This window comes from Castanea sativa, chromosome 7 (genome assembly GCF_040712315.1).
Source record: "Castanea sativa cultivar Marrone di Chiusa Pesio chromosome 7, ASM4071231v1".
In the NCBI taxonomy this organism is placed as follows: domain Eukaryota; kingdom Viridiplantae; phylum Streptophyta; class Magnoliopsida; order Fagales; family Fagaceae; genus Castanea; species Castanea sativa.
The window spans coordinates 21,933,361-22,077,539 of record NC_134019.1 but is presented as its reverse complement, the minus strand read 5'-3'; the positions used below and the strand labels follow the sequence as shown (position 1 = coordinate 22,077,539).

The 144,179-nt window shown below is 36.0% G+C and overlaps 4 protein-coding genes and 1 long non-coding RNA gene across 11 annotated transcripts in view; 4 read left to right on the top strand and 1 right to left on the bottom strand.

Moving 5' to 3' along the window:
• The first annotated feature begins 21,105 nt into the window (after window positions 1–21,105).
• LOC142642280 (pre-mRNA-processing protein 40A-like) lies at window positions 21,106–39,797 on the top strand. 2 transcript variants are annotated; one of them, XM_075816625.1, is made up of 9 exons: window positions 21,106–26,971; window positions 27,069–27,575; window positions 27,658–27,753; window positions 35,142–35,235; window positions 35,309–35,370; window positions 36,130–36,453; window positions 37,278–37,333; window positions 37,519–37,588; window positions 39,359–39,797. In XM_075816625.1, exons 6-9 carry the CDS (start codon window positions 36,229–36,231, stop codon window positions 39,371–39,373), a joined length of 366 nt encoding a protein of 121 aa, XP_075672740.1. In that variant the 5' UTR covers window positions 21,106–26,971; window positions 27,069–27,575; window positions 27,658–27,753; window positions 35,142–35,235; window positions 35,309–35,370; window positions 36,130–36,228; the 3' UTR covers window positions 39,374–39,797. The 2 variants fall into 2 exon arrangements, with proteins under 2 accessions (XP_075672740.1, XP_075672741.1); XM_075816626.1 differs by lacking the exons at window positions 21,106–26,971; window positions 27,069–27,575; window positions 27,658–27,753 and having other exon boundaries at window positions 34,849–35,235.
• Window positions 39,798–82,649: 42,852 nt separating this feature from the next.
• Window positions 82,650–92,522, top strand: LOC142642114 (uncharacterized). Of its 3 annotated transcripts, XM_075816465.1 has the most exons (8): window positions 82,650–83,254; window positions 85,732–85,847; window positions 86,108–86,225; window positions 86,339–86,473; window positions 86,579–86,710; window positions 87,350–87,739; window positions 89,634–89,784; window positions 92,138–92,522. In XM_075816465.1, the coding sequence occupies exons 4-7, from the start codon at window positions 86,343–86,345 to the stop codon at window positions 89,770–89,772; spliced, it is 792 nt and encodes a 263-aa protein (XP_075672580.1). In that variant the 5' UTR covers window positions 82,650–83,254; window positions 85,732–85,847; window positions 86,108–86,225; window positions 86,339–86,342; the 3' UTR covers window positions 89,773–89,784; window positions 92,138–92,522. The 3 variants fall into 3 exon arrangements, with proteins under 3 accessions (XP_075672580.1, XP_075672579.1, XP_075672581.1); XM_075816464.1 differs by lacking the exon at window positions 85,732–85,847; XM_075816466.1 differs by lacking the exons at window positions 82,650–83,254; window positions 85,732–85,847 and adding an exon at window positions 84,589–84,704.
• An 11,759-nt stretch (window positions 92,523–104,281) lies between these two features.
• LOC142642534 (uncharacterized) lies at window positions 104,282–115,175 on the top strand. The gene is made up of 3 exons (XR_012845673.1): window positions 104,282–104,424; window positions 104,930–106,329; window positions 113,832–115,175. It is a non-coding gene; the product is annotated as an uncharacterized LOC142642534 (long non-coding RNA).
• Window positions 115,176–123,356: 8,181 nt separating this feature from the next.
• On the bottom strand, window positions 123,357–128,365 carry LOC142642272 (protein trichome birefringence-like 12). Of its 2 annotated transcripts, none has more exons than XM_075816611.1 (4): window positions 127,764–128,365; window positions 125,706–125,843; window positions 124,410–124,659; window positions 123,357–124,075 (listed from the first exon to the last, which is right to left on the bottom strand). In XM_075816611.1, the coding sequence occupies exons 1-4, from the start codon at window positions 128,267–128,269 to the stop codon at window positions 123,803–123,805; spliced, it is 1,167 nt and encodes a 388-aa protein (XP_075672726.1). In that variant the 5' UTR covers window positions 128,270–128,365; the 3' UTR covers window positions 123,357–123,802. The 2 variants fall into 2 exon arrangements, with proteins under 2 accessions (XP_075672726.1, XP_075672727.1); XM_075816612.1 differs by having other exon boundaries at window positions 123,860–124,052.
• Window positions 128,366–141,156: 12,791 nt separating this feature from the next.
• The window catches only part of LOC142605360 (phosphoglycerate mutase-like protein 1), an 8,739-nt gene continuing 5,716 nt past the window's right edge, over window positions 141,157–144,179 (top strand). The window contains exons 1-4 of one of the 3 annotated variants that reach the window (XM_075776825.1): window positions 141,157–141,361; window positions 143,473–143,540; window positions 143,618–143,802; window positions 143,930–144,009. In XM_075776825.1, coding sequence (XP_075632940.1) covers window positions 141,189–141,361; window positions 143,473–143,540; window positions 143,618–143,802; window positions 143,930–144,009 — 506 coding nt within the window. In that variant the 5' untranslated portion in view covers window positions 141,157–141,188. Of the gene's footprint in view, window positions 141,430–143,472; window positions 143,541–143,617; window positions 143,803–143,929; window positions 144,010–144,179 lie in introns of all 3 variants that reach the window. The other 2 variants (XM_075776823.1, XM_075776824.1) reach the window with 2 other exon arrangements.

The following is a 144,179-nucleotide window of genomic DNA, read 5'->3' as shown; positions in this document are numbered from 1 at the left end:
GCCCTAGGCCTAGGCCATTTAGACCATGACCTAAAGCCCCCTAACACAGAAGGCCCCCATAGGTAAGGGTTTTTTTTTTTTGGTAATTAAGGAAAAAAAGTGAGTTAGGTGTACTTTTTTTCCCCCACTCTTAAGAAACCCTAAAATATTAGAGTTATGCTAGTATATTATTAATTTGATTACATAGGTCCTATAAATTGATGTGCGAGTAATTCAATACTCAATTAATTCTATTGTTGAAATGCCACCTCATTGTCACATCAGTTTGTAAACTTTTTGTAGTAAAATTTGTAGTAAGTTTAGCATTTTTTTAACAAAAAAAAAAAGAAATACAACCTAATCACCATTAAGTGAATGAAAAATGCTAAAGCTAATACAAATTTTATGACCAAAAACTTACAAATTGATGTTGTAAGTGCAAAATTCATACCCGGAACCAAACAAGTGATGAGCTTAGGCCCAAAGAGCCTTATACAATGAAATTTGTAGAGCATGAGTTTGAAACCTAGGTTAGGGATATTGGGGAACTGATAAACAGGCTAGAAGGCCGCAATCCACGCAAAAAAAAGATGAATATGATAAAAAACTCTCATCAGACGTAAGCCGAGGACCACTTGTATAACCTTTCTTTTTTTAAGCAAAATATTACAATTTTTTAGTTTCCAAAATAGATCCCCCCTTCCTTTCTCTCTCGTCCTCTTATATCATTCTTCTTCTTCTTCCCTGTTCCATCCACGTGTAACACAGATTTTCCTCCTAGATACTTGTCACATTCACCTCCTTCTTAAAGTCTTCAAATAATAGCTGGAAGGCTGAATACTATTGTTCAGAAGTCATTTCTCCATTAATGCGGCCAGGGAGGTAGATGCAGGGCCTTTAATGCGGTGGTAGTAGCTTTTTCTTTAAATATTTCTCACACGTTCCTGCTTCTAATGGGTGTTTGGATCACGTCTTTACCCAAAAGATCTTCCAGAATTCTGTCTCTAAACCCTTTAGCAAGTCCCCTGGCCTTTATTGGGCCTGTCCGAGGAGATACTCCTCCTTGGACAACTCCTCGGCCCTTTGTAGCGTGGACTGACCTGTGGGCCTCGAAGACTCTAACTAAACGGACTTATACTAACAAACTAGGCCCAAACGTGCATTTAAGCATTTTTACCCCCCACAATAGCCCCTCAAAACTTTATTTGTCCCCCCCATCTGAGGAGAGAAATGGAGTTTTGAACCAACAGCACACCTTCCACACACTTTGCAAACTGCCACACGTGTAGGGGTCCTTTCATTCCTTTAAAACCGCCTTTGACGCTTCGAAACCCGGAACACTCGCATTAATGACTGCAAGTTACGTCTTGTTCACCACGTTCAACGGTGAGATATGCATCCAACGGTCCCGGTTCATTCTAAAAATATTAGGTGGGATAATTCTGATTTGAGGCTGCTTACCACACGCCAAAACGCCTAGGAAACCGTATCTCCATCCATCCTTTCAGAAATCAATCAAATCTAAGAGTTAATCACAATCTTTTCTCTCAAGAAGCTCGTGAAGAATCGCCTAATTATTTCCCATAAGTTTTCAACTTCCTTTACTCATTTCTTCTCGGCTTCTGTCCTCGACCACCATCTAGACCCCTCCCCTTCTCTAAACTTTCATTCTTACTCCCACCAAATGGGTAGATTTAAGTGTTTAGTAGATACTGATGCCGGTATGGAGGGTTTTCGGGCCAAATATCAAATTCCCCAAGACATAGGCTTAAGATATTGCCCAGTAGAAGCCATAGGTAACGCTAGGAGAGAGGGAGAAGTTATCATCCCCATCATCGCCTTCCTAGAAGGTGGGATGACCCTCCCCATGAAAAACGTAACCAGCGAATACCTACGCAACCATAGGTTATGCCCAGATCAATGCACGCCAAATGTATTTAGAGTCTTAGGTTGTGTCGATGCTTTAAACGAGCAAATGGGTCCAAACCTCACATGGCACGACGTTGTTTAAATGTACGAGTGCCATAAGCTTAAAAGCGTAAGATACTACCTCAAATCCAAATCTAGCATTGTTAGGCTCATATCCTGCCTCCCCAAATCCAACAAATGCATGAAAGACGACTACCTTATCACCTCGGGAAGCTGGTCTGAAGGCCCTCACTGCCCTGTCGAATAGGGAGACCCAGGTGTGACTCCATAGGAGTTAGATTCCCTAACCTGTGACTTAGTCCCATTATCTTTCCTTTTTTTTTGTGTGTGGTTACATTGCGTATTATTTCACATTTCTTTGATATTTATTGTTGATTTAACCATGTTCGTCTCCTCGGATGTTTTTCACAAATAAACAACACCTACAGCCGCGCCTAAGTCTTTGCAACGTCGCAGAACTCAATTGCGTTCTCCGATTTGAAGTCTTTGTTAGCGAAGACCTACAAGTGAGAGCAGCCCACCTGATATTAGGATACGATCCTTTATCAGACGACTTTCAAGAGATTGACAACACGATCACCGCAGGAGACAAACGACGCAGAAGGATAGACGTTTCACGACGAGGCTTCCTTTCTGACCACGAACTCCCAGACGACCCCTCCATCATTGTATACTCTCGCCCCATCGCAGCAATTCCTCTCTCGGCACATTCCCAAACAACAGCCGTCCGAGAAGAACCTGCGTCCTTGCAACAATCGTTGGATGAGGAGATTGACCAGTTTCGTCTTGAAGAAGTTGAGAGACCTCGAGAGGACCAACTCGTCATCCTCTCGGACGAAGAGCACGTGCCCGTAGAAACTTTGGGCATAAAAGGTTTAATAATTGCACAGCCTGACTCTAGCTCCGAAGAAGATGACATGTCCACTCTTAGAAAGCTGATGTCCAAGAGGGGCACAAAAGCCTCTTAAAAGGATACGGGTAAGTCACAGATCCCTCCCCCTTTGCCACCACCCCCTCCTCCCTCTGATCCTAAGATTACTATTCCGGAGCCGAAGAAGAAGAGAAAAAACGAGGCCAAGGAGGCAGAAATGGAAAGGCAGAAGAAACTAAACCAGCAACAACAATAACCAAAAATAAGCAAAGGTAAGGGACGTGCCTCTTCAGTAGAGAGTAGGGAGAACCGTGACCTGGCCGAGGTACGTCGTACACCGGCCAACTGGACTCCTGAACTGAAGATAGATGGAGCCCCAATCTCCTGCCAATCTAGCATCAGGGCATTCCAGCAAGGACACGCCCATCACCTGGCTGAGGCTTTAGAACGGTCTCTACTCCTACCAAAGGACATGGATGCCCTAGATAAGATGAACCAACCACATCTTTTTCTCTCGCTCAAAAGGAACTTGGCTTTGGTGAGTGTCTCGTGTTTACCCCCCACCTTACTACTTTTATTACACTTTAAGGAAAAAATCGTTCTTATATACTTTGAATTTGCTATAACAATAATGCATTTATTATAATATTTTAAAGCAGCCCATTCAGGAAGTATTTGTTGCCGAAAAGTGGGTGGAAGACTCTCGAAAGAAGGCTACAGCTGAACTTGAGGTCAGGCAGGAGACCGAGAAGTCCCTAGGCCAAGCTCTTGCAGAGAACGAGAACCTAACCAAGCAGCTGGCAGAGCAGAAGAGGGAGAGGGACGGTGCCGAGGCCAGCCTAAAAACGATGAAAACCCAGGTGGAGGGGCAATGTAAGCTTTTGCATTAGAAGGACAAGGACTTGTCTAAAGCCCAGCAAGAAAACTCTGATCTGAAGAAGGAGCTTGCTAGAATGAGGGAAGAGGCTCGTACCTTCAAGAAATGCATGGAGGCCGCAAAGAAGTCTACTTACAACGAAGGGGTGGAGGCGACAGAAAATCAACTGATAGAGGAGTTTGCCGAGCTATGCTGGGAGTACTGCCAGTAAGTGTGGTCGGAAGCTCTAAATGTGGGAGGGATTCCCACAACTTCCTAGTTGAGGAAACCTGAAAACATTTGGCTTCCTCAGGACATCCAAGTGCTCGAAGAGCTTCCTCCTGTCGCACCTACCCCTGAGACAGCACCTTCAATGCATCCATCCATGATTTCAGAGCCCATTCCAACTCCTAAAGAACCTATGGGTTCTGACAAAGAGAAGGAACAAGGCGACGGAGCCGAGAAGCCTATGAGCCAAAATGCCAAGCCCGATGTTCCTCCACCAGTGGCAAAAGACAAAGGGAAACAAGTCCAGACCTCGTTCGAAGCAAAGCTGAAACAAACAGAGGAGGACAGCAAAGCAAAAGGGGCTGCCAGCACATCCAAGTAGGACCCCCTACCAAGGCTTAAGGCTTAGGCCACTTAGGACACCTTTTTCCTTTTGTGATGAGTTTTTTTGTATTAGGACTTTCATTTTAACTCTCTTTTTTTAAAAAAAATATTTTATTTCCAATGTATCCATTGACAAAAATTAATGAGAAATTTGAAAGGTTAATAATTCACTTCTTCCTAGCGCTAAATTACATGAAGTATCTTCAGTACAACAATACTAAAGTCTTTACAACATTTAGATTAGCAATAGTTTCAAATAAAAGTACATACACTTAGTGTATATATGTAAATTATGCCTCAAAACCATAATACATGTAATGCAGCAATACACAATCTAAAACTGAACTTAGCATTTAGTTTGGGGCATAAAGCAATCCATCAAACTTACTGTGGCCCATCAACACATCAACACTCATGAGGCATGGTTTTTGCTAATTTCCCCAAAGTAGAGGGTCTGAAGAGCCGATGTAACTAAGGTTTTATTTAACAGTCAATAGGATATCAATTTCCACAAGGTATGTGGTCCGAGGAACATGCATGACCAAGTTTCTATTTGATATTTAAAAATAGTGAATTGAAGTGTTAATTTCCCCAAAGTAGAAGGTCTGAGGACCCGACATAACTAAGGTTCTATTTAACAATCAATAAGATCTCAATTTCCACAAGGTATGTGGTCCGAGGACCATGCATGACCAAATTTCTGTTTGATATTTAAAAATAGTGAATTGAAGTGTTAATTTTCCCAAAGTAGAAGGTCTGAGTACCCGACATAACTAAGGTTCTATTTAACAATCAATAGGATATCAATTTTCACGAGGTATGTGGTCTGAGGACCATGCATGACCAAGTTTCTGTTTGATATTTAAAAATAGTGAATTGAAGTGTTAATTTCCCCAAAGTAGAAGGTCTGAGGACCCGACATAACTAAGGTTCTGTTTAACAATCAATAGGATATCAATTTCCACAAGGTATGTGGTCCGAGGACCATGCATGACCAAGTTTCTGTTTGGTATTTAAAAATAGTGAATTGAAGTGTTAATTTTCCCAAAGTAGAAGGTCTGAGGACCCGCTATAACTAAGGTTCTGTTTAACAATCAATAGGATATCAATTTCCACGAGGTATGTGGTCCTCGGACCATGCATGACCAAGTTTCTATTTGATATTTAAAAATAGTGAATTGAAGTATTAATTTCCCCAAAGTAGAAGGTCTGAGGACCCGACATAACTAAGATACTGTTTAACAATCAATAGGATATCAATTTCCATGAGGTATGTGGTCCGAGGACCACGCATGACCAAGTTTCTGTTTGATATTTAAAAATAGTGAATTGAAGTGTTAATTTCCCCAAAGTAGAAGGTCTGAGGACCCGACATAACTAAGGTTCTGTTTAACAATCAATAGGATACCAATTTCCATGAGGTATGTGGTCCGAGGACCATGCATGACCAAGTTTCTATTTGATATTTAAAAATAGTGAATTGAAGTGTTAATTTCCTCAAAGTAGAAGGTCTGAGGACCCGACATAACTAAGATACTGTTTAACAATCAATAGGATATCAATTTCCATGAGGTATGTGGTCCGAGGACCACGCATGACCAAGTTTCTGTTTGATATTTAAAAATAATGAATTGAAGTGTTAATTTCCCCAAAGTAGAAGATCTAAGGACCTGACATAACTAAGGTTCTGTTTAACAATCAATAAGATATCAATTTTCACGAGGTATGTGGTTCGATGACCATCCATGACCAAGTTTCTGTTTGATATTTAAAAATAATGAATTGAAGTGTTAATTTTCCTAAAGTAGAAGGTCTGAGGACCCGACATAACTAAGGTTCTGTTTAACAATCAATAGGATATCAATTTCTACGAGATATGTGGTCCGAGGACCATGCATGACCAAGTTTCTGTTTGATATTTAAAAATAGTGAATTGAACTGCATAATGATAATTTGAACAACGCGACGAATGTGTTTTTATTAATAATAATACCTTTGTAGGTTGTTTACATTCTAAGGGCGTTGTACAATTTTTTTATCTAGATCAGCTAAGCGATATGACCCTATGCCCGCTACAGAAATGATCCGATATGGTCCTTCCCAATTTGGTGCTAGCTTTCCCCACACTTGATTTTTGGAAGTACCCATGACTTTCCTCAACACCAAATCTCCAGGCACTAGTGGCCTTAGCTTTACATGAGCATCATATCCTCATTTGAGCTTCTGTTGATAATAAGCCATTTGGACCATGGCGGCCTCTCGCCGTTCCTCAACCAGATCCAGGCTTCTTTCCAGGAGGCCATCGTTATTTCCCGGGCTGAAAGAACTCGTCCTTAATGTGGGAAACCCAAATTCCAAAGGTATTATCGCCTCGGCCCCGTAGGTCATGGAAAATGGTGTTTCTCTCGTGGATCTTCGCGGCGTAGTCCGATATGTCCACAAAACTTGTGGCAATTCCTCTACCCATCTACCCTTTGCGTCATCCAGCCTCTTCTTAAGTCTACTAACTATAACTTTGTTAATGGTTTCGACCTACCCATTTCCCTGAGGATAAGCGGGAATGGAGTATCTATTTGTGATGCCCAAGTCATTAAAATATTTCTTGAAAGCTTTACTATCAAATTGCACGCCATTATCTGAAATAAGTGTGTGAGGTACCCCAAATCTAGTGATAATGTTCTTCCAGATAAATTTCTTGGAGTCCACGTCTCTAATATTTGATAAAGGCTCAGCTTCGACCCACTTGGTGAAGTAATCAATTCCCACGAGTAGCCACCTTTTGTTTACCACAGCCCTCGAAAAATGCATAACTATATCCAGTCCCCATTGAGCGAATGGCCAAGGACTAGACAAAGGATTAAGGACACCACCAGGCTGATGAATATTGGGAGCAAACCTCTGGCATTGGTCGCATTTTCTTGCGTAGTCCTGAGCCTCTCTCTACATATTGGGCCACCAATATCCCTGAGTCAGAGCTCTATGGGCTAAGGATCTCCCCCTAGTATGGCTTCCACAAATTTCCTCCTGTAGTTCTTCCAAAAGTGCATTCGTCACTTCAGGATGTACACACAGCAAGTATGGTCCAGAAAAGGAGCATTTATACAACTTCTGATCCTCGGACAACCAGAATCGAGGCGCCTTTCGATGAATTTTAACTGCTTCAGACTTCTCCTCGGGCAGAACATCGCTTTTTTAGAAAAGAGACCGCGGGGTCCATCCATCTAGGTCCAGGCCTTATCAAATGGATATGGACGGCACTTGTGGTGGTTAAAGTCGGTTTCAACAAGTCTTCGACGAGGATGATCCTAGGTAAACACTGAGCTGAGGACGTCACCAAAGTGGCCAACGAGTTCATATGCATGTTTCCACTTCTAGAAACATGCGAAAGGATGAAAGAATCAAACTCAGATTGTAAACATCTGACCTGGGTCAGGTACTCTTGCATTCTTGAATCTCTAGCCTCCATGGTCCCCATCACTTGGCCCACAACTAATTGAGAATTCGAGGACATATGAATTGCCTTTTCCCCCATTCTCCGTACCATATCCATATCGACTAAGACAGCTTCGTACTCAGCCTCGTTATTAGTGACCGAGAACGCTAGTCTCAATGATTTCTCAAAGGTAATTCCCTCAAAGGATACCAAAACAAGTCCAACGCCAGATCCCCTTTGGTTTGCTGCCCTATCAACATACGCTTTCCAAATCGAAGGCCCTTTGCCTGTGATCATACCAACTGATTTTTCTTCCATGTACGATTCCTTCGCAGTTTCTTCTAACAATGGTTTGACAAATTCTGCCACCAAATCAGCGAGAACCTGGCCCTTCAGCGAGGTGCGTGGCAGATATTTGATATCGAAAGCTCCTAGAATAGTTCCCCACTTGGCTACCCTCCCCGAGTAGTCAGCACTTCGCAATACTGACTTGAGAGATAGTTGAGTCAAAACCACAATGGTGTGGGATTGGAAGTAGTGAGGAAGCTTTCGTGTAGCATGGATTACGGTAAGAATTTCCTTCTCCAAAGGTAAATAACGCACCCCAGCTTCATTCAAAGATTTGTTGACATAATAAACTGGTCTTTGTACCCCACCGTCATCCCTTATCAGAATCAGGTTAACTGCATGGGTAGCTACAGCTAGGTATGCAAACAAGATTTCATTGACCTCCGGCCGAGATATGATGGGTGGCCAGGAAAGATATTCCTTAAGTTGCTAAAAAGCTAAAGCGCACTCCTCGGACCATTGGAATCATTTCCATTTATTTAACAATCGGAAAAAAGGTCTACACCTATCAGCGAACCGAGAGATAAATCTGCTGAGAGCAGCAGTCATCCCGATCAATTTCTGAACTTCCTTTAGATTTTGAGGTGGTTGCAAGCCCTGAATGGCTCTGACCTGTGCCGGATTTACCTCTATTCCTCTATGAGTCACCATGTAGCATAGGAACTTTCCGGAGCCCACCCCAAAAGAACACTTTGAGGCGTTAAGGCGCAGCTTGTACTTCCTAAGTGTTTGAAACGTGTCGTCAAAATCTTTCACATTCATAGGTACTTTCTTACTCTTCACTACCATATCATCCACATATACTTCAATGGTCTTCCCAAGCTGAGATTCGAACATCCTGATCATCATCCTTTGGTAAGTAGCCCCTGTATTTTTCAAACCGAATGGCATCACTTTATAGTGATAATTTCCTGTAGGAGTAATGAAGACAGTCTTCTCCTGATCACCCAACGCCAGAGGTATTTGATGATAACCTTGGAAGACATCTAAAAAACTCATCCGAGGACGCCCAACCGTAGCATCCACTAGTTAATCAATGGGAGGCATCGGGAATGAGTCTTTTGGGCAGGCTTTGTTCAGGTCTGTGAAGTCCACACATACTCTTCACTTTCCGCTCTTCTTTTTTACTACGACAGTGTGCGCCAACCATTCTGGGTAGAAAACTTTTTTAATAGCCCTAACCCTTTTGAGCTTGAGCACTTCTTCCTTGACGACCTCGGCATGTTCTTTCGAAGAACGCCGAGGCAGTTACTTCCTGGGAACAACGGCAGGGTTGACGTTCAAATAATGACAAATGAAACTTCGGTCAACCCCTGGAGCCTTATAGGGATCCCATGCAAAAACATCGATATTGTTTTTCAAAAATGCCACCAATTCCATCTTCTCTTGGTGTGGTAGCCATATCCCAACTTGAAAGAACCTTTCGGGGTCATCATTTATAAGAAATCTTTCCAAATCTTCACACGTGGCCTACTCTAATATCATTGCTCCAGGCGCATCTAGAGTTGTTAATTGCTATAAGTCTGCCACAGCCGAGGCCGAGGATTCTGATTTGGCTTGATGTAGTATTGCGGCTGATATGCATTGCTTTGCTACTGATTGGCTACCAAGAATTTCTTCAATCAATCCACCTGAGGGAAATTTCACTTTAACATGTAAAGTCCAGGATACAACATCCAATGCATGCAGCCAAGGCCTGGCGACAATGGCCGTGTATGGAAAATATGCGTCAACCATAATGAAATCTACATCGACTGTCTCTGAGCCCGACTGTACGGGCAATCAAATTTATCCCTTTGGCATGACAGCCTTCCCTTCAAAGCTTATCAACGGCGAATCATAGGGAGTGAGATCCTCTAGCCCTAACTTAAGCCCCTTGAATAAGTCGGGGTACATAGTATTCGCATTGCTACTCTGATCGACCATCACCCTCTTGACGTCATAATTCCCTATCCTCAATGTAACCACCAGGGCATCGTCATGTGGTTGAATAGTCCCAACCTTATCCTTGTCAAAGAAACCCAAAATAAGCGTACTCCTTTTGATCCTCTTTGGCTTTGAGCCAGACTCCTCGGCCTGGGAATGTGACACCGCCATCACCCTTGTAGGATAGGAACTAGTCCTGCCAGGTGCAGCGAAGATGACATTAATCGTTCCCAAGGGCGGCTGAGATGAGTTGTTCTTTTGATTATTTGAACCTGAATGATTTCCTTGTCCGTTGGGTTGATATAGGTGCTGCTTCAATTTTCCTTTGTTAACAAGCTGCTCTAAATGGTTCCAAAGGGTCCGACAATTCTCAGTAGTATGACCCACATCCGGACAATTCTTGTTAACAAGCTGCTCTATAAGTGCTGATTCCGTTTCGTAGGGTTCCCCACCATCTTACTGGGCCATTTGAAGTAGGGTTCCTTACGAACTTTCTCCAGCAATTGGTGCACTGGTTCTCGGAATATGGTATTAACTACCTGAGGAGCGGCTGAACCAGATTTCCTAGAGAAATCTCTCCTCGACTTATTGTTATGGTATCTGTCTGACCTGAAATCCCTTCTCTCCTACAGGATAATCTTCACCTTACCCTTACCCTTACCTTGTTGTTGATCTTCCTTAACCCTTTTGTACTCGTCGATGCGATCCATGAGGCGACGTGTACACTCTGCACAGGCTTTTTAGTCAGAGATTTCCTTAAATCATGATCAGTTAGGAGGCCCACTTTGAAAGTGTTAATCGCCACTTCATCAAAATCCCCGTTGATTTCATTAAACATTTCCCAGTACCTGTTAGAATATGCTTTCAAAGTCTCACCTTCCCTCATGACCATAGATAACAATGAGTCTAAAGGCCGAGGGACTCTGGTGCATGTAATGAATCGAGACGCAAATGCCATAGTGAGTTCCATGAAAGAATCGACAGACCCTGACTTTAGTCCGTTAAATCGTCTCATAGCAACAGGTCTCAGACTAGAAGGAAAGACTTTGCACATCAAGGTTTCGTTCTGAGAATGTACCACCATCCTCTGATTAAAATGGCTCACGTGTTTGACTAGGTATGTCCTGCCATTATAGATGGTGAAGGTGGGCTGAGTGAACTGCCGTGGGAACCTTCCCTTCTCGATCCTACGTGAAAAGGGTGACCTGGAGAGTTGGTGCAACGCTCAGCTTATAGCATCGTTTCCCAAGCCCCTGGAAGGAAACTTCTTATGCTTACGACTTGAAAGCTCATCCTCCTCGTAAGAGAAGGTTTCACTAGAGGGAGTCTTGGATCTTGGACTGTAACTGCTTCCCCGGGACCTCCCAGAGGAAGGGTTGGACAGAGGTGAAGCCCACCTTCGTCTGATGCGGCGTAGCTTTTTCGTAAGGTGGTCAATCTCCCTCTGCATGGCCCTAGCATCATCCTCATGGGTGGCCCTGCTCCCTCCACACGAATGGCTTGCATCAGGGTATACTGTATGCACGCTTCCCTCTCGATCCCTCCGACACTCAAGACGCTCAAAATGATCTTTGCGCTAGGACCCCTGAGACTCTGCATGATGCGAATCTAAACCTGCCATGATGTTCCAATTCCTTCAACACTAGATTTCCCACAGACGGTGCCAATTATAAGTGCACAATTTGTACCTGGATCCAAATAAGTGATGGGCTCAGGCCCAAAGAGCCTTATACAGTGAAATTTGTAGAGTATGGGTTTGAAACCTAGATTAGGGATATTGGGGAACTGATAAACAGGCTGCAATCCACGCAAATAAAAGATGAATATGATAAAAAACTCTCCTCGGACGTAAGCCGAGGACCACTTGTATAACCTTTCTTATTCTAAGTAAAAGATTACAATTTTTTATTTTCCAAAAGAGATCCCCCCCCTTCCTTTCTCTCTTGTCCTCTTATATTCTTCTTCTTCTTCCTTGTTCCATCCACGTGTAACACAAATTTTCCTCCTAGATACTTGTGCCATCCACCTCCTTCTTAAAGTCTTCAAATAATAGCTGGAAGGCTGAATACTACTGTTCAAAGGTCATTTCTCCATTAATGCGGTTAGGGAGGTAGATGCAGGGCCTTTAATGCGGTGGTAGCAGCTTTTTTTTGTAGATATTTCTTACACGTTCCTGCTTCTAACGGATGCTTGGATCACGCCTTTACCCAAAAGATCTTCCAGAATTCCGTCTCTAAACCCTTTAGCAAGTCCCCTGGCCTTTATTGGGCCTGTCCGAGGAGATACTCCTTCTCGGACAACTCTTCGGCCCCTTGTAGCGTGGACTGACCTGTGGGCCTCGAAGACTCTAACTAAACGGACTTATACCAACAAACCAGACCCAAGACCCAAATGTGCATTTAAGCATTTTTACCCCCCACAGTGTTCAAAGGCCGGTCTATTATGTAAGTAAATTGTTGCATAAAGCTGAGATTCGCTACTTACCGCTGGAATAAGCCATTTTGGTGGTGGTGCATGCCACGCGAAAGCTTCCTCATTACTTTCAGTCTCATACAGTTGTGGTTCTAATCCAACTTCTGCTTAAGTCTCTACTTCGGAGCGCTGATTATATGGGAAGAATTGCCAAGTGGGGAACAATTTGGGGGCTTTTGATATAAAGTACATGCTATGCACCTCTATGAAAGGTCAGGTTCTTGCTGACTTGGTAGCCGAGTTTGCTGAGCCCTCATTAGAATAGCATATGAAGAGATCTAACATGGATGAAAAATTAGTTGGCATGATCTCCCTGAAGGAGTCCTTATCGTGGAAGGTGTACGTGGATGGTGCAGCAAATCAAAGAGGATCTGGAGTAGGGTTAGTTATAATATCTCCAGATAAGATCATCATTGAAAAGTCTTTAAGAATGAGTTTTTCAGCCACGAATAATGTAGTCGAGTATGAAGCTCTGCTAATAAGGATGAATATGGTTCAGAAAATGGGAGGCAAGAACGTGGAGATGTTCTCGAACTCAAGGTTGGTTGTAGGCCAGATGGAATGGGAGTTAGAAGCCAGAGACTCTAGAATGCAAGAATATTTAAGTTAGGTTAGATGTTTACAATCAAATTTTGAATCTTTCACTTTAGTGCAAATCTCTAGAAACAGGACCACTCATGTTGACTCTCTAGCCACCTTGATAACATCCTTGGCACAAAGTTTACCTCAGGTTATTTTGGTGGAAGATTTGTGTATGCCTATTAAGATAAATGTAGGTGTAGTCTGTGTTCATCAGATCAAAGTGGGACCCAGCTGGATGGACCCTATGGTGCTGTATTTTAAAGAGAATATCTTACCTGAGGAAAAATTTAAAGCTGACACAGTACGAAGGAAGGCTCCTCGGTTTTGGTTGTCCGAGGATCAGAAGTTATACAAACACTCTTTTTCTGGACCATACCTACTGTGTATACACCCAGAAGCGACGGAGATGCTTCTAGAAGAATTGCACGAAGAGATTTGTGGAAGTCATACAAGGGGAAGATCCTTATCCTATAGAGCTCTTATTCAAGGATATTGGTGGCCTAATATGCAGAAGGAAGCGTTGGAATATGTGAAGAAGTGTGACCAATGCTAGATGTTTGCTCCGAACATTCATCAACTAGGGGGAGTCCTCAATCTTCTATCCAGTCCTTGGCCTTTTACTCAGTGGGGCTTGGATATTGTAGAACCCTTCCCCAAGGCAGCGGGGAATAAAAGATTTTTGCTAGTCGGCACGAATTACTTCACTAAATGGGTTGAAGCCGAGCCACTATCAAATGTCAAGGATTTGGACGCAAGAAGGTTTGTTTAGAAAAACATAGTTACCCGGTTCAGAATTCCTCATACCCTTATCTCAGATAATAGTGTTTAATTTGATAGTAAGAACTTCAGAAGATATTGTTGAGATTTGGGTATTACAAATAGATATTCCACTCTGGCTTATCTGCAAGGGAATGGACAGGCCGAGGCTGTTAACAAGGTAATAGTCAATAGGCATAAGAAGAGGTTGGATGATGCTAAGGGAAGATGGGTGGAAGAACTGCCGCACGTTCTGTGGACCTACAAGACTACACCTTATAGGTCTACAGGGGAAACTCCTTTTTCAATGACATATGGGGCCGAGGCGGTAATTCCCCTCAAGATAGGTTTCCCAACACTGAGGACGAGCTCTTTTAGTCTGGGCAACAATGATGAATTGTTAGAAAAGAGTTTGGACTTAGTTGAGGAACGAAGGGAAAATGCTATGGTTCAGTTAGCATACTATCAATACAAGTTTAAACAGGGTTATGACTTGAACGTGAAGTTAAGAACACTGGTTCCAGGGGACTTGGTGTTAAGGAAGGTTTTAGGTACTGCAAAAAATTCAGTCTGGGGAAAATTGGGACCAAATTAGGAGGGGTTGTATCGCATCACCTCAGTAGCTGGAATAGGAGTCTATTATCTTGAAGATCTGGATGAAAGGGTTGTACCACAACCTTGGAATGTAATAACCTATGAAGATATTATTATTAATGAAATATTTTTCAGTTTTATATAGTTTACTACTTTATGCATTACATTTATTGTTTCTCTAAAGAATCAGATAGAACTTTGGTCATGTCTGGCTCCTCGGACCACATACCTTGAAAAAATTGATATCTTTCATTGTCTCTCTAAAAAATCAAACAGAACCTTGGTCATGCTTGGCTCCTCGGACCACATACCTTGGAAAAATTGATATCTTCCATTGTCTCTCTAAAGAATCAAACAGAACCTTGGTCATGCTTGGCTCCTCGGATCATATACATTGGGAAAATTGATATCTTCCATTGTCTCTCTAAAGAATCAAATAGAACCTTGGTTATGCCTGGCTCCTTAGACCACATACCTTAGGAAAATTGATATCTTCTATTATTTTTCTAAAGAATCAAACAGAACTTGACTATGCCTGGCTCCTCGAACCACTTACCTTGGGAAAATTGATATCTTCCATTATCCCCAAGTGTCAAACAGAACCTTGACTATGCTTGGCTCCTCAAACCACATATCTTGGAAAAATTGATATATTCCATTATCTCCAAATGTCAAATAGAACCTTGGCTATGCCTAGATTCTCGGACCACATACCTTGGGAAAATTGATATTATCCAACATATTTCTAGGTGTTAAACGAACCCTTAGTTATGTTTGATTCCTCAGATCACCTATTCTAGGTAAGGTAACACTTCAAATTATTTTTCTAAGTGTTGAAGTTCATAGTGATCATGGTTTGTCCCTCTGAATTTATATATTAGGGATTCTCATTATAGTGATCTGGTTAATTAAAAATCCATGAGCATCACTTAAAGCATTTGTAAGCATGAAATATGTATGTTTGTGATTCAGACAATATTGTTGACTTATTAATTTTTAATTCTGTTAGATAGATAGGAGAGTTTTATCCCTTATGCAGACAACAAAGTGGGGAGTATCTTGTTATCCCCCTAGTTAAGTATATATAAAAAAAAAAAAAAAAAATTATTTACACAAGGAAAGAATGTAATCATGACTGTCATAAATAGGGAACTTATAACTTTCATTGATTTAACTCTGGATGAGAAGCAATTTTCTTACAAAAATCCACTTATATAGTTACAAAAGAAAAGATATAAAGAAAAAGTTGTAAAGAAAAGTGAATTAGCTGCTAAGGAAATAAAGCCCTAGGATCTAAGCCTTGGATGCAGGGGTAGGATTTTTTTTCGCTGGAGGAGAAGGTTCATCTTTCTTGCTTGATTAAGAAGTGTTAGTAGCTTTCACTGTGGGCTCAACCTTTTTAGGTCTGGCCTCTGCCTCTTTCACTTTGGCAGCCTCCTTGGCCTTGGCATCATCCTTGGCCTTGGCATCATCCTTAGCCTTGGCAGCTTAAATGGCTTCTAATGGGGCTTTAACCTCTTTTCCTTTGTCTTTATCTTTGCCCACCTCACCTTTTTGACCTTCACCATTGATCTGGGTGGATCCTTTGGAGGTTTCAGAGGGCGGAGGAAGACCCTGCGCCGTCAAGGGCTATTCAAAAGATTCTGGGACAGTGGTGGGGGCCACCGGGATCTCACGAATGTCAGGATGGTAATATATTTTCCCTAGTTGCCTCAACTCTGAGGAGGCAGAGACCCCTGCAAGGTCAAGCGCTTTCTCCCAAGTTTCCTTGCAATAATCCCCACATACCTCAACCAGCTCCTCAACTAGTCGGATCTCAGTTTCTTCTATCCCATGGGTGTAGGATGCTTGTATGGTTGCCTCTGCAGTTTCCTCGGTTACCCGAGCAGTGGTTTTGGCTTTCTCCAGCTTAGCCTTGAGGTCCAAAACCAGTTTCTACTAAGTGGCAAGATCTATCTCTTTAAGATGGAGTTGTTTGCGTCGATCTTCAGCCTGTCTTTGAGCACTTTCTATGCCAGATTCAGCACTCTTCCGCCTTCTCTCCTCAGTAACCAGTTTGTCAGCCAACTCCTTTTTCTCTTCCTGTAAGATTTCCAGGGCCTTAATAGTCTCGGTGTGGGCTTGGATCTCGACATTGGTCTCCTTCTTATCATCCTTGATCCATTCCTCAACAATGAAGACTTCCTGGATAGCTTGCACAAGAATAGTAAAACTTCTGTAAAAATTAAAAAAAAAAAAAAGCTTTTTCGTTTACTTAATTAATGTGAGAGTGAAGCTTACCATAACAAGGTCCCTCTTCAGTGACAAGAAGAGGTCTAACTGTCTCATACGCTTTAGAGCGTCCATGTCCTTTGGTAGAAGGAGAGGCCGCCCCAAAGCTTCAGTGATGTATGCCCGAATGCCCTCTTTGAAAGTCTCTAATGGAGGCATTCAATGGGATGACAGCCCCCTCTACTTCCAACCGAGGAGCCCAAACATGTTGATGGTGCCCCTCAAGAGCAGTTATCTCCTCCCTATTGTCTGTAGGAGCAACATGCTTGTCCTTGGCCATCTATTGTTGTTTGGCCCCCTTTTGAGGGATCTCGCCCTCTTCTATTTGTTACTTTTTCCTTTTCTTCTTTGAGTCTGGTATAGGGGCAGGCCAGTTGTGGTTATGGGCAGAGGAGGGTTAGGTGGTAAGGTGGGCGAAAGTTGGGTTTTTGGGGCCTCTTTGGAAGACGACCCTTTTTTCCTACTAGCCATTATGTCCCTTAAACCCTTCATCGGATTCAAAGCCATCGATTCTTCCTCGGCCTCGCTATCTACTTCGGTAATTGTCAAGGGAGGAAAATTGCCTGTTGACTTGTCGGGCTCACTCTCGGAGTCTGAGAGGTTGATAATATTAATCCACTCCTCTTCTTCCTTCTCTAATTGAAATTTGTCTATTTCTTTCTCAAGTGACAGGCATGAGGAGGAAGATTCCTCCCTAGAGGTTGCTATTTCGGGGCGTATAGAGGAGATGGCTGTTATTGGATGTGCGAGAAGAATAAGAGGAGAGTCATCGGGCAGTTCTCGTGAAGCGAGAAATCCTGTTTTAGAGACGTCTATTCTTCTACGTCTATGGTTACTCATTATGATTGCATTGCCTATGTCTTGGAAGGTGGTTGATATAGGTTCAAAACCTAAGATAAGATGGATCGCCATAGCTGCCCATCTTCGCTCATAAACACCTTGGATCTTAAAACTTTTTTAAGGTCCTTGATGTTGGATAGACTCAAACGGGGTGCTACGTGTTACCTGTCTGCAAAAACATCTAAGAAGCTACTTATGGTCAGACCAATTACATTCGCCATCAAAATGAAACTGATGTACAATAGAAATATGAATAATAAAGTTAGAAGAACTAAACCCCGTGCCAAGGGGCCTAACCCTATGGACTCACACTTGGTGTTCCCTCCTCGGCTGAATAGTGAAGACCGTCGTGCCACTCCCCAGAGGCGATTAGATAGTCGTCCTTCATGCCTTTGTCAGATTTGAGAAGACACGATATAAGCCTAACAACATTAGACCTAGACTTGAGGTAATACCTCGAGTCAATAAGTGGGCGACACTCATACATATGGACAACGTCGTGCCATGTGAGTCTCAAACTCATCTGCTCGTTGAGAGCATCAACACTACCTAAGATTCTAAATACGTTAGGTGCACATTGGTGCGGGCATAACCTATGGTTATATAAATAATCTTGGGTTACATTCCCTATAAGAAGTGTCATTCCTTCTTCTAAGAATGTGATTATGGGAATGACGACTTCCCCTTCTTTCCTATCAGTATATATTTGGTTTGGGGCACAATATCTCAAACCAACTCCTGAGGGATTGTGGTATTTGGCTCTAAAGCCCTCCATACTAGCAAGAGTGTCTACTATGTCTTTAAATCTACCAATTTAAACAAAATAGAAATGAAGATTTGAAAAAAGGGAAAAAAATTAACAGGTTGAGGAGAAAAAGAATCTAGGAGCGTGAAAACTTACGAAGGGAAGAATAGATTACTCTTCAGGAACTTCTTGGAAACTAAGAGAGTAGAGGCTTCTTAAGGGCTGATTGGTTTATGAAATAATAAGCAAGTTATACCCTTCCACACATTTTATATGAAAGGTGTGATAAAGCGGGAGTTATCCCGCTAAAATTTGGGGAAAGATTCTGACCGTTATATTTACATCCCACCGTCAAACATGGAGAACAGGGAGCCACTTGGAGCATTTAATGGGGATATCGTGGGCCTCGAAGCGTCAGAAACAGTTTCAAGAATGGGAAATCCACGTGTAAAAATTTGAGAAGCGTGTAGAAGTGGTCGTGTTGGGTCAAAACTCCCAATTTTCTCCTCGGATAGGGGAGAAAATGAAGTTTTGAGGGGCTATTGTGGGGATAAAAGGCCTAAGATACATTTTTGGGCCGTGGGTTTGGTCTAAAGACACTTACTTGGCCGAGGACAGATTGATGGTAATAATGATACGCAACTTGCAGACCCAAGAGCAAATATGGCGGACGAAGCGAATGTAAATAATCTGAAGAGGGGTACATCCTCGGCTAAATGCAGTGAGGATCAGGTGGTACGTTGTGTTGACTAGAATGATATTTCGGAAGGTTGTGGGGAGGAAGATATGTTTCATAAGGGCACAAAGAGCAAGGGCGGTTGGAAAATATCTCAGAGAAAGCTGCTGCCACCACCGCATTGAATGCTCTATACCTAAGCTTCTGGCCGTATTAATGAGGAAGTGATATTTGAACAGTGATTCTCAGCCTCACAATTGTTACCTAAAGACTTCAGGGAGGTGCTGATGGGACAAGTATCCATGTTAGCAGTTTGGATCCACACAAGGAGAGCAAGGATGAAGGGGGGGATGGAGTATAAGAAGGAAGGAGGCACTGGAGAAGAAGGGATCGAGAGAGAGAAAGAAAAACACTGTAGATTGAATATTGTTAATTAATCTTTAAGTGAAGAGAAAAATAAGCACTTGGTTCTCGGCTTGAGTCCGAGGGTAAGTTTCATCTTATAAACTTGTTCACCCTTATTGTTTTGTAATCTTGGGCTATTGCTGTTACCGTTTAAGCTCATTAGAATCAAGGAGGTGCTGATGGGACAGGTATCCATGTTAGCAGTCTGGATCTACACGTGGAGAGCAAGGATGAAAGGGGGGATGAAGTATAAGAAGGAAGGAGGCCCCAGAGAAGAGGGGATCGAGAGAGAGAAAGAAAAACACTGTAGATTGAATATTGTTAAGTGAGGAGAAATATAAGTACTCAGTTCTCAGTTTGAGTCCGAGGATAAGTTTCATCTTATAAACTTATTCACCCTTATTGTTTCGTAATCTTGGGCCATTGCTGTTACCGTTTAAACTCATTAGAATTAAGATTTCTGACTCACACTCTATAAATTTATTGTATTGGGCTTTTTAGGCCTATACCCTTCTTCTTGTTGGGCCGAGGCTCGAATTGCGTCCTTACACTAATCATATTATACGCATTTAGAGATATGAAAATTTCATGACATAGTGATAGTGTAAATAGGCGTGTTTCGTGCTTACTCACGAATATAAATATTATGGGTTCTAGTTAGCTTAACTAGTGAAGTTTCTGATGGTTAAATAAGAGATCTGAGGTTCAATCCCAGCTTACACCAAAAATTGATTGGTATTTTGGTTTGATAATAAAGAGCTATCATTAGGAGTGGATGCAATAGGTTGAAACTCTCTTAAAAAAAATGTAAATATCATTTGATAAAATAAAAATATCCTTAAATTATTTGTTTTATTTTTCTTTCCCTAACCTCTAGATATAGTGTGTCTTTATTTGAAAACTCATTATTGGCAACTTTGTTTCAATTATACCATTTTTGATAAAATTGGAAGAAAAATATTCATATGATCAAGATTGTAAAATAGGGGTAAAAATTTCTTTTCCAATATGGAGTTCTTAATAAATAAGACTTCTCTATTAGATAAGCAAAACCTTCATTAGCCCTAAAAACACAAGACTCCCAAGTATATTTACCTTCTATATTTTGAGAATTTTGCATCATGTTGTACTCGATAACTAATTGATTGACTTCCAAAATGTATGAGATTGGAACTTCCCAGAATTGTTTTTATGGGAATTATTACAACTTACAAGTAGTTTTCTATGCTTTCTTGGTATTTCTTATAACTAAATAGAACTTGATAATATTGAAAAAAAAAAAAAGAAAAAAAGAAGAAGAAGAAGAAGAAAGAAGAGAAAGCTAATAAGTTATAACTACTTTGAGCATTAAAATTCATGAGAGATAAAAAGAGATTGTTTGATATATAGTCACGTAAGAAATTAAATGTGGTTAATGGTGACAATCTAACATGCGTGAATTTTTTTTTAGAAGAACATGTGTGAAGTTGGTTTACAAAAATAAAAAGTCTAAATTATTACTTATTAGTGGAAATTAATTGCCAATGATAATTCCTCATACTTATAGTAATTTTTAAAAACAATTTACGGTTTTTAATTGGGTTAGGATTCTAGTAATCAATTTTTGTTTAGAGGTGGAGAAAGTACACACAATTCATTTAAGTTTTTTTTTTTTTTTTTGAATATTCAAAAATATAAAAGTAAATAAAATATGGGCCTTCCTACTTCCTAGTTCCTAGAGCTCATCCTCCTGATAGGCAAAGCCAGAGGATAATACAATGAGTAAGTTTACGCCCAGTGTCCAATTACATACATGATGAGTATTTAAGTAAATAACACTATCAACTTTTGGGCTATGCTTGTAAATATCACATTTACAAAAAAGAAAAGAAAAAAAAGGTCAAAATCAAAATCAAATGAATATTTGATTATGAATGTCTCTCTCCCACAGTCCAGTTCACTGTTTCAACATCAAAACCTTTAATCTCCTTAAAAATCAAAGACAACCCATCTAGATTCTCAAAAAAAAAGAAAAAAGACAACCCATCTCTACAAAACCTTAATGGCTTTGAGAGTTCCTTTCTTGTCCTCTATAATCACCCGACTACCTCAAAAATTACATCCCAGTACTTTTCCATCCACAACCCTTTTGAGCAACAAACCCAGAACCCAAATCTCGTGCGCCAAGAAAAAAATCAGTGATGCAGAGCTTGCATCGGATTTGGCTTTGGAAGTGGCAAAGATAAACACCCATTTTGTGCAAAGAGAGGAGGCCATGAAGAAGAGCAAAGAGCTCCTGTTCACAGAGCTGTGCCAGTACCTTGCTTTGAAAGGAGAGGAGGTGAAGATGAAGTGGAGGAAATTGGATGAAGAGGAGAAATGGGTTTTGGTTAAAGGGTTTGTTTCAGATTGGAGTGTGGATTTTCATCCATTGTCTGCTAGGTCTGTGAAAGAGATGGTTGAGGAATACTTGCTGGAAGAGAACCCATCTGCAAAATCTTCTCTTTCAGTGTTATTTCCTGGGTTGAAGAGATTAATGGGCTTTACACAAAACAAGTAAAGAAGAAAAAAGTATTGAAGATTGTATGTATTTGTGGGTATGAAATGATTGTGGTTTTCATTGGAATTTTCCATTCATAAGTTGAACTTCTTTGATTTTTTTTTATATGGGGTTTAATTTTAGGTTGAGTGTTTGAGGATTGCATTCTTTGAGAAGTTGGGGATGTAAGATAGGTTTATTAATTTAAAACAGATTGAGTTTAATGGAAACAAAATGTTTCTTTCTATTCGATATATGCTGTCCATGGAAAATTTATTAAGTTATAATAAATGACCTAATAACATCCTTATGCTCGTGGTTGTGAAAGGATAAATAGGATTGCAAGTTGTGGAGGTCACCAGTTTTGTAATTTCATCTAACTATATGCCGTCCTTTTTATTGTAGAGGCTTTCTAATGATTAAAATAGTCTATGCTAACTTCTATGGCTTTATCATTTTACCTAATTACCTTCATTTGAGATAATGGCATTGTATAGTATAATCAATAGATGTTTATCTGTCTATCAAAAAAGTATAATCAATACATATTTATCTTTCTATCAAAAAAGTATAATCAATACATACTCTTATTGATGGATGTTTTCTGAATTGGATACATAACATAAGTGGTTCAAATGTTTTGCTCCTTTATTCTTGGTCTTTCCTGCTCAGTGAGGATTTTCCTTGGTTTTGACTTGACGAAGGTTTTAATAGTTACCCTAAATTTAAATCTAATTCAAAATGTTGTTAACTATTATGGTTTAAGCTGTGTTTATTCTTTATACATTTTGGGAATGGCAACCTTATAATTTACATGGTCACAACTGATTAAACAAAGGTGGCAGCCAAAACAGTCAATCTTGGCGATCAAGATGGGCTGCAGGGAATATATCGAATTGACATCAGTTTTCCAGAAGATGGCCGACTTCTATGATGTCCTTGTTTTTAGTACTAGCCCTTGGTATTCTATTTTTTGCTAATTCACAGAAGATGTTGACTGAACTATTTCTTATCTATATTTCACCTGGCACTTCCTTCTTCCATAATAATGGAATGGAGGGTGAGATAATGGGTTTAAGACCCACTGGGTGCGCGTGTAACTTACCAATAAAAAAATGTATCTAATTTCAAGAATTCTGAGTCAAACTAATTAAGGAGCCCTTCTAAATGTTGAAATGCATTGTCATATCCTTGTTTAGCAGGTGTAGTCTAACTTGGTGATTTGCTTAAAGCTTGGCTTTTCCAATTGGTGGACCCAAAAAGGCATGACCTGCATAGATTTATCATCAAGTATTAGTGTTTTTTTTTTTCTCCCTATAATAGTTTATTTCTTCTAACATGTTTACTTGAGGTGTCTACACTAGAAATGAAAGAAGATGATATAAAGTCTGTAAAAGGGAGATGGTGGTTTGACAGATGTACCTGATTGAAAGAGTCATATTAATCAAATGAAATGATCTGGCTATGGTATGGAGAGAAGTAGAAAAGTAAGAAAGAAAACGAATCAAATAAATCTTGAAGACAGTTGATGGTATAGAATTAATACTAGAAAAGGAGGAAGATAATTTAGTTTAAAAAAAGAAAGTAAAAAGTGGCTAGAAATTCAGAAAGTCCTCAAGTTAGTACAATAAGCTTCAGCGCGTCCATTTCTTTCCAATTTAAAGATACTTAAGCCTTTCAGTTGGCACCTCATGAGATGATCTGCACCTGTGGCAGTGTGGCCTCTTATACTTTCTTAGCTTTCTGAATAGAATATGCTTTCTAATTTGGTTTTGAATAGGTGGGGTTATCATTAATTCCTGAAAGAGACACCTCTTGTATTTTAATGATGCGGGGCAACTGATATCTCCTCCCCTTGAGATGTTGGATGGACTTAAAAAGTTTTTCTTGAGTATATGATCTCCTACATACAAAAAGATGTTCCAAGCAAGACACTCAGGTTCTGGAGTTTGCAATCACCTATGCATTTTTATGGTGGCAAGTAGAAGCGGCTTCTATGAGCCACTCAAGGAAGTCCAGGTATGAATTGATGATGGCACACCACACTTTCATGCCTTCTTACCAAGATGTTATGTATTGTTTCTCAATACCAATATTGCGTGGTCCATTCTAAAATCATATTCAATACCTGTAATTTCTTTTTAGTTTTCATTAACTTATGCTGGGATGGGCAAAGATTTCAGTTTCTTGCATGGCATGAAATTAAATTAAGATGTACATTTTTTAAAGTTAAAACATTTTTCCATAGGAAAAAGTGAAATGGAAAAAAGAAGTAAGACATCTGAATCACCTAATATTATTTGTGAGGTACAGAGATTCAATGGCATGACCTTACTCATTTGGGTAAGTTCAGAGCAGATGCCCACCTGGTAATCTTGTCTTTTGATTTGTCATTTTGCATTCATTTTTCTTTTAAGGATGCTTTATTTCTCGGGGTGATATTAAAGGCTCGATATGTCAGACATTCAAAATGGTTTATTTATTCATTCAATCACTTTTTGCAATCCGTTTTGCTTTTCTGAAATCCAAATTCTTTCTTGCATTATCAAAAGTAGACTTTGCTCTTATGTTGAGGCTCTTCTGTTGTAAGAGAGGTTAGCTAAGCAAATGAAGAAATTGAATAGTCGTTGTAAGAATATTTAAGATTCTCAATAATCAGTGTTAACTATAACAAAGTCAAACTAGACCTTGTTCTTGGAACAGTTGAAACAAGGAGCTATTTGTTCTTGAGAGGAAAATATTGTTTGGTTATTGCTCATCTGCATTACTCGGCCCTTGAACTGAGGACATAAATTTTCTGGTTGTATTCTCGTAGGACTTTGTCTATCAGCATACATGGTGTATAATAAAAAATGCCTTTGTATTAGAAGTAGAGCTTTTTAAAAATAAAAAGTAAAATTTTTTGTTTATTCTTGTAGTGTGAGTGATTTATAATTCATCTAGATCCTCTAAATCCTAGTCTTTCTTCTAGTAAATAAATACACTTTCTGCTAATGCAATAGGTTTTTTTTTCCTCCCTCTTTGTTCTATATAATTTTGGCCATAATATGTGCTGGGCACATTGAATTATTCTATGACACAAATTGGAGATACTGGCCTCATAAGAGACATCAACCCATGTGTTATGGACACCAAAACTGCCGGGTGTGAATCTGCTCTGAACTCATTCAAGTGAGTCAGGTCAAGCTGTTGAATATCCATGCCTCGCGAAACTTCTTCAATCATGTCTTGCTTCTTTGTTCAAGCTGTTGTTGCAGGATTTAACCACAAGTCAAGCTGCCCAGGTATCAGTACAGTATCCAATCTGCTTCAAAAAGGAAGGGGGGGAGTGGGGAAAAGAAAAACCATCGTTTTTTTTTTCTTCCCTTTTGAAATTTTTTTAATAAGGTCTGATTGAATTTCAAGCCATGGCAAGAAATCAAAATCTTTGTTTAAAATCCCAGTATAAGCTCATGAAAACTTGAAAGAAATACAAGGTATTGAATATGATTTTAATATAAACCATGATCAATATTGATATTGTTAGATAGAATCTTGTTATGAGGTACCTACTATAATTTATTGCATTAGTTGTTAGATTTATGAGAAGAAGAGAAAAAGAGAAAAAGACAACTTAAATTAGAGCGTATTGCTTATTTGTTAGAAGTGGATAAAAGTACCACTGTACTATAAATAAAAAATTATCTTTTAAAAAAATTTACTTGCTTCCCAAGACTTTCAAAGATTGGTGGATCATACAGCTATTGAGGTTTCCTGGTTATGTTGAAATCATATTCATATATAAGGAAATAAACAGTTACAAAATTAATTGATCCCACTATTGTTCAAGATCCCGTCATCCATTTTTATATCTCAGTGCATAGTGTTTTTTTTTTTTTTCTAATGGAATTTGAACTCACTTTTGAGTTCAATACACCTGTTGATTAGCATGTAGTCAGCGTCTGTGAGACTTTTAAGTTTTAATTGCTAAACTATGTCTTGCAATTTTCGCTCAATTGACTTGAGTTGCCCTATGTTTATGTTAATTGTGTTTTATGATGTGACCAGAAGCATAAGGAAGAAATGGATTACGAAGCAATCTACATAAATTTTGTTCTTCAGGGTAGTCCTTTCTTTAAATTTAATTCTTCCTCAAAGTGTCTTCATTCTAAATTAGAGATGATGGCTTTTAACCATACAGGTCATGGCAGCAAGAAGTCCCAATATAAGCCTCATTTCGTCAATTTCTCAAAAATCGGTTGATACCAAATTGAAAGCCAGACCACCTACTAAGCTCAGTGCAACCTGGATTTAAAGGCAAAGCAATCTTTTGATGTGGCTAAGGCTCGTACGACTCTAAGGAATTGAAACTGCCTCAAATCCTAATACATTTAGAAGTGTTTGAAACCCAAAAGCAACAACTATTGCTGTGCAAAAGAATATTGTCTTAGCAAAGGCTCTAGTCTTTAACTCACCATAGAAAGCCGTAAAGGCAAAATTTCGGCAGGATTGAATATGCCTGTGAGAACAATATGTTCAACAATGAAGAAGCTTGCGATTACCAGTGGAAAGACGCAAGTATTAGGCCATAGCAAACCATTGCCTAGAGTTGCTTAATGAAAACCATTAAGAGGATGAGAGGCTAAAAGCCGGGTTTTTAATTCCTTGCACTCTCACAATCGCAAGGTCCAGGAAGCCACAACCCTCTCATGATTGTGTGCCTCATGAAGGGGACGATTCTAGTGACATGGATATGGATGAGAAATCAAGGGGTGGTTCTTTTGAAGTGTACTCTGCATCAGGTACTTCTAATAGCAGTTAAGGAAATGGGCGTGAAGAGTATTCGAAAAATGAGAAATCACAGAAAGTTGAGAATTCAGTTTAAGTTTTCTCAGATTCTTCAAGAGGTGACATTGTTGCCCTATCAAGTTCTGAAGAAAGGGATTCAGTAGAAAAAGATGTTTCCAATTCCCAATCTCTAAGTGGAGCAGCTGAAGGGACTAGTGGAGGAAGTGATTATGAGGAGAAAATAATATCAAGTTCAGGGAGAAGGGAAATTCACAAAGTCAAGAAAAATGATGACTAGGAAAATGCCATGACCTTTGACGATACAGAAAATGACAGTGAAGTCTTAGATAATGATGAAAAGAAAAATGCTTTTGGCATCAGATGTTAACAAGTATTGAACTTGTGCATTCACAATTTCTTGTTATCATGATGGTCTTATTTTCTTGCAGATAATATATCAACAATGTTTTTGTGTTAAATGACTACAGTGTGCAGAATCAGAATAATGGGCACCGTGAAAGAGTAACTCTGGGGAAGCATGATACTTCAAAGTATCACAAAAGGTTGCCTCTCTGCTAGAACATCGTATTTGTTTTGTCAGATCTGCTTCTGTACAAACGGTTCATCCTAGTCTCATTTCCCAACTTGCAAAAATGATGCAGGTTAACTGAGTAACAGTTAAGACTTTAAAAAACTTTTCCATATCTGCTGCCCTGCCACCAGTGCTCTTAGTGTGAAGTATAGGAAACTAAAGCCCACAAATCCCAAGCCTTTTAGGCTAAGAACTGATGTATGTGAACTTTTTCAGCCCAGTCTGTTCAAAGAGACAGTTAAAACTTTTTCCTTCATATCTGATGTCAATTAAGTTGTTTTAGGAAAGAGGGATTCTTAAGGAAGCAAACTCGGAGACAAAACTTGCCCCTCTGAAAGAAATTACAACAGCTCCAAGGCCTCTGGTTAGAAACTCAGAAAGAATTCTTAAAAATGTATGCCTGGTAAGTTTATTATCAAACTATTTTTCCTCTCATAACTGAGATTCATGGAGCTATACAATTGATATTTTGTTTCCAATCTCAGAAAAATTAAAAAGTCCATGGAAAAAGTGAATCTGAGTATCATATGCATGAAGATGGTGAAAGGAAAGCGGACAGAACAACAAACAATGATCGATTTGTAAGTCTGATACATTTTTAAAAAATTATAAGAAAAATATGTCCTGCTTACTGCTGTTTGAAGCATGTTGTTCCTTTGACTTTAATTAATTTTCATGATTAAAACCTTGTTTAATTTTACATAACAATTATGTGTAGTTTCAAATAAACAATGTGTCAGTCCTATCGCTTATTATTTTACTGTTGTTATTCCCCATCGGGGAAAGCTTATTCTCAAACTGAACGGGATATTTTTAGCTAGCAATTGACACCCATGTCACTAACAAATTAAAATTTAGTCACACCTTTGTTATTCCCACACAAGGATTAATCAAATTTGAACCTTTTGTAATCATTTATATAACTCAAACCAATCTAGTGTATACTCGATGTGAGACCCATCACATGATAGCACAATGACTTAATAATCAAAATTCAATCACAAAGACACAGTCCAAGGTCTCAAACTTGATTACGCAAATTCACACTTAACTTTTGGTCACAGTTGAAGAGCTAGATTTGATTTGATGAGGACAATAACAATTCCAACCTGCCAATTTTGCTTGCACTTCTATTTCAAAATTGAATCATTTCTATCTCTCTCCTTTCTTGTTGATGGGAAAGCCCCAAGTACCTTCCCAGATTTATTATAGCCTGATCAAACCAGCATATCTACTGAGAAAAAGGTTCAAAAGAAGTGGACAGTGATAAGACTTGACTTGAGTGAGGAACTCTTGCTTAAGAAAAGCACCTCTAGACTGGCTTGTGTTTATGCAGCATCTACCAATTTTTTTTAATTAGATCTGGCAGCCTTCATATTTTGAGTAGGTAAGCTTTTGTCCAAAAATTCTAAGCTCTATCATCTGACAGTGATTCATGCAATCCTGATATGCACACTCTTTTAGTACAGATATCACGACCCCCATATTTTTCTTCTTCAGGAAATTGTTTGAATCTCCAAAAATCGCCCAAGGGAGGTCACGAGGACCTGCCACTACATAGGTTCCTCCACAACAGACATCTTTTAACAAGTATAGGACTAACCAACTACAACTTAAGAGTTAAGAGTCAGTAGAGTCTTTTACCTTAACCAAGGCATGAATTTCCTGCTCAATCAAGGAAATGACTTCCACATTGGCCCAGACCAGAATGCCGAAGCAGCCACAACCCCCTATGAAGCCAATGGTATCAATAGTCATTTCCCCATCAAAAGGTAATTTTCTAATAAGATCATGAGCTTTGCCACACTAGGTTCCACAGGGTTCTAAATCTTTGACAACATACAAGTTCCCTACATTTCTACCAAAAACTTCCATGTTCAAAGCATGAGACCACTGAGCCTTAATATATACTTTGTCCTTTTTAGAAAGACTAATGGCAGCAAAACCCTCACAAATGGAGAGACAAGTCCTTGGGTCCTTAGGTTTCAATTGGGCAAGAGGGGTAATACTCCATAGTGCTTCTTTCAGCAGAGGGCATGCCAACCATTTAAGTGGTTTTGGTGAAACAAAAAGGGTAACCATTCAGTTCACGGTCCAGCTCACTGGAATACCACCAAACTTCTAACTGAACAATAAATTCATATGAACATAAAAATTTATTCCAAGATAAATAATTTCCATATCTGTAACATTGGTACTATCCAGACAGACCACAATCCCCATTTTGCAATACACAAATCTACAAATGCTATAGATTAATGCATTATTATGCTCAAGAGATCACCTTCATCAGTCAAATGAGCACTTCTCTTGCTTACCTAGGCTGCTCCTGATGAATACTTTTGAATAAAAGTATAGCCCCTGCACACTCTTGCAGTGTATTGAACCACAAATTCCAAGTTTCAAGAAATAAATCAGGTGGGATGGGAAAACCATGGCTCTGTTGATTAGCAAGGTCCTCATTCCGGTGAAAGGAGCAGTGCCAATGTGGAGCAATAAACAATCTTAATTATACCCTCTAAACACATTAAAACTCAACATACATTATATTCCACTAAACTAGCTTCAATTATTTGGAACCTTAATTCTCTCAGATGTCATCATCTAGGAACATCAAACAAGAAGCTTGTTTCTCATCTTCTGATGTGTGCTGTGCAAGTCCTTTCAAAGTCCATTCTTTTTTATGACATTTTTCAGCCTCTCATTTGCAGTGACAAGTCCTGCAGCTATGCCTGGCTCATTAGCAGAGTTTCCAGCATTTGGAACAACCTGTTGACTGTGATACACATTAGTATGTTCATTGTATATAGGAAAGAAATATGAAATCAGAACTTGAAGGACATATATGTGAAACATTGACGGAAAGTAATTGCATGCTAACCATAAAACAGCTTCATTCCCTGAGTTAATCTGGGTATCTGCAAATAATGAATTCTGAATGGTCCGCCCTACTGTTCATTCTTGGGATATGAGAGAAAAGCAATACTTATTAGAAAGTAAAAAAGATGAAAGAAATTCTTTCAATGAAGGATTTTCCATCAAGCATACTGAACTTATGTAGAACCACATCCTTAGTTCAAGGCAATGATGCCTCTTTCTGAAACCTCATTCCAGTTTATACACATAATAACACTTGGAATGAAGGAAAGTTTTCCCATAATTTTAGGTTGACAGTTGGTTACTTGAAGATAAGTTGGCTATGAACTGCTTATCCACACGTTAATATGTGCGCTACTTTTGTAGTTTTGTAGCAATGACATAGAATTACTGCATCATTTGATTAGTAATCTTACTATTCTGCACCCTCATAACAATTAAGTCTTAAATTAATGGTCACATATACTTTGAGAGAAACTTTCTGGTTTATTCACACTCAAGCTAAATGATAAGTCAATAACATAATCAGATACAACCGTACACCACCAAAGTCTTACTCCCTCATCTGAAAATAGATGGGCATTGAAAATTCATTCTTATGAAACAAGGTAAACAACATAATCATCCTAAAATGCCCCCATTCAGGTTAAAGGTGGGTTCAAATTTGAGAAAATGTGATGTCAAATTAAAGGCTAAGAGAGATGTTAAATGTATAGATGCTTTCATTTTTGGAAACTCCTAAAAAATTTGGGATGGCCCAAAAGAAGAGCACACTACATACTGGGAGAAGGGGCAAGTATTATTTTCAGTCAAAGGAAATCCTCTATATGCTTTACAATGGACTGAAAAGTACTAAGCCTGTGCAAGAGCCCAGAATAAAACCCTTTGCTGTTTTTGTCCAAAAGGGTTAGTCATGAATTAGAACACAAAAGAATAGTTTATTGACTAGGTGGCTGAGTTGTCAAAGAGTTGGTTGTGGTTGTGGTTGTGGTTGTGGTAGGTCTTAGGTTTAAATCTTACTATCAGAAAACAGGAGTCTAAGGGTGTGTTTGGATACCGCTTATTTTGCTGAAAACTAAAAATACTGTAGCAAAATAATTTTTAAATGTGTATATAGTGTCATAAGATCCATTTTTAATAAAAGTTTGTGCGAAAAAAAAAGAAGATTTTGGGTCTCGTGAACAATGCACGGGACCCATTGGAAAAGTATTCCAGCCACAGAATGCGTTGCGCTTAAAAAAAAAAAGGAGGGGAAAACGTAGATGCAAATGTATGCCTTTTCATCCGTATCCAAACCCTCCTTAAATCTATAGGGTGTGGGTGCGTGGGTGGCGTGTGTGTGGCTAAATTACTTATTATACTTTATTGTAAATGTTTTGATAACAATAACTTATTTTTCTTATATAAGTTTACATGGAATGATTTGTGTGTGTGTGTGTGTGTGTGTGTGTGTGTGTTTGGATAGATTTTAGCTATGTGAGTTTCTATTGCTTTTAGTTAACATAGACTTATGTAAATAGTGAATTGAAGCAATTTAAAAAGGTAATGGTTTTAATTAAAAAAGTAAATAAAATTTATGATTTAATTTGAAACAACCCCAAACTATTGAAGAATTATGTAATCTACCCAATTTTTTAAATAAGGAGAGCCACTTGGCATGAGGAGCTTGTAGCTACTTGTCGTGTTGAGCGAATAGTCACTTGACACAATCATGGCTTCTAATATATAGTATATGATGTTACAGCATACATATCTTTATAGCTGACCCAATTAGTTGGGTTTAGACTTAAAGAGATTTGTTAAGTTAATGTCCTCGGTTATAACTTTTTGTCCTTGATGTCAAAGAGGGGTGCAATGTCCCCAATTCACAGACTTTCTTATAAAATCCATCAGTTTACAGAAGTTAACATACTGATGTACGTAGATCAACCCAATTTTCATAAATTTTTAAACATGTACTTATGAACATTGTGCCTACATGTGCCCTTGTATAAAATAAGTTTTTACCTAGATCATGACATACATGTGTTCTTGTAAAAGTATAGATATGAAATACAACCTTAAACAAACAAAATTCATATTCAGTAAAAGAACAATCATGAAATAATGAAAAAAAAAATTATAAATCCTTAGAAAATTAAAAATAACAAAAAATTACTACACACATTATGATAAGAATTAACAACATACTTATACAAAAGTAAAAGCCATATTTTGATTAAATAAATTTTCCACCATCAATCACGAACCAGCCCGCATGGAATGGATGATCTTCTGTTTTACTATCAATCTAGAAGCCACTAAAAAATAATTTTTGCTTAAACGAAAAGAAAATGAAAACTAAGGAGGCAGTTATCAAACAATTCTCTAGGACATGATACGTTTAATATTACATCAATAAACATCACGCATGTATCATCCTTCCAAGTAGATTACTCTGCTTCAATAGTTACTAAATAGCACGATCGCAATGTATGGGTGATAATTACCTGTAGCGTTTATATGCCTTATCTAACAGGAATGAATCTGGAGGAAAGAAACCCTGGTTCATCAAGTAAATGGTTTTTTTTATTCTTGCAAAAGCTTTCATTAAACAAAAGCACAATTTCAATTATTCTAATAACCACAGCTCAAGAGATATCTACTTAGATGGAAATGGAATGGATCTGTCTGATCCTCAATTGCAAATGCCAAAAACAGATATAACATGCAAATTGTAATCTGTACGATACAATATATCTACACAAGAAGTACTAAAGACAATTATTTACAAGACTTAGTTGCATACTGTTCATCTTGCATCCATGCCATATAACCTGTAAGTGCGAAACCCAATAAAACTTAATTTTCCTTGTAGTAAATATATAGTCTTTGGTCGCTTGAAGTTTCCATTTTCTTCTTGTTCCTGTCCTAAATGACAGCAGATTAAAAGGAGACTCAAGTAAGAGAAGTTCTAAATTATCATTATCTATCTCCCACAGTAAACCCTTTACTTTAGAGGACACCCATATGGTGTTTTTTGAATGATAGAGAAATAAAAAGGAGTAGGAAGCAAGGAGGAGAACAGGAGAAATGAGGGAAAGAAAAGAACAAAAAGAGAACGAAAAAACTGGATGCATTGTTGATTAGAAAAGAAACTGTCTAAAGCCAAAGAAAATCGTTGGTGCCATACTTTCAACAAGCTTAAGTAATAAGTATGAAATGCATTTAGTATGAAACTTTCCTCATAAAGCTATTCCATAGATTTGCAGCAAGTCTTGAGCATCATCTAGCAGTTTCTCAACTTTTTCAATACCTGAAATGTTTTTTTATGAATTTGATTTTCCAGCTAACAGCCATGTCTTCCACTAAAATGCATACTTAGCATTCATTTTAACTCTTTTTATTTTATTATTATTTTAACCTTATCCCTTTCTTATTTGCTCCATCTCTACCTCACAAAGAGAATCGCATCATCGGTGGAAGAAAGCGGATTTTTTTTTTTTGGATTAAGTGCAAAAAATGTAGGACATATAGTTAAGGCATCTTTATTACTCCGCTCGACTATTAACCCCATCAGACAACCTTCCTCTACCGCCCTATCAATCACCTTACAAAGCAACTCCATAACTAGGATGAAGAAAAGAGAGGATAGGGTGTCCCCTGATGCAACCCTCTCGAATTCTCCAAAAACCTGCAGGCCTGCCATTCAGGAGAACTGAAAATATGAATGAAGAAAGATACATGTTGATCCAAGTCCTAAATCTTTTTCTAAGCCTAAATCGCTGTTGCAAATAAAGGAGACTATTCCAATTGACATAATCATACGCCTTTTCTAAGTCCAACTTACAAATGATCCATTGGATCTACTACAAACTTTTCTATCCAGGACTTCATTTGCTATTAAATCCGAATCTATTATCTGCCTTCCACAAAAGAATTTTGTGAATTTAATAGTAGATTACCCAATACCTTCTTAATATGTTGGCTAGCACCTTAGCCAATATTTTATACAAAGTCCCTATCAGATGGATCGAAAATCTCTAATATAAGTAGCTTTCTCACTAGATTGAAGCTAGTTGTTCCTACAACAATATAGCTGTCCCACCACTCCCTCAGTTAAACAGTAAATCCTGGGGCTGGAGCCAAATATTCTCAAACTTGAACGAGGTTTTTCCTTTTCTCAAACTTCTGCAATCTAGATGGATTGGATGATCTAATACCAGCATCGAAAATAGTCTTTTGACTACATTGGGATAATTATAATCCCATGCCACTGAGCTTAAGAAACTATTTATTTGTTCTAAAAAATAAATATATATAAAAAAAAAAAAAACTATTTATTCACGCTACACTTTAGTTGCTTTTGATCATTTCTTCAAGTGTAGAAGTAGAAGCCCTTCTGGACACTATCAAATCATGTTTTCAAAGACATTTGTAATATCTTGCCGTCCGACTTGAATCTGTTAAGCATACGCAGCCAGTGCTCGTATTGAACCATTAAAAAAAGAAAAAAAAAAAAATTAAACAGTTAACCCAAAAGTCCAAGGAGAGGTGGACTTTATAGGCGAAGGATGAAGTGGGCCTAAAGAATCTAGGCTTGAAGTGGGTCTAATATACCAAAACAAGCTAGAGTTGGCCCTATGGCCCAGAACAACAAAAGTTAACAACAATCTAATCCAAACGAACAACAATATAGGCCCAAAGAGTAGAAGAGACAAGGATGGCCAATAAAGGAAAGTGCACACGGCCGAAACCAAAAAGTATATAACCCCTATTTCCTCTCATACCGTTCACAATTCCCAAGTCCCAAACTCTCTTCTTCTAGCTCTATGCTATGGCCGACGAAAGTTCATCGACAAAAGCAAAAGCTGAATCCGCTTTCGGTGATGGAGATTGAGAACGAGTGTTACTTCGCAGCATTAGGCTCCTCTATCTATTGTATTAACAGTCATCGCTATTGTTAGGTCATAGTAAATTCTGTCTTCTCTTGCAGTCCTCCTTCATATTCCTATTACTAATAAGACGCAGAGGCGACGTGGACAGTACATTGAAATTCCTTACTTGTATTGTGTCATAATTGTTGTTTCTAAAATATCTAACATGGACCCAGACCAAGAAGGTTTCAAGGACTTGAATATTTCGGTTGTGGCCACCCACAAGTATCCCATGGATCACGGCATAGATATCTTGGATGCCCAGTTGCTGTAAGTTTCTCTCACCTCTTTACAAAGACTTAACAATTGTCTGATATGCTCCTAATAGTAACCTGACTTGCAGGGATCACTGCTCTTATACATCAAAGCAGAAGAAACTGAAGATTTCAGAAGATAATTCTGACGGTGAGTCTCTTCCTTTTAAGGAACAGGAAAGTCTCTACTCCACCATCTTATATATGCAGTGTCTATGGTATATGGGTGTTAACATCTCTATATAACAATTAACAAGCAACCTATGTGAATACAGGAGTTTACATGACATCATGGTGGTTAAAGGCGAGCCAAGCCATGCTAAGTATTTATTATTGCCATATTTTTATGGGGTGGTTACACACTTTGAATATGCTTGTTAACTCAGCTGTATGAGTATATTTCATATAAAACAAGTTGACTTTGGCAAAGGTTTCATAGAAGCAGGTTGAAATGTGGTCCTTTTTTATGAGCATTTGTGTATCTCAGTCATTTTTGTTTGCGTCCCTCAAATTATGAAAACATAATTCTTACCTTTCTTGATTGAAACCTAGTTCTTTTTCAATTAAAATTGCCTTGAATGTGAGTATGTGAACATTATGCTTTCACTTTGGCTTGACATTGTGCTCAGCTTAGCTGTTTCTAAACCTATTCTTTGTTTTTTGGTCTGTTCAATTAATCATTTTTTATTGAATATTTGCTTATAGTAAAAAATTTTTAATCTCATATATATGCTCACACTTTATTTAGATTTTATACGAAGGCATGTGACATTTATTTATTTTTTTAATTCTTTTGTTTCTGGTTCATCTTTGTCTATGCAAGTAATGTCCTCTCCCATCCATGTTTTATCATTTGTTATTTTATAAGAGTCTTGAGCTATTGTGTCATGGGAAATTTCTTTGGCGGCAGTTTCAGCCAGTTGTTCCGACCCAGCAAGGACAGACATGTGTTCCATCGGCACTTCAGCAGTTTCAGCCTTTGGTACAGGGGTTTCCCTCAAATGTTGCAATGCCTGCTAATCTGAGTCAACCAAGGGTCCCTCCTGTAACAAATCATGCGCCTGGCCTGCCCAATGATATTAGTGCATTGTCCCAGTTCCAACCAACATCTCAAATGCTTGCACATGTTGTACCTGGGCAACCTTGGTTATCCTTTAAACATCAGAGTGCAGCATTTGCGACAACAGTACTGCAGACTGGTCAACAACCTTCAGTCATCCCTTCTACAGATTCTGTAAGTGTTTTTTTGTTGTTAGATTTTATTTCATTCTAATCTCTTCAGTTAAAAATTTACAAGGGTTACATATGTTCTTCTTCCTTTTCTTTGTGTTTCACTATATTTTTTTTATGTGCTTTTCAAGTTTCTTGAAAAAAATTATTCTTGTTCATGAAGTTTGAAATTTCTCAATAATACTTAATACATATTAATATCTTATTAATTTGGACTTTGGAGAACTTGCTAACTTGTGTGGGTTACTGATCATTGCACAATATAACTTGTGACAAATAAAAGTACAAATTTTAAACACATAAAAACCCCATTTTAAAGCATTTGATTATGTATCGTACTATGCTTACGATTTTACAATACGCATACTGTATCGTATGATTCAGGAGCACTTATAATGCGCTCTTACAATATGGAACTTTTACATATGATACATATCACATATCATACGATACTGACAACTATGGTTAGCTTAGTAATGAATTTATGTAATTTAAACAAAATGTAATCCAAGTGAAGGGTAGATTACCTGAGAGGTGAGGTTCTTTATATTTCCAACAACCTGAAGGCAAAATCAGTAGTATGAATTGAAGGGTAGATGGAGGTTAGTGATATTTTGCAGTAACCAACCCAAGTACATTGGAAATGTACTACAGTGGCTGAAATTAAGGAAATTGTGAGAAACTTTGAATTAGGATTCTGATTATTGCTCAGATGTGATACTAATAAATTTTTGTATCTAGCTTAAGTCCTTGTGCATTGATTTATCTGATTTTGTTTTGTGAAAACTGACTAATTATAGTTTTGGAATCTCTAATTTGGATTTCCAGGCAGTAACTGTTCCTAGCCTTAATCAACACTCCTCATCTGATTGGCAAGAGATTAGGTAATTTTTTGCTTTGGCTGCAGGTCCTATCATTTCTGCTTGTCTCCTGCAATGTTATCGACCTCTTGCTTCATTGTAATAGTTTAACATTCCGATTTGAATTTTAGAAAATCTTGGAAGTGGTTGGTGGCATTCAGTGTTCTTTTCTCAGTAGCTTACTCTGATTGATTCTTGTTTTTTTCTAGATATTATTACAACAAGAGGACAGGTGAGTCTACCTGGGATAAGCCACCAGAATTGATGGCCCCAATTGAGGTGAGTTATATTACTGATTGGTTACTTTTGTTGTATTTTATTGTTATCTTCTTTTACCAGTTGAATGTGCCATTGAAATTTAATTTATCCATCTTTCATGTTCATATATACTGTGTCTTTTATTTTAATTGATTTTCCCCTTCCTTTGTATCATTATTTTGCATGCTTTTGTTTGTTTTTTTACTTTTCTATGTCTATTTTTGTGTCTATGGTTTTCAAAGGTTGGTTCTGCAAGTACTGTTAGGTGCTACTTATTTTGGAGCTATGATTTGCTGGATCTTTGTCAATTGCAGTACCCAAGTTAAAAAATTGTTGGTGGATTCTATTATATTTCATATTTCTGAATATATATTTTTTTCTTTAGGCTCTCTAGGTTAATTTGTACTAGAGATGATGGTGATTTATGTTCTGCACATACATATCCATGCTCAGTTCTGTGTCTTTCCTGTGTTGGGCTGACTCAGTTAAGGGTGCTGTAACATTTCAGAACCTAATGGTTTCTTTGGAATTAATACTCATTTATTTCCATGGAAGAGTATTTGGTGTGCCAAGGTACCCAAGAAGGTGTCATTCTTTTTGTGGACAGCTTCATGGGGTAAGATTCTCACAATTGATAACCTCAACAAGAGGGGTTTACTGCTAGTCAATTAGTGTTGTGTGTGTAGATGCAGTAGGTAAACAGTGGATTATCTCTTGATCCATTGCGATATTGCTCATGCTTTATGTAGCAATGTGTTTATGATTTTTGGATTTATTGGGTGTTGTGGACAAAATAGCACCCATTCTTTTGGGTTGGCGTAATTGGTTTGGAAAATATTCCCGAATGTATGGAATTTGTTGCCGGCATGCGTGATGTGATTAGTGTGAAAGGAGCATGATGGTCACAATTATGAGGAGGTTGATAGACGTATTGAATAAAAGACTATCCTGCTTCATACCTTGTTTGATTTGTCTAGGACATGGGGTTTTACTAATTGTACCTCAATTTTTAATTTCCAACTTCCTTCTCAATTTTCTGATTCATTTTCTTGTGCTTTTCCAAGGTTCTCTGTGTTCTTGATCATGAACATAGAGCAGCGTTTTCATTTTCGATAACATTATTTTACTTTAAAAAAAAAAAAAAAAAAACAGAGCATAACAAAGACTTAAAAAGGACTAGTCTTATGATAGCTAACGGGCTCAATCTTTATGAGGATTTATGTCCTATTTGCATGTGTGTGTGTGAGTGTGAGAGAGAGAGATGCTTTTTTCCTTGATTGACAAAAACTGCAATGGGCTCTCTAACTTGGTACTAATATTTTGCTTTTGGAGACCTTTTAATGGGTAGGTAAGCACATGACAATATTCACATTGTAGTCATATAGGTTTTAATGCTTAACTTAGTTGTAGACCTATCTGACTATGGTTGTAAATCTGGCATGATGATAAAAACTATTAATTTTTGCAAAATAGATGGGTGTCCATGTTTAAATGGAAATGCGTAATTCCTTATGAAGGCTCCAGAATTCTCTATATCAAGCTCTAATAATGAAACTGACTCCTTGAGAGTATTTTGCTTGCCTAAGTTAGTGGTTGGTAAGAATGTAGCCTAAATGAAATATGTCATTTACTAATACAGAATTTTGACAAGATTATTACAAAGGTATCCTCTTATGTTTCGTTTGCTTTATCTACAGCGCTTTGTTAGTTGGTCTAAGTTGTTCACAATCAGAAGTTACACTTTTAATGATTATGTTTTGTAACTATTAATGTTTGTATTTTTTTCCATAGAAATTGCACAAATGAAGATTGGATGAGATTGAGGTAGATGTTATGAATTTGGACATCAACAAGGAATCTATGGGTGGTACTCCTGCACTCTCTTTTGGTTGCTCCAACTTGATCATATGTGATGCTTAGCATTTGACGAGTTCTATGGAATTATATTTTAGTTGAACTGTGTTAGGTTGAATTATGAAACTTCATTTGGGATGTCATATTTATAAAGGACTTTCTAGATTGTATGTTATAAGCACTTTCATGTAATTATGAAATTTTGGATTGTATGCTTTAAGTTGAACTTCGTATTTTTCAATTTTTATGGTAGTTAAACGCGAGCTGAGCCATGCTATGTGTTTAGTATTGTCATATTAATATGGGTTGGTTACACTCTTGAATATGCTTGTTAACTCACCTGTATGAGTTTATTTTCATATCAAACAAGTTTGACTCTGGCAAAGGTTTCATAGAAGTAGGTTGAAATGTGGTCGTTTTTGGGAACTTTTATATTTTTTTCCTTTTATGTACCATTTCTCCATTATAATGTAATTTTTTTTAGCTGATAGTTTTGCAAGTACTATTAGGTGCTACTTATTTTGGAGCTATGATTTGCTGGATCATTGTCAATTGCAGTACCCAAGTGAAAAAATTGTTGGTGGATTCTATTATATTTCATGTTTCTTGAATATTTTTTTCTTGAGGCTCTCTAGGATAATTTGTACTGGAGATGATGGTGATTTATGAATATTTCTGAATATTTTCTGTACATACAAACCTATGCTCAATTCTGTGTCTTTCCTGTGGTGGGCTGACTCAGCTTGAGGGTGCTGTAAAATTTCAAAATAAAGTAGGTGTATTTTGGGAGTTAGTAAAAAATTCATTAAATCTAACTTCATTCCTTCCAGTTCTTCCCAATTTTGGAGAGAATGAAAATTTAATGTTTTGAGGAAATATAGAAGAATGAGTATTTCCTCCTAACCATTCCATTCCCTCCCATTTAAACACCCAATCCCTCCATTAAAACTTCCAAATGAGGGCTTAATGATTATTTCATTTCCTTATGAACTCTCAAACTATAATAATTTTTAAAAAAAGTATTTGGAATGTTATAATGTGTGTTTAGTTTGTCTAATAAAATGATGATACATTATTTTTACTATACCTCATGGCATCATTTTATTGGACAAACTAAACATTTGGCAAATTTATGTTGCAAACGTAATATGACTTCAGGGGATAAAATCAAAATTCTGAAATTTCTGGATGTAAAATTCAAAGACCCCCAAACTAGTGTGCTTTGGACTTTGGACTTTAGCCTAAAATCAATAAATACAGATTCTTGTATATATTTTTTGACTGAGATTCTTGTATATATATATAAGCAATGGTAAAGGAAAATTTATACAAACAAGGGGTAATGTCTAACAACGAACTGGAGAATGGGAAATATGTGATGATGACGTTGTGGAAAGACTTTTAGTTTCTAATAAAAGTGAAAAGGAGAAGTGTATTTTTTTCCCCTTTGGAATCACATTTTACTAACCTAATTACAAGTTAGTGTTTTATTGACTTCCTTATTCTTATCTATTTGTAGGCACTAACTGCAATTTCTATATCTAAAGGTGATTACAGGACAGTGAGAGACATTGCAAACTATGTATTAAAGGTGGGCCTACCTTGTATGCTTTTCCATTGTGTTCTGTGTCTAATACAGACCTTTAGTTGAGTAGATTCTGTTCAAGGTTGATGTTTATATTTTTTTACAGATAGAATTGCTCGCTGGAGTTTTCTTGTCTGCAATTCTGGGTGTATTGTTCATATGTTACAAATGATTGCCTACAGATGATACTTTAAGAAAACTGTTACCTATTGCAAACCAAATATATTATGCATTTCAATTTTAAAATTTTTCCCCCCTATTTTTAATATTTTAAGTTTTGGAGAATTCTTGCATCCACCAGTTTCATTAATATTACATTTCCACATGCTAATATAGATGGTTGTTTATAAAATCAAGCTGGAGGTTGAAATGTAAAAGAGTTCTAAGTCACCTGTTTGGTTACTGAGCTGATAACCTCAAATAGCAAATAGATAGATAAGAAAAAATGTGTCCTTCCAAATTCTAAACAATACTAATGTATGAAAAGAGTGAGGTCAGGTAAATTAGATTTTACCAGAAAAGATGTGTCGTTTTTCTTCATATCTTTTTTGGATATATGGACCAGTTGGTCTAGTCCAATTTCATACACCCTGGCAGGAATTTCATGGTGAAGATCCTTATCATACTGCACTTATGCCGTATCTGCGAATATTAGTATTCATGGCTTCTGCAGGCACCTTTTTTTATAATATCAAATGGTTTCCTTGCAATAGAGCTTTTGAAGTGACAATCTACATTTGTGCATGCCAGTAATGTCGGCTCTGGATTTGATGATTCATTTGGCTGGACTCTGTTTGACTTGAACATAATTTCATGATGAGCATAAAGATGATCCAGTAGCAGTCTTAAAAGCTGATTTTGTGAGTTTCACATTCTTCTTTTCTGATCCAAATTAATCGAGCATTAAAACTTTGATGGCCCTGCCATTGTCTGCTTGGGCTTCCGCAACCGTCTACCCAGCCTTGCGCCACCGCAACCGTTATTTGAACCTCAACTTGAAAAAAAAATTATATGTATAATTTTTTTTAATAGTTTAATTTACTTTTAAAATTATTTTTGGATACCTGGTTTAAATCTTACATACCTTGATCATAGATCAACCCAGTCCAAAACCAAATAACAACACAAATAAACCCATCCCAAAATCAAACAACATCATAGATCACAGATGTCTCTCTCTCTCTCTCTCTCTCTCTCTCTCTCTCTCTCTCTCTCGTTGTCTTTGACTCTAAGGGTAAAAAGCAAGTGTTTTTGAGTTGTGAGTGCTTCTCTTTATATTATAAATTTATATTAAATGTGTGTGAGTGCATGTTAGATACTGATTGTGTGCATTATTATTTGTGTGAATTGTGATGTGTGTGAACATGTGCGTACATAATATAAATATACTATAACTTTATATAAATTAATAATTAGGAAATATAAATGGTTTGTTACATACGTGTGTATTGTTATCATATTATAATAACTTTTTGTTATAAAGTTAGTGATTCAAGTAAAAAAATAGTAAAGCTAGTGATTGTTTTGATTGGTTAAGTAGACACTTTTTGTATTATTTATATATTAATAGGTGTGGTTGTGTCTGTAAATAATTAATATAGTGCTAGTGTAGACTGTGTAGTAGGTGTAGTTTTGTTATTCAATTTAAAATATTTTAGAATAAATTATATATTTGGTCGATAACCTTAACAACTAATTTCAATTTGATCATTGACATTTTGGTGTTGTATAAAAATGGTCATTGTTACGAATGATGGATGAAAAATGTTGAATTGGCTGACAATCAAAATAATATAATATATTATTAAAATCAAATGGGTCGTTGGGTTTGTTCATTTGTTTAACCATGTTTCGTCTTCTTCATTTTGTTTTTTTTTTTTTTTGCTATAAAAAGTTATGGCACTACTAAGAATTATGGACGCCCATCATAATCTTCACAAATTAGTTATGTACATCAACCCTTATGCTTTGGTTTCTCTTAGTTTTACTCTCCCACGTCAAATTCTCACTGACCCATTTGCACCAAAACTTACAATGACTGAACATTTCCTTCATATCTCACTAGCATTACAAATAGCCTCATTTCCCCCATTCACCATGTAGGGGTATCAACATTCGACCCAACCTGTAAACATGACACGAACTCGACACGAGTTTTTCCTGGTTAGGGTTGGACCTTAATGGGTTTGGGTCATAAACGGGTCGACCCAAAAGAGACACGATAAGAAACGTGTCATAAGCGGGTCAACCCACATAACCCGCAATAGACACATTTGACACACTAATTTATGTGTGTCAACCTGAAATGACTTACTTAACACAACCTATTTAACTCGTATAACAAATAAATATTTATTTCATTTTGGATTTGTCAAATACCTATTATATCCAACATATATTTTAAATTTAAAAAGAAAAGTGAGTAATTACAAAAATTTACAAGAGATATAATTGGATATTGAAACTTTACAGACCCTAGAACTACTAATACTCTTTTTTTTTTTTTTTTTTGGCATAGAACTTGCACAAATGAAATTGGATGAACTTGTGGAAGATGTTATGAATTTGGACATCAACAAAGAATCTATGAATGATAATCGTGGTCATAGTCAGGATTAGTCTACTGTTTGCTCAAATTCTTTTAACATTGATACTTAGCATTTGACGAGTTCCAAGGATATTATATTTTTTGAACTATGTTATTTTATTTTTGTTAAACTTTGTTATTTTGAATTTGGGTTGAAGTGTATATACTTCCTTTGGAGTGTAAAGAATTTATTTCTAAATGAATGTTATATTTTTATTGAACTATATTATTTTGAATGTGGGTTGAAGACTTGAAGTGTATGCACTGCTTTTTGGGATGAATAAAAAATTATTTCTAAATAGATGTTATATTTAATATTATGAAAGTTGAAATGGGTTGTGTTATATTCGTGTTAACCCAACACAACTCGTTTATTAAGCGAGTCAAATGGGTTGGGTCAGGTCAACCTGCCTTATTAACAGGTGAGGTTAGGATTGAAGGATCATGACACGATTATTAAATGGGTTAGGTTAGGGTTGAGTCATCTAGTCGAATACCCCTACCTCGATATGATACAAACCCACCCAAATTGACACCCCTATCACCAAGCAACCATTTTCCCCACAAAATCTTCATCTTCCTCATAATTCAATGGTATCAAAAGGTGACGATTTATTTTGGAAGATAGTTAATTTTGTACAAAAATTTTTAAAAGCCAAAGTTTCAGGGCAATTGAAAAGACTGCCGGCAGTTTTGTTGTTTCAAAATGTAAAATAAACAATACTAGTGTAAATTAGCTAACTTATAAATTTACACAATTATACTGATTGACACATATCATTTTTAGGCAAATCTATATAAATTGTACACTTATTTTTTTATATACCAAGGATGTGAGTGCTCTTAGTCCAATTCCTCATCGATTAAAATATCAAGCAACAATTCTCATCTAAGTACAAAATAAGTGCACTGATTTTAGAAAACTATCAAATTAGTCTAGAAATTCAAGTTATAAACAACTATATTCAAGTGGATGGATCTCTACCCTCCCAAACCAGCAGCAATCTTCTCGCTCCCCTCCTCCAAATAAATGGATGAAAATCAACTTTGAGACATCATTTTCCAAACAAGAAGCTTTTCTAGCCTCCGCCTATAGAGACTCCCATGGGCCGTGGCACCATCTCTGCTGTCAATACAAGCAAGGCCATCTATTGCTCCCCTGCTCAAGCTGAGGCAGAAGCTGCCCTGCTTGTTGTATCCTCAGCTGCTCTCCTCGTCTACAAGTATGTTCACTTCAAAGGAGATGCAAAAATTATAATAGACTGCATTAATGATTCAAGTCTCCATTTGGGTTGGGAGTTCCAAACCATTATTGCAGTTATAAGAAATTTTCACCCATGTTATTCGGATGTTGTATATTCTTTTTGCCCCAGATCTTGTAACGGTTTGGCTCACAATTGTGCCCGTTGGGCCTCCTTTTGTAAGAATGGGGAACCATCGCCATAGCACTATCCCATCCTGGGCCCTTCTTGTTGCTAATGGAGCTAGCTCCTCTCCTCTTCTTTAATATTATCATTATTTACCCCAAAAAAAAAAAAGTGGGTCGTGTTCTACTCTACAACTAAAGGAAATTGACATAAATGAAATGCATTTAACAAAAGAAGACTTTCATTATATTTATTAAGCCTGCCTATCATACACTGTTTATGAATCCATGACATTTGCTGAAGAAAATCTATCATGCTTAGGATAAAGTGTGGGATCCATCACCCATCATGCTTAGGTACAATACATTAGGTGTTGTTCTTTAGATTTCACTCTTAAAATTCAGCCATGTGGCTACTTAATTAAAAAATATACTTTCTTTCCATGAGAAAAAATCTATATGGCAGAATCTTATAAGGGGAGCCTAAGGAACAGTACCTAAATACTGTACCTATGTCTTGCTCTCATATATATATATATATGAGGGCTCAACTTAACTATATATATAATATAATGTTTTTATATGTATACTTGTATAAAAATATATTTGTGGGTGGGCAAAAAAGGTTCGGCTCATCCCTGAAACAATTTAGGCCTACTCGGGGTTGTCTCGGCCCAAGATTGGCCCATACTAGCCAAGTAAATAATGAAACGTCCTAGGTAGAGGACCCTACCTTGGCAAAATACTCCAACAAATGTCCATATAAGCCATAGATATAAAGTAATGCATTGGGGGAATCCGCCTACCAAACACAAGATTTAGCGTCGGGCACAAGTTACTAAAGTATCACTTAAACGGTAAGACATTAGGGCCTATCTTTGATACATGATAAGACATGATAGAATAGTGAACATGACCCAAGAAGCCACCCAAACTCTGTGGGTGGAGGGACCCATTGTTAGGCAGAATATTCCCTCGTTATGGTAGACCCACTAAAACAAGGGTATAAATTAGTAGGGAGGGGTAAGAAATGAAGGTAAGAACAAAAATTAGGAGAGAGACACATGAGAGTAAAGTGAGAACATAGTCTTGGGAACAGAGAAGTCATGATCAGACTTTAGAATGGGAGCTTGTCTGTTTAAAAACCTTCTCGACTAAGGCTGAATTTGAAGTAGCCCATTACCAAAGTAGAACTAGGATATCACCCATCACAGTATAAACCACATCTAGGATCTCCCATTGTGGGCTAAACCCAATCTAAAATACAAGTAAATTGGAGGTTTGGGCCCAAACAACCCAAGGTCGTTGTGCTAACGCCACCATAATATTTATATAGACTTGAAATTGGATTGTATAAGTTTGTCAATAGGTTCATATGATATTAAACTATCATGTGTAGCTTACTAATGATATAAATTGTCTATTCATAGTCAAAATTCAAGAAATTATGAAAAGGTAAAACATTTTAGTCATGGTTTCACACTATATAGGGGGAAAAAAAGTTAATCAAGTATGTTGTGAACAAGCTTGAGCTTGCTTGACAAGAAAATAAGCAAAGTTTGAACATAAAATCTTGTTTGATAATAATCTCGAGCTTGGCTCGTGTTTGAAAAAAATAAATAAATGAACAAGCATGAACATTTAATACTCAGCTCGGCTCATTTACAGCCTTGGAGCCGAACTTGAGTTCATCACCAAAGAAGATTTTATGTTTAAACTTGATTCATTTTCTTGTCAAGCAAGTTTGAGCTTGTTCAAGTGCTACTTAATTAGTTTTTTTTTTCTTCTTTTATATATATATATATATATATATATATATATATATATATATATATATATTGTGAAACTATGACTAGAATGTTTTATTTTTTCACAATTCTATAAATTTTTACTACAAATAGACTACTTATATCATCAAAAAGTTACAAATAATAATTTAATATCATATGAACCCATTGAATAACTTATACAATCTAATTTCAAGTTTATGTAAATATTTAGACAAATATACATATAAAAATATAATATAATATAAATTTAAATCAAGTCTCATATTCACAAGCTTGTTCACAAACATATTATTATGTTTAAGCTTGACTCGTTTAATAATCAAGCCTTTTTTTTTTTTCCTGAGAAGCAATCAAGCCTAAACTTAAGGGTTGAACTTTGCTTGTTTTCTAAAAAATCAAACATAAAACAAGCTTTTCCCACGTTGAGCTCGAGTTGGTCATAAACAACTGGGTTCATTTATAACCCTATTTAAAAGTGATGGACCACAAAGAGCCAGCAAACCAAATCTAAAAGGGCTTTACATTTGGAAAACAGAATTAAGAGATCTGGGGAAAAATAATTAGAAAATAAAAAATAAAACATGAACTTGTGATGAACTTGTGATGAACTAATAATGATATATCAATATTGTTCCCAGAATAACAAATGTAATTAGAATTCATAAAGGATTTTGTTAACAGATGCCCTAATGATATATCAATGTTGTCACTAGAATAACAAACATAAATTCATAAAGGATTTTGTTAATTAATGCATTAGGAGCATTGGTTTAGGCAGGAGCAGAGTTAAGACTTTAAGTTAAGGGGGCAACTCTAACCTCTAGTTTGGCAACTTCTTAGCTGCGGAGGTTTTTTTTTTGAATTTTTGATGTGTGCGTTTGTTGGGTAAAGAAAACATTATTCTATTTAAAAATTTTTAAAGGGCCAGTTGTTTGTTTGAGTAAAATTGGTTAATTGGACTTAGTTTTTTTTAGCTTTGCTATTGGTGATTTTTGTTGTTGCACAAATGTTTTTGGGCTAGTATATGTTGTTTTAGATTTTAGATCTATAAATTTTTTTTAATGGCCATTAAAATGAGGAAAGTACTAGAGGTATATTGCTGGAATAGTGAGTGATTATTGGTAAGTAAAATAGTGATATAAGTGACATGCCCAAATGCAAACTAATAAGAATTTGTACCTCAATAGTTTATAAAAATATTGTAGATCAGTTTGTAACGGTAAAATCTATCTAAAAAGAATCAATGATATTGTTAAGTAAGTAAAATATAATTTTATAGGAAAAAATTACTAAAATTAATGCATATACACACACACACACACACACACACACTAATATATTTATAAAAAAAATTAGGGGGGCTATTGTCCCTGGTCAATTAATACCTCCACCCTAGATTTAGGAAATGCTTTTAAATATTTCTCATAAATATTGTATAATTTTTTTAAATAGTTAATTAAGAAATATTTTTATATTTCTCTTCAAAGTGGTATAAAAAATGTTCTTAGTACATCCCATTTCATAAATTATGCATGGGCACATGCAATCTTATTAAGCATCCACATCAATGGATGGATAAATGTGTATAAATGTGCAAAATGAAAAAAGTCATTAATTTTACATATTTTGAGCAAAAAAGTCTCTACATCAGTGTGTGTAAACTTATCTATAACATACACTTTGCTACAGTACCGTGTAAATTTACACGGGTACTGTAGCAGGTGTATTTGATTTCTTTATAATTTTTTTTCTCTCCTCTCTACTGACTCTCACCTCCCTCTCTCTCTCTCTCTTTCTCAGACGCACAGCACAACTCTCTCTTTCTCTCATCTCATCAATTTTTCTTCCTCTAGCCGCTGATCGCCATCGCCACCGATGAAAACAAGGTCGAGCAAGCCGAGTCGCCGGACGAGTCCGTCGCCTACAACACGAACGGAGTTCTCCGATGGGTCTGTCGCCTAAAATCTTGTGGGTTTTGATCCATTTTTGGTTGAGCTTGAGGCCAGCGGCCATCGCGAGGAGGTGACGGTGCTGCAAGGCGTCAATCTTGCTCAGGCCGGAGGCCTCGATCTTGCTTCGATTCGTTGGTTGTTTTTTTTTTTTCTTTTGGTTTTTGGTTGATTGTGGGTGTGGGTCGGTGGGTTTTGATTATCTTGCCGCCGATTGGGTGGGCAATGAATGGGTTTGGGTGTGGGTGAGGCTCGATAGATCGGTGGGTGTGGCTTGACGGATCGGTGGGTGTGGTTTGTTGAAGGATGGGTGTGGGTGTGGCTCGGTGGGTGTGGTTTGTTGAAGGATTTTGTTGAAGGGTGGCTGGCTAGGTGTGGGTGTGGCTCGATGGAGAAGACGCAGTGAGGGAGGGAAAGAAATAATAAAAAATGTAAAAATAATAAATATTTTATTGAATAAATGTGTATAATAGATAAACTGATGTGGGTGTTTTGTAAAAGTAAAGGTGTAAAAATGAAAAAATAGGTTTTTTCGTGTAAAATAGACAGCAAATTTGAACGAGTTGATGTGATTACTCTAAGCATTTAATCTACAAATCTCCAAAACAGGAGTATGATATTGAAATTCTAACATTCATGTTTAAATTTTAAACAACAACAGCTAGTCACTTGTTTAGCGTAAAAAAAAAAAAAAAAAAAAAAAAAAAAAAAAGCAGCTGGTCACTTATAAGAGTCCCCTGTCTCATCCCAATTCTTGACCCTAGGCACATATTACCTTCAATCAGAAGTTTACATGTGTGTCTGCCAAAAAGCCAACGTAAATAACATAGAACTTTCACACAAAAAAAGAAAAAAAAAAAGGAACTGGTTTTGAAAGCTACATTGGAGATCTAGTTTTGTAATACCACAAATGAGGAAGGGAGAAAGAAAAAGACCTGTTCTTTATAAATCATAGAAAAAAGTATCAACCATTTCATGTAAAATGGAAGACAGGCATGGACAGTGACATCACTAACCTCGTCCCAATTCCCAAGAGCCTTGCTCCTAATTATTTCCACCAAAGAGTTCCTTGGCCTTGGCTTGGCTTGTTGGTAAGGCAAAAGAAACTAATATAGGTCCCTAGAAAAGAAATTATTGTTCAGATCTGAAACATTAATAGGGGTATTGCACGAAGAGTGCTACCATACCTTGAGCTTTCCTACGTAAAGGTTTTTCTCTCTGAGTTATCAAGAGGCTTTAGTGGGGGTATAATTTGTGTTTGAGAGGATAGGTGATTTGATGTTCCAGCCTGTTTTTGTCTTGGGTGTCAGCCTAGTATTAGTAGCCCTAAAATGTCTAAGGATCCCCGTTTTACTCTTGTACCTTTCTTCATTATTTTAATAAAAGGACTACTTGCTCTTTATAAATCATAAAGAAAAGAATCAACCATTTTCGTGTAAATGGAGAAAGATTGGCATGGACACTGGACAGTGACATCATTGACCTTGCTCTTAATTATTTTATTTCCACTAAAGAGTTCCTCAGGAGTCTTTGGGTAAATATTGTAAAAAATAAAGTTTTTGTGTTTATAGGTACTGTTTCAAGTTATTTAGGGGAATTAAGAGAGAGAATGAATTTCGTCAACAATGTTACCGAAATTTCAAGAAAAGTATGAGAGAGAAAAGGAAAAAGGAGGAGAGAGAAATTTTGAAATTTCGGCAACACTATTATCGAAATTCATTCTGCCCAGCCCCTGCCCAAGTCAGTGAGTGCCCAATGCCCATGCGTGAGTGCCCAAAAGCAAAAACAAAAAAAAAATGTTTTGTGGCAATCCCATTACCGAAAATGGAGGGAAAAGGTTTTAAAAAAAATGAATTATGGCAATGGCATTGCCGAAATATGGGGAAAGAGAGAGAGAGAGATAGAGAGAGAGAAAAAGAAGAAGAGAGAATTGTAGCAATGGTATTGCCGAAATAGGGAAAAAAAAAAAAGAATTGTGGCAATGGTATTGCTGAAATAGGGGGAAAAGAGAAAAAAAAAATTGTGGCAATGTATTGCCGAAATAGAAAAAAAAAAAAAAAAAAAAAGAATTGTGGCAATGGTATTGCCAAAATAGGGGGAAAAGAGAGAAAAAAAAACAAAACTGTGGCAATGTTATTGCCGAAATAGGGGAAAAAAATTATAGCAATGGTATTGCCGAAATAGGGGGAAAGAAAAAAAAAATTGTGGCAATGTATTGCCGAAAGAGGGGAAAAAAAAAAGAATTATGGCAATGGTATTGCCGAAATAGGGGAAAAGAAAAAAAAATTGTGGCAATGTATTGCCGAAAGAGGGGAAAAAAAAAAGAATTATGGCAATGGTATTGCCGAAATAAGGGGGAAAGAAAAAAAAAAAAGAATTGTGGGTATTGTGTGGCAATGCCATTGCCGAAAATGTGAAAAAAAAAAATTTTAAAAAGGAAAATCAATTGTGGCAATGGCATTGCCGAAATAGAGGCATTCTTATCCTTCTGCCTAAAACAAATTCAAGTACCTTTTGATTCTTATTCAAAGTACATAGATTCTAAAACGTGAAAGTTATAGAAAAAAAAATGATTAATGTGACAAATGAGATTTTTGCAATACATAGATTTTTTGCTGAGATTCTTTACTAAGAATCAAACGATACTTGAATAAGAATCTCTGCAAAAAAAAATGATTGATGTGACAAAGAGAATCTATCTCAGTCCCATGACAAATGACTTTTTTTGTCTTTTATTTCACATCTTTGTAATAAAAGGCAAGCTCTTCCTGAAGTTTTCTCACAAACTTACACTTCTACTTTTCATCTCTCCGATTGTTCAGTTTTTCTTTTGTTTTGCTTCAGCGTACACAACTAAAGCTTGTAAATTTTGGGTTAATGTAAGTTTTAGGTTAATGTAAGTTTTTTTGCTTTTTGCTTCAGCGATTATGATTATTGTTGTTGTTGTTTTTGTTTTTATTCAAATTTTAGATTAATGAATTTTTTATGGTTAGGACTACAAATATTTTTAGTATTGTTGTTATTTTGTGTTTATTTATTATTATCTAATTGTGTTTTTCTTTTTCTTTTTTGCAAGTATCACTCTATAATTCTCACTCTTTCAATTAGTATCACAATTATCGTAAGCATCTCAACTCTCTATCAAATTAAATTTACGTATATGTTTTGTTAATTTTGAAATTATTTAATATTATTTATTGTTATTATTAGTATATGACCACAAAAATTGTAATAAATTGTATTATTGTGATCTTTTTATAATCAATTTTACTTTGTTATTATCAGTTATTACATCATTACTTGGAAAAAAAATATATTGCATAATATGTTTGTTGATTTATAATAAAGATATGTATGTGTATTATTTTTATTTTTATTTAGTACAATAAATCGTACATTTGTGTTTCTTTTTCTTTAAAGTTTAGTTGGCATAAAAATTAATGATATGCTTTATATATGGTTATATTAATGTTATTATATTTTATTGTTGTTCTTTTGTTTTTAGAAGATATTTATGATTATCTGATTATATATTTTTTTCTTTCTTTCTTTTCTTGCAAGTATCACTCTATAATTCTTACATTCCTTCACTTCATATCACAATTGTAGTAAGCTTCTCAGCCCTTAATTTAATTAGAAATTATTTGCTTAGTTTGTAATTTTTTATATAGATGGTTTATAAAAAATGTACCTTCAGATATTGCAATTTTTTAATCTCAGTATTTATATATTAAAGATACTATGAAAATACATCTTCAGATATGGTTTAACTCATTGTAACATTTAATATAGGATATATTTGAAATGGAGTCTGGGTCATTCGATCATTCTCTGCTAACCCAACAACAATATCACATCTCTAATGATGCAATGGAAGGCAGTGTACGTTGTGAGATCCAAATTTATTAATATCCTAATAATATCTACAATTATTCAATTTACATGAAAATAATTTCAACATTAGCAATATAACATTGTACATTTTTAAAAAAAATTCAAGTTTCCACGTTACGAGTGCGACCCCAATGATTTGCACCTCCCCGGCAGTTAGGCGAGCGTATCATCCCATATTTGCATCAATGTAGACTATACCGTGTTACCCGCCTACCACATATAAATATTGACTGGAGTCTTATCACATCTTTGGTGGAGTGATGACAATTTGAAACCCATACATTTCACTTACCTAATTGTAAAATGTCGATCACTCTACAAGATATAGCAATCATTACAGGATTGCCTATTGATGGCAATGCAGTGTGCGGGCCCACTAATATGGAATGGGGACCAGTTTGTTAGAATTTACTTGAAGTGACCCCACCTGAAACTGCATTGACATATGGTAGCCTTAAAATAATATGGGTTAGGAATACATTCTTAAACCTACCAGAGGGTGCCAATGCTGTAACAACCCAAAAATATGCTAGGGCATACATGTTCCAGGTCTTGGCTTTACTATTTAAAAATAAGAGTCAAAATAAATTGCATTGCTGCTTTCTCAAGTTGTTAGTAGACTTTGGTGTAGCTGGGGAATATAGCTGAGGTAGTGCCACAGTTGCTTTCCTTTATAAAGAGGTGTGTATTGCTTCTATTAAAAAAAGCACGGAGGTTGCAAGTCCTGTTTTCATATTAAAATTATGGGCATAGGAGCATCTTCCATATCTGACCCCAATTCCAATAATTCCAATAAATTTAAATGGTGACGACCCATATGGTTGCAGGTATAATATTTATTTTCTATTTCTATACAATATTGTATACTGTTGCGTTTATCTTTGATACTTCCAAATCCTAAAATCAGTGACAATCATTAATTGTGTATAGGTGGGATACCAGGAAAACGTACACTCACACACCAACGCATGTTCTACCTGTGTACCATTCTAATCACGACACACATAATAAGGATCAGGTAATATATGTTGTCACAATGCATCAATGGTTAATTTACTAGTTATATTATTGTTTTGATCGATTATAACAAAGTTATTGTAATTGAAATCGCAGGTTGTTTGGATATAGTTATTGTCTTGATCGATTATCGTTGTTTATGCATCATTGTAGCAAAAAATATTATGCCTAAATAGTACACATATCACGTTATACTACTAACCGTAAGACCTTTGCAAAAATAAGAAATGTGTACACATATTTGGTATTTGAACTAAGTGCCCAATTAATCTAATCATACATCTATTTAATATAATTTTCCAATCCACAGCCTCTCTTCCAAACCCTTGTCAAAGTGTCAAAGAAAAATAAAACTTTCACCATCTAATTTTCGTCCAAATTTACAGTAGTAATTTGTGAGTTGATTTCGGCCTTCAAAAAATGTGAATTTCAAAAACCTCAAAACATAAAAGTTGTAGATATTTAAGTCACGGTTCCAGACCATCTAGTCTTAAGTCAATTGGATTTTTGAGGAGAGAGATACGTCTAAAATACTGATTAGTGCTCAAATATGATTTTTCCTCTTTAGATTGTGGCCCTTTGATTTATTTCCTTATTTGAAGCTTTCAAACATGATAAAGGACCCAAGCACTCCATAAAAGTATATAGTTTAAGGTGCTATCGAACCCCTAAACTATAATACACAATATATATACACACACACACACACACAAAATAAATAAACATACACCACAATCAAACTTTCAGTGATAGAAAATATTGTAGCATATGGAATTAGTACCAACTTGTTCTATCAAATAATACAAACTAACAATATGGTCTAACTACTAAAAAAAAGAAAAACAGTCCAACCAATCCACTAAAGTAGATTGAATACTTATGTTGGGTCATTCAGTTTGGCCACTAGTGGAGCCAGCCACAATTCGAGTGGGGCATGTTCTTCTGTTATGGCCTTCTTGCCTACAGAGGCTGCACAATGGCCTTGGTTGATGCTCTGTCCCTAAATCCATTTCATTTAGAAGCCGAGTTGATCTTGGTCGACCTTTAGATACAAGACCGGGAAATCAGGCTCATTCCAATGTACACTATCTAGAACCATGCGAAATCTAGGTGCATAACAAGCAACTTGTTCTTCCAAACAGTAGCAGCGGTCGATATATCGCATTGCAGAGATATATTAAAGAAGATTGTTTCACTGATAATTTATTATTATCTATTATAGCAGTTAAAATTATTTAGAATGATCTGTTATGGTTACATAAATTATTTTATGTAACTCTTCATTTTGCTTCTTCTAAAATAAGACAAATTATATTTCTCATGCATTATTACGATAATAGATAAATATTTATAATATCATATAATTTTTTTTTATTATTATTATTATAACTAAAACTTAGATTTTTGATTTAGGGGCATGTACTTGTGAGGAGTAAAAAGACCCAAATGGGCATGTGGGCCTTTGGACTGTAGCATGGAGGGCCGACCTGCTCCATAATTAAACTCTACGAGTTGGTCCATACGCCGAGGGTCCGAGGATACAGCCGAGGGAGAGCTTCTCCTCGGACAGATTCAAGAGAACTCAAAACTTCATTATGAAGGTCGAGGCACAACCCTGGAAAGACTGATGGTTAAAGGGGGACATCCTGAATCTTCTAGATGCACCAGTATTAAAGAAAATATCAAGAGCAAAGGCTGCCACCTCCGCATTAAAGGCTCTGCACCTACCTCCCTGGCCGCATTAATGGGGAGGTGACCCCTGAACAGTGAGGGGGAAACTTTTAGCCACTATTCAAAAAGTATCAGGGAAGGAAGTATAAAAGGGGGGGGGTGAGACAAAGAAAAGAGAGGAAAAAATTGTAATCTTGAAAGAAGAAAGAGAAATTATAAAGAAGTAGTCCTCAGCTCAATTCCGAGGAGATTCATTTGCAACTATCATTTGTTTTTCACCTATATTTACTTACAAAAGCCTGTTGTTAAGCTCCCAGTACTTCTAACCTAGGTTCTAAGCCCACGCTCTACAAATTTTATTGTTTAAGGCTCATTGGGCTTGAGCCCGTGATTGTCTTTGGGTCCAGGTGCAATTGTGCACTTACAATTGGCGCCGTCTGTGGGAAATCTAGTCTAGAAGGAGTTGGGATACTATGGCAGGCCTGGGTTCTCACCATGCAGAGTCACAGGGATCACAACCGGAGGATCTTTTCGAGCGTCTTGAGCGTCGAAGGGATCGTGAGGGAAGTTTCCATACAGAGTACCCCGGGGATAGCCATGCTCTTGGTCGGGGTAGCACCACCCATGAGGATGGTGCTAAAGCCATGCAGAAGAGGATTAACCGTTTGAAGAGAAAGTTACGCCGCGCCAGACGCAGGTCTTCACCGTCCTCATCTAATCCTTCCTCAAAGGAGGTACGGGGAGGTAGCTACAGCTCAAGGTCATGCTCACCCCCCAGTGCAATGTCCTCTGGCGAGGAGGACGACCAACTAGCTCGCAGACGCAAGAAGCTTCCTTCTAGGGGCTTAGGGAACGATGCTATATGTCGGACGTTGCACCAACTCTCCAAATCTCCGTTTTCACGGAGGATAGAGAAGGGTAGGCTTCCCAGGAGGTTTACTCAACCCACCTTTACCATCTATAATGGCCTGACTGATCCGGTGGAGCACGTGAGTCACTTTAACCAGAGGATGGCGGTGCACTCTCACAACGAGACCCTGATGTGTAAAGTTTTCCCCTCTAGCTTGGGACCTGTTGCTATGAGGTGGTTCAACGGCCTTAAGTCGGGGTCTATAGGTTCGTTTGGGGAGCTTACTAGAGCATTCGCTTCGCTGTTCATTACGTGTAGCAAAGTGCCTCGGCCATTGGACTCGCTGTTATCCATGACTATGAGGGAATGAGAGACGTTGAAAGCATACTCCGACCGTTACTGGGAGATGTTTAATGAAATAGATGGCGACTTTGACGAGGTGGCGCTCAATACCTTTAAGGTAGGTCTTCCTACTGATCACGACCTGAGAAAGTCTTTGACTAAAAAGCCCGTCCGCAGCGTACGTCGCCTCATGGACCATATTGACGAGTACAAGAGAGTGGAGGAAGACCAACAGCAAGGAAAGGGTAAGGAGAAGGTTATCCCAAGGAGAGAAGGGATTTCAGGTCGGACAGGTACCATAATAACAAGCCGAGGAGAGATTACGTTGGGCAGTCAGGCTCGGCAGCGCCTTAGGCCGTGAACACTGTATTCCGAGAACCAGTACATCAGTTGCTGGAAAAAGTTCGTAAGGAGCCCTTCTTTAGATGGCCTGATAAGATGGCAGGAGACCCTGCGAAGAGGAATCAGAACCTCTTTTGCCAGTACCACCAGGATGTGGGCCACACTACTGAGAACTGTCTGACCCTTTGGAACCACTTGGAGCAGCTTGTCAGTGAAGGAAAACTGAAGCAGCACCTGTGCCAACCTAGCGGGCAGGGCAGTCAATATGGTTCAAACAATCAGAGGAATAATTCATCTCGGCCGGCTTTAGGAACAATTAATGTTATTTTTGCTGCACCTGGCAGGACCGGTTCGGCTCCTACTAGGGTGATGGCAGTTTCCCATTCCCAGGCCGAGGAGACAGGCTGCAGGCCGAAGAGGTTGAAGCTCAATTTGCCCGTCTTAGGATTTTCTGAGGAGGATAAGGTGGGGACTATCCAACCCCATAACGATGCTCTTGTAGTTATGCTTAGGATAGGGAACTATGATGTGAGGAGGGTGATGATAGACCAGGGCAGCGGTGCAGATATCATGTACCCTGATCTATTCAAGGGGTTAAGATTGAAGCTGGAGGATCTTACTCCTTACGACTCGCCACTTATAATCTTTGAAGGGAGGTCCGTTGTGCCGAAAGGACAGATTCGTTTGCCCGTTCAATCCGGCTCAGAAACGGTTGAAGTGGACTTCATCGTGGTTGACGCGTACTCTCCATACACGGCCATCCTTGCCAGGCCTTGGCTGCACACTCTGGGAGCTGTCTCCTCTACTTTGCATGTTAAAGCTAAATTCCCCTCGGGGGAATATGTTGAGGAAGTTCTCGGCAGCCAATCGGTGGCCAGGCAATGCATATCGGCTACAGTACTGCATCAGACAGAAGCCGAGTCTTTGGCTTTAATCACCAAAGACTTATAGCAGTTAACAGCTCCTGGTTCATCTGGGATGGTGACAGGAGAGGAGACACATTGTGAGGAGTTAGAGAAGTTTCCAGTAGCCGATAACCCAGAGAGGTTCTTCCAAGTCGGCATACTTTTGCCACACCAAGAGAAGATCGAATTGTTAGAATTTCTGAAGGACAATATTGATGTTTTTGCGTGGGATCCTTACGAAGCTCCAGGTGTCGATCCGAGCTTCATTTGTCATTATTTAAATGTTAACCCAGCTATTGTTCCGAGAAGGCAGCCACCTCGGCGCTCTTCCAAAGAACATTCCGAGGCTGTGAAGGAAGAGGTGCTTAAACTCAAGAGGGCTGGGGCTATTAAAGAAGTTTTCTACCCCGAGTGGTTGGCCCATACAGTTGTTGTTAAAAAGAAGAATGGAACGTGGAGGGTATGTGTGGACTTTACTGATCTAAATAAGGCATGTCCCAAAGATTCGTTCCCAATGCCGCGTATTGATCAACTGGTGGATGCCACCGTTGGACATCCTCGGATGAGTTTTTTGGACGCCTTCCAGGGTTACCACCAGATTCCCTTGGCATTGGAGGATCAAGAGAAGACTGCCTTCATTACTCCGACGGGGAATTATCATTATAAGGTCATGCCATTTGGTTTGAAAAATGCTGGGGCTACCTACCAAAGGATGATGACAAGAATGTTTGAACAGCAACTAGGGAAGACCATTGAGGTGTATGTAGATGATATGGTGGTGAAGAGAAAAATGATACCTTCACACGTCAAAGATCTAGCTGACACCTTCCAAGTGCTAAGAAAATATAAGCTGCGCCTTAACGCTTCAAAATGCTCTTTTGGAGTAGGGTCCGGAAAGTTTTTGGGATACATGATTACTCACAGAGGCATAGAGGTGAACCCAGCGCAGGCCAAGGCTATTCAGGATTTTCAGCCGCCTCGGAACCCAAAAGAGATCCAGAAATTGACCGGAATGATTGCTGCATTGAATAGATTTATCTCTCGGTCAACTGACCGCTGCTGTCCTTTCTTCCAATTGTTGAATAAATGGAAAGGGTTCCAATGGACCGAGGATTGCGTATTAGCTTTCCAGCAGCTTAAGCAATATCTTTCTCGGCCACCCATTTTGTCTCGCCCCGAGGCGGACGAGGTCTTGTTTGCTTATCTGGCAGTGGCCGTTCACGCGGTCAGCCTGGTCCTTATAAGGAATGACAGCGGGGTGCAAAGACCGGTCTATTATGTTAGTAAGTCTTTGAGTGAGGCCGAGGTGCGTTATCTGCCCTTGAAGAAAGCGCTTCTGGCCATAGTCCACGCCACGCGCAAGCTTCCTCATTATTTCCAGTCTCACACTGTGGTGGTTCTGACCCAATTGCCTCTCAAAGCGGTCTTTGAGTGAGGCCGAGGTGCGTTATCTGCCCTTAGAGAAAGCGCTTCTGGCCATAGTCCACGCCACGCGCAAGCTTCCTCATTATTTCCAGTCTCACACTGTGGCGGTTCTGACCCAATTGCCTCTCAAAGCAGTGTTGCACAGTGCCGATTACTCTGGTAGGGTGGCAAAATGGGGAACCATTTTAGGAGCTTTTGACGTTAAATACAAGCCTCGCACCTCGGTGAAGGGTCAAGTCCTCGCTGATTTGGTGGCAGAGTTTACTGAACCATTACTAGAAGAAACTCTAAAGGAAGCACACATGGATGGAAAATCAGTTGGTGTGATCATAGCTGCAATATCTTCGACCTGGAAAATGTATGTGGATGGGGCAGCTAATCAGAGAGGGTCTGGTGTCGGACTTGTTCTGATATCCCCTGAGGGAATTATCCTCGAAAAATCTCTAAGGCTGTCATTCTCGGCTACTAATAATGAAGCTGAGTATGAAGCAGTCTTGGTGGGCATGAACATGTTACATAAGATGGGTGGAAAGGAAGTCCATGCGTTCTCGGACTCCCAGTTAGTGGTCGGCCAGGTCACGGGGACCATGGAGGCTAGGGACCCAAGAATGCAGGAATACTTGGCCCAGGTCAAGCGTCAGCAAGCAGAATTTGACTCCTTCGTCTTAGCTCACATCCCTAGGAGTGGAAACACCCATGCTGATTCTTTGGCTACGTTAGCTACGTCCTCGGCTCAGGGTTTGCCCAGGATTATCCTTGTGGAGGATTTACTAGAGCTAACTCTTACCCCCGCCAAGGTGGCCCGCATCCACCTAATAAGGCCTGGACCTAGTTGGATTGACCCGGTCATATCTTTTCTTAGGAATGATATCCTTCCTGAAAACAAATCTGAAGCAGATAAGATACGTTGGAAGGCGCCACGTTTTTGGTTGTCCGAGGACCAGAAACTGTACAAACGATCCTTCTCAGGACCGTACTTGTTGTGTGTGCACCCTGAATCAACAAAAGCACTTCTGGAGGAACTGCATGAAGGGATTTGTGGAAGCCACAACGGGGGAAGGTCCTTAGCCCATAGAGCTCTAACTCAGGGTTATTGGTGGCCCAATATGCAGAGGGAGGCTCAGAATTATGCCAGAAAATGTGATTAATGCCAGAGGTTCGCCCCTAATATTCATCAACCTGGTGGGGTTCTTAACCCTCTCTCCAGTCCTTGGCCTTTTGCGCAATGGGGATTGGACATAGTGGGGCCATTTCTGAGAGCTGCAGGAAATAAAAGATGGCTTCTGGTGGGAACAGACTATTTCACTAAATGGGTTGAGGCCGAGCCCTTAGCAAATATCAGAGATGTTGATTCCAAGAAGTTTGTCTGGAAAAATATTGTCACTAGATTCGGTATACCACACACACTTGTCTCAGACAATGGCGTTCAATTTGACAGCAAGGCCTTTAGGCAATATTGTGGTGACATGGGTATCATAAATAAATACTCCACCCCAGCTTATCCTCAGGGAAATGGGCAAGCTGAGGCCGTTAACAAGGTCATAATCAGTGGGCTTAAGAAAAGGTTGGACGATACGAAAGGCAGATGGGTAGAAGAGCTCCCTCATGTTCTATGGACGTATCAGACCACACCGCGCAGGTCCATGGGAGAAACGCCATTCTCTATGACTTATGGAGCCGAGGCAGTGATACCTCTCGAATCTGGTTTTCCCACCCTAAAGACGAGCTCTTTTAGCCCGGAGAATAACAATGGACTCCTGGAGAAAGGTCTTGATTTACTCGAGGAACGACGCGAGGTAGCTATGGTCCAAATGGCTTACTATCAACATAAGCTAAAACGGGGATATGATGCCCACGTGAAGCTAAGGCCACTTGCACCTGGTGATCTTGTACTAAGGAAAGTTGTAGGCACTTCTAAGAACCCAGCTTGGGGTAAGTTAGGACCCAACTGGGAAGGCCCCTATCGTATTGTTTCAGTAGCAGGCATAGGGTCATATCGGCTAGCTGACCTAGATGAAAGAATTGTACCACGTCCGTGGAATGTAAATAATCTTAGAAGGTATTATTATTAATAAAATGGGTTTTTGTCAGTTAATATTTCAAAGTTATGAGTACCTCCGACACTTGCAGCTACTGTTCTTAAGAATCAAACAGAAACTTGGTTAAGTGCAGTCTTCGGACCACAAACCTTGTGGAAATTGATGTCTTGTCATTTGTTAAACAGAACCTTAGTTATGCCGGGTCCTCGGACCTCCTACTTTGGGGAAATTAACATTTGAAGCTACTGTTCTTAAGAATCAAACAGAAACTTAATTAAGTGCAGTCTTCAGACCACAAACCTTGTGAAAATTGATGTCTTGTCATTTGTTAAACAGAACCTTAGTTATGCCGAGTCCTCGGACCTCCTACTTTGGGGAAATTAACATTTGAAGCTACTGTTCTTAAGAATCAAACAGAAACTTGGTTAAGTGCAGTCTTCGGACCACAAACCTTGTGAAAATTGATGTCTTGTCATTTGTTAAACAGAACCTTAGTTATGCCGGGTCCTCGGACCTCCTACTTTGGGGAAATTAACATTTGAAGCTACTGTTCTTAAGAATCAAACAGAAACTTGGTTAAGTGCAGTCTTCGGACCACAAACCTTGTGGAAATTGATGTCTTGTCATTTGTTAAACAGAACCTTAGTTGTGCCGGGTCCTCGGACCTCCTACTTTGGAGAAATTAACATTTGAAGCTACTGTTCTTAAGAATCAAATAGAAACTTGGTTAAGTGCAGTCCTCGGACCACAAACCTTGAGGAAATTGATGTCTTGTCATTTGTTAAACAGAACCTTAGTTATGCAGGGTCCTCAGACCTCCTACTTTGGGGAAATCAACATTTGAAGTTACTATTCTTAAAAGTCAAACAGAAACTTGGTTAAGTGTGGTCCTCGAACCACAAGCTTTGTCACTATTCTTAATATCTTGTCACTGTTCTTATTCTTATCATCCGTTTTATGGGAATCATTATCTCACCATTTATTAATTTGGATCTCAAGCTCTTCATTTTTAAGTGTTAAGCAAAATTTTTGTAAGGAATGGTCCTTGGACCTTGCATCCTACTGAAAGCAATATGTTAGATTACAAAGGTTTAATTGTCATATGAGTTGTCTAAACTTAGACAGTATTTGATGTCTAAATTAAGTTATGCGGCATTCTTGAAGTCATAGTTATTTGCATAGCGGAATTATATTTATTTATGTTGTTTTCCCTTTAACTGTTTGATATTGAAAGCTCTCATGGCAAGCACAAAAAGAATAAAGTAAAACAAAGGCAACAATATTGAAAGCCAAATAAAAATGTTTTTCATTAATTACATACAAGGAAGGGGAGTACCAAAAAATTCCTAGACTAGGCCCTAAATTAGAGCAGGGGGTCTTGAAGGGAGCTGCTGCCAGCCTCAGTACTCTTTAATTCTAGCTCAAAGGTGGACAAGGCTTGTTTCCCTTTGTCTATTGAAGGAATGAGGGGCTCCACGCTCTGGATCTGCTCCTTCTCGGCACCAACGCACTCGTCCTTCTCTTTATGGGAACCTTCAGGTTCTGTAGGAGCAGGAACGAGCTCTTCCACCACAGGAATAAGGGCATGAGAGGCAGCAATAGGAGGGTCTTCAATTTCCTGTATGTCTAGGGGAAGCCAGATGTTCTCGGGCTTCCTTAGCTCGGAAGCTTGAGGAACCCCTACTGCATTCATGGCCTCTCCCCAGACCTGCTGACAGTACTCTCGGCACAAGGCAGCAAAGGCCTCTGTCAGCTCTTCTTGCGTTTTAGCCACCCCCTCCTGATAACTGGCCTTCTTCGCGGCCTCCAAGGTGTGCTGGTGGGCGTGAGCCTCTTCCTTCGCCAGCGTAAGCTCCTTTTCCAAGTCGGAGCGTGCCTGATAGACTTGAGCGAGCTCGTCATCCTTTTGACGGAGAAGCTTACGCTGCCCCTCCACTTGGGTTGCCATTGTCTTCAAGCTGGCCTTGTTGCCGTCTCTCTCTCTTTTCAGGTCGGCCAGCTGTGAAGTGAGCTTCCCTTTCTCTGCCCGGGCCTGGTCCAGAGACCTTTCTGCCTCTTGTCTTAACTCCTGCTCCATCCCAGCGCGCTTTCAAGAATCCTCCACGAACTTCTCGGCCGCAAAAACCTCTTGGATGGACTGTAAAAATGTTAGGAGGGTCAATGCAGTAAAGTGTTTACAAATAAATACAGAACATAAGTGCGAGGTGGAACTTACCGAAGCTAAACCCCTTTTCAGTGAGAGGAACAGCTGCGGCTGGCCCATCTTCTCCAAGGATTCCATATCCTTGGGCAACAGAAGAGGACACTCCAACGCCTCGGCTAGGTGGTGGGTGTGGCCTTGTTGGACTGCCCTGATGCTGGAGTGGCAGGGAATAGGGGCGCCATCCAGCCTCAAGTCAGGAGACTAGGTGACTGGTGCTCGTCGCACCTCGGCCACTTCCCTGACCTCCCCACTCTCAACTGAGCGGGCGCGCCCTTTGCCTTTGTCCGGCTTCTGTTGTTGGGCCAGCGGCGGTTGCTGTTTTAGTTTCTTTGCTTTCTCCCCACCAGCCCCCTCGGCGTCCACCTTTCTCTTCTTTTTAGAATCATCTGTGGGAGGCTTTGTCTCCGCTAGAGGAGGGGGTGGTGGCAAAGCAAGGTGAGCTTGGGCCCCTTTTACTCCTTTCTTTGCCACTCGGGCACCTCTGTCGGTCATGAGATCCTTAAGCTTGTCCATTTCTTCTTCGATTGAACTGTCGTCTGGACGCGCTATCACTAGACCCGCGATCCCAGAGGCCTCGGCTTCTTCTTCCTCCTCGTCGGAGAGGATAACAAATGGATTTCTGCGAGGTCGTGGAGAGTCCTCGAGCTGGAAGTGTTCTATCTCCTCGTCCAAAGTGTTTGAAGAAGACACTTGCTCCTCTGGGACAACAGTTGCCTGGGAGTGTGTAGCTAGAGGGACCGCAGCAATCGGTTGTAGGTACAGTATGGTGTTAGGGGTGTCAGGGAGGTCGTTGTCGGCCAGGAAGTGTGGTCTGGCTACGTGAATCTTCCTACGCCGCCGGTCACCGGCAATAATGGCGTTATCTATTGCCTGGAAGTCCGAGGATATGGGATCGTACCCCAGAATCAGATGAGCAGCCCTGAGTTGTAGGTCCGCGCTGACAAACACCTCGGAGCGTACTCAGTTCAGATCTGCAACGTTGCAGTGGCTTAAGCGCGGGCGTACGTGTTGCTTATCTGCAAAGAAAGACATCAAAGCAAACAAACATGGTCAGATTCACACAACATATAATAAACTTAAATAAACATGAATATATGTGAATACGCATTTTTGTGAGTGTTAGTGGAAGTTGTGCGGTAGGGAGGTTAATCCTAAGGTGTCGCACCTGGATCTCCCCACTCAACTGGGCAGTGGAGGCCGTCGTGCCAGTTCCCAGAGACGATCAGGTAGTCATCTTTCATGCCTTTGTTGGATTTGGGCAGACAGGAGATTAGCCTAACGACGCTGGAGCGGGATTTAATGTAGTAACCTACATTGGTGAGTTTATGGCACTCGTACAGAAATACAACATCGTGCCAGGTGAGGTTTAGACCCATTTGCTCGTTTAGAGCATCGACGCTACCCAAAACTCTAAAAACGTTTGAGGTGCACTGATCGGGACACAACCGGTGGTTGCGGAGGTACTCCCTAGTTACAGGCTTCATTGGGAGAGTCATCCCACCCTCTACAAAGGCTACCATTGGGATGATAACCTCTCCTTCCTTTCTAGAGCCGGCCACGGCTTCCGCCGGGCAATATTTTAAACCTACATCGCCGGGAATGTGATATTTGGCTCTGAAGCCTTCCATTCCAGCGGCGGTATCAACTAGACACTTAAATTTTCCCATCAGGGAGGGACGAAAGACTAAACTCGAAAAGGAAAAATGTCTACAAGGATAGCCGAGGACAAGATCCGAGGAGAAAAGGTTAAGAAAAGAAGAATAAAAAACTTACGAATCTCAAGTTATGCAAATTTCCACGGTTTTCTGCGGGTAAAGTATGTTTACTAATGTTTTGATGGGATTAGTCCCTGATGAATTAAATGAAGGCGCAGGTTCCCGAAGCGTCAAGGTGTGCGGAAAGCGGCCTCGAAATTATATTTGTCCCGCCCAAATTTTCGTGAAATAACGAGGACCGTTGGATGCCCATCTCACCGTTGAACGTGGGGGACAAGGTGTAACTTATAGTAATAAATGCGCGCGTTTTTGAAAATAAAACTGCCATGTGGCATCCTCTGGAACGCCAAACGGCCTTCACACGCATAGTTATTTATAGAACGTGTGGGGAAAGTTTTCGTTGGATCAAAACCCTATTTTTCTCCTCGGATGATGAAAAATAGAGTTTTGAGGGGCTATTGTGAGGAGTAAAAAGACCCAAATGGGCATGTGGGCCTTTGGACTGTAGCATGGAGGGCCGACCTGCTCCATAATTAAACTCTACGAGTTGGCCCATACGCCGAGGGTCCGAGGATACAGCCGAGGGAGAGCTTCTCCTCGGACAGATTCAAGAGAACTCAAAACTTCATTATGAAGGTCGAGGCACAACCCTGGAAAGACTGATGGTTAAATGGGGACATCCTGAATCTTCTAGATGCACCAGTATTAAAGAAAATATCAAGAGCAAAGGCTGCCACCTCCGCATTAAAGGCTCTGCACCTACCTCCCTGGCCGCATTAATGGGGAGGTGACCCCTGAACAGTGAGGGGGAAACTTCTAGCCACTATTCAAAAAGTATCAGGGAAGAAAGTATAAAAGGGGGGGGTGAGACAAAGAAAAGAGAGGAAAAAATTGTAATCTTGAAAGAAGAAAGAGAAATAATAAAGAAGTAGTCCTCGGCTCAATTCCGAGGAGATTCATTTGCAACTATCATTTGTTTTTCACCTGTATTTACTTACAAAAGCCTGTTGTTAAGCTCCCAGTACTTCTAACCTAGGTTCTAAGCTCACGCTCTACAAATTTTATTATTTAAGGCTCATTGGGCCTGAGCCCGTGATTGTCTTTGGGTCCAGGTGCAATTGTGCACTTACAATACTAACCTTTTTTTTTTTTTTTGGGTTTTCTTATAGCATACATGTATATTTTAGGCTAACAAAGTAAGAATTTCTTTAAGAAAAGTTTATGTCAATTTTGAAATTTATTTTTATTATATGAAATTTTAGACAAGACCCATAATTTAAAACATATCATTCAAATCAGTTCTTGTTGCAAAACACATAATACAAAAACAAGATTTTTATGAACAAATAATTTAACAAAAACAAAATTTTCATGCTTAGCTATAACCCTAAAACATATCAACATGAATATTATAAAAAGAAAAGTAACTACTTAAAGAGATGTAACTTACCTTGTAAAATGATAAACACGGATAGGTATTTGCAAGTGTTGTTCCTTATAATTGTTTGTAGAATGTATGGCACGCATGAATTGAAAATGGTTGATAGAATTATGAGGGGAATAAGAGTGAAGAAGAAGGCTGATATAATTTTTAGGGGGAAAAGAGTGAAAAATAAGAAATGTGGAAACTAATGTAATATTGGTGCTGTTTAAATAAGATGCAAGTTTCGTATAAGTAAAATTCTTAGATTTTAAACTGTACTAATAGAAATTGACCAAATACAACAAGGATCATCTTTGCAAAAAATCTCAAAGTGTCTTTGTTTTTTTTTTGTTTACAGTGCACATCAATTATTTATAAATCTCTGCAAATCCTGCAAAGAATCTCTGCAAAATCCTCAATTTTTTTGTTTACAGCACATCAATCATTTTTTCTTCCATAAATTTCTCCCATGCATGGATAAGAATCTAAATAAGAATATCTATGTACTTTAAACTACACTAATAAAAATTTACCAAATACAACACAGTCTATAAAAAAACAAAAAGCCAAAAAGATCAACTTTGTGAAGAGATTTCAGAAAAGGCACTTGCCTTTTATTAGAAAGATGTGAAATAAAAAGACAAAAAACAGTCACTTGTCACACGGAGGAGAGATAAAAAGTAAAAAGAATCTCTGAAACCAAATTTTAGGCGTGATATGGTTTTATTGGGAATGATGAATGGAATCATTTCAGGCAGAAAATAAGAATGGGAGAAAGAGGTGAATATTTTCGCAATAAATTATAAGTGGCAGGTTGTTACTAGTTGTTATTGTTAGGGCAAAAAAGTATCTTAGCGTTAGGTTCAAATTTGAACCAACAACAACTAACCACCTATAATTTATTGTAAAAATAAAAATATTGTGGACTTTTTTTTTTTCATTTTATTTCGGCAATGCCACTGCAAAGAATTTTTACAAAAATCTTAGTTTTTTTTTTTTACGGTACACATCAATCATTTTTTTTCTTCTATAACTTTCTTTCATGTACGTTTTAGAATCTATATACTTTGAATAAGAATCAAACGGTACTTGAATTTGTTTGAAACAGACGGACAAGAATCAAACACTCAGTGTACTTGAGTTTGTCGTTTTTCCTCCGGCAATGCCATTGCCACAATTGATTTTCCTTTTTTTTAAAATTTTTTTTCCCATTTTCGGCAATGGCATTGCCACAATTCTCCTTTTTTTTTTTTTCCTATTTCGGCAATACTATTGCCACAAGTTTTTTTTTCCCTTCCCTATTTTGGCAATACATTGCCACAAATTTTTTTTTCCTTTCCCCCTATTTCGGCAATACCATTGCCACAATTCTTTTTTTTCCCCCTATTTCGGCAATACCATTGCCACAATTCTTTTTTTTTTTTTTTTTTCTATTTCGGCAATACATTGCCACAATTCTTTTTTTTCCTATTTCGGCAATACATTGCCACAATTCTTTTTTTTTTTTTTTCTTTCTCTTTTTCCCCTATTTCGGCAATACCATTGCCACAATTCTTTTTTTCCCCCCTATTTTGGCAATCCCATTACCATAATTCATTTTTTTTTTAATCTTTTCCCTCCATTTTCGGCAATGGGATTGTCATAAAACTTTTTTTTTTTTTGGGCACTCACGCACTAGCATTGGGCACTCACTGACTCGAGCAGGGGTTGGGTAGAAGGAATTTCGGTAACAGTGTTGCCGAAATTCCAAAATTTCTCTCTCCTCATTTTTCCTTTTCTCTCTCATACTTTTCTTAGAATTTCGGCAACGGTATTGCCGAAATTCACTCTCTCTCCTCATTTCCTCAAATAACTTGGAACAGTGACTATAATCACAAAAAACTCTATTTTTAAGCAATATTTACCCAAAAGACTCAGTTCCTCAGCCTTGGCAATGAATTATTATTTTGGGTAAATTATAGAAAACTACCCTCAAATTTGAGGAAATACTAAACACATCCACAAAATGGTGTTAACATCTACCATTAACACCTCTCACCTCTTTTCTTTTTCTCAATTTCACTGTAGTCTTTTTCTCTCTCAATTTTTGTTTTTCCAAATCTGACTTTCTTTGCCTTTGGTTGTCTAAATCTTGCTGATGATGGATGATGGATCCGCTTCCTTTCTCATCTCTCTATTTCGGTGTGGAGATGTTGCGGTGGTGGGATTAGATTTGGGTTTGGCTGACATGGGTATCAACAGTTTTGATGTTTGCTTGGTGTTTGATGTTTCCTTTCTCATCTCTCTATTTCAGTGTGGAGATCTTGAGGTGGTGGGACTGGATTTGGGTTTGGCTGACATGGGTATCAACAGTTTTGATGTTTGCTTGGTGGTTGATGGCAATTTTGTGGTGGATTTAGGAGCTTAGATGGTATGATTGGATTGGGTTTTCTTGGGTTTCTTTGTGGAGGAGAAAAGGGCTTGTTTTTTAAGGAGCTTTTTCTTTTTGTTTTCTCAGCTTCCAAACACTGCATGGAGGAGATGAGGCTTTTTCTATGGATTTTCCTTTTGATTTTCTAATCTTTTCTCTTTGATTTTCTCAACTACCAAACAGAAAGTCTCAAAGTAATCACCTTTTTCGTTAATTTTTTTTTGAAGAACAAAGAACCAAAAAAAGAATTGCTGTGTTGTTTATTTAAAGAAGAAAAACGGAGAAACGAAGAGAAAGAGTTATAACTTTTTTTTAGAAAAGTTTGTTATTAACGGTGGATGTTAATACCGTTTGTGTTGAAGTATTAAATTGGTCATTTGTTATAAGTTGTGGATGTGTTTGTTATTTCCTCAAACCTCAGGTAGCTTTCTGTAATTTACCCTATTATTTTTTGGCTCCTACTGCATCCTTTCGACCCAAGAACAAATCCCTTGGTTTTAAAAAAATCAGTTGTCCCGAAAATGACATCATTAACCTACGTACATACCAATATAAATACATATCTGGTCTATAAATATTACACACAAGCTCTCTCAATCTTGCTCTCTGTCTCTCTCAGCTCTGCCTTTGCATTCTGGAATTCATATCCCGTGCAATACCTAAATTCTCAGCCATAGGTTTAATCTAATGGCTTAAATCTTTGAATCCTCAACAAATAACAAAAAAATTATTTTACAAACCCAACTACCGTAGTCTCTGCGACTGTCACTGATAAATCCTCAAAACTCATCTATGGCCTATGAAGCATGGGTGCGTTTCGGGATTCAGGTGCGGGTGTAGGAGTGGGTGCGGGACTCGGCAATTTTTGAAAAAGTAAGGTGCGGGTGCGACGATTAAAAAATTATTAAAAATATTTTTATTTATATTTTTAATATATTGCTAAACATACTTTTTTCACATTATATAAATATATACCAATTTAAGAGCAATAGTAAATAATAACTAGAATACAGAGAATGGGAGGGAGCCTAGCTGAAGAGCAATACTTTGTTTTTTTTGAATTTCGGCCAGTATCAGGCGATTTTGGCCGGTATCTGCCGATTTCGGCTGATTTCACCGGTATTGGTTTGCACCCGATACGTACCGATTCGGGCCGAATCGGCTTGATTTCAAGCGCGTAGGCCCGAATTGGCGCCGTATCGGTACAAATCGCGCCGAAAAAATTATTTTTTTAATGCCCGACGCAGCACGAACGCGCAGGCAACGGCATCGCCTGCACGTCCCCGCGTCGGACGCGAGTGCGGTGGCCCAAACGCCGCACCTGTGCTTCCCAAGCTATGGCTATCACCACCTTATTCTACCCTCCAAAACTCAGCTTTCCTCACAAGGTACAAGACAAGTTTCTTCTTCTACCCCACTTTCAAATACCCAAACCCAAGTTTAGACCCGTACTTGGAATTCCGTCAATCATGGTACCATCCAGAACCCGAAGACCACCATGGCTACTGATCTGTTAGGAACTGGTTTGACCTTGACCCTGGTGGGTCCCACCTCAGCTGCGGAGTTACCGTCCTTGCTATTGGGTTCTACTTCTCTGCAACTCAGTGAGCCCATTAATGCTCTGTCCTTGCTGACCTGGGCTATACACGTGTCCAGTGTGGTTGAATGGTACTCTTTATTATTGGGTGTTTTTGCTTTCAATTTCGTATATTTTGGGTGTTTGGGGGTTTGGTTTCAGATGCTAAGTTTTCGTGTTTGGGTATGAGCTAGGGCTGTTGTGACAATGGATTGAAGGAGAGGCAGAGAATGGGTTGAAGGGAAAGGCAAAAAGCGCCAGCTACGCAGGGGAGAGAATGAAAAAAAAATTAAGGGTAAAATAGTCTTTTTGTTATTTGGTAAGGTGTCAAAGATTTATTTCTTAGTTCTCCTCCGATCATATCTATTGCTCACACCCACACACTAGTTGAGTTGGCTGAGGAGGTATGGTCTCCTCTCTGATATGAATTTATTTTACTCTCTTATGCATGTATTTTACTCTCTTATGCATGCCTCACCTCTCTGATTGGAGGTGATCTCTCTCCGATTCTACACTAAGGCTGCGTTTGTTTCAACGGTAAAGAACTTTTAGAAAATGTTTTCAGCATTTGCGGGTGTTTGGCAACACCTGAAATTTTGGTCAAACGGAAAATCAAAACCATTGACCATAAAATAAACCCTCCCCACCCGTAAAACATTTTTGATGTCTATTTTACCTTTAAATAGAGTTTTCTGTTGGAAAACAGAGAAGGAGAGGGAGAGAGCAATGACCTACACCAAAAGAGAGAGAGAGAGAGCTAGAGGGACATCGCCGAATTGGTCAACTCATGCCGGTGAAGCCAAGATCACGCTGTCCTCAACCCAAAGGCCCGCCGTCGAGCTTGCGCTGGGCGAGATCGAGGCGCGATCTTGCGCCGTCAAGCTTGCGCTGGGCGAGATCGAGGCGCGATCTTGCGCCGTCGAGCTCGCGCTGGGAGAGATCGACGTGCGATCTCGCGCCATCGAGCTCTCGTCGGGCAAGATCGTCGCGCGTGATCGCGTCGGCGAGATCGGTGACCCACCGATCTCACTCTTCCTCCTCCCTATCTCACCTCCCTCTCTCAGTTTGACCGAATGATTTGGCCATGGTGTTTTATTTGATTTTTGTTTGTTTAGAAGTTGATGGATTGTAATGTTCTATTATAAAATTTGTTTGGAATGTGAGAAAATGGTTGAGAAAATGTGAGAAATCAGTAAAAATTTGCATTTTCAGAATGTTACCAAACACTTAAAAATATTTTTCAAAGTATTTTTTAAAATGCCACCAAACACCTAAAAATATTTTCATTTCCCGAAAATATTTTCACTTGAAATTATTTTCCACTCGAAAAATATTTTACACCCAACCAATCGCAGCCTAAGACTAAAATACATAAATCACTATCCCAATATATTGATAAAAAATATTCTCATTCTAAACAACGATGTGACAGGTTTTCACTCTTATTAAACGTTTAAGAGTGAAATACATGAATTTTTGCATGTTTTTGAGTTTTTATTACATTTCAAATGCATAAAAAACGCTTCCAATAATAATAATAAGGCTTACAACATGTGTTCCTCGATTCAGTTATTAAAAAAAAGGTGGAAAACACTCCATAAAATCGGACTTGCAATCATTGGTGGATTTCCGCATTAATCCTCCAGTGTCTCTTTTACTAGAAGCTGAAGAAATAGATGAATGAGAAGGCTACTTTGTGAGTGTTTTATTTATTATTTTTATTCGTCTGTATTAATTTTTTATTTTTCTTCTCTCTAATATAAAATTATAATTTTTTATTTCAAAAAATTGACTAATTCTTAAATTATGTCAATTAAACAACATTTGTTATTGAAAATGAATAACTGATTGGCTTCGTCTTACCAGTTGGTAAGGTGTTTCTAGACAGATAATTGTTGACTACTATTAAAACAATCAATTTTTAGGGATTTAATGTACCGTGTTAAAATCTTTTTTTTTTTTGGCACATTTGTATTCCATTTGATGTCATTGAAGGTTATCATGACGGTGAGTTGGAAGTTGAAATTAATTGTGATATCCGTCACTTTAGACGGATGATAGTTTCATTAATAATAAAATTCTTTCCAATAATAAACCACTACTCTACTCGATACAAATAATTCTTTTCTTTGATCTATCTTAATCACTCTCAAAACTCTTAAATGTATACTACATTTTAATTTCTTCATAGAGTGTTCTTCAACTCAGAAGATCGTATCAAATTTATTGACATGTTAAGAGAATATAGTCATCAAATTGATACAATCAATTTCTCCATCCAATGACTATATTCTCTAAACACATTAATAAATTTGATACGATTTTCTAAGTTTAAAAAGCTTGGATGGAGAAATTGATATGTAGAATACATTTGAGAATGATTAAAATAGACCGGAGAGAAGAACAAGTTTATTTGCATCGACACAAAAGTAGAGTAGTTGGTCATTCTTGAGAAAAATTTTATTATTAAAGAAGTTACCATCTATCTAAGCCTCTAAGGTGACGAACATCACAATTGATTGTGTCTTCCAAATTACTATCAGTATAACTAAAAACGCCATCAAATGGAATCTAGATGTGCCAGAAAGGTGAGATTCTAACACGGTGCATTAAATTCCTTATAAATTAATTGTTTTGGTGGTATCCAACAATTATCCACCCCAGTTCAAGGAACATTTTACCAACTGGTAAGACCAAGCCAACTAGTTCTTCATTTTCAATAACATAGTTCAAGAATTGGTCAAACTTTGGTTCATTAGATCAAGATTAATTACTCCAAAATTAACAGTGTCCCTTGTAATAGACATTAATGTTTTCATTAGATCCAATTTTCTATGCTATGTTTAATTCATAATTAGATTATATTTTCTTTTTATATCAAAGATTAATAATTATGTTATCAATTAAATACTTAAATTTTAAGTTTTATTAGTTTAAAATTATGCATAAAAAATAAGTTTATAGATTGAATATTAAATAACATCCGATTTACACTTATAAAAATATAAAGACATGCAATTAATCCAATGATTAGATTTTCAAAATATATATTCATGTTAATTTTGTTAGTGGGCATCGTGTCAAAAAAAAAAAATTGTGGGCATGATACTTTAGACTATAATAAAGTTTGTAGCCAAATTTTGTCCTTATGTTTATTCATATGTGTTCTCTTTATAACCTTGCTCAAAACAATTTGAAGTTCTTATAGTTTTTTTCCTATATTTCTCTAGTAGGTTAGTTTGTTAATCATTTAGCACTCTTGAATTCATTATCATTTTATTGTTCACATGCTATTATGATATTAGGAAACACCTTTTGTTTAATGTGTTTATTACTATATTTAAATTTAAAAGCCTCTAGTATACATTTTTATCTTTATGTTCAAGAAATTATTTGTTTATTGTGAACAATTTTATCTAATTATTGGTTCTTTCCTTTTCAATACAGGTCCTTTATGCAAATTGACATTTGACAGTCAGGAAGGATATTAAAATTAGATTAGTATTGTAGTGGTTTTTATTTTGGTTTCTTCTGTTAATATGTTATTTAGGAGACTTAGAACTATTTGAATTCTAGGATGTATGTCATTCCTATGGTATCTATGTTTACGTTTACGTAAGAACGGATTTCTAATTTGGTATCTATGTTATTACTTTTTCATCTTGATACATGAAAAAGGGAGTTCAATTTTGCATTGCACGATTGTCCTGTTCAAACTGTCCTTTTTTAAAATTATTATTTAGGTCTTAGTCAATCATATTATGTTTTAACATTATTTTTTTAACGAATTTTACTCAATTACTTTTTATAGTTTATATATGAACAAAGTTTCTCTTTGAATTAGATTGAGAGAAGTTGTTTAAAACAAAAAGAGAATTCCATATAAGCTACTTTTTTTCATTTTCCAATTTTTTTTCTCAACCAAATAAAGGAGAATTTCATCATTTGTGGTGGAAAACAAAAGCTCTTTTATCCCACAACTTTTCCACAATTCCAGCCAAATAAAGCATTTGTATTTGTTTATATATCTATAGCTTGTCACACCCTCCTTTCAAAGCATGGAAAACAAGTCAATCAGTTTTAGTTTCACTAGGTTCAAATTATATTTCTTGTTGGTTTTAATTTTGCAGATCTGGATTTTTATGGAATATAGAGGTCATGAGAGAGAGAGAAAGAGAGAAAAGAAGAGAGATTTTTTTTTTTTTTTTTTATTGGCTTTATAGTATTAATACAATTTTGAAATAAAAAAGCTAACAAAGATGGATAATTTTATTAATCTTTGCAAAAAGAGAGTTCTACTGACTTCAGAGAGAAGAGGGTATTTATATGTGGCTAAAATTTGTCAGTTTAGCCTAAAATGACAATGTTTTATCACTATTTTTTTAAACCTACTGAAACGATGCTATTTTGCCTTGTATCTAATTTTTTTTTTAAATCATAATATATATTAGGCTGCGTTAAGCAAATCGGTTTCAAATTCAATCTTCGATCACTTCACTGCACTGGCATTAGTGCACCCCAACTATGGTTCAGTTGCTGCGGCTTCGGTCGATTGCTTCTCACCTTTTCATAAAGTAGTTTTTTTAGGTGCTAAAGGAATTTTTTTAGCACTTTTAACGTGAATGCTCTTAGAACTTGATTAACTCTCATTCTTGTGAGTGTTTTGTTTCTCAATTAAAAAAAAAAAAAATGATTCACTTGTGCTTGTGCGTTGTTTTGGGTAAGTCAAAATGAATCTTTTGTCTTCCTTAGTTATTTTGGTGTACCTATACATTGCTCTATGTTCCTCTCTTTTTATTCTTTGCCTTTCCGTTTATTCTCCAAACCCTTCATATCTCCTCACCTCCTTCAATTAATGGAAAAATTAACTCTCTCCCTCTCTCTCTCTGAGGAAAAAAAATCACGCCAAGCTTCTTCCTTTCTATTAAACTAGGCACAAAGGGTTAAAATTGCTTGAATGGTTTGAATGTCCCCCATCTTAGCACTACAGAAAATAAGACTATTGTTGGCAAAGAAAAGATATGAAATTTGTGGACTATTTTTGCATAAGGAAAAACCTTTTAAGCCACCACAGTTGATAGCTTTTTGAAGTAGTCCATTAAGTCCTTCAGAGCATATCAAAAATAAATAGGGGGCAAAGGATCCCCTTGCCTGATTCCTCTGGTAGGTTGAATAAATCCCTATGGTTCGCCATTGACAAGTACAAAATATGATACTATATTGATGCATTCCATGATCAAACCTATCTACCTTTCATGAAATCCCATTGTAAACGCCTTATTTTATACCCGGTTAATAAACTTTAGCTCTCAGTCCCAAGAATGAGCTTTGCATGTCTACAAAAGGTAATTGAAGTTATTTTGATAGTTTGGAAGTAATCACAACTCAAAAGTACTCAAGTCACTTTGAAAACAATGCTGAAAAATGACCTTTGCTCACTATTTTACCCATAATGTTTGATCCACAAAACTTTTTTTTTTTCTTTGTGAGGTTTGTTTCTTTTGAAAGTAGACATCCTAGGCTTAATTTGAATACAAAATTTGCCTAATTTGGACTTAAATTGAGTTCGTGATGACTGTTTGAAGTTGGGTCAACTAAGCAGCCAAAATTAGGATTTTTGGAGAGCATGTCCATGCATGAATCATGCTTCCATACGTAGTGGCGGCTCTACATGCAAGCTAGGATGGTCATAAGACCATCTTGACTTGCAAAAAAATGTATATATACACTTGCCAAAAAATTATTATATGCTAAACTAACCTATTGTGACCACCCTGATAAAAAATTTGAACACCCTGACTTGAGAATTACAAAAATTTGAGTTCAACAAAAATAAGAGTAATGCTACTACATTCACAATATTTTCACAATAATTTTATAACAAATCTAATGTAGTAAGCTGTTATTGATTCTAATTTGGGCCAAATACTTACCAATAACAGCTTTTCGCATAAGATTTATTGTAAAAATATTGTGGACAAAGCATTACTCCAAAATTAATTCTGCTGCCAAACATAATTCTTAATCCCTTTTTTTAAAAAAGCTTAAATAACAACAATAAATATTAGCTCAAATTGACATAAAAAACAAAAAACAAGACAAGACAAAACAAAAACAAGACAAGACCAAACAACAACAAGTGAAAAAATTATTCAAGAAAAAGATAAATTTATAGCTCGTTCAACCTATTCAATAAAAAAAATTTCTAATTTCATTTTTATTTAAAAATGGTACCAATAAAGATATTGTGGTAATTTAAATTTCTTAGTAACCACCCTAAAAAAAATTCCTAAAATTGTCACTATGTGTACGCATGCCCCAATTGTACGTGCGCAAGTCATTTTTCTGGGTTCCTGAACATTAGTCTTAGGGGCCCAAAACATCATTTTTTGATGTGAGCCGGCCCCTAAACCCTTGAAAACATCCAAAGATCTCTAAAAGGCCCCGAAACTCGTAATTTAAACATATAAATACAACCTTATGCCTCTAAACTCAAACCCTAGCTAAAGAGAGTTGATTTTTGACCTAAACTCATCCAAGAACACTCTCATCTCTAAATCTTTTGCACTCACAGCCACTAAGCACGTTTTTGGCTCTTTGAAACCTCTTTTTATCACTCATTAGGGCGGAAACTATCTATCTCATTCCAAGAAATGTTTTTCAAAGATTCTTTCTAAAGTTTTCAAGAACATCTTTTAATTTTGAGTTATGATTACCAATGGACTATTAATATATTTGATTCTCTTTATTATCATTCGATCTTGTTGTGTAGGCACTAAGGGGCTGGTTAAAATATCTACCAAGTTGTATTTCATAAACAAGGTGTGTTTCAATTCATGGCTTTTTCTTGATTTGGATCTTTTATAACTTGTGTTCTTGTTGTTCTTAATTGATTTATATGTTATACATGCTTAGAAATATGATTTGTTTTGTTTGGTTTAAGTTTGTTGCATCTCACCATATTTTGATTGCAAAGTTGAATGATTGAATATATTGATGAACATGTTTTGATGTGTTAAGTGTTGCTCTTGTTTGTTGTTAGATCCAATACATGTTTAGGAATAGATTTTCATTTTGTTTATCTTTGATATCTTTGTTGCTAGTTTAGGCAGTTTAGTTGTGTATTAGAAGTATGCTAGGGTTTGTTCAATTGTTATTTTGTTTGTTGATTTAAAATTGTGTTTCTAGGCGTGTATGTGTGCGCATGGTTTATGTATGCGTATGCATACTCATGCCTAAAAACCCAGATTTAGGGTTCTTGCAATTTTGTTTGTTTTGTTTAGTTTTAATCCTTTGTTTAGGTCTTGTTGAGTCTAGCTTTCACATGTTTAGGTCTAGGGTTAGTAGAATAACATGTTTCACATGCTTGGATTGATAAATTGACGATTAGAGTTTATGTTTTGATTAACCACATGAACATTCATGAGAACTTGAACATGCATTGATGCATAGTTGCTGAGGTGTTATGGTGCAGCAAGGTAAGTGAGATAAGTCATGCATAATCACATGAACATGCATTTGATTTGGTTGATGAACATGATGAACTTTCTTGATTAATGAACATGATGAATATGCTTGATTAATTCCCTTGATTGGTGATATTGTTTTATGATGTGTTTGCTACCCTTGGATATATATTACTAGATGAATGATAGGATTTTATGCTATGGATGAGTGTGGGACATATGCCATGTTTGGATGTTAGATGCATGTTAGCATGTGTGAGTTTAGAATAACATGTTAGAGGACCCTTTGATGGGATTAGGATTTGGAATACAATGAGTGGAGGCCGACAGATGGGGCGGGTAAGGTTGGGTGCCTAACACCTTTTCATCCTCATACCTAAACTCCAGACACATGCTCTTGTAAAGATCAATCCTAGATCTAATTTAGGTAGTGCCTCCATTTACACCCTCCACCATGATCCACCCTAGGCGAAGGCGTACTTCCCACAAATTTGGGGAAACACAAATACACTGTTGCGAGCGCTTGTGGCCACACCCATTCTCACCATTAACTTTTCAAGAAAAACTCATTCTTCTCTGTCATATGCCTCGCTTATATCCCTCCTTCCCAGTCTTTTTATTCTGCAGATTATGTAAAGCAGGGGTGGCTCTAGGATTTTTGTCCAGGGGGGTCAATAAGAAACATAAATTGTATGAAATCTAAAACAAAAGAGACTTGAATATATCAATATCACAAAAAAAAAATGAAATTCTACAATTGTCTTCTACGAGGTTTCATATTTTTAAAACCGTTACATGATAGATTCATTATCAATCCTATGAATTATATCTTTATCAATGTACACAATCAAACAATCATTCAGATCCCTCATTCGATTGTGCAGTTTATTCTTGATATATTTCATTGCTAAAAACGTCTTTCCATTGTTGCAATCGCAACAGAAAGGGTCAAAACTAACTTTACAAGCAAATATACTAATGGATATATAACATCCTTATTTGTCTCCACCATCTTTATAGCAAAAGGTCCCCAATTCCTTTAAACTCTAAAAACTTGTCATTGGAGCGCATATCAACAATGTAAGTTTGAAGTTAATTATCAAGTGCCAATACACCTGTTTCAGAAAATCCAGATGGATAAAACTTTGCAAGATGGGTCAATTTTTTTAGATCAAAAGCCAGAAACAAATCACTTGGATTCAAGCAAGCCATACAAAGTAGCAACTCAGTAGTCACCTCTGAAAAATGATTGTTAAGCTCTTGAAGTTGCAAATTTATGACTTCAAAGAATAAATCAACACGATAATGATGTAAATTTGTAATTTGTGGGGCATTGCATTATGGCCCAATGATACAAAGCCTTCATTATCATAGGCTACATTAAAAAAAGAAAATCCTATATAAAAAAAATATTAAAAAAATCATTTAACAAATATTAGAATTTTTTAAATAAAAAAATGGGCAATCTAAACAAATTACTTTCTAGCATAGTCTTACATGTTTAATATTTTTATAGTTATTTTTAAAAAAAAAAAATATTGCGAGTATTATTTATTAATTAATTTAGCCACTTTATCATATATAGAATCAGTTTATCATTAAGCCTGCATAATACAACTAGTAATTCACATCTTTCTTTCTTTAAAAAAATGTTATTCTATAAAATGTGCGATTTCTTATTCTACCAAACTCTACGTGATTCTCTTTAATGATATGCCGCTTACGAAAACATTTCTCAACTAGTGTCTCAAATATATATCATATATAATAAATTTTGGGCTTAGACATCATGGTTGTGCCAAATGATTTCACCAAATTGTAGAAATTTTGTTAGATTTTTTTAAAAATAGACATATTTTTTTGTCCTTATCTTCTTCTCTTATAATTTCTAAGTTGATAATTTGATCACAATCCAAATTCTTACAAGTGGCTTTACCAAATTGCAGTAAAAATTTAGAAGTTGTGGTTATGCTAAGTAGCTAGAAGCTACACCAAATTTTGTTCTTATCGATTTTTTTTTTTGGGATAAAGTAGCAATTTGTGTATTTCTATTTGATTTTTACATAAACTTCTTTTACCACATATCAGCAATTTCATCTTCTATAATTCATATAATTTTTAAGGTTAATTAATTATGGAGTTGTGAGAGATTTTAGAATTGAAAAAGCTATAAATAGGAGATAGATAAAAGTAACTTCATTTAGATTATAAAAAAAATAAAAGTGTCTTCATTTAAATCAAAATTAATATAGTTCTAGATATATATGTGTGGGGTGCAACAGTTTGGTAAAGTAGCATTGTCATGTGTCGTGCCAAGCGCCGAGGAGGCAAAGGAAATTCTGAGGAGATCCCACCCTCCAATGGGGGGCCACATCAGCGGTACGCCATCCAAAAAAGACGTACTATAGAGAAATGGGTTAGGAGTGATGGTTAACCTTGACGCACTGAGGGGATGGTGGCTACCACCCCATTGAATGCATCCCACCAAACTTCCTAACAGCATTTATGTGGAGAAGACCCTTGAACAGTGTTGCCTTAGTTGAAACTTTTCACAGGGGTTCTGGAAAGGTGCCTGATGGGACTAGTACTTAAGTGTAGCCTGCATGATCAACAAATGGAAGACCGGGATCACTTGAGAGGGTCTATATAAAATAAAAATTTCTCCAGAGAGAGGGGATCGGAAAAAGAATAGAGAAAATATAATGTAGCACAAAGGACTAAAACTGTAAACAAATCTAGTAGTGATATATAAAAGAACAAATCTCCTCGGACTTGGCCGAGGAGAATTATCATTTACAATACTGTAGTTGCCTTCTGTTTTTTCTTGTCTCCTTGTTAATTTTGGCTCATAGTAAGCATTATTTCACCCATAAAAGCCTGGTCTTAGAGCCCACTCTCTAACAAATTCATTGTGTTGGGCTATTTGGGCCTAAGTCCTCCAGTCGTTTGGGCTCAAGAGCTAAATCCAGTCCTTACAATATGCATGAAATGCTTGGTTTGTGACGAATGAGTTATAGTCAAATTGCAATTCTTATTTAGCTTAGAGAATTTATATTTATATATCAATTAATAAAAAGTACAATGGATAATGAACATATCCTTAAAGTAATTGAATGAAACATATCCTCAATATAAATCTACGGTTTATTTGGATAATTTTAGCTAAGTTTCGTTTGAGCTGCTAACATCCAATGCTAAGTAATATATAAACTAGAGAAAGAACAACATATGGAGCGCCACCAATTTTTCTCAACCATTCATAAAATCCATCTCAACCAATTGAGTCTTTCAATAAAATGCTTATTTCTTGATTTATTAGTCTCACTTTGAAATAAAACTTGTTGTTCTTTGTGATTCATGGTTTTTTTTTGGTAAATAATGCATGATTCTTACCCATATATCTATATATTTATGAATTTGATGCTAATGGGCCCTTATTCTCGCTGCATTCTATGTGGTAGGTAAAATACATAATTTGATTTTGAGTCCTTGCTAGGTATTTGCAGGTTTCCTATGCAGCAAGATTGATCAGATATGTGAAGAGAACAAAAAACACTTTATGAGGTAAATATTTATACTATTGTTTACCAATTTGACATGGAAAACGATGGCCGATAATTATCTAGACATTTTTTTTTAAATTAACTCTACTTTTGTTTTTTTTTTTTGGGGGGGCCAAAATTGTTGTATATTAGTTAGGGTCCATTTGGATAGAATTTATTACTAAAAACTGAAAATTGAAAACTGAAAACACTGTAGCAAAATAATTTTTAAATGTGTAAATAATGATGCGGGACCCATTTTTAATAAAAAATTAATAAAAATGTACGTAAACAGTACGTGCACAGTGCACGCACAGCGCACAGTGGCGCACAGTGCACACACTGCGCATTTGTCCCCTGCAGCTGCAGTAGGGAAAAAAAAAAAAAAAAAAAGCAAAATGTGAAAACTGAAACGTGGAAACGCAAAAGCTGAATCCAAACGCCCTCTGACTAGTCACTCTATTCTAACCTTTTGTATTTCTTAAAATACTAATTGTGATTCTCATATTATCACCAACTCAATTTACTAAATTTACTTTTTGTACATAAGATTTATATCTAATTCTTGATTTCATTTATTTGCTTTTACTTAAAAAAATTTCTTTTAAAATCAAATATAGAATTTATAAATTATAAATTATGACTGTGGTCATTTAATTGTTATATATATATATATGTGTGTGTGTATGTACCTATGAATATTTTGTTTTGTTAATAATAGAGAGATAGAGGTTGATATCAAATAATACATATTGTTGTTCACAAGGGATGTTACTCGGTATTACTTCTCAATTCTCATTATATCTCAAGGTTTTTTCATTTAAATATGTGTTGGTGATTACTTGAGCCTTAAAGCTCAATGCATTATTCAAAATTCTTTTATTTTAGTTATATAGTTATGTATCATTTTCTATTTAATTATTTTATATATGTGTACATGTGTGTGACTATTTTAGTTATATAGTTAAGTCTTAGTCTCATACACAATATGCATTTAGTATGTAACTTAAAAATAAAATATTTATTTATTTTATTATTTAATTTAAATTAAAATAATAATAATAAAAATTGTTTACATATGAATTTTGAATAATACAAAGCCCTCGTTATCAGACGACGTTTGCTAAGTAACTCACAATCACAAATCGCCATGGAGAGTTATGGCATAAAGTTGTGCCTAAAGACGTGGGCTTCTCCAGATTAGAAATTGCCCTTCTGGCCAGAACGTTTCAGTCTTTTTCCATGTACTAGTCTGGAGTGGAAATACACTAGAGATAGCAGAATCTGTTATATCTCTACGTACAGCAACTGGAGAGGAACTTTGAGTGGGATATACTTAAAAAGGATTACTAGCTGGATTAGGATGATCAAGGATAGGCAAATCAGGTTCAGAGTTTGAATTAAGTCCACTCATATAATTTCTCCATTACCAACCCGATCGAGATTCAATCCTTTCCTTTCCTTTCCTGCTGCTGAGAGTTTAAAAGGCTAGTTTCAAGAAAAATTCAAATAAGAAAAAAATTGTTACTAAAATAAAAGATCCAAGGAGAAAAGATTACGGTTCCAATTCACAACCAGAAAGTCTAAGGACGATTCATTGACTCTCTGGCCACCGTTGGTGGAGGAGCGAGATCCATATTCGTTGTCGAAAGGCTACGGAAGAAGAGTAAGGTCCAGAAGATTTGCACGCCTCTCCTCCCGGTGAATTGCGTCTCCGCCCTTTGCAGACCGCTTTGGTAAGCAAAAGGCAATCTGATTTTTTCAATGTTCCTTTTTGATTTTATCATCTCAGTCTTACATTTTTTCAATCCAATTTTGCTATTTTATATTAACGTGTTTGGGGTTGATCAAAACCCAATTTTATATATATATATATATATATAAAGAGAATCACGGTTTAAATATATTTCACAAATACCCACTAGCACAAAATAACTGAGCATTCGTTAGAATTCATCTTGAGCATGTATTAACTGAAACAAAAGGCTTCAATATGCTAAAAGATAGGCCAACCCCGTCACCTGTTCGACAAAATGTCTTAGTGAAATTATAATCTTCTTGGTTAAATTTTTTATGTCTGTTTTGTGAAACTCCTTCATTTTTGTTTGGATAATTTATTGTTTCTTTTCATGCCAACCCAGAATAAGATTTGTTTTGCTGATAGTTTATTGGGTTTTCGTTGATTATGCCAACTTGTTTTAAATGAAGTTAGATGGCATCAGCTTCTTTTATTTGTTAGTATGTGTTTGATTATTTTAGGATACAAACAAGTTTAGGAAGAAAGCCAACTTTAATTTTTTTAATTTTTGCTTTCTTAAGTACAAATAGTGATTTTTCATGTTAAAATTATAGTTTATTTGATTATTTATCATGTTTATTTGGTAGTTTGTTTCTATGTTTCGAATTTGTGGTTCGATTCCAATTTTTGGATTAATCTTCTTAAATTTAATTATAATCTTGAAATTAAATTTAATTACTTGGGCCATTTTAATTACTTATTCATGTGAAGATGTAAACAGACTGATTTCACTGTCAGGGTACTTTCTTCAATGTGAAGAGTTTCTTCATATTGCAAAAGCGATAGCAAATAACACGTAGACTTTGTAATAGGGACTCTATAAGGTTAAGCGGGACTTGCAAAGACTTCTGGCCTCATTTTTTTCTTTTTTTGGAGCAAAAACTTTCAGCCTCATTTAATATGCTTGTATTGTGAGCTTTAGATGCTATTAGTTTAGAAATAAATGTAAGAGCTCACTTTGAACCTCAAGCGGTATCTTAGATATGAAACTCCAAAGGCACACAAATGGTTAGGGATAGCAGCATTCACTTATATTTGCCTCTTAATTTAAATCTCATCTTTCATAATTGCTAATTAGCATGTTACATTTTCATATTAAAAAAATAATCATTTTATTTTAAAAAATAAAAAATCGCCTTCAATTAAAATATAAAAATAACACAAGCATTTTTTAGATTTCATTTTCAATAATTTTCAGGTGCATAGCAGGGGTTAGTGACTAGTATCTCTAACACCGGTATCCCTTGTGAAATGTATCCCTTTCTTCCATAGTTTTAGGCTTTTAGCCTCAGTCTCTGTCTATGTCTCTCTTACACACACACTTCTGTGTGAGCACTCATCACTAACGACCTCCTTTGCTATCTGTTTACAGTTCCAATCAAGCCATGGTAAGTCTGTTTCTCTTCATTCTTACTGGATTTCCATTTTTTTTTCCTTTGGTTATAATTTCCTCACATAGAGAGCCTACCCTTTAGCCTTTTCAGTGAGATCCAGATCTTTGATTTGCTGGATTTTCCTTATTTTACTTGAATTTCATTCCAGTTGGGTCATTTAACTTTTGTGGTTTCGATTAAAATTTTATTTGGAATAATTATAAGCTCTGTTTGCTGATAATTTATTAGGAAAAGATAAGAAACTTGTCATTGCTGCTTAAAATTTAATCTGCTTCATTTTTATTTATCTTCTTTATGTGACCTATTGATATGTCTTAGTGATTTGGTGAGATGCATTGGGTTAGCTAATGTGGTGTTATATGTTTCAGCTGAACATTTAAGTCCTTGAAATTTAAAGTGATCACCTTTACTCCTTAGATGACATGACCAAACTAAAAAATGAGATGTCATCACTCCATAGGGATTAAAGGTTATCGCTTTAAGTGTGTTTTTGGGACTAAAATCGATGACTTTAAAGATTTTTAGGGACTAAAAGTAGTCACTTTAAACTTTTGAGACTAATATTGGTCATAGACTAATGCTATGTTTGGAAGTTTTGAGAGAGAGGAGAGTAGAGGGGAGTAGAGGGAAGGAGAGCAGTGGAGAGGAGAGTGTAGGGGAATGGTTATCCTCCACCTTGTTTGGATGTTTTTAAAATTAAGTAAGAGGGAGGGGAATAATTAGTATTTTCATTTGTAATTTTGTTAATATGGTAAGGGTAAATTTGATAATTCATTTGGTTAAGTATTTTTATGCTTTACTCTCCTCAAAATGTCTCCAATTTGGGGGAATTAAAAATGAGGGGTCAGAAGTAGTTCAAACCCCTCCAAATCCCTCCCCCTCCTTTCTTAAAAAACATTCAAATAAGGTAATTAAATTACTCTCCCTCCCTCTATTCTCCCTCCTTCCCCCAACATTCAAACATAGCATAATAGTGTATTCTTTTATTGGACAAATTCTTGATACAAGTTTTTTTCTTTAGCTGTGTTCGCCAATCATTTTCAAAATTTCAAGTTGGGGGACCAGAAGAGTTAGCTGTATTTCGGTTGGGGAATTGTAACAGATGAATTTAGGACGAAGGTGTCGTTCAATGGATAAGTATATTGTCTTTCCTCGTAACAGTAATTATTTGTTGCGACTCCTTACAAATGTATAAAAATCTTGAAATTTTATTCCCATTGCATCATAATTGAAATCTCTATCCTGTGAAGTTCGCCTACGTCTACATTGCCACTTTATTAATGCTAGGTGGTGTTTTAATTATGTCGACCGCGAGTTTTTTTTTTTTTTTTGAATAGTAAATTATGCTGACCATTTGTGATTTGTAATAAATTTCTTTCACATATTTCAAATTGCAGGATTCATTCCTTAGACCAGAACAGAAGAAGCTAGAGCCACCACTAACAACCAAGTGAAAGAAAGGTGTTGAACAGTTGGCATTCAAAGTGATTTGAGGCTGTACCAAGGTCTGTTTTGGTGAGTATGTTTGTTAAGAAAGCTAAACTCTTGGTTGCAGTTTTTTTATATGCATTTTTTCAAGTAATGAAATGGGCTTAACAGAAGTCTGAATTTTTTTTTTGGATAAGTAGCATAATGGAGGCTGTGGATTGGGAAAATTCTCCGGGAGTATCAAGTGATACTGAAGAATATTTGCAAGATACAAAATATGAGGATGATGAGGAACTCCATTTTACTTCTGGGTTTATATCCAAGTTGCAGTTTAGGTATAGAATTTTTCATAAAATTCACTCTTTATGATATTGTAAATATTCCCCCCCCCCCCCTCTCCCCACGGCGGTGTAACTTTGGGTTATGGCTACAATTTTCAGGAAAGATAAATCCAGGGCTCATTGGATTAACGAAATGGGAATGGCTGAGGTTGTAGAAAACAAGGGTAATCTGTGGAGGACAATGGGAGTTGTTCGTAGCGGCAAGATTTATTACTCAATTGAGGAAACTTTGTATGTGAGATGACATTTTTTTTTATGATTTTTTTTTTAACTCTTATTGTTTCTTGGTTTTTCTTTCAAAGGAATTAAGGAATAAGTTAATTATTTGTTTTTGGTGATATTATGAAACCCAGTATTTACAAATCTAGAGCTAAATATATCTTGCTGTTCTTTATTCGTAGTGTCTTTTATTGTCACTTATTTATCTTGGTATCTTTATTTGAGGGACACTTAATTTTCTGAAGAATCCTTTGCTAATTAAACATTCTATATTGTAAAGCAGAGCTGGACTTATATGGTTGTCCCCAAAAAATATGACTTTTGAAATTTCATATTGTGGCGTCGGTAAGAGATTATGGATTACCCTGTATAAAAGTTGAAGGACAAAGAGGTATCAGAGAGACACTTCAAACAATGCTTTTCAATAACTGAAATTTCAACCTTATTCATAGTTTTAAGCGACACTTGCAAATTTATACATAGTGTTGTAAGTGAAAGGTAGTATTAGGTAAGTAACTGATAAAAGCAATTATTTTTTTATAAATATATTTCTTTTAAAGTTTTTGAAAAGAAGTAACTATGTATTTGTGTCCTTTTTCATTATATGTTGAGCTGGAATCATTTGTGAAGTTTAACTTCTTATTTTTGTAGGTTTTTGATGGAAATAAGCGCATTGCTTCTTTTGGATGACAATGGTACAAGTCTTTCATTAAATGATATATATGCAAAGGTTAGTGGAGGCTCTTGGGAGCTATTTGAGGTTTATAGGCACTTGAAATCTCTTGGTTACATTGTTGGGCGGCATGGCATTGCTTGGTCTATTAAGGGTGCTAAGAGTAACTGTCAATCTGTTTCTCTTCAATGCTCTCCACAAAGCAGTGAAGTGGTAAACTTAGAATCAGAAGATGAGAGTTCCATTGTTGGATCATTAAATAATATGCATATTAATGAAGTAAGGCCGGTTTTTGATGTCTATCTCCCAGATAGCAAGTTTAGAAAATCTTCTCCGGGCGATCCAAGCTTTGTGATCTGCTTAACTAGGTAATTGTATTTGGTAGCTCCTAAGAATGAGTAACCTTCTTATTGGTGGTTGATTGCAAATTGTTATTTATCTTATTATCATATGAAATGTGCTTTTATATTAAAGCACTTCATAGGATATTCCACTTTCTTTTTCAGATTATCTTTTGCTGAAAAAATTTAATTGCAACAATCCTATTGCTAGCTTCTAGTTTTCGATATCTTGAGGAATTTGTTGGGAAAGGATTTACACCACATGCATCCAGATTATTATTTTATGTTTTTCTTATGCATATACAAATATGTTATTTTATATAGACTCCATCTGTGTCAGTGCTTAGTGTTGTATAGTTTGCTCATAACCGGTCATAAACCCAAAAAAATGAGCAGGTTTGTGGTGAATTGACGACCATCATAAAATGAAGTCACGTAATTAATCAGATTTCTGCCCCTAGACTTTGACTTAGGTGGGGGTTTGCTTTAGAATAGGTATTAAGTTCATATTTTACCAATATGAGAAAAGGAATTCTGTACTTTGTTTTTAAGTTTAGAAATGTATTAACTTACTCATTTACTAAGCATGAAAGAATAGTTCTCTATTAGTTTCTATGGAAATTAAATGTTGTTCAATTTTTGGATGCTGTACTAGTTAGTATGATTTTTTTTGTTTTATTACTTATTAGTATATTTTAAAATGTCATGTTTTCCATTTTTTTTTTTTGAAAATCTTCTTAGAAATGTGGGTAGAAGGCTTTTTTGTCTTTTATAATCACATTCATGTGTTAGTATAATGTGAAGCATGCATATAATTCCTGTTTGTAACATTTTTGAAATATGAGACCCAAAAAATAACTACGTTATGGTAGGATTTTTCAACTCTTGACTACCAAACATTTGTTTTTGTTTTTCAATTAGTATGAAGATAATATCTATTAACATCTAAAGAGGGTGAAATGGAAAAGGCTCCAACAGTTTTCCCCTATGAAGCATGGACGCGGCTGGGAGGGTGCTGCACTGGAGTTCGACGCGGCCCGACGCAGTGGCCTGCACGACGGTGCCGCGTTTGAGTTTTTTTTTTCACGGATTTGCGCCGACTCAGATAGATTCGCGCTGAATTGGCTTCGATTCACGCTGAGCCAGGCAGATTCGGCCGGAATCAAGCCGTATCGGTTGTATCGGCCGAATTGGCCTACGACCGAAACGTACCGAAATGGCCGAAATATGCCTTGAATCACGCCGGAACAGCCGAAATCAGCTTTGAATGACGCCCAAATATCCTAAATATGTCCTTAATTTTTTCCTGAATATTTGTTGCTTCTTTTGTGTTTTCTTTTGTGTTTCTTGCCTTCTTCTTTCTTGTTTTGTGAATCAAGGCATAGTAATGTGTTTTTTAAGAATATTTTAATAGTAAAAATATATAGAAAATACAAATAAAAATATTTTTAATAATTTTTTAATTGCCGCACCCGCACACACACCTGCACCCGCACCCAACTTTTTTAAAAGTTGCCGAGTCCCACACCCGAATCCGGAAACGCACCCGTGCTTCATAGGTTTTCCCAGAAAAATTTCTATATCTTCGTTTACAATCATATTTTAATGATTTAATTACTCCCTTCTTGGTTATCAACCACTTTAATTTCTACTACTTGGTTTAAAATCATATTTAAATTTTAGGTGGAAATTGGCATTCTGCAAAGATAGACTTATGGTCTCTGAAAAGTGTTAAGTAATAATCCCCAAAGTAAAAGTAATTTTTTGCTTGAAGAAGATCAGTAAAATTTGGTATTATATTTCATTAATCCATCAAAACTTGTTCTCTTCAGTTGCTTTGAAAGAGATCTATGACTTATTTATTGATATGCATATCTGGTCAAAAAGTTTTTGAATCTTTTATGCTTGCCTTCTCTTGCAGGGGTGATCTACCATCCATAGCAGATATTGAAGTCCTTGAGAGGCAATGTGGGGCCATTCCTTTGCGGTTTTGTCACGTAGAATATGGGCGAGTCAGTTTCTTTTCCTTTAATGAAGCGGAGCTTCCTATCCTACCCTGACTCTTTGGAGTGGTAACAGTTCTGTACTCCATGTTTAAATGCTACTTTGCAAAGATATGAAGAGCTTTATGTACATACTAGGAGTCACAAATATTTTAAGCAAGATGTGTAGATCAACATTTGTTTTTATAGAAATTGATTTTGCAAAAAATTGTGCAATTTTTGGGCACAGTTTATCTATGTACAGGCTGGGTTTCAATTTTATATGCATAACTATAACGTTTGCTAAAAATGGGTGAAGTTTCTTGTTTTTATGTTGTTTGATCTCTGTTAGGGAATTATATAGAAGTGCAAGATAGTTTAAGCCACCAAGGAAACTTTATCAAACACCTTGCAAAATCTTTTTTATTTTTTTGAATTTTTATTAAGAAGTTTGCTTTCAATAATAGTTTATTATAGTTGGTATTAGATAGTTATTGACTATAGATTTTGACTTTGAAGTATCAAGTCGTTGATACCTAGTTATTAAACAATGCTCTTATAATTGGTTTTACATATTGCAACTCGGTAAATTATCAGATAGTTATTAAACAATGCTCTTTTGGTCAATAAATCTCACTTTGAGGAACACTACCTTATTGGCTTATTATAGTTGGTTTTAGAGTTTATTCTCAGATATATTATTCGATCGATTAGCTTATAAAATTTATTTTCTTCTGAGATTTTCGATTTTATGGCAGCTGTACTATTAAGCCCTAATTGTTCTCTTCATTGAGAAAATATAACTCTGAGTTGATTCAGATTTGACAAGATCCGTGCACTTAGCAGGCTTAGAGCATTTCCTTTAATCTCTGAAACAGCTTAGAGACTACCTGTAAAATGTTTTTTAATAGACTTCATTGTTGAAAAACATTAAAGTTTCTTTCATTTTTTAGGTGCAATTGTTGTAGATGGTTGTAACTGGTACCTATTTTAGCATGGTCATTACAGAGTATTCAGGCAAGTAATATTTGAGTCATTTGCTTAATTATAGACTATTTGAACTTCTACTCTTCCAACTGAATATCACAATTTCTTCAATGAAAAGCCTGTCCAATCATATGAGCAATGACCTGATATCTTATCCGTTTTCCTCAACTCACCCCTTCAAATGTCATCAATATATACTCATGGCTTTTCCAATTGTTGATGAGGTCATACTTCTTCCATACAAGCTTGTTTACTTAACAACCAGACGAACTTTGAGCAATTCAGACACCAGTAGAACATTCCTAGGAGTCTAACTGCATTGGCCATTACTACAACTGGCATTTCTCTCCTACAACGCACTGCCAATTATTCCCACTCCTTACACTTTATTCTCAAATTGTTATATTTAAGTTCTCCTGGCTTTTCCAATAATATCTTCATCTCCTAATACCTAGAGGAAGTGAGGAACTCTGTTTCCTTTTTGTTCTAATCCAGTTGCAACTTCTTTAATCTGGCGATCTACAAATTTGTGGTTCCAAAGGTGATATATGAAACAGAGTGAAGTGACCCAAAATTCTCAGAGATTATGGATAGACAAAAGAGGAATAAATCTAAGAATCAACATCTAGGGTTGCTTGGAGTCGGTATCAAGCATAAAAACATACCTAAAACTTGGGAGTCAGTTCTTAGGATTGCTTGAAATCAACACTAATCTATTGGGGGAAAATTTCAAAAAAAAAATTATTACTCAAGCAAAACGAAACATTAATAAATCTTGGGGCTTTAAACAGGGTTCTCAAGTTACATTAATAAAGGACAGAAAATAACTGCATAATAAAAATAAAAAACTTCATAATCAAGTGACTATAGAAAATAAATCATAGTCAATGAAAATAGAAACAACTAAAATTTTAGCCTAAAAAGTCTCAATGTTCATTACCACCAATCAAAATTAATTACAATTAATTAGGTCGAACTTTTGTGTTGTTTTGTCTAATCTCTTCAAGCTTTCCTCTTGGCCATTTGATCTTGCTTGATTGCAAATATTTGTCAGGTGTATTGGTCCTGATTACCCCTGCTTATTTCAATGATCCATTCTTTCTATTTCAAGGTCAAAAAAAAAAAAAAAAGTTTGAAGGTCAAACTAGGTTGGCTTTTTACTTATTTGGTAGAATAACTAGGTCTTCTTCAATCGTATTTGGTGTAGAGATTTAGCTTTAAATTTTATGAATTATATTGAATTATGAATTTCATGTTCTAAAGGGTGAGGGTGAGGGTGACTGAATCATCCTTAAGAACATTAAATCCCCTTTGGTATATCAGCTTTTATATCGAAAAGCTTTTCTCGGCCTTTTGTTCATTGAAATAGTAAGCAAAGATGGAGATTCTTTTGAAATTAGCTATATAAATAACTTACGCTGATGATCATGAATGATAATCATTTTTTTCGCTGCAGGGGATATTGCATATAAGAATTCAATGATGAGTTGGCAAAAAATGCAAAAAGGCTTCAAACGGCGTTTGCAGATGTGTGGTGTGGCATTATGGTTGGGACAAGAGAGGGTCATGGAACTAGATAACTTAGGTGGTGTCAAGAAGGCTCAAGCCATGTACATGAAGCTTGATGTGGTGTGGTGATTGTGGATGGCCGAGCAAATGAGGAAATGATGCAGTAGAATCGTTATGGCTTGTTGAGAAAGCCTTTGCGTCAGAGAGGGTACCATGATCAAAATATTGGTAATGGTTTTTGATCCACTTTCTGGTTGGGACTTGGGATGGTAGTGTGTTGAAGTGGTTAGCCACTGAAGAAACCTAATAAAGTTTTTTTTTTTTTTTTCCGGGGGGGGGGGGGGGGTACTTTTCTCGGCCGGATGATATGAAAACTATGTGGCTTGATTTTAGGTGCTTCTACACATGATCATTGCAAAGCCACCGCATGGCATCAGGGTAATGTCATGTCAGCTCTAGCCACGTTAGTGTACCACTTTGTGTCGTGTGTGCCCGGGGGTTGTTAGAGATATCAGGGCCCTAGAGGACCAAACCCCAACGGCCCAACCTATTATAGATCCACGTACTTGTAAAAGAGGCAAACTAATCATAGGATTAAATAAACCCTCTATTGATATCATTATTCATTATAATCATGAGTTTAATAGTATTGATGTAGCCATCCAGTGGCGGTTCCAGGAATTTTATTTAGGGGGTCATTAAAAAATTTTAATAAAAAAATAACTTGAATAAATTGAGTTATTGTCAAAAAAAAATTAATACATAAAGTTTTGCAATTTTCTTCTACAAGTTTTCAAATTTTAAGTTATTATATGATAGTTCATTATGAGTATCTATTACCAATGTAGATAGCTATGAGCCTATGACCATTTTATTTTGTTAAGTTTATCAAACATTTTTATTTTTATGCCGTTGTTATTATCTATTGGTTATTATTTTTATAAAAATATTTTAAACTAAATGACTAAACTAAACTCATTAGCTTTGTATTAATTATTGACACACACAATCACACTTATTCATACATAAACTTATACACTATGTGTCTATTTAACCAATCAAATGCTTGGACAATCACTAATTTTACAATTTTTTTTCTTAAATTTTAATAACTTTATATTAAAAAGTTATCATAACATGATAACAATACACGCACATGTAACGAACTATCTCTATTTTCTAATTATTAAATTATATAAATTTATATTATATTTATATTTTACACACAAACGTTCACACACATCATAATTCACACAAATAGCATTATAACAAAAATTAATGCACACAATCAATATTAGACACACTCACACAAAATATAAATTTATAAAAAAGAGCGATACTTATAATTCACAAACACTCTTTACTCTTAGAATTAGAAATACTTGTAATAAGGTTGTGCAAAATTTAAGTGAAGGTATACAAAAATATTTTTAAAAATAAATTAAAGAATTAAACTAACAAAATATTATATATATATATATATTTTTTTTTTTTTTGAAGTCAGGGGGTTCATTTGAACCCTGAATATAGAGTAGCGACGCCCATGTAGCCATCAATGGTTTTCACCTATGAGTGTAGGCCGTTAGGCCAAACAACTTTCAAGCTTGCTTCTACTTTTCTTTTTTCTCTCTTCAACTCATTTCCTCTCAACTTTAACGTGGAAGAAAAAAAAAAAGGTGCTTCCATTTTGGTTAGTGCTTCTTTCATAGCTGGAAAACTTGTTATGAGAACCTATTCATGTTCGACCTTGTCGAATTAGTAATTTTATTCTTTACCAAAAAAAAAAAGAATTAGTAATTTTATTTGCTACTTTCTCCTTCTAGTCTTTACTATATGACCTTCTATACGTTCGACTTGTTCATGGTTAAAACCTACATCGATTTTTACATGATGTTAAATGGCTAATTGTTTCATACACATCAGTTTAAGGTTGTATTCCATGTTTATAACTTTATATATTGGTAGATGGCATGAGAAAAAATGTAGCCATTGGTGCCATCCTTGAAAACACAAAAGCATGGCGTGGTTTATAGTTTTTGTTTTGGAACCCGAGCTTTTTCATTGTCCGTAAGTGGACTTTTATAAAGGGTTTATTTACGATCACAACCTGTTATGATAAGACAATTTCTATGGGCTGAAATTAACCATACGGTGGGCTTATCACTTTTCAATTATTACATCGAACTTATAAAATAAAATCGTTAAGATTTTATTCAAAATAAACATTTTTCTCGCATGATAAGACAATTCCTAAGGGTTGAAATGATTTATATGATTGGCGTTGTCACGTTTCAATTCACAAGTGAAATTATTCAATAGTGATTACTCATTCCTCTTTCACATAAATGATTGGTCCTACTGTGCATAATGAGATTAGAAAAATTATTTAATACTCCAAAGGTAGTGGTCCATCAGCTCACATGAATGATGTGTCTTGCGTAGTACCTATGAGGTTATGACCTATCATTAGTGTGAGAGGAATAAGTAATAAGTATTGTGGGCATTTAATTTTTTCATGTTTATTATGGGTGAGTTGGGCCTGAGGAACCAGGTCAGGCCACCTAGACAATGCCCAACATGAAGCCCAAGGCCCATTAGATGATGGGCTTATGGAATGTTGAAACTTAGAGGGTGACTTTTGCATTTTTGTCTAAATAGGCAAAAATGCAAAACTCACCCTTTAAGTTTCATCATTTTTCATTTTAGTACTTTAAGTTTGGGTTCTATCATTTCAATCCTCTAAGTTTCATTTTTTCTCAATTAAGTCTTCTGTTAACAATTTGTTAATGGCTACGTTGTCTACAGCAAAACCACACCGTTATGTATTTTTTTTTTTTTTAAATTTTAATTTATCATTAATTTATTAATTTTAATAAAACAATAAATGATACTGAGAGGGAGAAAGAGAGGGAAAGGGAGAGAGAGAGAGAGATCGCGAAGGGGAAAGAGGGAGAAGAGAGATTGAGGGGTGGAAAGAGGGAGAAGAGAGGTGGAACTATAGCTGGAGAAACAAATCAGATGAATGGCAGCACCGGTTGGGCCTTGCAGTGGATGCTTGCCTCTGTGGCATTGTTCTATCGTAGAGTGGAGCCACTTTATTAATTATGGTTGTTGTAGGATTTGTGGACCAAGAGGTTATGATGGACAACTCTGGTTTTTTTTTTTTTTTTTCTCTGGAGGATCAATGATGATGTGTGATGGGTGTGGGTTTAGGTGGTTTGATACTTTGATAATGACGACTGGTTCGGTTTGGCTTAGAGATTTGGGTTTTCTTGTGGGTATGAAATTTTCGGGTGGGTTAATGATAAGTGCTGGCAAGGTTTTCAAAGCCAACAAAGTGGGTTTGGTTGCTTTTTTGCTATATAGAAATTGGACCCAGTTTAGGCTCAGACATAGAACCAAGTTGATGCAGATTCTGTAGGTGAATTTTTTTTTTTTTTTAGAAAGAGCTGTAGGTGAAAACTGAAAAGTGATAAAAGAGTAACAAAAAATAATAACGGCAGCAACTAACCGCTGGCTAACAGAGAAGTTAATTGAGAAAAAAAAAATTTAGAGGACTGAAATGATAAAATTCAAACTTAAAGGACTGAAATGATAAATGTTGAAACTTAGAAGGCGATTTTTGCATTTTTGCCAATTAAATATGGTTGTCATTAAAAAATATACATTATTTATGCTTCACTGGTAAATGTCATCATGTATTTGAATTTAATTAGGAAACTTAATTACAATATCTAACGAAGTATACCATTATTTCTAATTGTGATAGGTTTAATATCAATAGCATTGAATTTGTGTCACATGTTTATGATAATAGCTACGGGAATAGTAGCTAAGAAAGTAATAGTTAGGAAAATGATTGGAGAAATTAAAAATTAATGCTAATAAATAAGAATTTAAACTTGAACATAAATGTGATACTAAATAAATGACTTTATTTCCTTCCATTGAGGCTCCTTTAACACATGAAGTTTGTATTTGGAAAAAATTATATTTGCCAACTTATTTTACTATTCAGCTTATTTTTGTTATGAACCCCACTGCACTTTTTGGTACTATTCATAGGTTACACTGTACTATTTCAGCTAATTTTTACTTTTATCTCCAATAATTTCAGCAAAAAAATTTCAGTTTCAATAAAATAAAACGGATCCCAAACATACCCGAAATGTATAGAGTCAACAAGACAAGTTACATTTGTTGACTAGCTTTTTATTTTTATTTTTATGGGAATTTGTTGACTAGCTATTGTCAACACACATGCATGATGCATGATTTTGATTAGATTATGGAAAATGGCACACATCAAGCAGTAGAATAAGCTCCATGCAAGTATGACAAATAGCAAAGTTAGGGTTTGATTCCCAAACTATTGGGCTATATAAGTGCCTGTTTGTTTCAACTTTCACAGCCCAAAAACGCATTTTGAAACCCCCAGCTCAAAAAGCCCGTTTGGTTAGGTTCAAAAAGCAACTTTTTGTTAAAAGTTGCGTTTTGAATTTGTGAAGAAAACATACATTTGCAAAAAGGAGCTCAGAGCTCCAGTTGCAAAACGCGCACAAACACGTTTAGAGAACAGAAATATTACCGTTGGTGGTTTTTTTTTCCCTAAATTGCCCATAGTTTTTTTTCCTGCTCCTCTATGCTGCTATGCTACGACATCTCATCTTCTTCTTCCTCTTTTTCTTTTTTTTTTTGTTGCTTCTTTCTCTTCTCCTCTATTTTTTTTTTTTTTTGATTTACGTACATATCTAATCTCCAAAAAAAAAAAAAAAAAAACTTTTGAATTTGGTAGAGTTTTTGATAAATGGAACCTTTGGAGACATGGAGTAGAGAGAGGGAGCTCGAGAGAGAGCTCAGACTTCTTTGTGTGTTGGAGACATGGAGTAGAGAGGGAGCTCTAGAGAGAGCTCAGACTTCTTTGTGTGTGTGGGTGTGTCTGTGTGTGTGGAGGAAAGTAAAAGAAAAGGGAGATAAGAAGATAAAGACGAACTGAACATGTAGATGAGAAAAAAGTGAAAAAAAAAAAAAAGTTTTTGGGTTTGGGCAAAGCAACATGGAAGAAAATATAGAGAGTAGGAACACAAATTATTTTACAACTTCTTTTTTATAACTGTGATGTTATAGAGTATGTAGTGGAAAAAAAATTGTGGGTACTAGAACAACTCATTTAAAAGATAAGTGTTAATAAAATTTTATTTTACAAAGATTAATTTTAAATTAGTATTGTGAAAATATTGTGACATTTTATTATATCTCTAAACTTTTTAAGTTAGTACTATTTTTTTTCTAAAAAAGAAATAGTACTATTGACAAAATATTTTTATAACAATTTCATAATAAAGTTTACATAGTAAGTTATTATTAGTTCTCGTCTAGACCTACTAGTGACATTTTTTTTCCTACCATTAACAACTTGTTATATAGACTTTATTGTGAAATTTTTGTGAAAATATTGTATCCATAACTTGCATTAAAAGGGATAATTAAAACAAAAAATTCTTTTTATATAGACATTGTCCTTTTTAGTAATTTACCCCTCAAACTACTACTTTTATAAGTGCTAGCCAAACATTCAGCTTTTCAAAAAACATTTTTTAACAGTTTTTACCAAATACTCAGCTTTTTGAAAAAGTACTTTTTCATACTACATTTTTTGAAAGCTCCACTTTTTCAAAAAGCCCAACTTCAAAAAGCTAAACCAAACACACCCTAAGTCTTTCTCATATTGTCGCAGAACAAATTTTGGGGCACACTTATAGGTGTATATATAATATTGCTTCTATAAACATTAGCACATGGAATTCATTAGTTGGAGAGTTCAGCCAACCACCCTTGCAAGCATGCCTTTCTGGTTTGGTTCATGATTTTTTAGCTTTAAATTGAACGCAATGTTTAGTGCCTTTGTGGAATTGAGGAGCCTGGAAAGAATATAAATTGATACAATACAAGCATATATCTATTTAATACATGTACATATATAGGTGATGACAAATCATTCGCATATGTTTTTATTTATTCATTCTTAGGGGCGGCCCAACAAACTTTGAGTCCAAGGCGATATATTTAAATGAGACATTTTTGTTATTAATTAAATAATATTTAACTAGTTTCAATATCATAATTTTTATATAACAAAAATGCATTTTTTTATCTTGTAATATTTTTTTTTTTTTTTGAAGAAATGCTAAAACTATAACAAATTTTACTAAAAAAAAAACGTACAAATGTTGTAACAATGAATGTGATTAATAACACTTCAAGAAGATAATAAACAAGTATTTGAATGAATGATGTTAGGAATATTATAAATTTTACAACATGATGCTTATAAAAATGTATTACTAAGTAATTTAAAAATGCATTTAATAGGTTGTTGACGTTTACAAATCATATTAATTGTCACATCAATTTGTATAAAGGTTTTAAAGTAAAATTTATAGTATTTTCCTATCTAAATTATTTCTTGTAATTAGTAACACATATTTGTAATTGTAAGCCCTATGTTTTTAAAATTGTAATATCTCTAGCATTACTCAATTCTTTGGTACTTCTTAAAAGTAGAAGAAAAATGTAAAACAAAATTTTTTCCCTATATCTCAAAAAAAATATTTAAAATATATATATATCTCAATTTTTGCCCCAAAATTTGGGGGCCTTTCTCTAGTAGGGGCCTAGGCGATGCCTAAGTGGCTTAAGCCTAGGGCCGGCTCTATTCATCCTCATCACCGACTAGCATCAGATGACTAACGACAATATTATGCGGTGCAATTGTTTTATTTATCATAATAACATGTAACATTTCAACAAAAAGAGGAATTTGTGTGTATAGATATTTGTTATTGACGGTGCATTTAGATACAGCTTTTTACTAACTTTTATTACTTATATATTGAAAATTTTAAGACCTAAAAAAATGGAAACGTCAAAAAATATGTATGAGTAAATAAACTAAAAAAGTAAAATAAAAAGGTGATGACAAAGAGACTCTGAATAAAATTAGAGCAAACTTTGCCACTATAGATTGGCAACTGAAATTATATAGTAGGAGAGAGAAATTCACTTATATATTGAAAATTGATTAAATATTAAGGAATGCTAACTTTCACTACATCTATAACTCTAAAGGTCCAGTTAACACCTACTTCCTAACGTTAAAAACTGTTCCCCACAACAAACTTCAGATCCTCATTTTTGTTCTGTTTTCTTAATTCAATCCCCTAGCTAGAATATACCCCTAGTAATTATATTATCAATGAAAGAATCAAACTCCATGTTAGTATGGAGTGAATAAGAAATTGACTCCTAATGTGACCACTTGAACATGATATTAAAGTGGTAAAAATCCTTGAGTCCCACATTGAAAATGATAGAGAATATGAGTTTTAGGCTAGATATTGGGTTGGGCTTTAGGCATGTGTGTACTAGGCCCACTTATCCAAATAATAATAATATTTTATTATTTTATTTTTAAGTCAATAATTCTGTATACAACAATAATCTGAAAAACAGTGTTTCAGTTTTAAATTACGTATAATTTCAATTCCTCGTTCATGAAAAAGAACTTTTTAGAAAAACTCTCTCAAAGAGAATATTTTTTTGCATTCATTTGAGTCAAAGAGAGAGAAAGAGACATAGAGTAATTCGCAGAGCATGAACCTAGAGTGCTTCTTCTTCGTGTTGTAGATCATTTTATCTTAAGAGACAAACGTTCGTGAGTCTCAAAGTACCACAAATTGTGTGAGGGGCGAAATATGTTTTAAGGAGATTGTGTCAAACATAAGACTTGATTAGAATCATTGATCCTTCACGCATTTGGTAGGTGAGTATTTAATTATTTGCAGATTTCTTCTTATATATATATATATATTCAATATTTGTTTATTACTTTTGTCTATTATATCTATTTGTGTTATCGCGTAATTTAGATCTGTGTATCATTCCTTACGCCTAATCAGAAAAGTAAATTGTTGAAATATATCCAACACTCCATAAGTGAAATTCCACATTTTTCAATGGACTACTTGATAGCACCGCCCAAATCCACCATTCTCTTCCTTATCTCATCCCCTTCTTTCAATGCCATCAACAATTTCACAGCCTTCACAACAATACCAACTTTGAGCAATTTTGTTGTCAAAACAGTGTTTATCGGCTGATCTGAGGCCATTGGCCATGCTGCTATTGGTACCCCATAGTGATACTTTCCATGCAAAAATTCCAGTCACAGTGACTCATAAATTCACCAGTAAGCCGAATTGTCATATATAGACAGATCAAAGATGTGAACTATATTTGGAGATGAATTTCAGACCTAGCACACCCAGTAACCACATATTTGGAGATGAATTTAGTTGCTTGCACGCAATAGTGTTATGTGCCTCATAGCTAATCAGCATGTATAGACATTGGGGATTGGGGAGGGTGAGATTGATTGAGTCATTGACTCATTACTATTATGATGAGCACTTTGCACATTTTATGTGTTTTGTAATCAACTAAAAGTGTTATGGTTGTTTAATGATTTTAATATGCTCACTACATGTTCACTGCATCCAAAAGAAAATGGCATAAGATACCTGCTTAAACGTAGCCAAATTCAGGCAACCTCTTTTTCTTTTTCTTTTTTTGAGTTTCTAATACAACTTTCTTTTGTTGGAGGTACTTTTCCTAGCTTCTATCATATGGATCAGTTATCCACGTGAAATTAATAACATTATCGCACAACTTAATGTTTTATATGGTGATACATGTATGTTTTATATGGTGAAGCTGTTCAAGTAATAATTTTCCAATCACTAAAAAAAAAAAAAATCAGATGCTGTGTGTTTAGCCTTAATCCTTGTAGACTCTAGTCCCCGCAGCATGGACAAGTTTAAAAAATAGTCTCCACCATCAAATTCTTCACGGTGTAGAGAACTGGTTTTTCATAGGCACCGGGCACGCCCAATTTACACTTTTTTTTTTTTTTTGATAGTAAACAAAATATGGGGGTCTCCATATTAAAAGATCCACCATTAACCGAGATCAACCACATAAATAAATGTAAAATAGTTGATGAAAATTCGTTATATCAAACATATATAACTCGCACTGTGAAATTGCAATGCCAAAACTTTTTGATTATTTAACTCGAACATATATACGTTGCAGGCTCGTCATCCCAAAGAGAATAAGTCTTAACGTTGAGTTGCGTAGTAAATTTTACTGGTCCCTTTGAGAGAACTTTCTTTAAAAAATAAGCCAATAATTACAAGGATTTGATAGGATTTGTGTTAAAAGTTAAAACTTAAAAAGCGCTAGTAAAAAAGATCCTTGTCGGCCAACCCACAATTCTAACCATGCACGTCGATATATTCCAAAAGAATTGGGATAGAACCCCCCACAAGCTTTAAACTTTATCAACATGCTTCATTGTCTGCCTTCAGCTTATCCTTCTTTTGGATGTTAAATCAAAACAAAGGACTTTGTGCAAATTGTCATCTCTTCACTATCAAATCCTTCTTGTGGCATGGAAGAGTGGTCTGCTTCCCGAGCACCACGTACCAAAAAAAAAAGTGCATTACAAAGCCAACTCAATTTTCCGTAACTCAAGAAGAATGTGGAGGATTAGGCTTCTCACAAATTGAGATAGAAATTATTAGGTTTAACTTTGACGGAATTCAAGCGATAGTTAAACAGTAATGACTTCCTTTGTTATTTCTCATGTTTGTAGTTTAAATCTTACTTCTTCCCTTTTTAACTACTTACTAATTAAGAAAGAAAAAAAGATTAGACCATCACCCTCAACCCAAGGAGTATTGGGTTTAAGAAATTTCATGTGCTTATTACAATGATAGTTTTATTTTATCGTTAATTTTACCGTTGGAATCCTTCTCCTTTAATTATTCCTAACTTTTTTTTTTCCAAAAGCTAATTTTATCCTTCTACTCCTACCAACAAAATACAACTCTTTTTTCAACCTTTCTTTTTCGGAGAATTACACTCTTTGCTCCTGTGCTAATGTAATAATGTCAATGGTCTTCACAGAAACACACTCTCTGCTTCTTCTTTTTTCCCTTTTCCAATTTCACAAGTAGGGGGTGTATAGCGAACCCGCTGATCTACCAAAACTAACCCGATTTAACCCAATCCACCGGGTTGGGCCGGTTTTCAAGGGTTAGCAGGTTGGCCGGGTTGGATCATGTATGTATGTATATATGTATATGTATGTGTGTGTGTGTGTATATATACATATTTAAAAAATATATTATATAATTTTGTTTTTTACTTTTTTACTTTTCTTCCTAAATAAAACCAAATCCTAAATTCTTTTCATATAGTTTGTGTTTGTCTGGTGTTATGCTCATGATTATTTGGTTGGAAAATTTGCTCTTATTTGTGATAGTGTTATTCTAATGCTCAATTTAATAATAATAATAATAGTAGTAGTAGTAGTAGTAGTAGTAGTAGTTGTAGTAATTAAAAGATAAAATTTTTACTCTAACTTGATCTAAGTGTATATGTTTGTGAAACTCTCTCTTGGAAACATGAACGCCGATCCTTACCCTCCACACTCCACAAGCAATTATAATAATGAAAAAAAATACATAATTCACAGTGAAAAGTGTGCTAAGATTATAGTGTAATTTTCATGAAAAATTGGTACTAAAAATATGCCATTTGGGCTCCTTTGCTTGAGCATGTCATTAAGTTTTGAGTATCAAGTTAATTAAAGAAGTTAACTGATTTTTGTAAATTATGTATCCTATTTTTATTCGGGTCCATTTACTTTGTTGTACTTAATCCCTTTATTTTTATCAAGTCATGCATGTGATTTATTTTAAAATCAAGTTAATTTCTTTTATTTAATGCGTATTCCAAGATTTATTGAATTATTAAGTGCTGATTTAGGCCCTGTTTGGCTTGTTCTGTTTTTATTATTCATTACTCAATTTTCATACCTCATCAGTTACTTTGCGTGGGATCCACACCAGTTGCAGCTGTTTGGTTTGATTTTCATCCTCCATTTCCAGAACTCATGACTCAAAAACTTGAGTTAGAGTCATGGAAAAATGAAACTTGAGTTAAAGAGTTACGAAAAATGGGAACTCAAATTCTCACAACTGAGTTATGAGGGAAATTTCGCAATTTTGCTCATTTACTTGGGTCCGTATGTATGTATTTTCAACATCAAAGTCAGAGTTCCACATGCCCTACAACGGCTCACTGTGCACAAACCAGACTTATTGTACCTTCGCTTTTCCTTAGTTTCACTTTCATTAACTCATTTCTTGTAGTTTGGAGCTTCATCTCTGGCCAAAATGGGCAATTAGCCATAGTTATTGAACAATATAGTTAGTAGGTACACTTTAGAAACTATATATTTTACTAACATCTCGACTTTCTAAGACTCGATTTCCATAGTTTATCATTTCTGATGTGGCATTTTATCCACGTGATGACCACCTGGAAGTCGACTATTAGAGAGTCGATTTACAAACCATACATATTTCAAGACTCTCTCAAAAAAAAAAAATCCCAGAAATTGTGACCCGGGTCGCGACCCAGGCGCGCGACCGCGACCCAGATCGCGACCCAGGGCGCGACGCAGGTCGCGACCCGGCGCGTGACCTGCGCGCCTGGGTCGCGACCTGGGTCGCGATCTAGGTCGAGGTCGCGCGCCTGGGTCTTGCGGGCTGAGTCACGCCGCTGGGTAGCGCCGCCTGGGTCGCACTGCTAGTCAGTGGCGATGGGCCTGTGGTGGCTGACCTTGTGCCGGAAGCAGAACAGATGCTGGAACTCTGGAAAAACTCAGAAAAAAGGGGAAGGAAAATAAGAAAAAATAAGTGTAAGGGAAAGTTATAAATCGACTGTTAAATACTCGATTTTCAGGTACAGTCTACGTGGAAAAAATGCCACATCAGATTTGATCGAATTATGAAAATCGAGTCTCAAAAACTCGATTTATAGTCCAAAATCGACTCTCTTAGAGTCGAGATGTTAGTAAAATATATAGTTTCTAAAGTGTGGCTACTAACTATATTGTTCAATAACTATGGCTAATTGCCCATTTTGGCCTTCATCTCTTCCAAAATATTGAAGAGATATCTATTCCTTCTTGCACCCTGAGAAGTGAAGAACAACTCCGATATCTGAAGAACCGGTCTGGGTCTTGCAAACTCTGAAGTTTCGGTCTCTCCTCTTCCATGTCCGTGTGTGTTGTGAAGTTTGCAGAGGGTCTCGCATCACACGGTAAACCCAACTGTCTAAGCACTTCCGTAGTGGATCAGGGGAAATTTTCTTGGAACTTTCTATCATTTCTAAATTCCTAACTCCCCAAAGCCTGATCTGATTCTCTCTATAATTTCTAACTTTTTTTTTCACCTTTTTGTTGTTGGATTTTCTATTAGATCTGCTTTTCATAAAACCCATTATCATATAAAGAAACTTCATCCATGTAGCCATACAACAGCTTTGAGTAAACGGAGAGATAGAGGAAAGCCAAATTTATGTTAGGTTTTGTTCAAAGAGATGAAGATGTGAATGGGTTCTGAAGTAGAGAGAGATACTACGCGGGTACTCACAGTAGCCGTTCTGTGCATTTTGCAGAGACATCCCAATAATATCTTTCTTACTTTGTCCTCACTCTCTCGTCTTTCTTTTCAATTTTTAGTTCCAAATCTAACACTCTCTCTCTCTCATCTTTCTTTTCAATTTTTTAGCTCCAAATCTAACTCAAAGCTTGTTCCTTTTTCAGCTATCAACAAAGCACACAGACAAGACCAGGAGTTAAAGCAGAAAATATACACAAAGGAAAGGACAAGTATAGCACTAAGAGGGTAATATCCATTCTTTTCTTTAAGTGTTTGCTAGTTCTGCCTAAGCTGCAGGTACGTAGTGTATTTTATTTCTACATGTTCACAAGACACACAGAACACAAGCTACCATTTTTACACACAACTCGTGTTCACAAGCATTACATAAAACAAAGATACACATCCATAGCAAAACCATCACATGAACACAGCACACACACATCCAACCATAGAAAACTCGAATCCTCAAAATCCCAAAGCAAAAACATAGCCACACCCGAGCCAAAAATCCAACCTTTTGAACACCCAAAACTCGAAACAAAAATCCTTTCTTTCTTAACACCCCAAACCCAAATCAAAATCCCTTCTTTTTCCGAATCATTAAACCCCAAAAAGAAAACCAAATCCCCAAACCCACAAACAGGCAAGCAATAAAAAGAGAAACTTTCGGCCATAAATCAAAGAGCAACAGCAGAAAATAAATAGATTAGAGAGTTCGAGACTCGGGAGAGAGAGACCAGGATAGGAAGGTAGAGAGCCACGGTGTTGGTGGCTTGTGTTGAGCTTTGAAGCTCCGGCAGTGGAGGTCGTGGGTTTGATCCATAGCCCACTCCACTAAAAATCCCAAGGGAATTCTCTCCAAATTCCTCTAAGCTCCAGCCCACATTAAAATTTAGCTTCGCCCAGACCCAATCTAAAAAATCACACGCACTAGCCCACCAGCCTTTTTAAAATCATGGTCAAGCCAAGCCCAAAAATCAAGGTCCTTTTTAAATCCATTCCACCACAAGGGCCCAATCCCCACAAGTCAAGCATGTTTCAAAAATTACAAACCAACCCAAACCTTTTTCAAATTACATTTTTACTTTTTAACTTTAACAATATTAAACATTTAACCCCAAAACTTTCCAAAATTAAACTTTCAACCCCAAAGCCTTTCATAAAATTAAACTTTTAACCTGAAGCTTTTACAAAATACATTTCAACCCCAAATCTTTTCGGAATTTCAATTTGACCCCAAAATTTTTCCAAATTCATTGTGACCTGAAACTTTCCAAAATTACAATCTGACCCAAAACTTTTCCAAATTATATTTCAACCTTGAAACTTTTGAAAACACAAATTGACCTCAAAAACTTCCAAAAATTCATCTTTAACCATTGACTTGCCAAAATAAAATGATTTCTTCAAGATTAATAATTTGTCAATAACGTTGTTTCAGCATCTCTTAGAAATCTAATATTTATTTTCTTGTCATTTCTTTGTGTCTCTTGCATGAGATACGATACTTTGGGAAAAGGATTTGCAAAATTGCAATTAGTATGCTATGCTTTGGAACGAGGTTAGCTATACTTAATTCCTTATGTAATTTACATTCCTAGCGTATGCCATGCTATCATATACTTAGTAAATATTTTTATAAAATAAATTGGTCACATGCCCTTGCATTTATGAAATTTTCAAATCTTCATTTCCATTACGAGAGATGTCAAGAATGAGGCGGTGAAGTATGTATGGCTTAGCAGTGCCCTTTTTGAGGTTGAAAATGTAAAAGAAAATGATGAAGTCTTGATCAATTAGATTAAGAAAACATTATGGATTCACATGATAAAATTCCTTGCAAGTGTCAATGCTCTAATCATAAACTCTATGAGTATTATTAAAGGTTGCTTAGATTGTAATTGTGCAGGTTGCTTAGATTGTAATTGTGCTTGGGCTATAATTGTAATTGGGTGTTGTACATAAGCTGCATGTAACAACTATGAAAGCTGTGAGCAAAACAGCATCTAGTTTAGAGTAATTGTATATAGTTAGTTGAGTTGTCAATATTGTAGACACGTGTACAAATTAGAGAGGTTGCTAGGTTGGTTAGATTTTTTGTTGTTACTGTTCACACCTCTGTATCAGCTATACAAGGGACAAAGCAACTTATTTATCAATATCAGAATTTTATTTTACAATATTGCTTCATGCTTTGCATCTCCTTTTCTGTGCTTTGAGTAACTCCCCATTGTAGAAGCTTCGTGAATGAACTTCAATAATTTCAACATGGTATCAGAGCTCAGAGAATCAATTCCCTCTGGTATTCTCTGAATTGTCTTCGTTCATTTCCTTTAGTGCTTTCTCACAAATCAAACAGATTTTCTATCTATGTTTTCTTGATTCTTGCATTATTGTTTCTCTTCTAGATCTTGAATCTAGGGTTTTTTTTAATTGCTTAGTTGAAAATCCTATAATTGGTTTCTGATTTAGGGTTCTTTAATTGCTCAATTGTAATTTTTGTTTTCTTGGTTTTCTTTAACCAATATTGTTCTGAGATTGGTATTCTATGATTAAGCAAGTTCTTCGATTGATCAGTGATTAAAGGCCGTTGTTTTGGATTTCATTATTTTTTATTTTCATTTGTGATTGAAAATGGTTGATGCTACTTCTAGCACTTCTATACCCGTTACTCACCATGTTACTCAACCATGGGAAAATCCATCAAGTCCCTATTTCTTGACTAGCGGTGATAATCCAAGCGTTTCCCTTGTTGTGGAGCGTTTTAATAAAGAGAACTATAATACCTAGAGTAGGGCTGTGTTGATTTCATTGGATGCCAAAACTAAGATTGGGTTCATAGATGGTTCAATTCCAAAACCCCAATCACCTGACCATCCATGCTATATTGCTTGGTGTAAGTGCAACAACACGGTTTTAGCCTGGCTATTCAATTCAATCTCAAAGGAGTTACAGCCTAGTGTAGTTTACTTTAAGACAGCAAGGGAGGTTTGGGCTGACTTGCAATACAGCTATTCCCAAGGTAATGGACCCAGGATCTTTGAGCTGAGAAAAGAAGTCAGTTCTTTGGCTTAAGAAGACATGTCTGTCAATGCTTACTACACCAAATTCAAGGGTGTTTGGGATGAATTCACTACCTACAGAAATTTCACTTGTGGTCATCAAGTGGAGGATTGTACAATGTCATTTCTAATGGGGCTGAATGACACTTATACTATAGTAAGGAGTCAAATTCTACTAATGGATCCTATCCCTCCCTTGAGGAAGCTTTTCTCTCTTTTGCTTTAGGATGAAAAGCAAAGAAAGGTTGGAGCTGGTAAGAAGTTTCAAGTTGACACAACTGCAGTCTTGGTAGCTTTAGGAAACAAAAACAATGCCAAGAATTTTAACAAGGACAAGGCTAGGAGACCTCAATGTACTCACTGTGGTGGTTTGGGGCATGTTGTGGACAAGTGCTATAAATTACATGGCTACTTACCTGGCTATAAGTTCAAAAATAAGGCTGGATCAGCTAGTTTTGCCAACAATGTTGTTGCTATTGAAAATGGTTCCAATGAAGCTGTGTCTTTGACCAAGGCAGAATATCAACAGCTGATTGGACTGTTGAATTCTCACTGTCACTTTGGTACTCAAGCTCCTACTAAAGCTATTATAGAAACTCCTCAAGTTGCCACTATCATTGCACAGCCTTCCATTGGACTTCAAGGTCATGAGCTCTCAGGTATTTGGTCTTCTCCCTCTTTAGAGTATTCTGTGTTTTCTTCTACTGTTGATGTTTCTCATATTAATCCCACTGATTGGATTCTTGATAGTGGGGCTACGGATCATATGGTCCATTCCATCACTTTCTTTAAAACCATCACCTCTTCTGTCCACATTTCAGTTAGGTTGCCTAATGGTGACATGGCTAAGGTCACTCACATTGGGACTGTACAAGTTTCAACTTCTTTGATTCTTGAAAATGTTCTTTGCATTTCATCTTTCTCCTTTAATCTTGTTTCTATCAGTAAATTGACTCAAAATCCTTCCTGTTGTTGCATTTTTCTTTCCCATTACTGTTTTATACAGGACTTGCAGCTTTGGAGGATGATTGGGTTGGGTAAGAAGCAAGGTGGTCTCTACACTTTGCAAACTTCTTCACAGATTGCTTTGCCAAAGTTTGTTTATGATGTCCTGTCCAAATTATCTTCTCATTTTTCTGTCAATAATGTTCATTCTTGTACTTCTATTGCTTCAAATGATGTTTGTAGGCTATGGCATTACAGACTAGGCCACCTTTCTTCAAAAAGACTAGCTTTGATGAAATCTATTGTACCTAACTACACTTCTTGCAATGAAAATAAAGTTTTTGAATGCAATGTGTGTCCTTTGGCTAAACAGAAGAGACTTCCCTTTCCTCATTCTATCACTGCATCCCTTTCTTGTTTTGATTTAGTTCATGTTGATATTTGGGGACCCTACTCTACTCCTACTTTGTCTGGTTCTAAGTATTTTCTTACCTTGGTAGATGATTGCAGCAGATGCACTTGGGTTTGTTTGATGAAACATAAATTTGATGCATCCTTACTTGTTCAATCTTTCTTTAACATGATCTTTACTCAATTTAAAATTCCTATCAAGATCTTGAGAACTGACAATGGTCCTGAGTTTTCACTTCCTTCCTTTTATGCTTCTAAAGGTGTTGTTCATCAATTATCATGTGTTGAAACACCACAGCAAAATGCAGTGGTTGAGAGAAAACACCAACACTTGTTGAATGTGGCTCGGGCTTTAAGGTTTCAAGCAAACTTACCTTTAAAATTTTGGGGGGACTGTGTTTTGCATGCCACCTACCTCATCAATAGAATTCCTAGTCCTTTTCTCCATGTTTTAACACCTTATGAGAAGTTGTTAGGCCATTGTCCTGCTTATGATCATATTAGGGTCTTTGGCTGCTTGTGTTTTGCTTCTACCTTGCATAGGAATAGAACCAAATTTGACCCTAGAGCCAAAGCTTGCATTTTTCTTGGTTTTCCTTTTGGTTCTAAAGGTTACAAGTTATATGATCTGTCCACTAAAACTTGCTTCATATCCAGGGATGTTGTTTTTAGGGAGTCTACTTTTCCTTTTAAACATTGGCCTTCCAAATCTGCGTCTTCTTCTTTTCCTATCACTCAATCTATGTTTCCTTCTCAGCCTTTGGTTCCTGATAGTTTCCATGTTCAAGTTCCAATGGTTTCTGCAGAATTTTCCCCTTCTTTGTCTTCTATTGATGTTGCGGTTCCCCCTGATGAGTTTCCTGATCTGGTTCATCCAGATCAGGTTGCTCCTCACACTAATCCTATCCTTCCTACTTCTTCTTCCACTAATCTTGCACCTGTTCGAAGGTCCACTCGATCTCATAATCCTCCTTCCTACTTACATGACTACCATTGCAATCTTATTTCTGCACATGTATTGGCCTCAGCTTCACTGACTCAATCCCATGAATCCATTGCTGCTAGCAACTCAGGTATTCTCTATCCTCCTTCTTCCACCCTCTCATATAGTAAATTGTCCACTCCACATAGACTCTTCTCTGTTGCCTTATCTGTTGTTAAAGAACCAAATTTCTATGCTCAAGCCTTGAAAGATCCTTTGTGGTAAGCTGCAATGAATGCTGAAATTGATGCCCTCCAAGCTCATCATACATGGGTTATGACTTCCTTACCTCCTGGTAAAACTCCCATTGGATGTAAATAGGTGTACAAAGTTAAGCTCAAGGCAAATGGTTCTATTGAAAGGTACAAGGCTCGTTTGGTAGCAAAGGGGTTTACATACACTGAAGGGGTTGATTTCTATGAAACATTCTCTCCTGTTGTGAAGTTTGTGACTGTTAGAATCTTATTAGCTTTGGCTGCTGTCTATGGTTGACATTTCACTCAATTGGATGTCAACAATGCGTTTCTCCATAGGGATTTAGATGAAGAGGTTTATATGCTCCCTCCACCTGGTTTTGGTAGCAAGGGGGAGGTGTGTAGGTTAACCAAATCCTTATATGGACTTAAGCAAGCAAGTAGGCAATGGTTTGCCAAACTGTCATCTACCATCATTGAGCTTGGTTTCCTTCAATCAAAGTCAGACTATTCTGTTTTTACCAAGATTAATAAAGGCTCAATCATTATTCTTTTGATCTATGTGGATGATATACTAATTGCTAGTAATGATGTAGATGTAGTGAATGCCTTTAAGCAATTCTTAGACAACAAGTTCAAGCTTAAGGATCTAGGTACTTTGAAGTACTTCCTAGGCCTTGAAGTTGCTAGAACTACCAAAGGGTTGTCTTTGTGTCAAAGAAAATACACTTTAGATTTGCTATCTGACACTGGTTTATTAGCAAGAAAGCCTGCCAACATTCCAATGGAGCAATCTGCCAAGCTCAACAATTTCGTTGGTGAAAATGTTCCTGATCCTGCTCTCTACAGAAGACTAATAAGAAAGTTGCTCTACTTGACACTCACATCACCTGATATCTGTTATGCAGTCTACAAATTAAGCCAATTCATGGCTACTCCTAAGGCACCTCACTTGCAAGCTGCTTATAGGATCCTTAAGTATTTGAAAAGAAGTCTAAGTCAAGGTTTGTTTCTCTTTGCTGATTCAGAATTGAGACTTAAGGTATATTGTGATGCTGACTGGGCAGCCTGTCCAGACACAAAGAGGTCCATTTCTGGTTTTTCTATTTCCCTTGGTGATTCCTTGATCTCTTGGAAATGTAAAAAGCAACAAGTTGTGTCTAGATCTTCTGCAGAATCTGAGTATAAGGCTATGGAAACAGTCACAAGTAAGATAGTGTGGCTTATAGCATTGCTCAAGACCTTTGGATTAGAGCATAAACAAGCGGCTTCTCTTTACTGTGATAGCAGGGTAGCTTTGTACATTGCAGCAAATCTAGTGTACCATGAACAAACCAAGCACATTGAAGTCAATTGCCATTTTATCCAAGAGAAGATTCAAGATGGTACAATCAAAACATTCCATGTTCCCTCAGGACATCAGGTTGCAGATTTCTTCACCAAAGCACTTGGACACAAACAATTCTATTATCTTTTGTCCAAGATGAACCTTATCAATATATATGGTTCATCTTGAGGAGGAGTGTTAAAGGTTGCTTAGATTGTAATTGTGCAGGTTGCTTAGATTGTAATTGTGCTTGGGCTATAATTGTAATTGGGTATTGTACATAAGCTGCATGTAGCAGCTGTGAGAGCTGTGAGCAAAACAAGTTGTAGTTTAGATTAATTGTATATAGTTAGTCAAGTAGTCAATACTGTAGACACGTGTACAGATTAGAGAGGTTGTTAGGTTGGTTAGATTTTTTGCTGTTACTGTTCACGCCTCTGTATCAGCTATATAAGGAACAGAGCATCTTATTTATCAATATCAGATTTTCATTTCACAATATTGCTTCGTGCTCTGCATTTCCTTTTCTGTGCTTTGAGCAACTCTCCATTGTAGAAGCTTTGTGAATGAACTTCAATAATTTCAACAAGTATTGAGCTGTCCATAGAGCTATAAACAAGTTTTCAAGTCTATTCCTTCAATGCGAATATGACGCCAAAAGCATCGGTGAGGAAGAGGAAAAGCATTCAGCCAATACACAGTATTACTAACTGCTAGTACTCTCGTAACTTCTGTTGGCACAACCCAACCCCATTCCTCCATCTTCCACTTTATATTTGGTCAAGTCAAAGTAATAGATTTTATATGAAATGCGATCCATAGAAGTAGTGACAATGAGAATTTGCTTTTTGGCGAGGAGTACAGTAGTCGGTAAATCTAATTGAGTGGAGGGTCAATCTTATCAGGAGGATTTTTCAAACGGTATTATGTCGCAATGAGTGGCCTGAAAACCTAAATCCATACAGATGTTTTTGGTTAATAATCAGGATGGAAACCACCCCACACATATACTTTACCATCCAACACGGCTGTGTGAGGGTTGTGTCTAGAAATATTTGTCTCCAATACCAACCCTACTCTTCAAACCAATAAGAGGATGGTTAAGATTAAGACTAAGAACTTCTCTACTATAAAAGTTGATTATTGTTACTGGATTTGGAGGTGAAGTAAGGGCTATTACCCAATGCAGAGGTAAAGAAAGCAGATTAACGGTGTCAAAGACGTACAAATTTGAATGAAGGATGACATGAAACTTACATTGATATAGTTGGCACACATAGCACCCAATTCGGTGGCATATTAAGAGTCTAGCAGCTTCTAGCAAAACAATATTTCTCTTTCACCATCTTCCTCTTCCTCCTTCAACCGTTTAGACTTCGCCAAATCCGTCTCAGTCATAGCAACTAATCGGGAATGGATAGACAAATAGAACAGTGGCATGCAACAAACAAAATGAATTTGAGCTCCAAAAACTCCTAACTATTACTCCACCTAGATTTTGAGATAAGTGGAATCGAATCAAAGGGTTACATTTGATAGAGTACAAATTGTAGGAGAGAAGAGAATAGCAGAACATAAAAGCACCAAAAGGAAAACCCTAGGGACAAAGAGTGGAGATTAGATGAGGAAGGTAATAAATCTCTGAGTTGATTTTAAGCTTAAAGGTAAGATGTATGTATTATTTACATTTAAAGGGAGTGGGGGACTGTTTTGTCTTTTCGTTCACACTTTTTCGCAACAGATATAGAGAACACAGAAAGAAAGAGTCTAGAAAGTAAGAAAGATTAGTATGAGGAGATTCCAGGGACTGCTAGCAAAATCAAGGGATTGCTATCTAGTCTACCCAAGCACGTAGAGAAAAGAAAGAAAGGGGAGAGGAAGTATAGAGAGAGACTAGAAGTAGAAAATCAAGGATTTTTTGCTGTTCTACCATCACAACTTGCACGATGTAATAGAATCTGAGAAAGGAGGAGACCATTCTATAGCATTCTAAGCATAAACTCGGAAACTAGATAAATAAGTTTTTGGCTCTTCAGTCGATATATATATATATTAAATTTATTAGATTTTTCATGTTTTCCAGGTATTGCAATATATGACTTTTCGTTTACTTGATAAATGACAATATTCCTTGATGCCTAGGTCGTTATCGGAAAGAAGGGGAAAGGTAAAGTCAAAATCAATTGCTTTTTAAAGGAAGAAGTGGAAATCTGATTGCCACTAGCTAAGAACTGAAATTTCAAGTGTATTAACAAGTGCGTTTGTGAAAATGTCAGAGTGGGCTTTTTTTTTTTTTTTGTTATTTGTTTGTGCTTTCTCATAGAATTGCATGTTTTCAAACATGCATATTTGAACTTGGTTGCTTTGAATTTTGCTTACTTTGTTCTCTCTTTGTGGGAGATTACAGTGTATAGACATGGGAATTAGACTAAAAAGTTCAGTTTCAACCATTGAAAATGCTCTCAACTACCATTTCAAGTTGTTTTGCAATACCAATGTTGATCATGTCAATTTTAAAATCATTCAAGAAGCCTGCACTTTCGCAATACCTGTAGGCTATAATTTCTTTCAACTTTCAAGTTGCCATTGTCTTAAATTGGTATAGACAAAAATTTCAAGCTCAATTTTGATTTCTTGTCATGGCTTGAAATTTAATCAATATGTACATTTGTTAAAGTTAACATTTTTCCAACGGAAAAAATGAAAAGAAAAAAGTTGAGTCTTCCTTTTCTCTTCCTCATCCTTTTCTGAGCCAGATTAGATACTGATACCTGGGCAGCTTTACTTGTGGTTTGATCCCAAAAACAATGATGTGAACAAAGAAGCAAGACATCTGAATCATCTGATAAGTTTTGCAGGGCACAGAGATTCAACGGCTTGTCCGGACTCATTTGAGTGAGTTCAAAGCAGATGCACACCCAGAAATTTGACTGGGAAAGAAGGATGCAGTGGCAATCTGGGGTCAGGACTCCATGCACTAGTGCTTACCTGGTATCCCTGACACATGGATTGATATCTTTTAGGAACTGATCCGTCATCACCTGGAGATAAAGAGATGAACATTTAAAATGATGCATCAATTAAAAAAAATGAAAACACTGCAACTTTTCCATGCGCAACAGTGGACTAAGATCTAAGAAGTGAGTACTGAGGGTAAATGAGCTGCCGGACGCAACCTGAATAGAGTTTTGAATGACACTAGGGCTTTTTTGATGGGAAAAAGCCTGCTTCTTGTTTTATTGTGGCATTAAGTGACAAGATCCAGATGTCCAATTATAACAACAAAGTAATGTTAGTTCTTACTTCAAATTGTCTTGTGATTTGTCTTTTAATCTTTTTGCATTCATTTTCTTTTGAGGATGCTTTATTTTGATTTCTTGGGGATGATATTTAAGGCTTGATATGTTAGACATTCAATATGGTTTTTTTACTTATTTAATCAATCTTTTTTTCTTTTTTATCCTTATTGTATGATAGGACACAAATAAGGCTAACCTCTATCAAACTCACTTAAAAGTGGGAATTTTGTGCACCGCATCTGGGTGCTACATTTTTATGATATATTGAACTTCATTGGACCAGAACAAGAAGCAAGTATTCAATGCACCTAATCTTTGTCTTCTGTAGTTTATTAACGCCTGTAGTTTCCCTTTTGGGGTTGATTTTAGGTTTTGGAGTTCAAACTAGTAGCTCTTAGAGCATCCACAACAGTTTTTGCAAATTTTATCCTATTTTACCATTCAAAAAGTCTCTTTATCAATTATACAATACTTTTCGCATCCTAACTTTTATTTTCTTATTCTACTCATTAAAATAATATTTCTACACAATAAAATTATATATCACACAATCACCATCGTTTACAATACAACACATTATATATTCTTTCTTTCTCTTTCTTTTTGTTCAAGAACCACAATCACCACCACCACCGTTACACTACACGCACCTGATACCACCACCACCACCACCACCAACGACCCATAATCTATCGTGAACACCCAAAAAAAAAAAAAAAAACCAGACCATTAACACCACCCCCTCCGATCATCAACACCACAAAAAAAGAAAAAAAAAAGAAACATAGCAACCCACAGCCACCCAGCACCACCAAAACAACACAACCCACAACCACCGTGACCCACACCTGTGACACCTCGATCCACCGTGATCCATTGAACTTGAAACCAACCCACACCACATGCCTAGCAACCACCATGAACACAAACCTTAACCATAACCCATTGCCACCACCACCACCACTGAAGAGCATGACTGTGAGCAAAACCCACCACACACAAAAAAAAAAAAAAAAGACCCATGATGAGCAAATGTAGACTCACGGCAAGCAAAACCCAAACCCATGGCGGCAAACCCACGGTGAGCAAATCCCAGATTTACGCCGGTAAACTTAGACCCACGACGAGCACACCCTGGTTTCGTTCAACCACCCAATCGCCACTCTAAAACCCATTCCAAAAATCCAACACAATCAACCCAAACCAACACCGATCCATGTTGGAGAAACCAAGCAATGTCGCTGTCGTTAGCCAGGCCAATCTGCCGTGGTGTGGTGGCTCGCCGTGGTGTGGTGGCTATGGGTTTTGGGTCTGAAGACTGAAGAGAGAGGGAAGAGAGCAGAGAAATAACGAGAGAGAGAGTATAGGAATTGTTTAATAAAAAGGGGGAGAGAGAGAATTAAATAATATTATTTACATTTATAATTCAGCTACAGTGCATTCTACATTTAAAATTACACTGTAGCTAAATTTCAAAAAAAATTGCAATTGTTGGCTTTTACAATAACTAATGCAGTGATGTTTTTGGGCTTAAATTGCAAATTGGGTTTATATTTGCAATATGCCCTATGGGCTATGGATGCTCTTAAGAGCATTCATAGTGGGCCTATGAAATGCCAAATGTAAGGTACATAGAATATCCGAATGCACAGAAATGCCAAATGTAAGGTACATAGAATATTATAAGGCCAGTGTTTCCAAACATGTCCATAGAATATTAGAGTGCACAGAATCATTCCATGCGCCCATCACATAGTATGGCCAAAATTATAGAAAACAAAGAGAGAAAATCCTATAGCGGAATGAGGGATTTTTTTCCCCACTCAAATAAAGACTGGTACTCATTAACAAGAATCAAGATACATCAAATGTCTATTGCACACACTCACACACATAGTATACACAGTTTTTTGAACTGAAATCGTGACTTCTTTCTAAGTTTCTAAGCATAGTGAGTGTATAAAATAGACATTTTAACGCTAAACATGATTTTTATGTTTATTAAACCATTTGTTGAGGCCTTCAGTAGTAACATACATTTTCTGCATCAAAGTTGTCCTTAATAAATTCATCAGCCCTTTTTCCACATCATTGAGCAATGGAGTTAATGCCATTGACAAGACAACGATAACTAGAGCAGCTTGTTAAGCTCAAGTGGTAGCACACCAAGCCTGCTTCCAAGAGGAGAAAATTCTAAATAGGAAATATGGAATGCTTAGTCTGAGAAGAGTTGTAAATCAAACTAAATTATGACTCATCTGTTGCAAGAGAAAATACTATGAAGCTGCAGAAACAGGAATAAATGATGGCTAAACTGCAAAATTTTCATATGCATGTGGGATCCACATGTTAGTGAGAGAGTGGTTGCATAAGCTCGGTGCAGAAGATAACTTCTCTAGCTACTCTTAATAGTGATTAGTGAGTTTGAAGAACCAACGCAATTAGGGATGGCAATGAGGAAGGGCGAGCCCAAAAGATGGAATCTTCACTTCTGCTTCACATAATTTTTTCTTACCTCATCCTCATCCCATATGACATGGAAAACTTCCTTACTCCATCCCCTCCCCTTGGGGCTCCACCTTGTAAAATTTTACTTCATGATTTTTTGCCACACAACTATTACAATTTTTTTAATAAAACTTGTTTCATTTATATAAATATAATTAAAAATTGAAATTATAACTAAATTTATCCTATCAAATCAAACAAGTTTTTAGCAATAACTGAATAATATTATTCAAGTATTTAACAAAACGGTATCTCAACAAGAAAAAAAAAAATCTACTTGAGAGAGAGAGAGATTTAAAGTTTGTTGTCCAAAATATTATTCTTTCTCTTTATAAGATAAAATTTAATGAATAATAATTATATATATATAACCAAAGTGAGAGAGAATCAAATTAAATGTAAAATTGAAGTCTAATTTTATGTCATATGTCTTATATAATATCTTAAATTTTTTGCAACTATTTACTTACATTACGAAAATCAAGGAGTCCAATTTAATTTTGATAATTTTTTGTGCTAAATGAGTTATTAAGTAATAAAACTATAGAATCAAAACTAATAAACCTCCTTCTTAAAAAAATTAAACCTTAAAAAAATCACCATCATTTATTAATTTTTCTTTTTATTATTATACAAACTAGTATATAACCCGTGCATATGCACTATACAATTAAAAACAATCATAATTATATACAGATAAGGGTTCAAATTATACTTGGTGTAAGAGTTACACATTTTTTAAGTCATAAATAAGTTTTACTTTCTTTTGGATATACACGAGTTTACTCTTTTTAATTTTTATTTTTTTGGTTTATTGGGTTTTTTATAGGTTATTTATATTAGACTCTTCATTTTTTGCACAATATTAACTCACTTAAAACAAAAATTTTAAAAACTTAGATTGAACACATAGCACAAAATTAGACAACAATTGTAATCCAAATTAGAATCTAATTGGATTTTCTCTCAACTTTGGCTTTAATTACTATATATTAATATATAACTCATGCATATGCACGGTACAATAAAAACAATCATAATTACACATATATATGAGTTCAAGTTATACCTAATGTAAAAGATATGCATTTTGTAAGTCATAGATATATACATGAGTTTAACTCCTTTTTTGTGTGGATTTTTGGTGTTTGGCACACCAAACACCAAAAATCTTCTAACATGAGGTGTTCTAAATGCCTAAACATTTGGCATAAGTGAAAAAATTAATTTTTTATTATTTTTCTCTCTCCTCTCATTAATTTTATCTCATTTTTTCTCTCTCTCAACCGTATATCTCTCTTTTCTCTCAGCCCTTCTCTCTCATCTCTCTCTATCTCAGCCTCTCTCACAATCTCCACAGTGATCTCTCCACCCTCCGCTCACCAGCAGATCACCTCCGTCGCTCGCCAGAGATCGCCTCCTCCACTCGCCAAGTAACTCACATCTCCTCCAACACCAACACCACTCGCCTCTGCCAACGCTGCTTGCTACTTGCCAAGCAACTCGCTTCAGTTTCGCCGATGCGCTCGCTAAGCAACTCGCCTCCACTGAAATCTGCTCGATCTCACTAAGATTTGAATCCCCTTATTTGTTTGGATTGTTTATGGTTGATTTTGGGGATTGGATCTGGTTTGAGAAATTGGATTGTAGATTTGTAGGTTTGGTATTTTGAGGTGGTGGTGATTAATGGTGGTTTTGGCCAGTGGTATTGTGGTTTGCTAGGTTTATGTTTGCTGCATGTGGTTGGGCTGATTTTGGTTTTGTTTTGCATTTAGGTTGTTTTTTTTTAACAATGGTGGGTTGTGGGTTATGGTGGTAGGTTTGTAATAATGGTGGGTTGTGGGTTATGGTGATGGGTTTGTAACAGTGGTTGGCTGTGGTGGAGACGCCTGCGGTGGGGGGTGGCGGTGAGCTGTTGAAATGGTTTATTTATTTTGTATTTTTTTATTTTGTTAGTTTTTTAATGTTATTTTAATATTTGTATATATTATTTTAATGTATAGAATTGAAGAATAGAAGATATGATATATAGTGAATTGTAAAATGGTGTGTTAAAATAATAAAGTAGCCTTTTTTGGTGTGTTAAAATGACATATTTATAGAAGAGCTGATGGTAATGCTCTTAGAACAATAATTTTAAAAACTTAGATAAGGTACGAATTTAGATCCTTTAGATTTTCTAGGGCACAGATTCACTCTTTTATGATTTAAGAGTCTAGATTCTGCCAAGTTAGAATTCTATTAACAATAATATTAATTGTTTTGTTTGCAACATTATTTTATTATTTTAAGAGTATTGTTAATAGAATGTTGACATAATAGAATGTTGACCCTTAAATCATAAAAAAGTGGTTAAGATTTAAGAAAATCTATTTAGTAGAGTATCTTAATAAATCTAGAAGATCTAAATCTGTTAAGACACATGATACAAAATTAAACTACAATTGGAATTCATATTACAATTTTTTTTTTAATTACAATCTATTAGGATTTTTTCCTGACTTTGATTTTTAATTATTTATATATAGACAAAATAGTAATTGAATTAAAAATAAATATATAAACAAAATTAAAATTTGAACTGAAAAAATGAAAGGATAAAGAGAATGTCAGGAAAAGAGAGGGCAAGTATGAGAAATAAAAGTAAAAAAGAGGGGTAATATGGGGAAGAAAAGGAAGAAAAAAAAGTGTTTTCAGTTAGAAAACTCAAGAGAACTAAAGAAACCGAGTTTAATAGGCTGAGAGTAGTGAGAGGCCCTTCCCAAATACTCCTACCAACTAACCGTTAGTTTTTAGGGTTTGGATTTTTGAATTTATAAATAAAACTCCCTCTGTTTTGCTCTGTTTTGTTTTCTCAGTCTCAAGAGTTGGAGAAACTGGGATGGACTTGAACCCAACGCAACCCTTTTCATTCAAACTCAACTAGCCGTTACTCTGACAGAGTGCCACCACCCTCAGCCCCCATAATCATATATATACGATGATCCCCCGTTTTACTTTTTCTTGCTTCTCACTAACACTCATAATTCATTCAACAAACCCTCTCTCCCTCTGTGTCTCTGCTTTCTTTCTCTTTGTCAATCAAATTTCCTTCTTTCTCTCATTCTCTCTCTCTCTCTGGAGATGGAGAAAAAAGAAATTTTGGTGTCTAAAATTTTGCTCAGAATTCCGTTCATCGACTCCCAAGCCAGGTTCAGATCTGAGTATAATTTCAAACCCATTTGGGGTGCCTATAGAAGAAGATCAAACTTTGCATCTAATTCTAAAACCCAATCTCAATCCCATTCTGATCCCTACATTCCAATTTTGAATCTCAAGAGGAAGAGGGATTATGGGTTTCTGCCAGATCTTCTTGCTAACGCCAAACCCCATTTGGATGTGGGTTCTGATCTTAATGAAAATCCAAAGCCCCACAAGATCAAACGGCTGAAAATAATCCCACCCCAAAAGCATCCTCACTCCTGCTCTGCCACACTCATAATTCATGATATGGAGGGTCATACTAATACTGTTGCTCCCATTTGGTCCTCTTTTGACGCCTTGGTTGAGGTTGCATCTGTAGAAATAGAGAAATTTGACAAGTTTGCAAGATTGATACAAGAGAAGGCTCTCAAGAAGCCAATCTTTACCCAGGTCAAGAGCGTTGCTGTTCAAAAGAGACCAAGATCTGGGTATAATTTCAAACCCATTTGGGGTGCCTATAAAAGAAGATCAAACTTCGCATCTAATTCTAAAACCCAATCTCAATCCCATTCTGATCCCTACATTCCAATTTTGAATCTCAAGAGGAAGAGGGATTATGGGTTTCTGCCAGATCTTCTTGCTAACGCTAAACCCCATTTGGACGTGGGTTCTGATCTTAAATTCTTAACGAAAATCCAAAGCCCCACAAGATCGAACGGCTGAAAATAATCCCACCCAAAAAGCCTCCTCACTCCTGCTCTGCCACACTCATAATTCATGATATGGAGATTCATGATATGGAGGGTCATACTAATACTGTTGCTCCCATTTGGTCACGCCTTGGTTGAGGTTTGCATCTGTAGAAATCGAGAAATTTGACAAGTTTGCAAGATTGATACAAGAGAAGGCCCTCAAGAAGCCAATCTTTACCCAGGTCAAGAGCGTTGCTGTTCAAAAGAGACCAAGATTTGGAGATGTGGATGATCAAGATTGGAGTTTGGAATTGGAAACCAAGAAACAGAGGGCAATGGTTGGGCAAGAAAAGGTCACGGGCTCTGCTTTTTCGGTTCAAGATTGGGGTTTGGGTTTGTAAGCCAAGAAAAAGAAGCAGTGCTCGATGCTAATCAAGAAAGCGATTGTGGGTCCAAACCCGCCACCCGTCCTACCTCTAGAGTTCAAGGATTGTGAAGATGCCTCTTATTCTTCTGCAATTCTGCTTCAAACAAAGGACATCTATATTTTGTGTTCAAATTTTATAGTCTACTACTCTACTTTCTCGTAGATTTCAATTATGTATATTAGTGCATGTACATCGTCAACTTCCAATTGATAAACTCTACATATATATAGATTAGTTCTCTTTGTTTGTATTTATATCAACATATTATTTCTTTCAATTAAGCAATAAAGTAAATGTATATATTAATTATTAATAATTGTGTATTAATTATCTAAGATAAAGAGAAAGGCATTAAAGGGATGCCCGTGAAAAGACAAAGAAATGGTGAAGTTATGACATAGAGAGTTGTTTCATGAGCATTGTATGATTAACATAAAAATGAAACAAAGAAACACATATTTATGAGCTGAGAATGCAACGTAAGACATTGATTGAGCAGTCAAGAAACAACTTTTTCATGAATGAGCAGGTCAAAATGAGATTTTTGAGAGAGAGTTCAACTTTGATGAGGAAGCTCTTTGAACATCAGAAATAGGATTCTCTCCATAATTCTTCTCCAAACCAAAGTAGCTTCTGTTTTTTTTTTTTTTTTTTTTTGCAAGCATCTTTGCAGAACATGTTACAAAGTGACATTGTCAGGTTTACCATCAACTGTCCTCTAGTGTTTTCTTAGGATAACCTTGTTGAGATGTGCACCAGCCTTCAATTGGTGAACTACAGAAGCTGTCTAATGCTTTTCTGCTAGTCACGTTCATTGATTGTTGCTTTTGATAGCAGTTGAGCTGATTGAGTCTAAAACATAGCAAGCAATTGTGTAGGATTTTAAAACAGAGATACTAGTAGGTGGAGGCTCTTAAGAAAATTGTTCATATGTTTTTTAGTAACCTAACATACCATAATCTGAGAAAGAATTTTACGAAGTTGAGGCTTTTCAGTTGAAAGATAGGTTAGCTCTTCATCATTAAACGAAACAGAATAGTTGTCGTGGGGGTATTTAAGCTTCTCAACTTTCAGTGTCAGCCCTATCAAAACTAGAATTTTTTCTTGAAACAGTTTAAATGGAGTTTTTTTTTTCCCTTTAGAGGAAAAGATCGTTTGGTTAATGCTTGTCTGCATAATCCAGGCCACGATTTGGACATTTTTTTGGTTGTATTCTCCTAGGACAATGCCTAACAGCATACATGGTGTATAATCAATAATGCCTTGCTATTAGACACCAGAATGGAAACCGCAAGCGAGAAATAATTTACTATAGACAATTACAAGTGATAATTTATAAAATCTTGTATCCAAAATAAAGTGAATTTTATCCTTGCATTCCAGTGCCAGTCCAATAGAGTTCAACATGCAAAGCTTGGTTTAGCCATAGATTTAGTATCTCACATACAATACTAAATCTGCTGGAATGTTTCGTCGTTTTAAATTTAAATAGCACAGATCGATGATTCGGATTCATCAATAACAAGTTTGTCTCCAAGAGAAATATCCAAGTGTGACTATGATAAACTGTGTATACTTTATACAAGAGATTTATAGATAAATTTTAGATTACAGACAAGCAATACATACTATAATAAAAAATGATAGATAAAAAATTAAACCATTCAAAATGTCTGACATGTCATGCCTTCACTATCACCCCGTGAAAAAATAAGGCCTCATGAAAAAATGACAGATCAAAAGGCAATTTGAAGTAAGAGCTCAGATTTTACTTTCTTGTTACAATTCGATATCTGGATCTTGTCACTTCCTGCCACAAATAAAAGGAGTAGGCTTTTACCCATCAGAGAGCCCTAACATCATTCAAATCTCTGTTCACATTGCCTCCAGCTTCTCATTTAGACCTTGATACTCACTTCTTAGATCTTGGTCAACTGTCGTGCGTGGAAATGTTGGCAGTTTCAATTTTTAAATTGATGCATTCTTTTCAATGTTCATCCCATCTACAAGCTATAATGGATCAGTTCAGACAAGATATCAACCCATGTGTCAGGGACACCAGGTAAGCACCAGTGCATGCAGTCCTGACCCCATATTGCCACGGCATCCTTCTTTCCCAACCAAATTGCCGGGTGTGCATCTGCTCTGAACTCACTCAAATGTGTCAGGTCAAGCCGTTGAATCTCCGTGCCTCGCAAAACTTCTTCAATCAGATGATTCAGATACCTTGCTTCTTTGTTCACACCATTGTTGCTGGGATCAAACCACAAGTCAAGCTGCCCAGGTATCAGTATCTAATCTGCTCAGAAAAGGAAAGGGGGAGTGGGGAAAAGAAAAACCATATGTGTACATATATACACACACACACACACTTTTTTCCCCATTTTAACAAAATTTAACTTTAAAAAGTACATCTTGATTTTTTTTTTTTCAAGCCAAGGCAAGAAATTGAAATCTTCGTCTAGAACCCCAATATAAGTTAATGAAAACTTGAAAGACATACAAGGTATTGAATATGATTTTTATATGAAACCATGATAATATTGTTATCGTTAGATAAAATCTTGGTAAGAAGGCACAAAAGTGTGAAGAACCATCATCAATTCATACCTGGGATTCCCTCAGTGGCTCATTGAACAAGCAGCTACCATTTTGATTCCACTCACCACCATAAAAATGCCTAGGTGATTGCAAACGCCAGAACTTGAGTGTCTTGCTTGGAACTTTTTTTTGTATATAAGAGACCATATTCTCAAGAACAAGTTTAAGTCCGTCCAACATCTCGAGGGGAGGAGATATCGGTTGCCCAGCATGATAAAATACAAGAGGTCTCTCTTTAGGGAATTTATCATAGCCCCACCTATTCAAGACCAAATCAAAAGGTATATTCAGAAAGCTACCAATTTATAAGAGGCCACACTGCCACAGCTGCAGATCATTTCATAAGGGTGCCAATTAAAGGCTTAAGTGTCTTGAATTAAAAAGAAATGTAAGCACTGGAGCTTACAATACCAACTTGAGAAATTTCTGAAATTTCTAGCCACTTTTTATTTCTTTTTCCCCTCATTAAAATTAAACTATTTTACTCCCATTCTAGTGGCAATGCTACTCTGTCATCTGCCTTCCAGCTTTATTCTTTTTCTTTCTTTCTTTTCAAGTTATCCCCAATTCCCCATACCAGGACCAGATCATTTCATTTTGATTCATATACTTATTTCTACCAGTTACATTTGACAAACCAAGATCTTCCTTTTACAGACTTTAATCATCTTATGTCATTTCTAGCGTAGACTCCTCAAGTAAATGTTAGAAGAATTAAATTATTAAAGATGGAGAAAAAAAATACTTATTCCTGATGATATATGAATTAAATTATTTCAAACTTGATGTCATGCCTTCATTTTGGTTGCTATATGATATAAATGGTTTTGGCTACACCAACATTAAATGTCAAGCTTTGAGCTTACTACCAAGTTAGACTACACCTGCTTAACAAGGATACAACAATGCATATCGAGGCTTAAAAGGGTCCAAGAAGTTTGACTCAGAATATATCAAAAACATATACATGAAAAGAATAATCAGTAAGGACAACAATACTGGTGCACAATGCCGCTAAACAAGACAAAATTAGGAATTTCATTACTTGCTCATGTACTATGACAAAACATGATACTGTAAAGGTTTTCATTTTTTTTATTTTGGCTAGGTAATAAAGTAGATTCCAGTTGTGACCTTGCCAAGAATATAGGTACTAGAGACCAAAAGACCCTCTTCATCGTAAATGAAACATTCTATTTAATATCAATGCACATGATATGTCAAATCAATTAAAATACAGATATAAAACAAAATAGTCCAGTGAACTACATCTTCTATGAATTAACAAAAATAAAAGGACATTACCAATGGCCAGTATTGAAAACAAGGACATCATAGAAGTCAGTGATGTTGGCCCAATCATCTGCAGGAATATCCACGTCAACTCGATGTATTCCTTTCAGTCCACCTTGGTCGCCAACTGTTGACTGTTTTGGTTGCCACCTTTGTTTAATCAGTTATGAGCATGTAAGGTTTCCATTTTTCAAAAATTATAAAAAGATTTAATGCATCTTTATCTAAGATTTTAAACAAGGACACAATGGGAACCCCCTAAAAAGGTTTTTTTTTTTTCTTTCCTCTCCCGCTTTCTATATGACTGACTGCATGCTTTTGGAATTTGCATTGTGATTCCTTACTGGACTGCATTGCTCTTATGAATTTTTTAAGTGTAACTTGATGAGAGGATGTTTTATAATCACCTGTGTATTAATTCTTTTTTTTAATACAATTTTTCACGTATTAGAACAAAGTCCCATATTTATATTGTAATCGTCTCAACAATTTTAATTAAATCATAGACAACCAAGAAAAAAAAAGTGGGGGGGGGGGGGGAACTAAGCAACAAACTCGTCTAATCCACACTCAATACAGCACCTAACCACACATGCAAGCAATGAAGCTAGAAGTTGGATAAAAAAATGAAGCTCAAATTTGAATAAATTTTACTTCAAGCATTATCTTTATAATTATAAGAAGGGAGAAAAAGTAATAACAAGCAAAATAGAGATCAATAAAGATCAGTGCTGTATCTCAATTGCACCTTCTTGTCCCAAGATGATGGGATCAAGGGCAAGGGTGTAGCCTTGATTTCATACATGTCACCATTAGATTATAAGCTATTGAGAATAAAAAGAAAAGATCAACCAAGATGCAATTGTAACTTTGATTTCATCAATATCACCAAGATATTACATGTTAAAATCTTTACTAGGAAGTTAGGAACATACATCTAACTTATCATGGATTTCTTGTTACAGCCAGCACTTAATTTAGAAAGTCCAAAAAAAATATACCGCATTACTATCATATAATATAATATAATATGTAGAAAGTTCTTTTTCAGTACACATCATCAATTACACAGCAGGCCATTTGGAAACTAATGGAAAACAGGAAAGCACATTATTTAACATTGTTATCTAGAGAATTCTAACATACCGATCCATTTTTAAAACCATAGTCATCAACAAAAACAGTAAACTATGATTCATGAAATCCTAATATAAGTGACATTGGCAAATTGAATCTTTTTTTAATCATTATAAAAGCCCACATATATGCTATATCTCATCATGTCCTCTAGTATTAATCTCACTACAATATCAATAGCAATAGCACAACAATATGATTCAGCTATTTTAGTGATCCATTAGCGATCACAATAAACCAAAAATGAAAGCACTGCACAATGCAAGCTCAAAAGCGCTCCAAAAAATAAATCTTCTTCTTTATTAGTACTATTTAACATTGTTATCCAGAGAATTTTAACATACCTATCCATTTTTAAAACCCAAGTCATCAACAAAAACAGTGACCTATGCATTCATGAAATCCTAATACATGTGACACTGGAATGAACCATTTTTAATCATTATAAAACCCCGCATTTATACAATCCATGTCAATCAGAGTGATGTTTGCTACATCTATAAACGTGTCCATGAGCATTAGTTTCACAACAATATCAACATCACTAGCACAACAATGTATTTCTCCTATTATAGTGATCCATTATAGCCATCAAATTAATGCAAATTCACTTCATTAAATAAATCGATAAACAAAACAAACAAACTCTCTAAAAGCACTCCAAAGGAAAAATCTTTTTTACTCATTATAAAAAAGTGCATATATATGCTCACTATAATATCAATCCCAATACAACAATATGTTTCAACTATTAGTGATCCATTATAGCCATCACATTAAACGAAAATTTGAATGCACTGAACAATGCACTAATAATAGCAATACAACAATATGTTTTAACTACTAGTGATCCATTATAGCTATCACATTAATCCAAATTTGAAAGCACTGAACAATGCAAGGCTCAAAAGCACTCCAAAAATGAAATCTTACTTGTGTTTGGCGAGCAAAACAGCACGGTGATAGGCCACAGTGACATTAAACTTGGGAAAATAAGCACCTTTCCAAGCACCTTTCCGCTTCCACTTCTTGGCCCCCATGTCAGCCACTCTAAGCACACACAAGAAAGACACCAAAAAGTTCTCATTCAGTGAGTCCCCAACAAACCCAATATTCCTGTTCCTCATCAGACCCAGGAACTGGGTCGGGTCAACCCGGGGCAAAGTGCATGATTCGGGTACCCATTTCCAAGAATTGATGAGACCCATGTTTTGTCTTTGGCTCTTGAGACAGTTCCATGCGTTTCTGTGAAAAGGGCATGTGTGGTTGTAGAGAGGTTGACGGGTCGGGTCGAGGACCCATTTGCCTTTGAAGAGGTTACAAGGTGGTGAGGGTGACGAGGGTCGGGTGTGAGAGAGGAGATTGAAGTAGAGGGTGAGGAGGAGGAGAGTGAGGAAGATGAGACATGGGAAGAGGTGGGAGATGAGCTTAGGAGGCATCGTTGATCAGTCTATGGCCCCAAAGAAACAGAGTCTGTGAATTGAAATGATGACTGGGCTTGGTTGGATCTGGATTCTGGACTATAATGTGCATAAAATGTTATAAGGACGGTTTGTGCATTATGTTATATATAGTTATGGTTTTGTTGTTAAAAAGATAAATTATAAATTAGATTTTCATCCTATTATTTTAAAATTTATAAATAAATAAAAAAAACTCATCCCTGAAATTTTACAAGTCTTTTGGCTGAATATTGCAGAAAACGAAGTTTATTATTGTTATAGGTATTGTTTAAAGTTATTTATGAAATTGAGGAAAGAGACTAAATTTCGGCAACGACGTTACCAAAGTTGTCAAAATCGGGATTCTATGTAAGATTGTGGGAGGCAGGTGGGATCGTCGATCATAGGATCGGATCATAAATCGTAAGATCCTACATTATTTGAGAAAAACAAAAAATATACATTGGTATGTTAAATAATCACATAAATTATACATTCATTGATATAATTATCATACATCACTACATCTATTTGTAAGCATCATTTAAAGAGGCCAAAAACCTCAAAATGTGACACTCTATTGGGATTTTTTTATTTTGGTCCAACTGACACTCTTTCTTCATTAGAGTGGAAAAATTTGGTCTACTAAGATTTTATTTTTCATTTAAGTCCAATTGAGCCTTCTGTCAAGTTAAAGAATATTATAAGAAACTAAGATCGTTTGGGATGGTCAGAATCATACGATCCTACCGATCCTGAACGATTGCAAAGATCCTTGAAAGATCCAGATCGTTTTAGGCAGGTGGGATCATAAAATCATAGGATCGTAGGATCCAGATCAGGATTTTGACAACCATGGGCGTTGCCGAAATTGCAAGAAAAAGTACGAGAGAGTGGAAAGATAAGTGATGTGAGTTGGGAGAGAGAAAAATTGAATTTCAGCAACTTGGTTACCGAAATTCTTGTCGTGCCCAAGTTCTGCTCGTGAAGTGCCCCATGCATGCTAGGGGGAGTGCCTGAATGGTTTACCAATTGTGGTAACCAAGTTGTCGAAATTGCAGGGGAGTGAGGAGAGAGAAAATATGAATTGTGGCAACCAAGTTGCCGAAAATGGGAGGAAAAAAAAAAATTGTGGTAACCAAGTTGCCGAAAATGGAGGGAAAAAAAAAACCAATTGTGGCAACCAAGTTGCCGAAAATGGGAGGAAAAAAAAAATAATTGTGGCAACCAAGTTGCCGAAAATGGAGGGAAAAAAAAGAGGAGAAAACCAATTGTGGAAACCAAGTTGCTAAAAATGGGAGGGGAAAAAAACAAAGAATTGTGGCAACCAAGTTGCCGAAAATGGAGAAAAAAAAAGTGAATTTTGAAGATTATCAGTAATCTAGGCAATGAAGTTGCTGAAAATGGAAGGAAAAAAAATTATTCCAATTGATACGTGGGAAAAAAATAATTATGGCAATGGAGTTGCCAAAAATTAGAGGAGAGAAAGAGAGATAATTGTCTGCATAAAAAAAATATTTGGACAAGTCACTCACATCACCTCATCTTTTCCTTCTTCTTTTCCAAAGTACCTGGAATATATTATTTGTTCATTTCCAATAAAACCTAAGCTACTAATATCACATATTGGAGTCTTTTGACCGAAGCAGTAATTTAGGCAATATCATGTTCTTTCATTTGTCCTATTAAACAAATAATATAGGTTCAAGCATTGATTCTTGTTCTAAGAAAAGTACATAGATTCTTCTTCAGATTCTTGTCCATGCATGAGAGAAATTTATGGAAGAAAAAATTATTGATGTGCACAGTGTAAAACAAAGGGTCCGGTTAATGTATGCCCTAAGAGCATATATTAACAAATTCGTTTTAGGAAAAAATTTATCAATAATTGAAAAAGTTGTCAAAATTTTTTCAATTCCCTATAAAACTTTTTCCAAAAATGGTAAATTATTGTGTACCCTTAGGGCACACGTTAGTAAAATCTAAAAGAAAAAAAAAACAAAGAAACAGAGAATTTTGTAGAGATTCTTTGCAGAGATTTATAAACGATTGATGTGTACACTGTAAAAAAAAAAAAAAAAAAAAAAAAAAAAAAAACAAAGACACTGAGATTTTTGCAGAGATTTTATCCCATCTTGGTCTGTTTGTATTTGGTCAATTCGCGTATCTAATAATACAGTTCAAAATATAAGAATTTAACTTATGCGAAACTTGCATCCTATTTAAACAGCACTATTCATGCGTTCCATACATTCTACAAACAACTATAAGGAACAATGCTTGCAAATACATATCCGTTCTTTATCTCTTACAAAGTGAGTTACATCTCTTAAGTAGTTACTTTTCTTTTTATAATATTCATGTTAATATGTTTTAGGGGCATAACTAAGCATGCAAATCTTATTTTTATTAAATTACTTGTTCATGAAAATCTTGTTTTTGTATTATGTGTTTTGCAACATGAACTTATTTGTATGATATGTTTTAAATTATTTGTCCATGAATTCTTGCCTAAAATTTCATATAGCAAAAATATATTTCAAAATTGACATAAATTTTCCTTAAATAAATTCTTACTTTGTTATAATAATAATAACGAAAATTATACAATATTAGAAATATTTATCTATTATCGTATGAATGCATGAGAAATATAATTTGTCTTGTTTTAGAAGAAGCAAAATGAAGAGCTACATAAAATAATTTACGTAACTATAACAGATCCTTCTAAATAATTTTAACTACTACGATGGACAATAATAAATTATCAGTGAACTAATCTTTTTTAATAGAATTCTCTCAGCTCTAGCTATTTAAACATTGAATATTTTTAATAGACTACCTTCTTGTATTGCATTTTAATGGTTGTGTGGTGTTAATATATTGATACTACTTTTATGTTTTAGTGTGAATGGTAGAAAAGTTGTTCATTTTTCTCATCCATTCCAGTGGAATAATTAAACATGGCGAAAATGAAGTTTATTACGAAGGGTTACCTCCTTCTATGCTTCCATTAAGCCGAGGTGTGACATTTGAAGATCTATGTGATAGAGTAGCATCCACGCTTCATATAAACAGAGAAGACTCAAAACTTACTATTTGGTATAAATTTCATTTTTAATGTTATTCACATCCTGTGAATTATCAGCAAGTTTTGGTAGAAGATGATAATGGTGTCAATGCAATATTCGATATGTTAGGCTACCAATATGGTTTTGTAGGTATAGAGTTGTATATGGGTGTGGAGCCCATAAGAAGCCATCGAGATGTTTTTCCCATTCGATATGCCAACGAAGGACCGAGTGCATCGTTTAGTTATTCACATGGCAGGCACTTTCATGATTCATATGCCACTCATATTGGTCATCATTCTGAAGATGTGGCTTGTTCCCCAATCAACATTAGTGGTGTTGACTATCATTCTCCATATACCCATGGTGCAACTGAGTACCCACATGCTCCTTATCGGTTAATGAACATCAATGATGCTGACTATGATAACTCAATTGAGTATGTCGCACTAGAGTTTGAAGCTCAGTGTGACCAAACCACCACTCAGAGAGCTGCTAATGATCCCAATGATATACACCGCACAACTGCTACTACTGAAAATGTGGTTCATACATTATCAGAAAGGATGCGGGCCATGGATAATGATGACCAACTTGATAACAACAAGGTCCTTAATGATGTTGAAGATGAACAGGAGCTTCCTAATGAACCTAATCATGAAAGCAGTCCAGCAATGACATTCTACCAACCTTCATCATTAAGATTTTCATAGAACACATGGGATAATATAATTGATTCAACCCCACCATTTGAAAAGCCCATTTAGAGTACTTAGGATCCTACCCAAGAATTTTATGTGGGCTTGCTTTTTGCTGATAAGGATGAACTACAAGCTACTGTTAAACAATATCACATCAAGAGTAACCAAACATTTAGTGTAAAAGAGTCAGATCGCATGTTGGTCTGTACGTTGCAAACATTGTTCTTGGCGTCTTCGAGCATGCTTCCAGGCTACACATGGATTCTTTGAGGTTAATAAACACAATGGTCCACACACATGTACGAAGTCCACGCTCACACAAGATCACGAACAATTAGACATCCATATTATTGAGAAAGAGTTGAGGGATATTGTCAAAAATTATCCAAACATAAGGATTTCTTCGCTTCAACAGAGTCTTTACAATAAGTACCAATACCAGCCTTCTTATTTTAAGGTGTGGGAGGTGAAACAAAAGGCAATTAGTAGAGCATTTGGTGATTGGGACAAATCTTACCAATTATTGCCAAAATGGTTGAAAGTTTTAACTGATTCAAACCCGGGCAGCAGGGTTATTTGGAGAACAGTATCTGCTACTGTGCCATATTCAAGAGAGTGTTTTGGGCTTTTGGTCCATCAATTGAAAGTTTTCAACATTGTAGGCCAATGATTAGTATAGATGGAATTTTCCTATATGGTAAGTACAGAGGTAAGTTATTGAATGCATCAATGTGGGATGGTGACAATAGACTTTTTCCACTTGCCTTTGCCATTGTGGAGGAGGAATCTGATGATAGCTAGTATTGGATTTTGCGTTGTATTTAGAATAATGTCACTAATTGAGATGAGTTGTGTGTCATATCTGATCGTCACCCTGGTATAATGTCAGCGATACGGGTTATATGTGAATTGACACGTTGGTATCATCATTTTTGCCTTCGCCATGTGGCTAGCAATTTTAATCAAAAAATTGGAAACAAAAACTTGAAGGCTATGGTAATATGGGCAGGCATGGAGAATCAACTACAAAAGTATCAAATAACCAGGGATAGAATTACTCAATTAAATGCAAATGATGATAAGTATTTAAGGGAATTACCGGTGTAGAAGTGGACGTTAGCATACGATGGTGGACATTGTTATGGGGCAATGACCACAAATTTGTTTGAAAGCTTCAACGGTATTCTAAAGAGTGCTAGAAATCTGTCCATAACTACGTTAGTAGAGCTTACATACTACCGTTGTGTAGCCTACTTTGCCAATCGATATACTAAGGCACGCACAGAGGTTACAACCGGTGAACTCATTACAACCTATGCAAAGAATGAATTCAATAAATGGGAAAAAAAAGGCACCAAAGCATTCAGTTACTGTGTTTAGTCGTGAAGATGGCCTGTTTGAAGTCAGGATACTAATAAACCTTAACTCTGCATATAGGGGTAATCATCGTCATGAGGTAAATTTAAGGCAGAGCACTTGTAGTTGTCAAACTGTTCCCCATTCCAAATTAGAGGGCCTGCACACTGCATTGCCATCAATAGGCAATCCTGTAATGATTGCTATATCCTGTAGAGTGATCGACATTTCACAAGTAGGTAGGTGAAATGTATGGGTTTCATATCGCCACCGCTCCACCAAAGAAGTGATAAGACCCCAGCCAATATTTATATGTGGTAGGTGGGTAATACGGTATAGTCTACATTGATGCAAATATGGGGTGATACTCTCGCCTAACTCTTGGGGGGTGCAAACAGTTGGGGTCGCACTCGTAATGTGGAAACTTGAATTTTTTTTAAAGTGTACAATGTTATATTGGTAATGTTGAAATTATTTTCATGTAAATTGAATAATTGTAGATATTATTAGGACATTAATAAATTTTGATCTCGCAACATATATTGCCTTCCATTGCATCACTAGAGATGTTCCATTGTTGTTGGGTTAGCAGAGAATGATCGAATGACCCAGGCTCCATTTCAAATTTATCCTACATTAAATGCTACAATGAGTTAAACCATGCAACATCCATTACCTCTATATTAGTAGGAAATTGTCTATAAATCAAACTAAATTAACCTTTTTTTTTTGGACTGAGATAACCTCTATGACATTAATGAATTGACAATAAAGTACTATTAAGATCTTGGTCAATCCTAAATTAAATAGAATATAAGAAATTAATCATAATCATACTCATACTCATAATTGGAATGGAGTCAACCCTAATTATCGTATTTTTAAATTCACACACATAATATAAAGTATAGTGTAAGTGAAGATGTGTTTTCACAGTATCTTTAATATATAAACACTAAGATTAAAAAATTACAATATCTGAAGGTATATTTTTTTAAAAGCCATCTATATAAAAAAATTACAAACTAAGAAAATAATTGCAAAAAAATAAAGAAAGAACAAAAAAAAACATAATCAGATAATCATGAATATCTTCTAAAAAAATATAATCCTAAATAAAAACAAAAGAACAATAATAAAATTAATATATAGTGACTATTACAGTTTTTTATGCTAAATATTAAATATAACTTACAGTGCTTGTAGTTCATAATAGAATTGAAAGAAACTCAAATAAAGGATTTATGAAGCAAAATTTTTAATAATAATAATAATAATAGTTTTAGCTATAATCATACACACAATAATTAGTATTAACTAATATTTACAATATATTAGCGTATAATATTTATAAAGCATATAATTAATTTTTATACCAACTAAACTTTAAAGAAAAAGAAACACAAATGTATGATTTATTGTACTAAATAATAATAATAATAATAATAATAATAATAATAATAATAATAATAATAATAATAATAATAATACACATACAAATCTTTATTATAAACCAACAACCATATTATGCAATATATTTTTTCCAAGTAATAGATGTAATAATTGATAATAACAAAGTAAAATTGATTATAAAAAGATCACAATAATGTAGTTTATTACAATTTTTGTGGTCATATACTAATAATAACAATAAACAATATTAAATAATTTCAAAATTAACAAAACACATACATAAATTTAATTAGAGAATTGAGATGCTTACCACAATTGTGATACCAACCGAAAGAGTGAGAATTATAGAGTGATACTTGCACACAAAAAAAAAAAAAAACACAATCACATAATAATAAATAAACACAAAATAACAACAATACTGAAAATGCTTGTAGTCCTAACCATAAAAAATTCATTAATCTAAAATTTGAATAATAACAACAACAACAATAATCATAATCATAATCATAATCATAGACATATAAACAATATTAACTACAGCAATACATAATATTTTACAATGTATTAGCTTCTAATATTTACAAAGCATATATTTATACAATAATAATAAATCTGTTAATTTCTAGAGCTGTAATTTAATAAGTAAAGCCAAAAAACTTACATTAACCCAAAGCTTACAATCCTTAGTGCACACTGAAGCAAAGTAGAAGAATAACTAAAGAATGGGAGGATGTAACTTTGTGAGGAAATGCAATCCTTCAGCGAGGGTTGGCTTTTATTATGAAGAGGAGAAATAAAAAGACAAAAAAAGAATCTATGAGATAGATTTTAGGCATGATATCAATAGGTGATTTTATTGGGAATGATCGATGAATATATTCCAAGCAGAGAATAAGAATAAGAGGAAGAGGTGAGGTGATTAGTTGATTGACTCCTCATAGGGTACTTTTACAATACGAAATGAAAGAACATGACATACAAATAAACCAGATAAAAAAACACTATTGAAGGATAAGAATATGTATACTATATATATATATATATATATATATTTTTTTTTTTTTCTCTTCTATTTCGGCAATGCCATTGCCACACAAATTTTGTTCCTTTTATTTCGGCAATACCATTGCCACAAATTTTTTTTCCTTCTTTTTCAACAATGCTATTGCCACAAATCAATTTGCCACTTTTTTTTCCCTTCTATTTCGGCAATGCCAATACCACAAATCAATTTGCCACTTTTTTTTTCATCCTATTTCGGCCATTGCCACAAATCAATTGCCACCATTTTTTTTCTCCCTTCTATTTCGTCAGTGTCATGGCCACAAATCAATCTATATACTTTTTTTTAGAATAAGAATTGATGTACTCAGTGTACTTGAATCTATCATTATTTGTTTCAGAGTACTTTTACAATACAAAATGAAAGAACATGACATACACACAAACCAAACTGCTTTGGTAAAAAAAAAACTACTGAAGAATAAGAACATGTGTACTATATATTTTTTTATTCAGACAACTCTCTCTCTCCTCCAATTTTTAGCAAATCAATTGCAACAAATTTTTTTCCCCTTCTATTTCGGCAATGTCATTGCCACAATTATTATTTTTTTTTTCCTCCCATTTTCAGCAACTTAGTTGCCACAATTCATATTTTCTCTCTCCTCCATTCCCTACAATTTCGGCAACTTGGTTGCCACAATTGGTAAACCATTCGGGCACTCCTCCTAGCATGCATGGGGCACTTCACGGGTAAAGCTTGGACATGATAAGAATTTCGGTAACCAAGTTGTTGAATTCAATTTTTCTCTCTCCTAAGTCACATCACTTATCTTTCCACTCTCTTGTACTTTTTCTAGCAATTTCGGCAACGTCGTTGCCGAAATTCAGTCTCTTTCCTCAATTTCCTAATTAACTTTGAACAGTACCTATAACAACAATAAACTTCGTTTTCCATAATATTCAACCAAAAGACTCGAAATTTTACTCCATTTTTTTTTAAATCAATCCCATTCCTCATGGCCTCTGACAACTTTTTTTAATCATAAAGCCCAAACTTTGATTTCGGTTCAACGTGGGCCAAACAGTTTTAATTTTTAGTATTTTTTTGAGATAAATTTTTAGTATTATTTCTAAACTTAAAAAAAATAAAGAAAAACAAATGAACTAGCTTTTAACTTATTATTACACTTTTAACGTAAACAATTTTCAAAAATTATGTCTTATAATAAATACCATGTAAATAAGCTATAACGACTAGATATTAAGATTCCCAATTCAATCTAGTGTTTTTTTTTTCTTTTCTTTTAATTGGATGGTTGGGCAAGCCATCCCTAAACCTTGGCCACCACTTAGGTTTGGCCTAAAACCCCCAACGAAGACCCTTAAATATAAGAAAATAAGATCCAAAAAATTATGACTTAATAGAAATCCAATTCAATCACAATTAAATGAATTAATTCATTTAAGAAGAACCAAAAAATTTATGGATTAAACGCAAATTCAACCAATCACAATTAAGTGAATTAGTCATATTAGTTTGTAAAAATAATAATTTTTTTATTAAAAAATGTATAATATAAAAAACCTATTAAATATTCATATTTAAGTTGATTATAAATATAGAAAGGCCCATTTAAAATGGTCACCTTAGAGCAACCACATCAGCTCATTCATTTTACACATCCATTTTTACACTAAAAACCTACTTTTCTATTTTACACATTTATTTTTACAAAATACCCACATCAGTTCATCTATTTTACACATGTCCTTAAATTTTTTATTATTTCCCTCAAATTTTTTATTATTTCTCCAACCGTCCCCCCTTTAATACGCGTTCTCTGTCTCTCTCTCCCCATTTCTGAATAAACACTCTCTTTCTATACCCATCTCTTTACACTCTACCCATCTCTCGATCAGCCGCCTCACCACTTGGCCTTGCTCCTAGGCCGTGCCGCCATACCCATCTCTCTACACTCTACCCATCTCTCGATCAGCCGCCTCACCACTTGGCCTTGCTCCTGGGCCGTGTCACGGGCGGCGCGGCCCGTCCATGCTGGTGCGGGAGATGGCCTAGGCTCCGATCAGGTTCCAATCCAGTCAAGACCGACGAGCACGACCTCCGATTTAGTCAAGACCGACGAGCACGACCTTCGATCCAGTCAAGCAAGACCCACGAGCACCACCCATGAGCTCAGATCTCCCTAGCTCCGATCAGGCAAGACCCACGAGCTCCGATCTGTGTATCTGTGTTTTTTTTTTTTTTTAGCTAGTGTATCTCTGTGTGCATCTGAGGAAAAAGAAAAAGATGAGAAGAGCAGTTATTGAGTTTGTTAAGCACGGAGAAGAGAGAGAAAAAAGGAGCGAACGGAAAATTGATAAAATAATAAATGGACGAGCTACAGTATCCGTGTATATTTACACGGTTACTGTAGCTCGTGGGTGGATTTGCACAATTTTACAAAGTTTTGCACCAACTGATGTGGGAGTTTTTTGAGCCAAAATGTGTAAAATGATAGAGATTTTGGATTATAGATGAGTATCCACCAACTGATGTGGATGCTCTTAGGCCTCTAGTTGTATTGGGTTCGCCTGTGTTATTAGAGGAGGTATCTAAAACTTGCAAATTTCTATTAAAAATATGAAAAGATATTAGCTGAGTTAAAAAGTGCTTTTGATAAGTGATTGTTGCATAGTTTAAAAAAAAAAAACACTTTTGAAAAAAAAAAAATCAACTAATATATAATTATAAAGAAAATTACTAATTAAAAAAAAACAATTTCTTTGGTAATTAAAATTACTCTTAAGTTTTTAGGAAAACTCTATTGCAAGTCCTTGACATCGGGTAAAACTTAGGTCCATTGTTTTTTGGACACGTGTTATCATCTTCGTGGGTCTAGTACAATTGGACTCTAAACCTAAATGAAGGAGTTCAAATCTTCTATCCCACTCTTTCTGTTCCATTAGGGTCCCTTTGGATAGGCTGTTTACAAAGGTGCATTTTAAAAATGAGCGTTTTTTAAACGTGCGTTTTGAAACACATGCCATATGTCCATCTATTTAATTAAATGCTAAATTTATGCTTTCTATTATTTCAATTTCCTAAAATAAATAAATAAATAACCCATCATATTTAGGTAATTGAAATAATAAAAGATATAAATTTAGCATTTAATAAAATAGATGGACATGTGATATGTTTTTATTTGTGGAGTATTTAGTAGAGCAGGAAGAGTGGGATAGAAGATTTGGACTCCAAATCAAATCCCTTAAAATCCTACTGTTTTTTAAAAAATTATATTGGATTGGTAGATTCAACTGAGAATCGAACTCAAAATTGGTCCAATCAAAGCTAGAAAAATCAACAAAAAATTGGTAAAAATCTAGAATCGGTCTCTTTTTCAGTTCTTTGTCTATTCCAGATTTTAAAGAGTATTTGGTCATTTGGTAATTATATGAGGGTACTCTTGGCAAAGTAAGGGGGTGTTTGGTACATCAATTCAAACAACAATTTTCAGTTTTTAAACAATATTACACATATTTTCACACATTTTTTTACCCACACGTATTTTCACACATATTGTCAAATAACAAAACACAGTTAAAGTCTAGAATCGGTCTCTTTTTCAGTTCTTTGTCTATTCTAGATTTTAAAGAGTATTTGGTAATTATATGAGGGTACTTTTGAATTGGAGGCCGAAGCAAAAACTTATGAATTGAGGATTTTGTTTGCGAGAGATATGAGCTTTCATGAGATTGCTCTTGAGGGAGATTCTGTCATGGTTTCAAATGCAATTGCTAGCATTTCTTCTCCTCCATCTTTGATAGCATTAGTTGTTTGTGGGATTAGTTATCTTTTAAGTGCTTTTCGTAGTTTTTCTATTTCACATAGGAAATGTAATCAAGTAGCTCATTTGTTAGCAAAACATGCTCAAGGTGTTGAGCAATTTATTCCTTGGATTGAGGAGAGCTCTTATTTCTTAGAACATGCTCTCTCAATTGATGTAGTTCATTCTTGTTAATATTAATGAAATTTCAGTTTTTTATCAAAAAAAGAAAAAGAAAAAGAAGTACACCAGTGTAAACACTTAAAAAATGGGGGAAAAAGAACAAGTGTAAACTATTATTCTTTCTTCTAAAAAACTGGAAAAATCAACAAAAAAACCGGTAAAATCTAATCGATCTGTTTTTCAGTTATTCACTTATTTGACTGTTCCAGTTTTTAAAGAGTATTTGGTCATTTGGTAATTATACGAGGGTACTTCTAGCAAAGTAAATGTTTGAAATGATTTGAGGATATTTTTGGTAGAGTAAATTGCATTTAGTGGACATCATTATCACATATTCACAATCAAAGTACACCAGCGTAGACTCAAAAAAAAAAAAAAAAAAAGTACACCAGCGTAAACACTTAAAAGGGGAAAAAAAACAAGAACAAGTATAAATTATTATTCTTTCTTCTAAAAAAAACTATTTTTTCTTTTTATGTTTTTTAAGGGAAAAACCCAACTAAACTATATATTATACTAAAATGGTTAAAATTGCAATCTCTTTGCCCATATAGTTAGATAGTAGAGAGATGGAGGTGGTGTTTGATAAAAATACTAGGCTATTACTTGAATCCCACATCAATTTTACTTAAAAAAACACTTACATGCAATTAATTTTTTTTTAAAATCAACTTAAAAATTAATTTGATAATGAATGTTTTTGTTAGATTAATTTGATAATGATTTTTTAACTTTGAGAATCCATCCAAATTGCTTTAAAAAATCAAGAAAAAAGGCTTGTCAGTCTAGACAGTTAAAGAAAAACAAAATCTAGCTCTCATTTGGTAATAAATATGATTGATGCAACTTCAACACATAATAAATGAAATATTTTGTTTATAAAAAGAACAAAATATTTTAATTATTATTTTGTGATTGGTAAGATGTTAGTTTATATTTATAAAACTTATATGTGTGTGTGTTTCTCAAAAAAAATAGTCACATTGTTTAAAAGAGTATGTTGTGTGTAGTATAATTTACCCCCATCATCCCTTAAAAATTACCATGACTTTTAAGTGAAGTTGTAATATGCTTTTATATTAGAACTCCTTTTCCTTTCCCTCTCTTTTCAGTCTTTTGTGTGTGAGTGGTTGTAAAAAAAAAAAAAAAAGCCTCTAGAAACTAAAGTGAGAGGCAAGTTTGTAATTGTAACATCCAATTAAGCTATGCCAAAAGGAGGCTTATTAAATTGGGTGTAGGGTGGTCCACTCCAGATTCAAAGACTCAAGGCACAATAGCCCATACAATCCCAGCTTCTAAAAATAAAATCACAAAGACAAGTTTCAGCAAAAGTAGCATAGAACAGAAAAGTGGCAACATGACCCTTATTATTAAAAATACCATTAATCCTTATTATTCAGAAAAATATAATATCATTAATCCTATCACAACTAGACCTGTCACACCCAGACATCATCGTCATAGGCAAAACAAGCCAAGCACTTCCATTTCTCTAACGTATCTCTCTTCCTCCACTTGCATTTCTAACAGGTCTCAATCTCACTCATCCCCGCCACTTCGATCTCGTATCTCTGCTCTTTGCTTCTCCTCTAACCCTGGTAATATACCCTTTTCCCAAATACTCAAATAACACAGACACACATATCTAACTGTATGTGTTTTGATTTTGAGTTATTTCATATGGGTCTTTATTTGTTTTTAAGATTGTTTTGTATATATCTTGGATTTATGCTGCTAAAGCTGGTGTCTTGGGATGAGGGTCATTGTGGAAATTTTCATGTAGTTGAGATGAGGTTTTGGTTTTCTTGATCTGTGAATCTTACAGGAAAATAGTGCTGGCTTGATCTGTAAAGGTTTTATATTGTGTAAGGGAAATTGTATTGTGGATTGAAATTTGTGATTTTTGTACATTTTCATTTGGGATTTCTTATCTGACTATAAAATTCTTGACCATTCCTATAATATATGTGCCCTTTATTGCTCATTTATTTAATAGCAGTAAATCTTGCTTATTAAATTATGCTTGTTATGTTCTCCTGGTCTCGTTGTTCATTCTTAAGAAAGCTTGGCTTTTAATTATATGGAATTTAAATTAACCCCATTAAAAAAGAAGAAGGTATTGTTGGTGGGGATTTATTGGAAATGATGCAAAGAGAACACCTTTGAGGCGTTATTTTTAAGACTATGTCAATTCATTCAAAAAAATTGTGGACCTATAGATTCCATGAACTTTGGAATTTATCCAAAAAAAAAAAAAAAATTCAACTTGGAATGATTATCAAACGTGTGAAATTTTTACAGCTGTATAAGTGTTTCCTAAAAGCCAACAATGTAGAAATTTGTAGCACTTTGGTCCAGCCTGATACATCATCACAATGTTGCTAATTGAGTTTGTTTCTAAAATTTTAACCCTATAACTGTTAACATTAATTTGACAGCCAATTCTGCATTTCTTGTGGATTGTTTTTGTTCTTAGAGTTGATACTCATGGACATAGCTCTAAATATTATACATGTTTGATCACTTGCTTTAATTATACTTTCAGCTTTCTTCAATGGACGAAATCTTCAGGTCCATGCTTTTAAAAGAAACCAAATTCTTGTAGCTCCTCTATTCATTGTATATTTATCCTTTATTCCGTTAGTTTAGTGACGGAACTTATTGACTGTGATCATTGGGGGACATTATTTCTCCACAATGTTGCATGGTTTTATACTAACCATGATTGCAGACCAGAAATAACAAATATTTTTCCTACTTAAGATCATTTAGTTCTACGAATACATCTCTCCAAAGCTTTGCTTACAAAATTTTCATCTTACGATGGCTCTCAAGAGTTTGGTTAATAATTCACTGTCAGTATCCAATGACTTGCTGTAATCTATTGATGACTTACAAGATAGTCTGTTAGATCAATGAGTAGGATTTACCTCTGAAACTTCCTAGAAGAACATAGCATTTTAAGCTACATTTGGATACTGATGATTGCGTTTCACGTCTGCATTTTTGCTTTTTTTTTTTTTTGACCCGCACACTGTTCATGGAAAATGAACAGTGCATTAAGGCAAGTGTACAGTGCTGAACAGTGTTTTCAGCAGTGAATAGTAACCCAATTTTTTTTTTTTTTTTATTGTTTTCAGCAATAAGTTTTTAGTTTTCAATAAAATAAGCAGTATCCAAACACACACTTAAATGAAGTTTTCTCAGCTTCAATCCTCATTCTCCATGATAAGTCTTTGCTGGGTTGTCAAGAAGAGTAAAAACCTGCATATCGTTATTTATTAGAGATTTGCTTGAGACCCTTTTGCAATAGTGGAGCACTGGGAGCAATAATGTTTCTTTGTTATGTAGTGGTTATTTTCATATAGTCCAAAGACTCCAAACAGCTCTAGTGGTGGATCCTCTCATGGGTCATGGACATACACTAAGCAAGTGATTGCTGAGTTAGTTGTTTCTCTTCTTAAACACACACGTTTTTGTTATATCTAGTCTATAAATGCTAAAATGCATACATACATGTATTATTTTTATGGTTTTGACCAGATGCTATATTGAAATCCTTATTTTACTTGAAATGTTACAAGCAAATTGTTTTGTGCTCATGTATTTCGATTTTCTTACTTAAAAGCAATTGTCTTCAGTTGCAGATATGGATGGTGGTGCAGGCCCAAGTTTGTTTCCATTGCACAGATGCAAAACTCTTCACCTGGTTGGTATCCAAATTTGTTTTCAAATTAGTTTCCAAGTCCATCATGGATTTGAAGCTTCTATACATTTTGTCTGAAGGACATTCAAGATTGCCTTCTTTCTTGGCTTTTGCTCGCAACTCAAGGCATTGTGGTCTTTTAAAACCATACATCCAGGTGAGGCATGCGCAAGGGATCCACAATGTCGAGGGAGATAAGAACTACAAGGCATACTTGTCTCCAGAATACTTTGATGCACACCTTACGCCACTAGGCTGGCAACAGGTATAAAGCAAGCCATTAAACGTTTAAATTCCATAAAAATAGCTGTACCATAATTTTTTTCTTGTTTGAAAGAATGTAATACCCCCATGAGAATAATATTGCATTAGTACTCTTGCTACTATTACAGGTTGATAATCTGCGAAAGCATGTTCATGCCAGTGGGCTTTCCAAGCGGGTTGATTTAGTTATTACATCCCCATTGATAAGGTATTGACATCAGCATTTTGTACACATATTGGATCTTGATAAGCTTTTGTTGCTATATTTTCCACGTCTGTGTACTGTATCAATTAAAAAAAATTGCCACTTCTATAATATTAGAGTCATGCTTTTCTGATTAGTGTGGACAGAATTATTTTATTTGAAATGATGTCTAG

Bases quoted from the DNA above. Each gene is read 5' to 3' on its own strand.
- LOC142642272 (XM_075816611.1), bottom strand. From the start codon at position 128,269: ATGCCTCCTAAGCTCATCTCCCACCTCTTCCCATGTCTCATCTTCCTC. The intron at 125,844-127,763 runs GTAAGATTTCAT...GATTAAACAAAG, and splicing joins GTTTTGCTCGCCAAACACAA to GTGGCAACCAAAACAGTCAA. The intron at 124,076-124,409 runs GTATGAATTGAT...ATACCTGGGCAG, and splicing joins AGCCACTGAGGGAATCCCAG to CTTGACTTGTGGTTTGATCC.
- LOC142642280 (XM_075816625.1), top strand. From the start codon at position 36,229: ATGCCTGCTAATCTGAGTCAACCAAGGGTCCCTCCTGTAACAAATCAT. The intron at 36,454-37,277 runs GTAAGTGTTTTT...TTGGATTTCCAG, and splicing joins TCATCCCTTCTACAGATTCT to GCAGTAACTGTTCCTAGCCT. The intron at 37,334-37,518 runs GTAATTTTTTGC...GTTTTTTTCTAG, and splicing joins TCTGATTGGCAAGAGATTAG to ATATTATTACAACAAGAGGA.
- LOC142642114 (XM_075816464.1), top strand. From the start codon at position 86,343: ATGGAGGCTGTGGATTGGGAAAATTCTCCGGGAGTATCAAGTGATACT. The intron at 86,474-86,578 runs GTATAGAATTTT...TACAATTTTCAG, and splicing joins ATATCCAAGTTGCAGTTTAG to GAAAGATAAATCCAGGGCTC. The intron at 87,740-89,633 runs GTAATTGTATTT...CTTCTCTTGCAG, and splicing joins TTTGTGATCTGCTTAACTAG to GGGTGATCTACCATCCATAG.